At 60.3% G+C, this 121,896-nt stretch overlaps 24 protein-coding genes and 1 pseudogene across 25 annotated transcripts in view; 5 read left to right on the forward strand and 20 right to left on the reverse strand.

Moving 5' to 3' along the window:
* The window catches only part of LINJ_27_1590 (conserved hypothetical protein), a gene marked incomplete at both ends in the record, with an annotated part of 1,851 nt that extends 1,098 nt beyond the window's left edge, over nucleotides 1-753 (forward strand). Inside the window, one exon of the mRNA XM_001466357.1 lies at nucleotides 1-753. This exon is cut by the window's left edge and continues 1,098 nt beyond it. Within this exon, the coding sequence (XP_001466394.1) occupies nucleotides 1-753 (753 nt within the window).
* A 2,504-nt stretch (nucleotides 754-3,257) lies between these two features.
* On the forward strand, nucleotides 3,258-5,324 carry LINJ_27_1600 (conserved hypothetical protein; the record flags this gene model as incomplete). The annotated part of the gene is made up of 1 exon (XM_001466358.1): nucleotides 3,258-5,324. One exon carries the CDS (start codon nucleotides 3,258-3,260, stop codon nucleotides 5,322-5,324), a length of 2,067 nt encoding a protein of 688 aa, XP_001466395.1.
* A 1,040-nt stretch (nucleotides 5,325-6,364) lies between these two features.
* Nucleotides 6,365-7,726, forward strand: LINJ_27_1610 (putative eukaryotic translation release factor; the record flags this gene model as incomplete). Its single annotated transcript, XM_001466359.1, has 1 exon — nucleotides 6,365-7,726. The coding sequence occupies one exon, from the start codon at nucleotides 6,365-6,367 to the stop codon at nucleotides 7,724-7,726; it is 1,362 nt and encodes a 453-aa protein (XP_001466396.1).
* A 2,269-nt stretch (nucleotides 7,727-9,995) lies between these two features.
* Nucleotides 9,996-10,577, forward strand: LINJ_27_1620 (annotated as a pseudogene). Its single transcript has one exon. A coding segment is annotated over exon 1 (582 nt).
* Nucleotides 10,578-11,773: 1,196 nt separating this feature from the next.
* Nucleotides 11,774-12,793, forward strand: LINJ_27_1630 (conserved hypothetical protein; the record flags this gene model as incomplete). The annotated part of the gene is made up of 1 exon (XM_001466360.1): nucleotides 11,774-12,793. One exon carries the CDS (start codon nucleotides 11,774-11,776, stop codon nucleotides 12,791-12,793), a length of 1,020 nt encoding a protein of 339 aa, XP_001466397.1.
* Nucleotides 12,794-16,273: 3,480 nt separating this feature from the next.
* Nucleotides 16,274-16,585, reverse strand: LINJ_27_1631 (hypothetical protein, unknown function; the record flags this gene model as incomplete). The annotated part of the gene is made up of 1 exon (XM_003392613.1): nucleotides 16,274-16,585. A coding segment is annotated over one exon (312 nt), but the record flags the coding sequence as incomplete, so codon positions are not given.
* Nucleotides 16,586-18,388: 1,803 nt separating this feature from the next.
* On the reverse strand, nucleotides 18,389-31,756 carry LINJ_27_1650 (putative dynein heavy chain; the record flags this gene model as incomplete). Its single annotated transcript, XM_001466361.1, has 1 exon — nucleotides 18,389-31,756. The coding sequence occupies one exon, from the start codon at nucleotides 31,754-31,756 to the stop codon at nucleotides 18,389-18,391; it is 13,368 nt and encodes a 4,455-aa protein (XP_001466398.1).
* Nucleotides 31,757-34,757: 3,001 nt separating this feature from the next.
* LINJ_27_1660 (conserved hypothetical protein) lies at nucleotides 34,758-36,473 on the reverse strand (the record flags this gene model as incomplete). The annotated part of the gene is made up of 1 exon (XM_001466362.1): nucleotides 34,758-36,473. One exon carries the CDS (start codon nucleotides 36,471-36,473, stop codon nucleotides 34,758-34,760), a length of 1,716 nt encoding a protein of 571 aa, XP_001466399.1.
* A 2,854-nt stretch (nucleotides 36,474-39,327) lies between these two features.
* LINJ_27_1670 (conserved hypothetical protein) lies at nucleotides 39,328-43,500 on the reverse strand (the record flags this gene model as incomplete). Its single annotated transcript, XM_001466363.1, has 1 exon — nucleotides 39,328-43,500. One exon carries the CDS (start codon nucleotides 43,498-43,500, stop codon nucleotides 39,328-39,330), a length of 4,173 nt encoding a protein of 1,390 aa, XP_001466400.1.
* Nucleotides 43,501-49,314: 5,814 nt separating this feature from the next.
* LINJ_27_1680 (casein kinase I-like protein) lies at nucleotides 49,315-51,021 on the reverse strand (the record flags this gene model as incomplete). The annotated part of the gene is made up of 1 exon (XM_001466380.1): nucleotides 49,315-51,021. One exon carries the CDS (start codon nucleotides 51,019-51,021, stop codon nucleotides 49,315-49,317), a length of 1,707 nt encoding a protein of 568 aa, XP_001466417.1.
* Nucleotides 51,022-54,185: 3,164 nt separating this feature from the next.
* On the reverse strand, nucleotides 54,186-56,711 carry LINJ_27_1690 (conserved hypothetical protein; the record flags this gene model as incomplete). The annotated part of the gene is made up of 1 exon (XM_001466381.1): nucleotides 54,186-56,711. One exon carries the CDS (start codon nucleotides 56,709-56,711, stop codon nucleotides 54,186-54,188), a length of 2,526 nt encoding a protein of 841 aa, XP_001466418.1.
* A 4,493-nt stretch (nucleotides 56,712-61,204) lies between these two features.
* LINJ_27_1700 (protein kinase-like protein) lies at nucleotides 61,205-66,433 on the reverse strand (the record flags this gene model as incomplete). The annotated part of the gene is made up of 1 exon (XM_001466382.1): nucleotides 61,205-66,433. The coding sequence occupies one exon, from the start codon at nucleotides 66,431-66,433 to the stop codon at nucleotides 61,205-61,207; it is 5,229 nt and encodes a 1,742-aa protein (XP_001466419.1).
* Nucleotides 66,434-69,319: 2,886 nt separating this feature from the next.
* Nucleotides 69,320-70,897, reverse strand: LINJ_27_1710 (putative glycosomal phosphoenolpyruvate carboxykinase; the record flags this gene model as incomplete). The annotated part of the gene is made up of 1 exon (XM_001466383.1): nucleotides 69,320-70,897. One exon carries the CDS (start codon nucleotides 70,895-70,897, stop codon nucleotides 69,320-69,322), a length of 1,578 nt encoding a protein of 525 aa, XP_001466420.1.
* A 2,296-nt stretch (nucleotides 70,898-73,193) lies between these two features.
* LINJ_27_1720 (hypothetical protein, unknown function) lies at nucleotides 73,194-80,072 on the reverse strand (the record flags this gene model as incomplete). Its single annotated transcript, XM_001466384.1, has 1 exon — nucleotides 73,194-80,072. One exon carries the CDS (start codon nucleotides 80,070-80,072, stop codon nucleotides 73,194-73,196), a length of 6,879 nt encoding a protein of 2,292 aa, XP_001466421.1.
* A 975-nt stretch (nucleotides 80,073-81,047) lies between these two features.
* LINJ_27_1730 (putative GTP binding protein) lies at nucleotides 81,048-82,166 on the reverse strand (the record flags this gene model as incomplete). The annotated part of the gene is made up of 1 exon (XM_001466385.1): nucleotides 81,048-82,166. The coding sequence occupies one exon, from the start codon at nucleotides 82,164-82,166 to the stop codon at nucleotides 81,048-81,050; it is 1,119 nt and encodes a 372-aa protein (XP_001466422.1).
* Nucleotides 82,167-82,955: 789 nt separating this feature from the next.
* On the reverse strand, nucleotides 82,956-88,130 carry LINJ_27_1740 (conserved hypothetical protein; the record flags this gene model as incomplete). Its single annotated transcript, XM_001466386.1, has 1 exon — nucleotides 82,956-88,130. The coding sequence occupies one exon, from the start codon at nucleotides 88,128-88,130 to the stop codon at nucleotides 82,956-82,958; it is 5,175 nt and encodes a 1,724-aa protein (XP_001466423.1).
* A 2,167-nt stretch (nucleotides 88,131-90,297) lies between these two features.
* LINJ_27_1750 (paraflagellar rod protein-like protein) lies at nucleotides 90,298-92,637 on the reverse strand (the record flags this gene model as incomplete). The annotated part of the gene is made up of 1 exon (XM_001466387.2): nucleotides 90,298-92,637. One exon carries the CDS (start codon nucleotides 92,635-92,637, stop codon nucleotides 90,298-90,300), a length of 2,340 nt encoding a protein of 779 aa, XP_001466424.2.
* Nucleotides 92,638-93,853: 1,216 nt separating this feature from the next.
* LINJ_27_1760 (hypothetical protein, unknown function) lies at nucleotides 93,854-96,448 on the reverse strand (the record flags this gene model as incomplete). Its single annotated transcript, XM_001466388.1, has 1 exon — nucleotides 93,854-96,448. The coding sequence occupies one exon, from the start codon at nucleotides 96,446-96,448 to the stop codon at nucleotides 93,854-93,856; it is 2,595 nt and encodes an 864-aa protein (XP_001466425.1).
* A 2,474-nt stretch (nucleotides 96,449-98,922) lies between these two features.
* Nucleotides 98,923-100,881, reverse strand: TRYS (putative trypanothione synthetase; the record flags this gene model as incomplete). Its single annotated transcript, XM_001466389.1, has 1 exon — nucleotides 98,923-100,881. One exon carries the CDS (start codon nucleotides 100,879-100,881, stop codon nucleotides 98,923-98,925), a length of 1,959 nt encoding a protein of 652 aa, XP_001466426.1.
* A 690-nt stretch (nucleotides 100,882-101,571) lies between these two features.
* On the reverse strand, nucleotides 101,572-103,170 carry LINJ_27_1780 (conserved hypothetical protein; the record flags this gene model as incomplete). The annotated part of the gene is made up of 1 exon (XM_001466390.1): nucleotides 101,572-103,170. One exon carries the CDS (start codon nucleotides 103,168-103,170, stop codon nucleotides 101,572-101,574), a length of 1,599 nt encoding a protein of 532 aa, XP_001466427.1.
* A 1,151-nt stretch (nucleotides 103,171-104,321) lies between these two features.
* Nucleotides 104,322-106,898, reverse strand: LINJ_27_1790 (putative endo/exonuclease Mre11; the record flags this gene model as incomplete). Its single annotated transcript, XM_001466391.1, has 1 exon — nucleotides 104,322-106,898. The coding sequence occupies one exon, from the start codon at nucleotides 106,896-106,898 to the stop codon at nucleotides 104,322-104,324; it is 2,577 nt and encodes an 858-aa protein (XP_001466428.1).
* A 1,396-nt stretch (nucleotides 106,899-108,294) lies between these two features.
* LINJ_27_1800 (conserved hypothetical protein) lies at nucleotides 108,295-112,278 on the reverse strand (the record flags this gene model as incomplete). Its single annotated transcript, XM_001466392.2, has 1 exon — nucleotides 108,295-112,278. One exon carries the CDS (start codon nucleotides 112,276-112,278, stop codon nucleotides 108,295-108,297), a length of 3,984 nt encoding a protein of 1,327 aa, XP_001466429.2.
* Nucleotides 112,279-113,907: 1,629 nt separating this feature from the next.
* LINJ_27_1810 (conserved hypothetical protein) lies at nucleotides 113,908-114,645 on the reverse strand (the record flags this gene model as incomplete). Its single annotated transcript, XM_001466393.1, has 1 exon — nucleotides 113,908-114,645. One exon carries the CDS (start codon nucleotides 114,643-114,645, stop codon nucleotides 113,908-113,910), a length of 738 nt encoding a protein of 245 aa, XP_001466430.1.
* A 1,086-nt stretch (nucleotides 114,646-115,731) lies between these two features.
* On the reverse strand, nucleotides 115,732-116,154 carry LINJ_27_1820 (conserved hypothetical protein; the record flags this gene model as incomplete). Its single annotated transcript, XM_001466394.1, has 1 exon — nucleotides 115,732-116,154. The coding sequence occupies one exon, from the start codon at nucleotides 116,152-116,154 to the stop codon at nucleotides 115,732-115,734; it is 423 nt and encodes a 140-aa protein (XP_001466431.1).
* A 953-nt stretch (nucleotides 116,155-117,107) lies between these two features.
* LINJ_27_1830 (conserved hypothetical protein) lies at nucleotides 117,108-119,126 on the reverse strand (the record flags this gene model as incomplete). The annotated part of the gene is made up of 1 exon (XM_001466395.1): nucleotides 117,108-119,126. The coding sequence occupies one exon, from the start codon at nucleotides 119,124-119,126 to the stop codon at nucleotides 117,108-117,110; it is 2,019 nt and encodes a 672-aa protein (XP_001466432.1).
* Between the last annotated feature and the right edge of the window lie 2,770 nt (nucleotides 119,127-121,896).

The following is a 121,896-nucleotide window of genomic DNA, read 5'->3' on the forward strand; positions in this document are numbered from 1 at the left end:
CACGTGCTGTATCCGAAGAACTTTGTTGTGGGTCACTACATCCACGACAGTCCGGATGTAGCGGTGCTGGACAACAAAGGGTTCGGCCCCAGCGCCGTTGTAGGCATGAAGCAGCCGCTCTCTGTCATTACCCTGCATGGCGTGATGCTGTGGCGCTACCGCACCGCCGGCTCGGGCGCCGACGTGCAGCACAGCACCCTCGTGCGCGATGCCATCGTCATAAAGCGCAACTTCTCGCGCGTGATCACGGTGTCGTCGACGGATCCGGGCCGCTGGCACATCGTGAATGACATGGTCACTCTCTACCCCTTCCGCGGTGGCAGCGGCGACGAAGACGAGTTGGAGGCGTCGAACGCTGCGAGCAGCGGCGCAGGTGTGAGCACCGCTCCCTCGACGCCAGAGAACATTCTCTTCCGTGATGTGCATCCGTATGACGTGCTCTTTAGCCCTGCCACGGACCCGAAGCGGACGGCGCGGATTGCGCGGCGGTACCGCGTGCCCGCCCCCATCGTGGCCATTCTGTGCTCATTCGTGCACTCCGACAGGGAGTTGGGCGTCATCTTGATGGACTTGACGGACATTCCGTTGGAGGTGTACGAACAGTGCGCCACGGTCGTCGAGATGGACCCGCTCGCGAGCATTTTTCTGTGCCGCATCGGCAACCGTTTTAGCATGGAGCCGGCGGAGGGGGTCGCGCTGCTGCGAAGGTGCGGCCTTGACTGGTCTGCCATTGTGCAGGCGATCGGCCGGTGAGCCGGATGCGAACATCAGGTAAAAGAAAGGAGTCGGTGGCGCAGGTGCTAACAAGGGCGCCGAGGCGACGTCTTGTGGCTTGTGCGCAGCCTTGCCTTTCAATCCTGTTGCTTGCCTCAGATGCTCTTGCTCGTGCTGCACGCCTCCGTCATCTGGATCTCCCCGGCCTTTTTTTGGTTTGTTCCCTTCGATTAAGTCTAAGGCGATGCCGGGTTTATGGTTTCTGTCGTTTTCTCGCGTGCGAGTGCATGCATGGGAGTAATGCCCGGAAGAGCGCACAAAACCATACAGCGAAGGTGCAGCGGTCACGCGCGGCAGCTCATGCGCTTTCGGAAAGCATGCGGCCCCAGGTCCCCCTCTTCGCCACCGTCTCAGGTTGATGAAGGACCGGAAAAGGGACAGCTGCCAGAGGCAAAAAGGAGGAAGCAAGGCAGAGTGAAGCGTCTGCGTCACCACAAGGCCCGTGCCTCGCCACTGCAGCCTCCCACGGCCCGGCGTGTCATCGTGCAAGAAAGAAACGGACGTGCGTGTCTCTCGTCGTGGGATGCTACGAACGCACTGAATTCCAACTCTAATGTAGCTCAAGGACATCCTCCTCCTCTTGCGGTGCATGCACGGCGGTGCGCCCGACCGGCTCATCTCTCACTTCGTCCCCATCTCGCCTCTCTCTCTTCATTTCCCGCGGCTACCTGACGCTGATTTTCGCGTAAGCAGCGGGAGCGCACGCACGTGTACGGACATCAGCAGATACAGACGCTTCTGTATCCACGTCACTCTCGTGACGTCGTCTAAACGCTTCTTGATGTGCACCGGGATTTCGTCCTTCTTGCCCTTCTCTCACTCCGTGCGGAGATGCCAGCATAGACAAGACGCCACACTTGGAAGCAGATATTTTTATCAACACAGGTATGGCTGTTTTGTATTCCTCTTCGCTTGAAGTCTCATCCGGTTCACACTGGCACTTCACCCCCCCCCCTGCACGCCCACACACACTTCTTCAATCCCAGTAAAGGGCGCACAGATTTGTTCTTGCGCTACACAGAGTCGGTGCGGTTGCGCACCGCTCCCGTTGCGTGCACCCCTTTCCGCTGGCATCACCACAACTGCATAAAGAAAGCCCGAGGGCCGACAAGGTGCCGACCATCGGCGCATGCAAGATATACATCGGCATTCGGAGCTCCCCACTGCTCCCTCAGCCTGCCTTTTTCTCCCTCCCTCACTCGCTCGACGGCATCGACTCGCTGGTGATCGTGCTGTCGTGCGTTTTTATTTTTGCTCCTCTTGTTTTGTTGGTTCACGCATTGCCCCCCCCCCTCCTCCCTCCCCACTTTCGTTTTGGTTTTCTGCTGCCTGCTCGCCGTTCTTATCCTTGTCACTTTTTCCCTTCGATATTACATTATCTCTCCTCCTCGTCCTCCTTCTCCGTGTTTGCATCGTCTCTCCAGCACCGCTGCGGTTGGGAAAGCGTGTACACCCCACCACCCCTACCACCATCTCACCCCGAAGCACGCAGACTGGAGGCACGCGCACATCCGCTTCCTCTGCGGCTTTTGCTTTTCTTTGCTTCCATCACGCACAGAGAGGGAGAGGTCAGGGCACGAGCAAGAGAGCAGAAAAATAGAATAGTAAACGGTATCGCTTCCAGCATACAAAACCCGTGGCGCATTTGGCTAGGAGCGTCCCCTTGGCTTTTTGCCGCCACTGTCTCACGCACGCATCGAATACCGCGCACATCGCCGCTAGCTTCCTTTTGGTGTGTGTGTGTGTTCTCTTCCCTCTGACGGTGCGCAAGCGCAGACTTTTTTTTTCTTCGCATTCCCTTTGCTCGGCTGGCTATCCTGCGAGCCCACGTCTTTATTTGTTCCACCGCTTCACGCGGGTGGGGTGGGGGTGGGGGTGGGGGTGGCCTTCGTCGTCTTGTTTTTCTTTTGTTCGTTGTTGCTGTTGCCGGTCGCGCTTGCTCTACTTGGTTCTCTCCTGCCTTTGGAAGGGCAAAGGCACGCTCACTGCTCGCCCCTTCCTCTCCAGCCGTGGCTGATTGATGGAAAGACATCATAAAAGGCGGCGCCGAAGCGGACAGAGCGCCACGCGCGCGAGCTCACTGCATGTTGCACACAAGGAAGCACTCGCTCACTCGGTCCTCGTGAGGTAGGGCATTGCTTCGGGAGATCGGTACGCCAGCGAAGGCGTCTCCATCGACGGTGGCCTCGAGATCTCGACGCTCCCGCTCACAGGCACCCGCCATGGCGGCCTTCGGAGACGCCCCCTTTTTCGATGCACCAGCCGCGAGCAACGTGGCGCTTGGGCAGACCACAAATCAGTCCTTCTTGTCGTGTGTAGAGAACGACCTGGATCTGCCCCAGGACCGTCCAGCCACAGGTTCGCCGTCTGAGGGGAGCCTTGACAGACGGAGGAAGGCCTATCGTCGCAGCTTTCTCCCCACGCTTGGCGACGCGGCGCCATCGTCTGGCGTGCGCAGCCTCGGGACCGCCGACTGCGTCGTAATGGCCGACGTGGAGATGCCTAGCCCAAACAGCGGGCCCCGAAGCAGTCGCGCGACAGTCCTGCAACCATCGCTCCCGCCACGTCTCGTTCAGGTGGGGCATGCCAACCCGTCTGCAGAATCCATGATGGAGTTGTCTGTCAGGAGTCGCCCGTTTTACGGCACGGAGACGCCGCCGGCGCAGACCGACGCGGACGAGGAGTACGGCTCGCAGGAACCGCTGGCAGACAGCACGGGTGCCACCCACCATTATGGTGGAATAGAGCTCTCCATGGATGGTGTGACGCTGCGCAGACGAAAGCCTTGGTGGCTGCGGCACCGCATGGTGACACAGCTCGACAGCTGCAGTCTACGCATCCCCCCAGGCTCGGTGCACTGCATCACGTCCCTCAGTTCCACGTACAGCCGCTGCGCACTGGCGGTGTTGGCAGGTGTTCGCGCTGTCGCACACGCCGAAGGGGCGGCGCTGGCGAACGCGTACCCCACTACAGTGCTCCGCTACCGCCGTCAAGTTGGGTATGTGACCTCGCTAGACGGCATTCTCCTGGAGGCTACTGTGTTTGAGAATCTGCTCTTCGCCACCCAACTCCGGTTCCACGTGGACGCACAGACGGAGCGGGAGCTGATTCGCAAAGCAGCGGCGGATGCGCTGCTGACGGACTACTTGGACATCCGCGCCTCTCTGCTAAACCCGGCTCGCCGGTATCTGCTGGCGCTCGCCATGGAGCTTGTGGCGGAGCCTATCGTTCTGCTCCTTGAAGACCCTCTCTCGTTCTTCTCGCTAGCCCATCTGCAGCTGTTTGTTCGCATGCTGCATCGTCTGCGCCACCGTAACCCAAGCGGCACCGTTGTGTGGAGCGGCTCGGCGATTCCGTGGACCCTCTTCGACGACATCGACAGCCTCACGCTGCTAAGCACGGAGGGCAGGACATTCTACACCGGTCACAAGAAGGATGTGGAGGCCTTCTTGCAGGAGGACCTCGGCATCCTGCGCGTACCCGGCGAAGACGTTGTGGACATCATGGCCCAGACGGAGGTGGACACGCTTGCCGTGACGCGCGCGTCCTTCTTGTTCCGGAACAGCCGGTATCACCGCCAGCTGCAGCAGGGCCTGCAGGCGCACCGTGCCCGCATCGCGACGAACGCCTTTGCCACGCTCCCCGACACTACCCGTGCCCCGCCCCGCTACCTGCGCGTACAGTGGCTTCTGCTGGCGTACGCGCTGCGTGGCAACGTGCTGGGTAGGGTGGCGCTCGTGCTGTGGGCGGGACTCGTTGTTGTCATTCTTCTTGTGTGCGCTCTCGTGGCGCTTACAGACGGCGAGGGGCAGGGCAATATGCAAAACGTGCGTGGCACACTCTTCTTGTTGCTCTCGTGCTCTGTCCAGATCAACTCCATTTTTCTGAAGGCAGAGCTGCGAAACTGGCGTATGTTTCAGCTGCTCAAGAAGAATCTGTACATCTCCGTCACCCCCTACTTCGTGGCCACAATTGTGCGTGTCGCTGCACCGCGTCTGTGCTTCGCGCTCGCTGGCTGGATCTGCGCAGCTGTTATTTTCCAGAAGGCCGCCGTCGTGTCCCTCAGTATTACGATGGCGCTCACCAGCTTCACACATGCCTGTCTCGGACTCGTGGCGGTGTATTGGTTTCCGCGCTTCGACTACCTGCTGCTGCTCAATCACATCTACTATGGCTACTGCGTCATCATCAGCGGCTTTCTTGTAAGCCTCACCTCCATCCCGCGGTTCTTGCAGTTTCTCTCCATTCTTCGCATCGGCTACGGCGGCTTGCTGGCGGCAGAGCTGCGCGGCCGCACCTTCGGCTGCGACTCCGCGTCGTCGGGATCCGAGATGGAGTCTGGTAGCCGCATCAGCAGTCGCGCCAGTGCCTTTCTTGCACCGTCCGCATCGTGCTACACCGGCCAGCAGTACTTGGATTTTATTGGGCTCTCGGACGACAGCTGGGGCATGTCGGTGCTGATTCTGTTGGTTCTGTCTGTCGGTATCACGATCACGCTGGGGCTTAGCATGCACATCACCTCCGGCGCAACGCTTCTCTCCTCCACATGAGCGCGGAGTGTCGGAAACGTGAAACCCGTCGACATGCAAGATGAAAAGCTACAAGACCGCCTGTGTGTTGGTGTGTATCGAAATGAACCGACGTGTTCATCTCTTGGTCCTCCTCGTCTTGCCAGAGCTGCTGCGGATTTTGGTGTTTCTTGCTTCGGTGAAGGAGTGAAGTCCGGATGAGTCTGTTACGCAAAAGTGCCACCCACCCACCCCCTCTGCTCCAACCTGTGCGTGTGCGCCGTGGCGTCGCTGCGCTTTTCTTTCTCTGCGTGTTTGTTCTCTGGATCGCTTCCCTGTCTTTCGCTACCGTCCTTCGCTACGTCAACGCTCGCATCGACCTGCCTCGTTCAACTGGACTTTGGTATTGCCGGTGTGTGCCGTCTACGGACACTGCTGCATCCACGCTGACGCCTTGGTGTCGCTCCTACGCCCCACCCCACCCCCTTACCCACCCTTTAGGAGACGTTGTGTGGTTGCTATCATTTCCGTTTGCGAGCTGGGGTGTACTCCTCGCTTCAACTTGCATCTGGGTCTCCTCTTGCTCTGCTTTCCATGCCTTGACGATTATGTGTCACTCTTGCAGCACAGGAGTGGGGGCGGCCGCAAGCTCGGTGTTGTCTCGCGCTGCACCCACTCATGGGCCACCCCCTTCCTGTTGCCACACCGATGTGGCACGGTTGTTCCACCCTCCCTCCCTCCCTCCATGCACGCTGGCTCCTCATACCCTCTTCTGCACTACAACACACCCGTACAAAAACGTGTGCGCATCGACACACACCGCCGTCAAACACGCGGCCTCCCTTCTTTTTTGTGGCTCGCTTCTCACGTGAAGTCTTCCCCATACTCCGGTTCTTTTCTTCCTTGTCCCCCTCCCCGTGTGTTGTGGTGCGTGGCCGCGCTCTACCCCTCCCCCCATCCCCTGCCCCCCTGACACAACGCGACTCCGCTTGAAATCTTCGCTCCTCCGTTGTCATCATCGCTTCGCCCACCCAGCGAGACAGTTTAGGCCACCACCACCACCACCACCTTCCCCAAGCACAATGTCCGGCGAGAAGGAGCTGACAGATGCGGAGAAGACCATTGAGCGGTACAAGGTCAAGAAGCTCATTCAGATGCTCGAATCCGCGCGTGGTATGGGTACTAGCGTGATCAGCGTGTACATGACGCCGAAGGAGCAGATTGCCGGCATGGTGGCGAAGCTCAACAACGAGTACGGCACGGCGTCGAACATCAAGTCTCACACAAACAAGCTGAGCGTGCAGAGCGCCATCACGGCAGCCCTTGGCCGCCTCAAACAGATTCCGCGTGTGCCGGCGAACGGCCTGCTGCTGTACTCCGGCACCGTGATGACGGCCGACAACAAGGAGAAAAAGCTGACGCTTGATATTGAGCCCTTCAAGGCCGTCAGCCGCAGCCTCTACCTGTGCGACAACAAATTCCACACGGAAGAGCTGCGCCGCATGCTCGAGTCGGACGACAAGTTCGGCTTCATTATCATGGACGGTAGCGGCTCCACCTTTGCAACGGTGTGCGGCGATGTCAAGGAGAAACTCGGCTCCTTCACGGTGGAGCTGCCGAAGAAGCACGGTCGTGGTGGTCAGAGTAAGAACCGTTTCGCGCGCATCCGTATGGAGCGGCGCCACAACTACGTGCGCAAGGTGGCCGAGACGGCGGTCAGCTACTTCATCACGAACGACCGCCCGAACGTGCGCGGTCTCGTGCTCGCCGGTTCAGCCGACTTCAAGGAGGTGCTCTTCCAATCCGACCTCTTCGACCCTCGTCTAAAGGAGGTAGTGGTGAAGATCGTCGATGTGGCGCATCCGGGTGATGTGGGGCTGAATCAGGCCATCGACCTCTCCGCCGACGCTCTGTCCGGCGTCAAGCTGGTGCAAGAGAAGAAGCTGCTGCAAACGTTCTTCGACCAGATCGCGATGGACACGCAGCAGTACTGCTTCGGTGTAAATGACACAATGCGCTGCCTGGAAGCGGGTGCGGTAGAGACGCTCATCTGTTTCGAGGACCTCCAGGTGAACCGGTACGTCATCATCAAGAACAAGGGCGCTGAGGACGAGGCGACCGAAATTCACCTCCTCACCGAGGCAGAAGCGAACAAGAAGAACATCCACGCCCACGAAGCTGGCAAGACGCAGAACGAGATCGAGTCGGAGAATTTTGTGGACTGGCTTGCCCAGAACTACCAAAAGTTCGGCTGCACCCTGGAGCTCATCAGCGACCGTAGCCAGGAGGGCACGCAGCTCGTGCGCGGCTTCGGCGGCATTGGCGGCATCCTGCGCTACAAGATGGACGTCATGGCGCTCCGAGACCATGAGAAAAAAGAGGAGGATGACGATCGCATCGCCGCGAACAACGAGGAGTTCGACTTCGACGACGACTTCATGTAAGCTTCAGCCCTTTGCCTCGTCTACCCTCTGAAGAGGGGGACGGACGGGCGCGTCAACGTATGTGTGTGTGTGTGTGTGTGTGCGGTGCGTGGCGGTAGTTGCCACCAAAGAGGGGGCGTGGGACTGGGTGATGAACGGCAGGATCGAAGAGAAGGTGCTTGCTCAATCTCTATCTCTGTATGTGACAACCTGTGGCTCCCTCGCCTCTCTTCTTCTCGCCCGCGCACGGGCCGTACTCGACTCATGGCTCTTCCGGCTGCTGTTTTGCGTTTGCACGCGTCAGGCGTGCTTGACGCCGCGCTGTCGCCCTTCTTTCGACATTGTGTGCATGTGCGTGTCCACTTCTTCATCATGCCCTCGCGCCTGTGTGCAGCTGTGCGCACTGGTGGGTCTTCCTTGTTGCTGGGTGTTGCGTGGGGGGTGGCGGTTCAGCGCCGACGGCGGCATTCCTCCGTGTCTGCCACACAGCACGCACTTCATCGTGCCCGCATCTGTGTGTCATCATACGGTGCAAGACACCGAGGGGGTAATGCAAGGGGGGCGAGGGAGAGGAGGGATGGGAGAGAGAGGGGGGAGGAGGGGTCGCAGCCCGGAGGTTCTTTGCAATCAACAAAGTGGAACACGAGTGCGAAGGGGGAAGATGACGAAGCGCCCGTGACGAAGAGAATGCGGCGAGACCGAACGCAATACAAACGCGCGCTCGTCATTCATGATGCTTCTCGTCACCGCCGCTCTCTCTCTGTATGTTTTCCCTCCCTCCCTCCCCCATCCGCTCGTGTCTTCAGTGCCATTCAATGTACTCTTCGAGTTTAAGGTGGTGATTAACACAACAACGAAAAAGAAGGCAATTAATGAGTCTAACTAACGTGCTACTGCACGTGAGCGAAGTGCAAAGCCATAAACAAGCAAAAGGGGTTCACGGAACGGTGATTACGATAAGCGGCCACAAGGTGAATGATGTGCACACACGCTTGGGTGCATCAGAGCAAGGTTGTGTGAACTCTGTAGAGAGGCGGCGCGTGGCTTGCGCGGTTCTGTGTTGGGCCGCATTCGTATCGATGTATGCGTGTGTGTGTGTGTGTGTTGCGTGCTCCACCCCGTAATGCAGCTCCGCTTTGCTGTCTTGGGGTTCCTCTCTTCCTCCCTCCCTCCCTGTCTCTATCCCCGGGCTCCCCGTGTTCGCCGCCGCCTGCCCCCCCCCCCTCCCCCATTTTTGCCGCCTCAACCGAGCGAAACTCATCTCGGCAATACCGACTGGCTACACCGGGTCTGAAGCCAGCGTTGCGCGTCCTCTACCTAGTCAGGAAGAAGTGGGTGCTGAAGGTGGCGGATCCGCAGAACATACTGTGAGGGATGGCCGACCTCCACGCCACCAATGGCGCCACTCGGGGATCTCCTTAAGGAGAAGTCCCTCGTCACCGTCGGTGCGTCGTTCGGCGCCGCTGCCATGCAGTTCGCTCACTTTGGCAAGTGAGGAGCGCGTCCCGACGTGTCCGGGGGCGTTGCGAAAGGAGGAGAGCTCCGCTGGCGTCAGCGAAGAGATTGCTGCAGCCGAGAAGGGCGAAGCTGCTCTTGTGGGTTCCAGGGCTCCACTTTGCGCCGTCTACCCTCGGCGTCCCGGGGTGCCATCAAGCGTCTAACACTATCAAGACCTCCCTCTCCGGTACGCCAGCGAATGAGCAAAGGACCGTCGTTCTCTGCGCCGCGCACTTGCACCGGAAGTTTGTCTCTCCCGCACCGCATTCCTCTTCGTATCAGCACTGTGAACACACTTCCCAGGGGAGGGGGCACATGAGGTTCGCTTCGATCTGCATGCGGCCACTCACGAACTCGGTGCATCCGGGGGCCCATCATCGGGCTAGAGGACTTCCTCTCCGACCGCAACAAAACTTCCACGAACTTCAGCGAGCACATAGCTGCCGCCGAGGTGCTGGCGTCCGAGACTGACATCTTCGCCGACGACTCCCTTGGCACGTCACACCGTGCGATTGCGATACGGGTGGAGCTTCCGAGGCTGCCGCTGCGCCGTGCGGCGGGTGATTTGATAGAGCGGGGGTTGGCCTTCTACTCGAAGCTGTTGCGCGAGCCAGCACCGGCCGCAGGCGGTGCTGATTGGCAGCAGCGACATTGCACGCAAGCCGCGCCTTATCCGGAGCCTCGCGAAGCTTGTGCACCGCCATCTTTGTGTCCGGTGTCGTCGCCCTCACTTTCCTCGTTGCACGTGGCTACCAGGCTCTCAAAGAGTACGAGCCGGACGAGAGGAAGAACGATGTATCAACGTGGCCAGCACCCTGTTGTCAAGCTCCTTTATGGGGCGGGACTGCTCGGCGTCGTCGCAGTCGTGCTCGCAATATGCGGCCGAGCTTCTCCGGATTTTGCCGTAAAGCGGCATTGATATAGTGCTGTCAATCGACCATGTCGTCGTTAGACCCCCCCCCGGATACAGGTCTGCGCTAAAGGGCACGCACACTCCAGGACGGCGCCACGCTCCCGTGTAGGAGCTGGCTTCCCCATTCATGCCTCCCGACATATACAGCGTCGACGGCGGCTCCACCCCCTCTCGGCACCTTTGGGCAGGGGCACCGACGGTCGGCGTATACGAGCTCATTACGTGGGCGCCGTCGGTGGTGACGGTGCCGGCCGCACTCCCCGAGACCGTAACGTACCAGGTCTTCCAGCATCTTTCCGAGCCGCTGCACCGAATCGTCAGTACGAACGTACAGCAAGCAACAGGCCGGTGCGGATGGCGTGTCGCGGTCGCTGCTGCACGCACGAGGCGCCGCTGTGCACGATCCCGCAAAACAAGGCCGTGTGCCGCGAGTCGAACAAGTTGTGCGGGGCAACAGGATGAGCGAGTAGAGTCGCTCTTGTCGTATTGGTGTATGCGCGTGCGTGCTGCCCATCAGCAGCGCTGCGCTTTGTGTGTCATGAGCTTCCATCTCCACATGCATCATGGGGTGGTGCTAGGGTGGTAGGTTCGGGCTGAGAAGAGAGGCGGTAAATGCCGAGAGACGAGGTACGCGGTGACAAATATGGTGTTCGCGGCTTTCTGGGGAGGGGCATCGCCACGGCGAACCGCGCTGTCCGCTCACTCGGCTTCTTTGTCCAGTGACTCCTCTCTCCCTTCTCTTTCCTTTTTGCTTGACGGCATGTCTGCTTTTACATCTTCTACCATAATCGTCGCTCGTTACTCGTTTTTTGTTGTTATGTTTCTCTTCACCCGTGTCTGCTCGCAGCGTTTCAGATTGCCAGCAATGTGCACCCCCCCCCTCCCCTTCCGACTGCACACCGCCACACGACTTCAGAGAATTCCAGAAAGCACAGGAGGAGGCAAGACTGCGAGGAAAACGACGAGCACAACTAACACGCGCACGAAGTTGGCGCGGTAACCTGACGCCGTGTTTTCGCCCGTGCTCGTTAGTATGCGAGGCGTACGAGAGAGGCTCTTTCCGAGTGCCGTTCCAACAGGCCGTTGCGCCGTAGCAAGCCCCATGTCCATGGAGACGCAAGAAGCGCACCCACACACATGTGTGTCCCCCTCCTCCCTCCTCAAATTCGCCTCCCTCTTTCTGTGCTCTTCCACATCGACTCCGCGTGCGCAGTTGCAGCCGCCTTCTCTTTTTTTTTCTGTCGCTGCTCCTCAACAACATCGCAGAAAAACAACCAACCAACCGAGCATCAAAGCCTCTTCCCACCCCACCCCCTCTCTCCCCTTCCTTTCCCCACTTCGCGGTTTGTTTGCCTGAACTCTCAGCCTGTTCAGTGTTACTCCGTAGTCTTGGCGTTTTCCCTTTCCACCTCCGCCCCACCCTGGGTTTTCCTTTTTGTGCATATTTGCGTTAGTTAACCACTGAAGTCAGTACACAGCTGTCCCCATCCCCATCCCTTTTTTTTTTTCTTCCTACTACACAATAAGCTCTGGCCTGCACGCCGTCACTGCGGCGTCTACACACACTGCATTCTCATCAGCATTCTCCCTGTGAAACTGTTCCTCCCGTTCTCTATCATTGTTTATTGCCTTTCTCCACCCACCACCAAACAGCAACAATGCCGCTCTGCGCCAGCATCCCCGCGACGGTCGACACCGACACGAACACCCGCGCTCTCTACCTGGATGATTTGGACAAGTGCATGAAGAACTTCAACAGTGCCCTCGCGTCCACCATGAACGCGTACCAAAACCTCCTCACCGCGTTTGATCAGGTGGCGCAGGTGTACGGCAACGTCGCCCAGGAGTGCGGGGATGAGGTGCGCAAGCCGGTTGGCGAATTCCGCGACGGGATGCGCGATCTCAAGGACAAAGGTGGCTTCGAGACGTTCAACCACGAGATCCACGTGGGCACGATTGCTGTAATGGAGCCGGTGAAATTGGACCTGAAGAAGGCGCTCAAGTCGCTCAAGTTCCTGAGGCTGAAGCAGAAGGAGTACGACACCGTTCGCTACGAGCTGGAGCAGACCGAGAAGTCGTACGCGAAGAAGAACAAGCCCTTGGTAGCGAGCAACAGCTACAAGAAGACGCTCGCAAAGCGAGATAAGGTGAAGGCGTCGTACGATGCGAGTCGCGAGGCCTTTGGCGACGAGATGAACGCACTGCAGGCTACGACCAAGTCCGTTCTGCTCCAGTCCCTCAACAACTACCTCCACTGCACGGCCGCTTTTTGTGGACAACTGGAGGCAACCATGGACGGCTACCGCACCGACGTGGACCACCATGGCAGCACCACGTTTGCAAACGACCAAATGGACAAGCTGAAGGAGAAAGCCGAAGCCGAGTCGATGGCGCGGCGCGCGCAGCGCAAGAACGAGGCGTCGAACCCGTTCCAGACTGGAAACGATGTCACATCGAACAACAGCCACCGCAACTTGCCTTCGGTTGATGATGGCCTCTACCAAAAGAAGGATTCGCTGGTGGACACTGAGAGCGCCAACCGCTACCCCAACGCTGAACTTGCGCCGCCGATGCAGAACGGCGGTGACGACTTCACGCTGAGGGAGCAGTATGAGAACGAGGCGCCCGGCGATGCCGATGCCGTGAACCCGCTCGTTGACGCAAACGACGACGAGTGAGTGACGAAACGACAAACGTGTGCGACCTCTAATACACAACTCGGCCCCTCCTCAGCGGCACTCCCCTCCTCTCCCCTCCCCTCCCCCTTTCGGTGTGTTCCTTCTCTAGTAGATTGCTTGCTTGTCTGTCTGCAGTCTCCTACACAGGTCTTTGCACATACGCGCAAACGCCGCCGGGACCTGCGGTGCAGGCTGAGCGAGTGTATGTGCATGTATATATGTGTGTGCGTGCGTGCGTTTCCTTCAACGGGCAGCGCACTGCCGTCCTCGTGGAAATTGCTTGCATTTGCAGGTAAAAGCATGCATATGGATTATTCAAGCCTGTTTACGTTGTCACGTGTGTTTCCACCTTTCCTCACCACCCCCGATGAGCTCGGTTCGTTCTGTTTGTTTTTCGCGCCTACGCACTCCCCCTCCGCCACACGCACACACACACTCGTTTTTTTTTTCGCTCTTTCGTCCTTCTCTTTGTCACCTACGATCCTTTTTTTTCTGTTTGTTTGTTTCGCAGAGCGAACGCGTCACTAGGGTTCGCCATCCGTTGTTTTCATAGTGGAGGGGAGAAGGATGGAAGGTTGCTTCCGTTACCAGGGAGGTTGGGAGGAGGGCAACGAAGCGTCTTGGTGCGGGAGACCCGCCAGACCCTGAGAACGCGCGCCCTCTGTCGCCGCGTGTCTTCCTCGCCCCCCCCTTTTTTTTTCTTTTTGGCCCTTATTGTTTTCGAGTGAACTGCCTCTCTCATTTTTCTGTTGTCGTTTCGCATGTATGTAGCCCACCTCCACGAAGGCCTTGAAGAAGCACACAAGAAGAAACAAAAAAAGAAAAAAGGAAAGCAATGAAAGCGAAGAGCACGAACATCTGCTGCCGCTGCTGCTGTTGTTGTCGTGTGTGTGTGTGTGTGTGTGTGTGTGTGTGCCTGCTGATTTCATCTGGCGGTATTGCTGTTGTGACTGACATGGCGCGCTGCACCACGAGCGGCGCGTGGGAGACCGACATCATCACCGATGGCGCACGTCAACGCACACGCTTCTCTTCCCACCGCCACAGGCACACATACACACTACAGTGAAGTACCAGTCTTTTTTTTCTCTCGTGTCACTTACATCATTCATCCTGATCATGCGGGTCGCCGTGAAGGATGGGCGGCCGACGACGACAAGCATTGGCGTACAAGTGCAGCCGGGCAAGCGAGAAGAGAACGCTACTAGAGAAGCGTGCACGCCTGGCCTTTGTCACCTCCATGCGATGCGCTGTCACGCTCGGCGTTATCATGTATTTACAAATGTTGTTGTTGCTGTTGTTGTCGCCTCTGTTCTCTCGTTTTTTTTCGTTTTCGTACATAACTTCTCCCCAGCACCACCATCACCACCCCCTGGTCTTTCTGTTCTACTTACGTATATGCATACAGACTCAACACCGTTGTCTGGCACAGTGATACGCGCCCAGGGTCATCTGTGAATGTGGCTGTCTTGCATGCCGCAGAAGCACTCCACGTGCGACTCTACTTCGGCACGCTAGTGCCGAGAAGCGAGTACATGGGAAGCTATGATTTTGTTGTCTGCGGGCTTGAAAGACCCACAGAAACAACAGCACCAACCCGTGCTAGTTACCCAGCCGCGCGTGGCAATCCCAGTCGGCTGTGCTGTGCTTGCCGCCCCTCTTCCTCTCCCCCCCCCTCCTCCTCCTCGTGCGCGTTATACACACACACGCACATACACATACACACGTGCGCATCTATGTAACCGGAACCATCGACACCACTCTCCTCCTCCTGCGTCTCCCTCTCCTCCCCTTTGCCATCCTTACCAGGAAACGGCCTGCAGCTCGCTGTCTCAGCCTTTGCCCTGCCAGTCTTCCGTTTTTCGTAGCACTTCCGCTACGCATTCTCAGACATCGCCAGCGCTCGCTAAAGGTGTCGCAAGGGACTCGGCGGCGAAGGAAAAAGAGATGCGCTACCACACACGAGCGTGTGAGCTACTCCAAGGAGATCTGTCCTCGTGCCGACAGCCATGTGATGCTCCATAAACGAATGGCGGGAATAATCACTGGCTTGCCGCGGTGAAGCACCACTGCCTTCTCCTCCCCCGTCTTCGCCGAAGACGGGCGCGTCACCTTACCCGGTCAAACGTGCGGAGCTGACGTTACATCCTTGGATGGACGTTAAAAGGCCGAAGTCTCTTGCTCAGGCAGAGCCAAGATGGCAAAGAACCGCGGCGCTTTCCCCCTCGTATCGCCGATCGCGGTATGTCCCCTTTTTGCGCTGAAGACAAAAAGGCCGAGCGCGCCCAAACTGTCGGCTCTGTCGCCATACGGGGCTGCAGGGGGCGAAAGACTGGGGCCCTTCAACTGGAACGCTTTCCCGGACACCCCGGGGGGTCACAAAGCAGCCTTTTGATGGATTCGTGCGGCGATTGTAAATTTTCCCCGCACCCACCCCCGACCTGGCCGCCCCAACGGCAGGTTAAAAGCCCTCCTCCCCCCACAGGGCATAGCGGGAACCGAGGGCGGCGCCGGCGGCGGCATTTAATTCCCCGCCCACCAGGCCAAAGCGAAGGGGCTGTTGTAAGGCCGCGGTTGCGCTGGGGCAGTGCGCGATGCTAGCGGCGAGAACGCCACCGCGCCTGACAGAGCCAACGCAGACCCGAGTTTCCACCAAGCCGTCCATTGTGGCAGTGGGCTGCTTTGCCGCCGCGGCGGGCCGTGGGGGGGGGGGAGCGGCGGAGGAAAACATGCAGACCAGAAACCCGGGGAGACGACGCAAGCCCGAAGACGACCGCGAAAGACAAAGCCCAACGAGACCCAGCGCCAAGAAGTGGCCCCAAGCGCCCAAGCCAGTTTCCCAGCCAGGATGGGAATGGGGGCGCTCGAAGGCGGTGACTCTGCCGCCGGCAAGGCTTCGAACGTGGAAATCGACCGGGTCGCACAGCACTACTTTGCGGCCCCCGCCATGCTGGGGCGCGAAACCCTCCCCGTCCTAACCACATTGACGGCCAAGGAGGCCGAACAGCGGGCCGGCAAAACACACCTGCTTTGTTTCCAACTGTTTCTGCGCTGACCCCCCGGATCGCGGGCGTCTGAAAGGGATTTCGCCATGGGAGGGCACCGCCGCACGTGCGAGACTCGGCGCCGCCAAAGTCTTTGCATGAAAACCCGCCCCGAGCGATCACAGCACGGCCCACACATACATATGAGGCGTGCACTAGGCAACAGAGGGTGCAGCGACCACCGCTGGCTCACTCACTGGTGGCCACCTTCGCAGCGAGACATTAAAAGCCGACAGAAGGTCGCCACGCACAGCACTGCCAACGAGACCTCGCGGACACCTGGCAGAGGGGGGGAAGCGAAAGCCTGGATCCATCACAAAGAGTTTTTTTTTTCGGCGCCCAACGAAGGGCAATGCGGAGAGGGACGACGCGCACCACCCCGACGCTGACGAAGGCGATGCACGGCGGAGGAAACCTCGATGAGCGCCCCGCGGGCTCACCCGCACATGTGCTGATGGGCACACTCATCGCAGCGGAAGAAAGGGTGGGGGTGAGAGGGCTGATATTCGTGGCGGGGGCGCGCACCATCCTTCAACGCATCAAGGTTGCCAATCGTTCGATGGCACCAGGCAAGGAAGCAGGGCTGATGAAAACGGGCGACGAACTCCTTCGCCTTGGCCTGGTGGGAGCAGACATTCCTTGACAAGCGCTGCTGGTGGGGCGGGGCGCAGCGCTTGGTGTCCAACCCCAAGACGATAGCGAAGCTGTCTTTGGCGACGGAAACGCGCAACGTTTGCCTGCCGCGCTTTTATGCCCCCGCCGCCTCTTGGAGCGGGCGCCGTTCGCACGGAACGGCCCAGCACGGCTCGGTCCCTCCATCCTCCGCGAGCGCGCGGCGTTTCGTGCTGCCTCGTGGTCGGCGTAAGGGGGTGGGGCCTCCGCGCCCCACCCGCTTTGGCCCTACGCCCACCCCCACGGAGGCGAAGGGGGGGGGGGGAACCGCCCCTCGCCCGAACCCCCAAACGCGCCCCGCACGCCCCGCCGGGCCGCGGCGCGGGCCCGCTGGCGGCAGGGATCCCGCGCGCCACCGCGCCGCAGGTTCGCCAGCGGGCAGCCCCCCACGCGCGGCCACAAGCGCGCCCTTAGTAAACCTATGTGGCGCCCGACGGATGTGGTCAAAGGCGTCACCGCCTCCGAGCCCAGTCCCGCGATCGTCTCGGGGCAGCATCGCAGTGCCTCGCCGAGCGTTGGCAGCTGGAAGGTGCAGCAAGGGTCAATGAGCCAGACAGCGTCCTCAGCGCGCAGGTCGCGGCTGGCGACGAGGTGGCAGCGCCGATAACTCTGAGCTGGCGTCCGTGTTGCAGCCTCATCCGCTGCCTCGGCACGGCTCTTGTCGCCGTTATCGCTAGCAGACCCACTCGGCGCCTGCGGCTACCGCGCCGATACAAAGAACTATGACCGCAGTCGAACCCGCTTCCCCGGATCTTTCGTGGAGGCATCAATGCAGGCGCTCTGGCATGCCGTTCGCCGCCAGTAAGCCACGTGGCGCTTCCTCGAATTCGTCGAAGGTCTGTGTGGCATCGTGCGCAACCCGGAATGCAAGGCCAGGGACGCAGCGCGATTGTGTGGGTGTCGTTTGTGTATATGTGTGTGTGTGTGTGTGCTCAGGTGATCTCTTCGCTTCCTTTGGTGGCTTTGCGTCCCGTCCTACCCCCCACCCCACCAACAAAAAAAAAATAATAAACGCAGAAAAGGAGAAGCCACAAGTCAGATGGGGTAGTTCAAGTGGTCTCTATTCAGAGAGGAGGGGCTAATGCGCACCCCGCCCCGCCCACCCCCTGCAGTCCGCTTCATCATCCCCCTCCCCCTCTCCCCTTGGCCCTCCGCCCCCCCCCCACACCACCAAAGCAAAGACGACGACGACGACACACACAAGCGTGAGTGGCGCGGCCTGCCCCGCGAGCCATTCACCGACTCCCATGCCCGGATCTGCTACTGTGGTGAGAGAGAGGTGAGCGCTGGGTGCCTCACCGCACATCCCCCTGCTGTTGTTGTGTGCGTGGTGTTTCCGCTTTCACGGCATCAAGTGGCGGTGTTGTTGAAAGAGGATTCAAAGCCCTTGAAGGCTCTCTATAATGGTTGAAACAGGGGAAGCAAAAACGCCAGCACGAGCTGGTCGTATAGCCCCTTGTAAAACATCGAATCAACGAGCAAGTGACAGAAAGCACATAGCAAAAAGAAGCGGGGCGGCCTGCGTCCACGGACTCGCCGCACACCTTCCGCAGCGATGCGCATGCGGAGTGAAGAACCATGAGAAGGCACCCAAACTCCAGCGCGCGCCAGCATACACACCATTATGTGCACACCGCGCACCATCCCTTCTACCCGCTAGCGATACAAGCACGGCGCTGCGGCAACACACGTGATCGCCACTCACAATGTCCCCTGACAAGCATGCGCGAGAAGGGAGACGTGAACCGAAGGCGCGAGGACAAAAAAAAAACGAAGGGGTCTGCGCCCCCCCCCCCACACACACACACACCCCTCACCCGCCTGCACTGTCGCCGCTAAGCGCGCACCAAAGCACCGAGGCATTGATGAAGGCGCAGGTCTACAGGCTCACCAGGTAGCACGCAACACCGTTGAGCGCCGCCTTCGTCGCCTCCGCCTCGCCGGCGCACTTCACACGCAGCGGGAAGATCCTTGTGTGGCGCTCTGCGTCCGCGTAGACTGGAATGAGAACGCTTTCACTGGAGTGCTTCACCTTCACCGCTGGCACCCAGCTGACGGCGATGTCTACACAGAGCTGCACGGAGGACGGCGAGTTAGCCTGCACAGCCGCGAGGCGGCCGTCGCCCGTGAGCGCCGCTCCCTGCATCACCAGACTCTTCGCCGCCACCTTGACGATGACGCTCCCGTGCGCCACATTGTCCACTGCGGCTAGCAAGACAAGGTCCGTGAGGGGCGCCTTTGTCACGCGCGCCGTGTGCTGCCGCAGGGCGTTGAAAAAGGTCTGCGGCCGCAGTAGCGACGAGAGGTCGTACGCCGCCGTCGTGCTGAACGGCGCCCTCGCGAGGTCGCGTGTCGTGTTGTACTTGCGCCACAGCAGCGCGAGCCACACCTTTGCCTCCTGTGGACCGTCCATGCGGTCCAGCCAGCGGCTCGGCATACGACCGCTCATCAGCTCGGTCGCCTCAGCGCGCACCTCCGCGTCAGGGATGATGGTTCCCTCCGCCACGCCGTGCAACGTATCAAAGAAGGCTGACAGATCCTTGATGAGGGCGGTGAGCAAGTTCACCTCGCTGATGAAGAAGACCTCCATCGGCTCTGGGTCACGAGTGTGGCTCGACACCGTCTGCGGAACGCCATTCGCCGCAATGCCACTGCCCTTCCACACCTCCATCACTTGTCTCAGCCGCTCTCGCCACTTCTCGCCGCTCGTCAGCGCCGTGCTTTCCTTCTTGCACAGCTCACGGAGTGACTCGCGCGTGGCGTGTGCCGCGTCCTCCTGCACGGTGCGGTCCGCGTTGTCGCACATGCAGAGCAGCGCCGGCGGGTCGACGTCGGGCATGTTCGCCTGCAGCACTGCCACCATCTTATCGTGGTCGCCTGCGTGCGCGGCCGTCACGCCGGAAAACAGTGGCGACTTCTCCTTGAGCAGCACGCCCTCGTTGAAGTACGTCTGGATGAGGAGCTGCAGCACCTTCTCATCCGCCGCGTTCTCGAGGCGGCCGCCGTAGAGGCAGGTTTCCAGAAAGCCAGTAAGCGTCACCCAGTCCAGCTGCGACTTCGTTGCCAAGCTTGTCAGCACATTTGTCGCCGCCTTTAGGTCAGCCGGCGAGAACTCATAGCACTTGGACCAGCCCTGCGGCACATATGTCCGGCGCTCCTGCACCACCGCGTGGAACCAGGCAAGTCCAAAGAGAAGCCGCGCGCCGGCGTGCGACTGTGCCGCGAGAAACGCGCTGTCCCAGAGGCTGTAGGTGCGCAGCAGGTTCTGCTTCACCCCCGGCGGCGCCTCCACAGTGACCTTGTTCGACATGCGCAACAGCACGCTGGGAAAGAGGTCGTGCGGCTCGGTGGTGAGGAGGAGGCGGAAGCTCGTGTTCGGCGGGGGCATCGAGCACAGCTCGTTCTCCAGCACGGAGGCCCAGTCCAGAACGAGGTGGAGGTTCTTGAGCAGCAACCAGTCGCCCTGCACGGCGCAGCGCCGCACCTGCTGCAGCGCGTTGTCTGTCAGGCCACCACCAAGCGCAAGCTGCACAAAGCGCTCCTTGCCCACGAGGTGCGTCGCCACATCCTGTATCTCCATGCTCGGATCGGCGCCACTCGAGGTGATCAGCAGAATCGGGGCGGTGGCGCCGTTACTGAGGATCGTATTCTCGAGGGACATAACGGGGGCTAGCGACGCCAGCTCCAGCTTGCGCAGGATGATCTGCAGCGAGGTGGCGGGCGCGCGGTCCGGACGAAACGTGTTGATCCACAGCAGCCTCTCCATGTCTGAGATGGCCGCGCTCGCGTCCGTGCTGCTGCCCGCGGCACGTGGCCCCAACTCGCTCTCCGGTGTGGCGTGGTTCATGACGGCGGCCCACCGACTCGGGTCGCCCCCGTGCCACTTCTCCGCCAGAGCCTGCCCGGCCGCGCTGGAGACGATGCTGGCGTACTTGATCCTGCTGGACGGCGGCGCCCACTTCGGCAACTGCGAGTCCTCGATCGCTTTCACGTTAGTGATGGTCCCCACCAGAGCGCCCCACAGATCCTGCGGATACTCGGCTGGCCACAGACCGTGCAGGACGTGGAGCCCGAAGGCGATGCGGTCCTTCTTGAGCAGTCCACGCGCCACGCTGTGGAAGCAGGTCTTCGTGAAGCTCGCGATCAGAGCCTGCACCTTCGCCCCCGCCTCGTCGTCGCCCTGGTAGGTCTTGAGCGTCTGCGTGAAGAGGGCGATGTAGTCGCTGATACCGTACTGGTACATGTGATTGAGCGTTTCCATGTCGCGAACGATGAAGAAGAGAAGAGCTCCATGGTGCGCGAAGGGGCGGTACACCTCGCGCTTCTCATCCAGCTCCACCTGCAGTTCGTGCGAGCGCGCGAGGGACTGCTGGATGTTGTAGGCTTGCACCTTGACTTCGTTGAGGGACTTGATGAGCTTCGTGTTCTCGAGCAAGCCGCCCTGCGACTCCGCGAGGTCGCTGAGAAGACGCTCCTCCAGCTTGTTGAGCTGCAGCTGCAAACTCTCCTCATCTTTGAGCAGCTCCACCTTCTGCTTCTCCAGCTCCGGTCGCTCCTGTTGCAGCGTGACGCCAAGAAGCTGGTCTTCGAGGCCGAGGCTCGTCACGGAGAAGTTCACCTCCGTCACCAGAGCCGCGGCACTGGGGGACAGTCGCAGCTCCGACTGCCGCGAGAAGAGCATGATTCGGAAGTTGTCATGCCACTCCACTGTTTTGTTGCCCACCTGCACCACTCGCTTCGCGCCAGCAGGCACGAGGTCGCGGCGCAGGATGGTGTACAGCAGAGGCGCGATGTCGGCCACCTCCGTGACGATCAACGTCTTCCCGAAGCGGATGGCAAGCTCGAGCGTGTGTGTGAAGCGCTCGTCGTGCAGTGAAATCGTCTCGACAACGGTGTTCGCCCTCTTCAGGTGCTCTCGCATCCACTCAACCGCCTTATTCGCTGGGTCGACGACGAGCGGCGTCTGCTCCGTGTCCAGCATGACCACCGCGTTCTCCAGGCTGAGTCCATCCGCCGACAGACCCTCGGACTTGTACTGGAGGAGGTCTCCTTCGGTTCGAAGGAAGTGCGTCACCTCGACAACATCTGGAAAGCCCAGCCGGTCGCACCACATCTTCAGAAAGCGGCGCCGGCCGCCCTCCGTCTCTTGGCCAAGGTAAGTCAGGAACGCGGCGGCGACGAGGGCACGCTTCGGCATCGTGTTGTTCGCCTCCCGGATCGCGGCCGCCTCGGTGGCCCATCGACCCTTCTCGCCATTCAGCTTGTCCAGTAGGTCCTTCGCCGTCATCAGTTCCTCCTCGGCGGCCTGCAGCTTACCTCTGAGCCGCTCTGCCTCCTTACACTTCTCAGAGAAGCCCTCGCGCAGCTCCTTAACTTTGGTATCGATTTTCTTCAGCCTCTTCTGCAGATGCTCGAGCTTGGCGGCGCCGTCTTTCTGGTTCGTCTCGAGCTGCTCCAGCTGCTGCGTCAGAGGTGAGATGCGCTCCATGATGGCTGAGTACTCCACCATCGCCTTGACCCACTCCGCCATCGGCGCCGCCGCCACCGAGGCGCGCTGAATGGTTTCGGCCTTGAAGAAGGAGGCGCGGTCGCGCAGCAGCTTCTCGACGCGGCGGCGGATGTCGGGGGTCATGTTCTTGACCTCGAAGTCGAGAATACGCTGCTTCGCACCACGCTCACCGAGGAACTGTCGCATCGACTGCCACGAGACGTCGTTCACACCGAGCAACGCTAGGACGCCCTCGAGAACGACGCGGATCGCCTCCGGCGGGGATAGCAAGGAGCGGATCTCGTTGAGCTGCTCGCTGCGGATGGTGCTGATGGCGTCACGCGCGGCTTCCATCATTGGCTTAATACTCCCAAGCTCCTCCTCCACCTGTCCGCGGCTCTTCGCAATGAGCGTCTGCTCTTCCTTGAGATGCTCCTGTAGGGTTGCCGCCTCGTCACGCTGCTCCTGGGACTCCTCCATGCTGGACTGGATCTCGTTCAGCGCCTTGTCCGCCGCCTTCTGCATCCTCTCAACATCCTTCTTCTTCTCCGCGACGTCCTTCTTTACCTTTTCCACACTCTCCTCGGCCTCCTTCAGCTTCACTAAACCCGCCTCCAACCGCTCCATCTTATCCTTGCTGGAGCTGCTCTTCCTGGCTAGGATGGCGCGGAATGTGCTGAGCAGCACCTGCACATCATGCGGAGTGGAGCGGACGCCCATGCCTTCGTGAATGGCGTTGACCTCGCGGTGCACGTGGAAGCCTTTGTTCGTCGGGTTTGATTCGAGCGCGGCGATTTCGTCCGCCAGGTACATCTTGCAGATTGTCTTGGTCATGTCGCCACTCCACGTCCCCATCCACAGTAGCTCACACTTGCTCATGAGGGCTGGGTTGGAATGCAGGCGATTCATGAAGAGCTCGTGACGGTGGTCCATGATGAGGGCAATGCGCAGGTTGCGCTGCAGCCGCTCCACAAAGTAGGCGTAGATCGCCCCCATGTGACCATCGCTGGCCGCTTCGTCACGCATTGATGAGAACATCGTCTCCATTTCCTCCTGTGAGAACAGCCCTGGCACCTCGCCGCTGCTTAGCAGGCTATTCACGTACTCCAGAAAAGCCGCGTCGACAATGTTGTGATCCTCGATGAGGAGGACCAGCGGCATATTCTGCACCGTGGCGCGCTGGATGAAGCCGCGGAGGTCAAGCCGGAACTGCTTGAGGTTGTAGTCGTGCGTCATGTTGAACGATACCACCTCGCGCCGTTGCTGGTGCGCAGCGAGAAGCACGGCGTTGCGCCGCCCGACACCGGTGCTGCCAACCAAGATGAGGTGGCCGCCCGGGCGAGCCAGCACTCGGTCGACGTAGGTCACCCAGCACAAAATTTCCGGGATGAGAGGGACGTGGAGCTCCTTGAACTCGCGGCTGTACTGCAGCAGTCCGCGCTCCGCCTCGCTCCGCACATCGTCGTACCTCTTCTGCACCAGCTTAAGCACCGCACGGTGGCTCGTCGCCGCCGCCGCGGAAGCTCCGCCAGCCTCTTCACCGCCGTCACTTCTGTTGCCTCTCGCGCCATCGCCAGTCGCGGCAACGGCGGCGGCACCGTTCTCCGGGTCAAACCAAGTCACGAACATCGTGGTGAAGCGATCCTCCTTTGCCGGCATCGCGTAGCCGATCGTGGCGAGCTGCTCCGAGAAGGTCCGCAGCGCCTGCCTACGGTCTTCGGCGCTCGGGAGGCAGTCGGTAAAGATGCGGCTGGCCTCATAGGCGAGCACCGCCGGCAGCGTGGTGCGGGTGTCGATGTGGTAGAGGAGTACGTTGGTGACCCACTTGGTAAGGTGGCGAGGGCTGAAGGAGAAGTGCGCGTACTCCTCACCCTCAAACTGGCGACGCACCTTGTCGTATACCTGCAGCATGAAATGCGCGAGCTGCGTGCCCTTTTCGTAGTCTTTGCCTTGGCCAATGTTCGTCTGCTGCAACAGACTCGCCCAGTACGTGGCGTACACCTGCACAAGACTCGTCTTGGACGGGTAGGATACGGTCACGATGCTGGCGAGCGCCAGTAGCCGCGGTGTGACCGGGTAGCGGCCGGCCGATGGAGTAGGGTTCATGCTCGCGACGATCTGCACGCGTTCAACCCCCACCCACTCGAGGTCCTGGTTGTAGAAGCCGTTGTACAGGATAAGCTGCTGCAGAAAGGAGTGCAGCTCCACGGTGCCGTACCTGTCCGCCTTCGGCAGATTCACGCTCTTGAGAAGGATGACGAGCCGCTCCCCTTCGCGCGGACGGTACATGGGCCCGGCATTTGTGTTTGCCAAGACGCACGCCTGCTCGATCTTCTGAATCACGTGCGTGGAGCCCGTCTGCGCGCTGCAGTTGATCGTCGTCGTGCGCAATGTTGGCCGGGTGGAGAAGACGTAGTCGAGCAAGGCGCCCTTCCCGCACCCCTCCGGCCCGACAACGAAAAACGGTTTGCAGCTGCCATCATCCAAGAGCGGCTGCAGCGTGGAGACGAGTCGCTTCACCTCCACCGTCTGCACCACCGGTGGGCGGCCCGCCAGCAGCTCGGCTGGGGTCACCGGGGTCGAGAGGTCTGCCGTAAACTCTACAGCGCGCTGGAGCGTGTCGTCCCAGTAGGTGTCGAACGGGCGACTGTCGGAGCACGGCTTCTGCCCCATTGTGGTGTAGATCCAGCCCGCCAGCTTCGCCGCGCTGCCGGCATTCAGGCATCCGCACAGGCCGCGTACCAGCGAGTAAGCGAAGTCCTGCGCATTCTTGGTTAGCATCACGTGCAGCAGACACGTCTGCAGCAGACCCATGCGCGTCGTGGCAACAGAGAAGTCGTTCAGTCGCTGTGCCTCGTCGACAGCGGCGAAGACATACTTGAGGATGAGTGGCTGCACCACATTCTTTGCATGCAGTGACTTGAACGCCATGCCGGCCTCCACCACCGCCTCCAGCTGCACATCCTTTTCGGAGAAGAAGAGCACACCCATGCGCGACACCGTCGCTGGCGACGCATACTCGAGGCTGTGCGTCTCGAAGATAAAGTTCACATTGGTGCCAAACTGAATACGCACGCCGTTCGGCATCGTCAGCAGCCTGTTATCATCCAGCACCGAGTTGAGAGACTCGATCCACTCCGGGTCAATGTCGCCATCGCACAGCACCCACGGTCGCGCCTCCTTCGGCTGCTTCACAACGTCGCGCGCCGCCGCCGTCAGGACACCGTCGTACCACTCCCGTGTGTCAGCGTCCATGTAGCCGAGCAAACGACGCCGCGTCATCGCCTTGGGGTTCATGACGTGCATGGGCACCTCAATCTGCATCGTCTGCAGGGCCTTGCGAAGGATGTTCAGCAGGGTACTCTTGCCGCTGCCGCTGGGGCCCACCAGCACCACACCCGTGCGCTGCTGCAGCGCCTCGTACAGCTGAAGCACTTTCTTCTGCTGTGCGGGAATCGGCTGCAAGCCCAGTGCTTTGACGGCGCTCGCCACTGCCGCCTCCAGCTCCTTGTAAGTGACGTCCCGCGACTCCACGCCAGGAAAGATGTCGCGCAGCAGTCCTTGAAAGACTCGCGCGTCGTCGAAGGTGAGTTTGCTGATGGTGTTGATGTTCAGAGACTGCAAGATGAGCTCCTCCTCAATCGTCTGAGTTGCTGCGGCGCCGGCGTTTTCCTTCCTCCAGCGCTGCAGCAGCGTACCGCCCAGTCGCAGCACTGCCTTCAGCGGGCGCAGGCCCCAGTCGTAGTGCTGCTGTCGACTCATGAGCTGCCCAGAGAGGCGGTAGAGCGCGACAATGCTCTTGGCCAGCGCCCGCGCATGCGTAAACCCCTCAGAGAAGAGCACCGTCGATGTGATGAGCTCGATGTCGGGCACACTCATCGCCACCTCGCGGAAGAGCTGCTTTAGGTTGTCCGGCAGTTGCGTACGACCGCCATAGCCCTTTCCAACAGGGTTCAACGTCACGAAGATGCCAGCGTTGGTGTTCACCGTGATTTCACTGTTCAGCAGCACGCAGCTCGGCTCCTTGTTCTTGAGGGCCTGCTGAATGACCTGGATCATCTGTGAGATGGCGGAAAGCTGATCGATTTTGAGGCGGTTAAACTCGTCGAAGCAGCCCCACGCACCGCACTTGACAATGCCGACAAGGATGCGCCCCATCGCTTTGAAGTCGATGCCCTCGTCGCAGTTGAAGACAAGCACCTGGCGGCCCATCGCCGAGCCGAGTGCCTTCACCGACTCTGTCTTGCCGGTGCCCGCGGGGCCGTAGGGGTTGCCGCCGTAGCCGAGGTCCATCCCCTTGGTGAGGACGAGGTAGCAGCGGTCTGTCAGCGGCGTGTACACCAGCTTCGCCGCGTTGCCTTGGTACTCGTACGCGTAGTCGAACTGCGTGTCGGCCATGTGGACGGTGCAGCGGTGCGTGCCATCCGTAGACATGCGGTACCGCAACTGCTTCGTCCACCACCACTCGTCCACGCGGCGGACGTTGCGCTTCATGAGGAGCTCGACAACCTCAATGTTGTGAATCGTGTCGAGGATAAGCGCCTTCACTTTCAGCACGTGCAGCGCGTTCAGCTCTGGCGTCATGGCGACGAGTCGGTCGAGCCGCCGACGGAGCGACGCGAGCAACCCGTTGAGCGACTGCGCAACGATCGCCTCCTCGGCTTCCCTAGCGAAGTGCACGCCCTGCGCTACCTGAAGGATTTGCGACGGATAGGCGAGGACACTGTCCTTTGTGGTCGCGTCTGGCTGCTTGACGCAGCTGATGAGCAGCTCGTGCAGTGTGTCCTGCATGCTCGCATCTAGTGCCAGAAGCCAGTCTTCCACGTCACTGCCAGTAACCGCCACCGGCCTGCGCAGCGCCACCTCCTCTCCGTCGGCGCTAATCATGTGCGTGATGCTGGTGTTGTCGCTGCTGAATGTGACGGCGTGGATGCCCATAAAGAGTTTCTTGAGATGTACCTGGATCACAGACGGGTTTTGGCTGTGGCCGAGCATCTCGAGAAGGTCCTCGTCGCTGATGAAGTAGAAGCGCGGCAGCTTGCCACGCTTCGCCTCCAGGAACTCTATGAGTGACTTTTGGCACCGCTCCGTCTGCTCGAGGATGCCCTTCAGCTTCTCATGCACGTCCGTCTGGTTTACCAAAGACATCACACGCGGGTCCGCCTCGACCTCGCGCAAGATGCCAACAAACTCCTTGTCCACGCGTTTGAAGCGGGCCTGCTCGTGCGGCAACGCGCCGCGGGCAAAGATGGGCTCCAGATACGCCCACCGACGCTGAATGCTGTTCAGCAACGTGAGGCTCTGCGAGAGGGAAACGAGTTTCGATTCCCAACCAGACGCCTCGTCGGCGAAGTGCACAAAGAACGGGCTGTCTTTGAGCGAGTTCACGAGGGCCTGGTTGTCGCTGACCTGCGTCATAATCTCCTTCCAGTCCGTAATGAGGCGCACCTTGCTGGCGCTCTCCGTCGGTGCCGTGAGGTTGAAAACAGCCTCGAGCGCCCACTTGCGCATGTCCTGCAACGCCTCCCGCAGCTGGATCTCGCCGTGTGCGCGGGCGTGCAGGTGCTTCAGCTCTCCCTCCTTTGCCAGCAGCTCCGAGTAGTGGTCGAGAATCAAGCCGAACGTAAGGCTTGTGCTGGTCGTCTCCTTGGGTATGTTGAGGAGCCGAAACATTTCGTTCCAGTGCTCCGTCATCCAGCCCTCGCCGCGAACAAACTTCAGCAGCGGCACCACATTCGCCCAGTCCGTGATCATGTTCAGCAGATAGACCGCGATGGGGTTGTGGGCGCTGTTAGCTGTATTCGCAGTGTCGCCGCTGTCCTTGTTCGACTTCCTCCTCTTGCCCTCCCCGGCCACGTCCTCCACGGCGGCGCTGTGGCTCTCCTTCATTTTCTCGTTGAGCGTCGTTCGCCACTCCTTGCAGAAGTCCTCGAACTGAAACGTATGCGCGCGGAACGTGAGCCAGTCCTCGGCGCGCAGCTTCTCGAGCTCCTCCTCGAAGGCGTCGTAGAGCGACCACATGGCACTCGTCGCCTGCACGTCCTTCTTGGTGTCTCGCAGCACTCCAAAGACCGGCTTCACCTGCCCAAAGAACTCGCACTTGGACTCCAGCTCCTTAGCCTGGAGCTCGAGGTCAGCCAGGTCATGCAGCTGATCCTTGAGGGACAGCAGCACTTTGCGAATGGTCTTGGCTTCCTTGCCCAGGAAGGCCTGCATCAGCTGCGTCTTCTGCCGCTTCCACCCGTCAGCGAAACGCTGCTCATCCTTCAGGAAGCGCTGGATGAGGCCGTTGAGGGAGACGCGCATCTTCGATACCGCAGCCTCCATCACCTTAGTGTGAGACGCCATCGCGTCCTTCATATGGTCCCAGCGGGTGCGGGTGGCGCCTATGTCGATGGAGGTGCCGACATGGTTGCGCAGCTCCTTGTTCTGCTCCAGCACCTCCTCCAGCTTCTTCTCGTAGATGCTGACTTGCTCCAACGACTCCTTGTAGCGCTTATTGGACTCTCCGACCTCGTCCATGGTTGTTGGTTGCCGCTCCACAATGTTCGACACGCCCAGCACAAACTCGTCGATATCATTCAGCGAGGTCTGGATGTGGCGGCGTATTCCGTTCAGGAGGGCCTCCTCCAGGCGATGCAGATGCTCCTCGATGCTCGCGCGCACCGGAACGGTGCTGATGGCAAAACAGTCAATCTTCATGACGTCCTCGATCTTGCCTATCTTCTCCCGGTGGTCCTCCACAGTACGAAAGCCCTGGCTGATCTTCCCGGCCACCTTCTCCATCCACGCATCCGCAATCGAGTCCAGGTGAGGCGAGCCGTTGATGCCGCACAGACCAACGACGATGTGCGAGCGAAATGCTTTGCGGACGCGGTTGAGCTTCGCGAAGAGCTCCATAGCTTTCGTGTGCACTGTGAGGATGCGGTCGTTGTTGGTGAGTGGCATCAAGGGGTACATCTCATACGGCGTGCTCGCGTCCTGCCGCTTAGGCTGCAAGCCGCGGAAGCGCAGCGGTACGCTGACAAACTCGCGCAGTTTGACGTAGTAGGCCTCGCGGATGGCCTCCAAGCTGGGCTTGAAGTGTACAACGCCCTGCCTCAGTACCAACTCCACCTTGAACTCCGTCATCTCCTCGTGCAACCTCTCCAAGCCGCGGCGATACTGGTACTCGAGGGCCTTGTAGATCTGCCCATCCCAATGCCGGCGCCAGTCCTCGTGGTCTGACAAGTGCTGCCTCGCGAGGAAGTCCTCCATCCTGCTGCGCAGGTCGTCGACGGTGATGCGCCACTGCTCCATGTGCGAAGTGAGGTCGACGCCCATGAGGGCAATCACGTGCTGGCCGAACTCCTCGTGAAAGCGGCGGACCTGGCGGTTGGCGTTGCTGAGGGCCTCGATTGTGTTCTGGAAACGAAGGTTGGCGCCTTCAAGCTCTTGGTAATTTGCAACGGCCACAGCTCTCGTGGCGGTGTCGTCGTACAGCACCTGTGACATGCTCTTTTCGATAGCAGGGAGAAGCATCCGGCGCGTGCACGGGAGAATCTGCGCAATCACGGTGTTGTGGTTGGCGACGCACTGCTGTGTACGCAGCGCTGCGGCACAGAGGTGCTCACAGGCGCAAATCGCGCTCTCGGTGCTGCTGCTCAGCCGCCAGAGCTGCGACGCCGTCGCCGACTCATCTTGCGCCGTGCTGTTTCCGCGATCCACAGTGCCGCCACGGCGCCGTTCCTGGCCCTGTCGCACCTCGATATCGTTCAGCCACGCCCGCACGTTGCGCACCTCCTGCACGAACTTGCGCAGTGACAAGTGCACTGTGCACGTCAGCAGGTACGGTCGTTGCTGCTGCAGCTGTGCATCCTCAGCTTTGGCCACCACAACAGCGTCTTGAAGCTCGAGCATCTTCTTTGCAGTCGATTCCACCGATGCACACCAGTCCTTCATGATGACCGCCTCCTCCTGAGCTGCCTTGAGAATCAGCTCGCGCGCGTGGGCCGTCACCTTCTCCGTGAGCGCATCCGTGGCGCCAAACACCTTGGCCGCCTCCTCGGGCACCATCACGCACTCTGCCGCGCACCCTTTCGCCGCACGCAGCTTCTGCAGCGGCGTCGTCGCGCGTCGGCCGTTGTTCTCAAACCGCGCGTACATGCGATTCAGCTGCTCGACAAGGTACGCGGCGACGCCGTCCATCTCGCGAGTCACAGCACTGCGCACCTCGCAGGGGCGCAACAGCGCGCAGTGCTTCCGTAGAAGACGCAGCTGCGCGTCCGAAGCTGGAGATTGAAAGAGTTGCTTCACGCGGTTCCGCAGGGCGGGCTCGGCGAAAGAGAACTCCTTCTCAAACTGCGCAACCCGTGACTCCCACGCTGTGGTCGACACACCGCGCATGTCGACAGCATTCACCTCCGCGAAGATGTGCTCTGGATGCAGAGTGGACGGAATCGCCTCGCCCAGTTCTTGCATGCTCGCAAGCGTCTCACGAATCCGCAGCACTGTGTGCAGGCGCTGCGCGAAGGCGTCGAAGCTCTCGTCGTAGAACATGTGGCCCTCCCAGCCGACCCAGTCCTGCCGCACCAACCGCGCTACAGTCCTGCTCCACTGCTTGCACAGGTCAACGGCGCAGCTCAGCTCCTCGACAGGCATCCGCCATGGTGCTCGCCAGTCAGGGCCGTACAGCTCCACCTGGCCACGCAGGTACTCCCTCAAGTCACCTGAGACGATGCTCAGCAGTGACAACGTCGTGACCTTGACGCGGTCTCTGTTCGCGGCGCGGTTTTCGTTCCAGTAATGGGCCAGCGTACGGTGTACCATGCGCAGCGCCTCGGGAGCCTCAGCAAGGTTGAATGTCCTAGAACGCCACGCGGCTGGTAGCTCGGCCTCGACAGAGGTGCCGGCATTCGACGCGAGTGCCTGTGCCCACACACGGGTGTCAATCCACACCTTCGCCAGCTCCCCTTCTGGCAGCTTCAGCGAGCTGTACGAGTTTCGCAGCATCGAGTCATCCAGGCTGCGGAAAGCCTTACCATTCACAGTGGACTTCGGCTCTACGACGGTCGCCTTATCCTCCAATTCCGAAGCGTGAGAGCGGTGGGGCGCCTGCGCACCACCGTCAGCCGTATCGCCAAGCGTCTCCGCTTCGTCGTCCGTGTCATCGTCGTCAGCGTTACCGGTCACCGCGGCCGTCGGAGTGGCAGTTTCCACCTCCGCCACAAGGGGCGAGGCAGTCCGCGAAAACGCTTTCACACAGATCGCGCCTTGCAGCGCAACGTCGCAGCGGGCCCCCTGAGGACACAGAAGGGACGGAAACTGCACAATGGCGCGTGCGCCCTGCTTAGACTCTGCCACGACATCGTGGTAGAGCATCTCCACCATCTCCGCCACACCAGGAGCGTTTGGAAGTGCATCCACACTCGCGCTGTTGTCGTCATCCTTGCCCGGATCACTCCCTACGCCCAGCGACACACCCGACTGGCGCAGCAGCTTTGCGAAGGAGACGCTCTTGTCCGCCAACTTCCCAAACTGCGTCTCTTCATCCTCGCCGGTGAGCCGCACTGAGGCACCGCGGCCGCCAGTAACATCGCGCACAAGCGCGCTGCACAGTGCCTGTACCTCCAGCTCTAGCCTGGCATCGGGCCCAAGAGGCGCAAAAGAGATCAGCAGCCAGCCGTCACCGCGCCGAGACTGTACATGGCCACAACGGATGTGGAAGTGGCGCTGCGCGGTGCTGACCAGCTGCGACTCTACCGACACAAGGCCCGACATGTGCGTGTCCAGAGGCCCGCCGGAGTGTTTTCGTCCGCGTGACTGTGTGTATCCTCTCGCAAGACTACCCGCCGTCTCAAACGGGAGAAAAACTCAATAACAAAAAATAAGCGTTCAAGCGAAAACGAAAACCACAAGTGAGGAAGGAAAACGCAGACAGGAGAGGGCGGCACACACACACGCGCGTGCATATCGTCTCTGCCCCCTGATTTCTGTCCCCCTCCCACCTTGCCCTCTCTTCACGCCCCCGGCGCACAGTCAACGGTGTCTGTGAGGTAAGAGAGGAAAGGAAGAGAAGGCAAATGGCGGCGGAACGGATACAGAAAAAAAATTCCTTTATAGAGATCACAGAGAGTGCGTAGGAGTTTGCCGAAGGGACGCAGGAGGATACACGCACGCACACACACACACACAAGCGACCACTTGAGGGCCGTGTGTAACGGCAGCGTGGTGAAGCCAAAATGAAAAAAAAAAGAGAGGGAGGGCTAGGAGATGGCGTTGTGAATGTGTGGATGCGCCGCCACGCGTGCACTCAGATGGAGTGCAGGCCAACATATATATGCATATATATATGCATATGTATTTGTCCCGGAGAGAGCAAAGGCGATGGCGGGAGCCGCAGGAATGAGGAAAGGGAGGGAGGGAGGGAGACGCACATCTAAGGAGTGAAGAGAAATGGAGGGTAAACAACGAAGGTCCGCATGCCTGACAAAACTCGAGAGAGCATCTGTCCAGGCTGCTGCACTACTCACACGTCATCCTCAAATGTGAAGATGTTTCTGTGTGTTTGCGCCGTTGCGTGTGTGGCCGCCTACATGACCGCAAAAGCATTGCGCTCAGCTTCAGCTGCAACAGAAGCGTCACCTTAGCTTGTAGAAGACCTGCTCTCTTCATCGCTGGCACCGTTCTAATCAGCAAGAGCACCATAACGGAAGCTTCAGCGCAGGTATGCACACATACACCCACTTGACATAGTCAGCCTCGGTGGGCTCGATCGGCCTTAGGAGGAAAGGAAGGGAGAGGGTCAGCTAACGCGGAGGCACCAGTGTGATGGAACACAAGGGGAGAACGAAAAGAAAACGACCTTCTTTTGTTTTTTTCGGGTTCACTGCACAACTTCTCCATCACGAAAAAAAGCATCACTGTTGGTGTCGCGTCCCCACCCGCCTACGCACCTTCATGCAATCGCTCACTTGGCGCTTGTGGTATTCTCTTCCTTTCTTTTTTTTCTTTCCGTGCCCTTGCTTTCCTCTCTCTCTCGCACACTTTTCTTGATGTGGCGGCGACTGTGCAAGGCGAACAATAACAAGAAGCAGATGCAGGGAGAAAGACAGGGAGAGCACTCGAGAGGTCACAGGCCCAACGCAGAGGGCCCTCACGGACGGAGGAAGGAGGAAATACAGTAAAGAAGAACCATAAAAAAGGCGCCACAGCTTCAGATAGACAACAAAACACAAAGAAGATACCGAAGGGCGCACGCACAAACAGACGCACGGCTACACACTCCCGCCCCCGCCCCCTCCCTCTCCCCCGCGCCTCTCTCCCCCTCCCCACTCACGCACATATATACGGATCAGGGGGATGGCAAGAGGGAAGCCGCTAAGAAAACACAGAGACGCACGCGCGCGCAAGACTACCAACACGTACGCGCGGGAAGCAAGAACGAAAAAAAAGAAAATTGAAACAAAACACCACCACGAAGGCGACCAAATGAGCACACGTGCACAACGTAAAAGGGAGAAACTTTCAAAACAACAGCCGTGATGCGCCTCCTCCATTGCTCCTCCCCACCTTCTACGCAGACGGCAATCGCCGTGTGCAGCGGGGGCGGAGAGGGGGAGCATGCTTCGGCACTCGCGTGAGCCACCGCTTCTCGCCCCGCCGCTTCATCACTCGACCTCACCCATACAAAAAGTCCAAGTGCAGCGTCGAAGGCTGATTCGAAGAAGAAACGGTGCGGAACGCGCAAAGACGCCTCCACACTCTCCATCAAGGCACAAGATATTGGCAAGCAAGAGAAGGCGAAAAAAAAAACGAGCGCAGCTCCTCCTGCTGCTGCTGCTTCTGTTGTCGCTTGTGTCTAACGTGTGCCCCCTCCCCTCCCCTTCTCCTGCCATACAAGATCAGTCACACTCTGCACACACACACACAGCTGGCCCCCTGTCACAAAGCCCTCATCGCGTGGTGCCGCCCCCTTGGGGGAGGGGGGGAGGGGGGCGCAGGCTCCCCCACCAGTTGGCAGTGTGAGGGCCGGGGTGAGATACACGCTCGAGTCACGCGAACACGTTGTCCATCATGTGGATGGCACAAGCGTGTTCACTGTTGCAGGTCGCTCCGACGCAACATCATTCAGGGCCTGCCCGCCGACATCCGCAGCAATGTATCGCTCTGACCTCCCCACGTCGCGGGTGCTTGACCTTGTCATCACCAGAAGTGGAGCGGCGCTGACAGGGGTAAGAGGGAGAGGCTCTGCTCAGCCTCCCCACAGAATCGGGGTGTACTGGGCCCTGAGGATACCACGCACTGGGGTGTTCACAGCTGACTATGGATGAAAATAAAACATGTATATGTATCTACTCCAGACGTCATTGCCTCATCAGAGAGAGAGAGAGTGCACCTGCTGGAGACAAGCGAAGGAAAAGTGAAAGCGGCAAAGGACCGCCGTTCAAGCAAGACTCCATGGGCCAGTCGGTGCTTCGAAAAAAGATGTAGGGGAGAGAGTTGTCGAAGTGGGCGAGCCATAACATACGCGCGCACCCCGTTCCCTGCAACAGCCAATACGTCAACACTCATAGTATCTGGCCCCCTTTTCATCGCCCTGTGGCCCTCTCTCCCCTCCCCTTCGAACTTCGATGCCAAAACCCGCCCATACTTTTTGTCTCTCTCTCCTGCACCGTTTTCTCCACTTTACTCAACAGCGAATCCAGCTTCGGAGAGGCCCCACGATGACCCACACACCCAGCCACACATCTCTATTTTCTCTCTCCTCATTCTATGCCCCTCAGCCCACCGTTTTGCTAGGCGCAGTTGTGTGTGTCAAGTCCGCCAAGACGTGCTCTTGCCCCGTCTCCTTCAACCAGTCGCGAAACATGGATGTGACACGTTGGTGCAGCTCATCCACAAGGTCGCTGCGCCCCACCTCCCTCAGCCGCCCGGTGGCACTAGCAATCGCATCGTTCACATCACGCAGTCGCTGTAGGCGGCGGTTCATCGCGTCACGATACGGCGCCGGTAGGGGGCATGGGTTTGTACGGGTAACGTTGCTGAGGTTGGCGGACTGCGTCAAGGGGAAAGGCACGCTTTGGAATTCCGAAGGCGGCAGAATCGATTCGTGATTAGGCAGCCCCACGTTCCATACATTCAGTAGCGGACTGATGCCGGAGCTGCTGATGTGCTGCTCCATGGCGGGGTAGAAAGAATTGTACGGAGCAAAACGCACCCCTCCCCCGGAGGACACGGATGTTGCACCGTTTACCCTGTTGCTGCTCGTTCCCGATGCCCTCACATCGCCGTTCAAGCCCTCATTCGGAATGAGAACTGGCGGTGTGTTCACACACACGTATAGCGTCACGTTGGTGCAGTTGCTCACAATGACCGCCCCGCAAAGGGCAGAGATGGAGCAGTGATGGCAGTTCTGCACACTCAGCACGCCGCTCACCGGGCCCAGTGAGACAGTGCAGTTCGTGAGGGAGCTAAGAAGGGTGTGAGGGAGCACCGACGGGGCATAGATGTGCGTCTGCGAGCAGTTCGAGATGGTCAAGTTAGATGACAGCAGACGGGACGCCATATCTGGCAGAAGGGCGTACGGCGTGATGTGCACCGTGTCGGCTAGGTTCTGGATGGTGATGTTGTTGAAGCCAAAGGCGTTCGCTACCGTCGCGGTGCCGCTGCCAACCTTCTTTATTTCGCCGTTGGAGCGGATGCGCACTCGCAGGTACTGGGAGAGAACCGCGACGTCGATCGTCTTCTCGTTAAACTGCCAGAGAAAGCTGATGCTGGGTCCGAACGGCTGCTCAACACCGTTCACGACCTCACGGAGCAGATAGCCAAGCTCCGCCGCGTCAGCCATGGTCAGACGAGACGCACGTGTAACTGCGACGGCGCTGATGAAGTCGTGCAGATGCTGCCGCACGTACTCGGCCACTGCCTCTGATGTGAACTTGTTAGGCGCGCCCGCCCGCTTGCGCTCTACAAAGAGCTGACAGAGCAAAAAGATAAGAAGCCCCGGCAGGCTCACCTGTCGCGCGGTGGAGGCGGCTGGCCAGCGACCTTGATCAACGGCGCCGCCCATCCTCTGCAGCAGGGCACGGTTGCTCTCCTGCCGCAGCTGAGCCACACTCGTCCGCTCTCCGCCCAAATAGGCCGGTGTATTTTGGATGCAGCCCCCGCTTAAGGCGAAGAAGACGTCAAAAATGGCGTACGCAGTCGACTCGCGCAGCCCGAGCACCGTCATGGCCGTCTCCTTCCACTTGGCGAGAGAAATCGACGTCTTGCTGCCAGTGCTCTGCAGCACCTTCAGCACGGATGCCGTCGTCAGCCCGCTCGGCGCATTCAAGAGCGCACCGCAGTTCTCAAAGAAAATGGGGTTCACGCAGAACACCGCCTGTGGCGCCGCCGTCGAGCTGCCGGCGTCGCCGCCGCCGCTCCCGCTTGTGCTGGTGAGCTGGCTGGAGCCGCTGACGCTGCGGCCAAACGAGCCGCTCGGTCTCCGCGACATCCCTGGGATACAGGCTTTCTTGGGGTGGGGAGGGGGGGACACTTCAGACAGTTAAAGCCGCCCACACAGGCAATAAGCCTCCGACGTGATCGACTCCACTACAGATGCCAGTCCCTCTTCCTTGAAAGACAAGTCGTGAGGTGCGATGAGCAAGAGACGCGGAGAGGTAAGGTGTGGTTTGCAAGTGGCGCTCATGCACGCGCGAGTGTGATGGCCGATCGGTCAAGCGCACGCGCCAAATCAGCGGAAACCGAAAAGGGAGGACGTGAGAGAGAGAAAAAAAAAGACGCTAAAGTCTTTGGTCATCGCGCACCCCACCACGGAAGTCCCTCGCCACGGCTGAAAAAGAGGAGCGTCCCCTCCTCCTACGCCCCTCCACCCCCCGCACCACCCCCAGCGCACTTGGGCAGACCGTATGCGTCGCATACCCCGCGCACGCCAGCACAAACACCCTCACGCATCTCCGTGAGGGCGGCCAAGACTTGTTCCACACACGCCACGGTTACGGCTGAAGATGCATGTCCGCGGCGATGGCGCGTGTGTGTCTGCATCTAGAAGGCCAGTCGTCGCAGGCCCGCAGAATTACACGCACCTTTATTTTCGTGGTGGCCCATCCTTTTCACGCGCAGAGAAAAACACGACACTCAATCAGAAAAGAACGCCATGAAGAAATACAACGATTGCTTCCCACCGTGTCCATTATATGCCAGCCCCCCTCCCGACAAGTCAGCAGACATATACGCACGTACAACCACGGCTCCGCCTTGCCTCTGCTGCACCACGGCTATGCCAAGCAGCAGGGCCGACCAACACCGCTTGGCGCCGCTCAGCCCACCGCAATGCCACTGCGTACACCGCAGGCTAAGCCCAGAACGACGCTCGACATCACTGCAACGCCGCGAATGCCGAAAAACAGCAGGCGGGTGTGTACACCTGTTGAAATGGTCGACACGATGCGTAGTGAGCCGGCACAAGCGTGATCACCATGGTCACACGTCTCTTCGGCACGGCGCCAGCAACGACCTGTCCGCCGACGCCACGAGTCCGCCAGTCCGTACCCCCGAGGGCAGGCTGGGCAGGCTGCTTGACTTCCCCAGAAAGAGCCGGTACTGGGCCCTGTGATGCCACAGACTGAGGTGACCGACAGAAACAGGGAATATGCTGGCTGTGAAAAAAAAAGAGAAAAGCACTAGGAATCAAACCCCAAATCGAGAAAAGGAAAAGGCAGCAGAAACGCGCCCCCATCGTCGGCACAGTAAAAGGAGCGAAAGAGGAAGATAGAAGGCAGCAGAAGCCGAGGCGAGCTCTATCACTGAGTGTCCACCCCCCCCCTTCCTTCTCCATTTGGCGAACTTGCGCGCGTGCGCGTGTGGGTGTGGGTGTCATTGTCCCTCAGATATGCACTGGAGAGACAACTTCAATCAGCGCATACTACGAGAGAGGGCGTAATACACAAGCGCGTGTGCTGGCAACCGCCGGGCAAGCGCTGCCAAGACGAAGGCCCCACCTCAGTCTTGCCAGAGAGCGCCAAGGAGAAGCACCACAACAACGACAGAGGCAACGAAAGAAAGGAGGAGATCACCAAAGAAAAAGGCAAACCGAGCACGCAACACGAGAAAATCGCCTGAGATGGACCCGCACGTGACACGCAGAGGAGAGAGTGGGAGACGACGATGGTGACAATGACGATGACGACGGCAATGATGATGCGTGCGTTCTTTCTTTTTTATTGACTGGGAAAGACGAAAAACGATAAAGCGCCTGTCACTTGCGTGCTGGCTTCGTGACGGCGTGCACACCATGCGCAGAGGTGCGATGGGATGCGAGTGCGCTTGCGTAGGAGAAAATCGATCTCTCTCTCTCTTCCCTTGTGCGTGTGTGTGCGTGTGTGCGCCCCGCTCCCTTTCGCTCTTGGAGAGCGATGGAAATGGAAAGAGCGCGCCTCTTTCGTGTATAAGACGAAAAGACACAAGGAAAACGCGCGAATAAGAGAGAGAAAACCGCCCAACAGCAACAACGAAAATAAAAATAAGCGACATGAATAATAGCACGTTAGCACACACGCACACAGAAAAGTGCGGCGTCATGCGCATCATGCAAGAAGTGACAAGTTCTGGGGGAAAGAGGGAAGAAAAATGTCGTCTTATTCAACGATGAAAAGAAAAGGGAAGGCACGCTAGGTGGGCAAGACATGGTTGCCGAAGAAGCACCAACCGGGGGAAAAGACGAAGGGGGTGGGAGGGAAGGTTTCGCCAACGCGTTGCACACATAACGCACAGGAACGAAAGAGGAAAAGAGCAAACGCCGCCGACACACGCTCACTGCGCTCAAGGCGTGAGGCAGAGCAGGAGTAGCATCTTTTACAACGGAAGGAGAGAGAGAGAAACCACCCGAACCTATGTGCGACCTGGCCTCTCTCCTTCTCTTGGCCACGGCAGAGGCAGCAGCAGCACTAAGCGTTGCGGCTTGCCGGCCGCCGCCGCTGCCCCCTCCTCCCTCCTTTCGTCATATGCATGCACACCAGCAACGCTTCCCAGCACCTTTCAAGCATAGAGACCGCGAGAGCACATCCCTATCCTTGCAAAACGACACCTCCGCAAACAGATGAAGTGATCACAAACTCCTTCAGGGAAGAGGGCAGAAGGAAAGCAGGCAGACATATATATATATATATGAAAAGCCTAAGTATAGTGTCCATGCACATATGGACGCGCAAGTTCGAGAGCAGGCAACGTGTTCACCTTGCGGAGGTCAGGATGATGGCGAAAACATACGGCCGGCCCTCCCTGCTGAGTGTCTTTCTTCGGTGCTCGTCGCTTTTTCGCGTCGCAACCACATTTCCAATCCGCTTACTTCACGCACGTTTCTCGAACGCGAGCTGGATGACCTGAATTTCCGTGTCGGACAGCAGTTCCACCCCGTGGTCGACGATGCGCCACCAATCGAACAGGCGCACCTGGTAAGGTTGCAGCTTCCCCGCATCACCTACCACCTCGTCTACCGTAGCGCCGGTCTTGTATAGGCAGTACTGGCAATATCGATCCATGAACTCGAACCGCGGGTGAGCGTTCGTGTAACGGCCGGTGTCATTGTAGTAGAAATGGCGTGGCGGCTTGTCCGCTGGCGGGCGGCGAAAGTGGCTGTCCACCTGCATGCCTTCCTCCAGATAGCCTACGTATTGAAACTTCACCTCGATGTCAAAGTCTGTCTTTTTGACTGGCTTCTTTGTGGGCACCGGTAGCTCCTCCTCGTAGCCGCCGCGATCCCACAGCCGCGCCCACGGGTGCTGCCGGTACATCTCCAGCCCAGCGTCGCGAAACTTGCCCGGCGCCTTCGGGTCTGTGTACTCCTGATACCGCTCCTTCATTCCGGGATGGGTGACAAGGTAGCCGAGCCACATGGACGGCCCCGGATTCGACAGGACGAGCCGCCCGAGAAACTGGGACTGCAGCAAGCCGTCCGCCCAGTGTTCCGTGTTGCCGAAGTGGCCGACGTACGTGTGCACCGGCAGACCGTACACATCCAGCACCGCGTGAATGACGCATGCCAACTCGCCGAGAGGGGATGGGATGACGTAGCGGCGCACGTCGAGGATGGGGTAGCGGGTAACGAGGGCGCATCCGTATGTGTTGTCGAGGGCGGTGGGGCCGTAGTCCGTGTAGCGGAAGCCGAGGTGGTACGAAACGTAGTCGACCATGTCGCGGTTGCCGTTCGTGAGATGCATGCTGTCACTCTCCAGCAGCCCGATCACGCTGGCCTCCGTCTTGCGCAGCTCCTCCACGATGCGGGAGAAGGAGTCGACGTTGTAGTTGTCCAACCCAAAGTGGACCGTCCAGATCGCTCCGGAGAAGAAAGTCATCGCCTTAGCGGCCTCCCAGACGTCAATGCGGTCCTCGCGGCTGAGATGCGTCAGATTGAACTTGGGGTCCACCGGAACGCCGTCCTTCGACTCCGTAATGTTCTTGCCCATGCTCGCCATTGCATCCTCGAATCGCTCCTGGTAGTAGATCGTCTCGAACTTCTTCATGTAGGGGTCCGTGATGATGTTGCGCTCCCTGCGCAGCTCAATGAGCATCTTGTGCAGGTGCAGCACCTCCTCTTGGAACTGGATGGCCGTCTTCTTGTTCGCTGGGAATGTGGCATCGGCGCCGCCCATGGTAACCCGTCCGATAAACACCCACACAAAAGAGAAGGCGATGATGATGATGACCATCATCTGGATGGAGCGCTGCTTCCGCGCCGCAGCAACATCCGTGATGGCAGCGGCGACCGCGCGAGAGCTGCGGATGCGACGCGCCACAATCCAGGCGGTGAGGTACAGCGTGCCGACATGCGCCAGGATGAGAGGCCGCGACTTTTCGCGCACCAGCCACGCCATCGGCACAAACGGGTAAGAGATGCACAGCGCGTAGAGGACGCAGAAGGAGGTCACGCATAGGAGCCAGGTGAACTCGAAGGACACGAAGAAGGAGCACTCGTGACTGATAACGGCCTCTGTGTCCGTCGCATCCGCGATCTGTGCAAAGCGGCGGTCGCGCTGGTGCGCCCACGTCACCTCCATCGCGAAGGGGAAGAGCACACCCATGCAGAAGGTGAAGCCGAGGCCGCCCATGAAGGCCACATGCTTGCTACCCCAAAATGTCTCTTGCGCCTCCCAGTACTTCACATCCACCTGCGCCCTCGGCGTGTCCATCGTCACGGGGTACCCGTCGTGCGGCACCTCATACGTGAAGTTTGTCTGCCGCGTGGCAAAAAGCATCAGCGTAGTGTTGAGAGCCAAGAGCACACCGAAGCGGGCCCAGGAACCGCCAAAGACGGCGTAGAGCGCGCGTCGCACGATGTCAGGGTGGCCCTTGGGACGCAGCAGCACGAGCGCGAGAGGAAGGACGTCCGTAGAGTAGTACAACCCAGCTGTGAAGACGCCTGCGATGACGAGATTCGCTGGGAAAGGCTCCACCGCGAGCATGCGTGGAATGTAGTTGGGGCAGATCAAGAACGTGATGCCGATGCTTGTGATGCACCCACACAAAACACCGAGCAGCGCCGGGGACGGCGGCGTGTAAAGCGTGGCGATGGCCGACACAGTGTTCTCGTTCACCTCGTCGACCTGGCTCAGACTAAAGTGGACGCCGCGGATATCGGCACCGTCAGCGACCTTCTTGCCAATGCAGTCGGTGTGCGAGGCGTCACGGCCGCCGCTCGAGGTGCTCACGTAAAAGTCCTGGATTTCCTCAGCATCGCTGTCACGATGCGAATCGCGCATCCGCGGTGTCGTCGCGCTCATCTGCGCGGCAGAAGGCGCGCTGCACTGCTGCTGTACCTCCTCCTTCAGCGTATTGCCCATCATGGCATGGCGGTAGATGATGGTGGTGAAGATCAGGCCCAGCAAGATGCCGTAGATGCTGCCGTAGAAGGGGTTTGTGAAGAAGGGCGACACGCCCACATGCTGCACACGGAGAAGCATGCAGAGAACCAACCCGAGCGGCAGCGTCATTGTCATGCGGCGGCTGTCCTCATTGCCCACCGCCCATGCACGCTTGAGCGTCACGGTGGAGGGGTATAAAAAGCGTGTGTAGAGCGCCAGCGAGAGGAACAGTGGACCCACCGCGACCACCAGAATCTTCTTGCCGGGATTCCAGCGGATGACCTGGTGGAAGTGGGAGATCGACGCCAGCGCGTAGAAAAGAATGTACATGGGCACCGTGCGGTAACTGAGGCCGATCGGCACATGCGATGGCTTCAGCCAGGTCCGTGCACAGATGCACGGCCCTGTGGCCCATCGACGAAAGGCGCTGATGCGCAACAGGCACGGAGCGCCGAGCACCAGCAGCGAGGACACCTCCCACGAGAGCGACATGGCGATGAGCGGCATAAAGTACATGTGCTGGATGAGGTGCACCGCCATTTCGAAAAACATGTGCGCCCAGTACAGATCGCAGATCCACAACGACAGCCTCGACGGCGCGCTGCAGAAGCTGAAGCGGTGCAGAATGACATTGCGATCGAGGAAGAACTCGCCCGTGGTGGTACGCGGTGGGGAGGTGAGCGGCATCGTATCCTCGGCAGCAGCACCGCTGTCGCGCTCTGGCGTCGCGTCGCCATCGCCGTTGAAAACCGGCGCCCCGACGTCGACGTCGCCGTCAGCATGTCTATCCTTGGCGCCGTCTTTCGCGCCTTTGACCCGCGGCGGCGACTTCGCTCCGCTAGCGCGGTGGGCGCGACGAGCATAAAGCTTCCGGTAGAAACTCGGCGGCCCGCTCAGCCACCAGCCCTCCTGCCTTAAGTCAAACCAAGCCGAGCCGTCAAAGATGATGTTGAAGATGGAGAACACCCACTCGCATATGTTCGACAAGCTGAGTGAGCCGTTTGCACACGTGCGGAGGTAGTAGCTGTAGCAGCAGACGACGCCAACGGTACCGACGACCTCGCCACAGAGGCAAACGCGCTTGACCGCGTACGAGGCGGCGGCGTCTTGCGGGGTAGGGTAGATGGCCATGTTGAACTGATTGCGCCGCACCAGCATCGTCACGGCCACCTGCAGCACAAGGCAGAAGGGGAGGTAGGGGCAGAAGCCAAGGTTGTGGTAAGTGAGCGACTCCTTCGAGCTCACTACAGAATACACGGAGGCCCCGATGAGTCGCCACATATCAGCCCAAAGTGCCAGGAGCGCCAAGAAGGCGTTGCTGCTCAGGAAGGCCTTCCACGAGCTGCGAAAGCCGTACAGGTCCGCCATGCCACGTGAAGCTCTTTGCCAAAAGACGTTGAATAAAGAGATGCTGGCGCCCAAGCGGAACGGGGCGCACAAGGCGAAGGCCACCCGCCACGTCTGCCTCTCCGGCATCATGTCACCGATCGTGGCGCTGATGCTAGGCCAGAACTCGTAGTGGTGCTCCCCGCATGACGTCACCATAATATCGCTCCAGTGGAGGACGCCGGCCATGTAGAGGCAGGCAAACAGCGCGTACCCCGTGGTCAGGGCATAGATCAACGCCGCGTACGATGATGGAATGTAAAACACGTGCCGCATACTTTGCTCTCCCTATGTGGTTGTGTGTATGTCTAAGCATGTGCAGAGAGGCAGGGGTATGCTGGTAGTGAGAAGAGCAGGCACGAAACAGGAGCAGAGGAGCAGCAGAGGCACAGGGAGAAGGAAGCCGGGATAACGAGAGACACGTGCTGGTTTGGCGCGCACAGGGTAGAAGGGGGCTGAGTGGGGTGGGGGTAGCAAGGATGCGAAGAGACAAGGAAGCAATAGAACAAGGGAAACACGAGCGAGAGAGATGTGGGGAGAGCCTGTGCGAACGAACAGAGACATACCCACACACAAACAGGACAGGGAAGAGCGGTGAGTGTTCATGTTGAAGGTTTCTCGGCGGATATAAAGGTAGAGAGGGGAAAGGACTGCAGCGACAGAGGGACGGAAGGGGGCAAGCACACATGAACAGACATATACGCCCCTCCCCCAGGAGAGAGAAGTAGTGCTGGGGTGCCCCTCACCCGGCTACCCTTAGGAGGGGGAGCGGACGACGGTAGTGCGCGCACGTCCACTTGAGTGTCCCGCGGGGGCGCATCCGCACATGTATGACGGTTTGCGGTGGCTTTTGGTTTCGTGGCTCTACACAGGATGTGGTAGTGAGAGGCCTCGCCTCCAACGCGCCCCTTTGCAAGTGCCACCCCTCCGCCCTGCCGGCGAGAGACACGGCGATTTACCAATTTGTCTGCTGAGCGCACGTATCCTGCCGTAGCCTGAGGGGTGGGGGCTGCGCCTTCTACGCAGCCTGGCTCTGTCATCGTTACATGTGCCCGGCGCCGACAAGCCCTGCGCTTCCTGCAGCCGTCATCTTTGGCTCAGGCGCCAAGTCCCCCAGGGTGTCCCAGGGTGCGATCTGCACGGAGACGCGGGTGCGCTCGTCGAGGGAGACTCCCTCGCCATCGGGCCCGAAGACTGTGAGCGTGCGACCGCCCATCCAGACCAGAGCCCGGCACGCGCACACCGAGCGCGACGCGTGGCGTCGGGGGGGTTTGAAGCGAAGCAGCGCCGCTACAGCGACCACTCGTCGGGTGTGTAATGCCCCATTCGCTCTTGATGGGGTGCGAGAGGTGTGGGCAGTGTGCCCTACATATATGTGTGTGTATGCGAGTACTCGCAGCCAGGGGTACTTCGGCGTGTGAGGTGTGGGTGGGGCCCACAAGCGATCAGCTCATGAATGAAGGTGAGCCTTGCGGCTGTCAAGGGGACAGAAGCAGAGAGAGGGTAGAAAGCGAGCGCAAGGTCTTGATTCCATCGATGTGGCTCTGAAAGGTTGCTGCAGTTCCTTCTTGGTTTCCGCGATTCCTCATCGTCACTGCAGTCCGTAAAGGCACCGCTCAGGCGAACGCCGAACATAGACAGACAGACAACAAGACTAAAGGCGGAGACCTCACATCTGCGAGCACACGTAACGGCCCATGCGCGACGTCGAAAGAGGGAGAGGGCGGGGGGAGGGGTGTCGCAGTGAGACGAAGTGAAGAGCGGCACGTCGAGATGGTCGTCGTCGTCGTCTTCATACGTGTACGCACGGCTTCGTGCGCTGGGCCCGTGTCATTGATTGGGAGGAGTGTCACTGTACACACAAAGGCAAAGAAGCGAAGAGGGCAAACAAAGGCACCAAAAAAAAAAGAGAATGCGCCGATTATCACACAGGCGCGCATAAAAACGTGTGGGCGAGTCGGTGCGTGGGAGAGGAGGGGGGAAAGGGCGCGCATCAGCAAAACCGATCAAGAGCGAAGGAGGAAAACACAAACACAGGCTAAGCAGAAAGAAAGAGTGTGACAGGGCAGCAGAGAACGAACAAAAAAGCTCGAACAGCGCGGTAGCACTGAGACGAAACCCACCAGCGTGAAGGGGAAGGGAAAGGAAAAGGGATGGGGAGCGAGATGAAGACAGCGCAAGCGAGAAGGGATCGGGGTAGAGGGATTCATGTGACGTGTCAGCAGGCAGTCACACGCTGTTGCGCGTCAACAAGAAGAGCAAGGTGAATTTATTCAAGGTGGTGTGTTGCTTTCGGTTTTATCATCTTGCTCTCTCACCTACTTTTCGTCTGTTCGTCTTCTCTATGAGTTCCGCGAGTTTTTTCTCTCAGTTTATTCACGAGGAAGCACGTGAACCTCCGCCTGCGGGTCTACCCAGGGTGCCTGTCGCGAGGACGGCGTCGCGAACTCTGTTGTGTTGCGCTGCGGAGGTCTCTTCACTTTCTTTCCTTCCACTACTCTGACTTCAGTTGTGTCCAATGCTTTCTGGAAAGGGCAGGGGAGAGGTGTTGTTGGCCGATGAGGTTGGCTTGTTTCTGCCGCCCCTGTTGCTCCTCGTCATCACGCAAGAGTATCAAAGTTCGTGACGCATGAACAGACAGACACGAAACACCAACTCCGCCAAGCCATCATCGCTCACCTCTCCATCCATCAAAGGCCCCTCCGCGCCACCACCAGCTCCTACACAGAGAGGACAGAGCACGCTAGCGGATAGACAAGGAGAAACGAAACGAGCGTGGGTTCAGCGTGAGTGAACACACACCTGCATATACAAATAACGGTGCGTTCAAAACGAAAAGCAGCGAGCGATGTCAAGCAGCAGCACAGAAAAGGGGCATATGGAAAGGGGGTGAGGGGGAGGCGTCAACACCGTTAGGGCCCCCTCACTCACTGTGCAAGACGTCATCGGACCATGCGAAGCGGTGAAGAGACAGACAGACAGGCAGGCAGACAGAGAATCGCTTTCTTTGTGTGTGTGTGTGTGTGTGTAGATGGGAATGAGAATGAAGAAGAGGGAGGCCACCACACATAAGCAACTAAGAGGGGGGAGAAGGGGAGGAGGCAATAACGTTTCGGAACAGCACGGTCCATAAAAAAGCAGAAACACGCGAACAGGATGAAGAAAAAAAGAGAGGCACACACACACGCACAAAAGGGGCAATCTCACGTTTACGTCACAGGTGTGTGTGCCTCTCGCTTTCCCTTTCCCCGTTTTATTATTCGTTTCTTTTCGATTTCTCCTCGGTGAAACTGAATAGATGGTATGCGAGACGACAGTATATGGAAGAGGGAGGGAGAGGGAGGAGAGGGTTAGAGAGCCAAAGACATACGACATGTTGGTCAAGGCTTTGTCTGCTCGGCAATTGATTGCACGTGGGTGTCGGTCTGTGTATTAAGAACTGATTTTCTCTGTGTGTAGCTGCTGCTGCTGCTGCTGCTGCCTCTCAACTTCGCTTCTCTGTCAACGTGCTTTTCTCTTGCGAGTGCATGCGTGCTTACTTGTCTTATTCGCAGGCACACGTTCACTTTCTACTTTATTTTCCTCTCTTCATCGCTTATTGGTGACCAACTCCATTCCTCCGCCAGCGTGAGCACGTGAGATGGGTGAGGGAAGGGAGAGGGCGAGAGTTCCATGGAGGCCTCTTGAGCAAGTCCGCATATTCGTCACAGTCGATCTGACTTCTAGGGGCAGTGTGTGTGCGACCCTGCCGCTGACACCAACGCCGTACCGAGAGGCACAGAGCGCGTCTCCTCATGCAGGAGCGCCAATACGCGTATATGCCTGTGCTTGTGTGTACGGAGGAGAGTGCGGAGAAACTCGCCCTTCCAGCTTCCTATCTCACTGGGTGCAGACATGAAGGTGGTCGGGTGGGCGGAGGAACGTACTATTAAGGCATGAACAGTGGAAAAAACGAGCAAGAAGGGACCACGAAGGTTGCCGCAGCCCTTTCTCAAAGAACATGGCAATCAGAAGTAACACGGACGGGTAGAATAAAGATTTGGCCGCCACTGGACAACGAAAACTCAATCGTGCTCCCGGTCTCCCCGCGCTGTTATGCCCCAAGAGAAGCATACAAAAGATAAAGAGAGCGAAGGGGAGTAAGAAAAAACAAGCATCCCAACGACCGATGTGCCCACTCGCCCGCTTGGAGAAGGAGGGCGAAGGAGGTACGGAGTGGAGAGCGAGAGCAAGTCGTCAACCTTCACGGTCCAAGGCACGCCCTCACCATCGTATAGAACAAATAGTGGAGGGATGGCGTGAGAGTACGTAAGCTTACCATCTATGAAACAAAGCAAGAGGGAGGGGATAAAAGAGGACAAGGAGCATGACAAGAGCCCGCGAAGCAACGCAGATATGCGGAGGGAGGGAGAATACAGCATAAGAGTGTGCAAAAAGGCGGAAAGAAGAAGGGTATAGTGGTGGGGAGAGGGGAGGTATGAGTTTATAGAGGGAGAAACACATAGATATAGATAAAGAGAGGGAGAGGCAGACGGGAGGAATGGGGAAGAATGCACAGAATCCGGAGAGCGAGGGAGGAAAGAGGGGAAAAGGTGTGAGAGAGAGAGACATGAAGAGCCCACGAAATACAAAAAAAAAAGGAAGGCAATCCGAAACTTAAAAAAAAATGAGGTTTGTTTAATCTTAGGAGCAGCCAAACGATGAAGGATGGTAATGATGGTAACGGTTGTGGTAGGAGGAGGCAGTGAGGCTGGATAGAGAGACAGACAGACAGACAGAGATGTGACCCGGGCAACACACGGGAAAAATCTGCCAGTGCGTGTGATGATACAGACAGCCCCCCGCCCCTCCCTCCCTCCCTCCCTCGGCGCATCAGTACTCACGTTGTGGGGCTAGGGGAGGGGGAAGGGGGGAGGGGGAAGGGGATTTCTGGTGCAGAGGAAAGAATGACAACACCAACAAAGACCAAGGGGAGCAAGGGGACGGTTGTCGGCGCGTCGCAGCACTGGCAGTCGCCTTTTACAGCAGCAAGGAAAAGGGGGAAAAAAGAAGAAGCAATACTGACGGGATGGGGGGTTAGTAGTTGTGGTGGTGGGAAGGACAGCAGGCGGCGAGCGTGTGTGTGGGGTATAGAGGGCACACAGCCGGGGTCCAACCTCACCCTGTTTGAGTACATCGGGAGCGTGTGCGTGTGCGCGAACCTAAGCGGGGTGGATGGGATACGAGGGGGCCAGGCACGGGGGGGGGGGGGGGGGGTAGACGCCATCGTCGAGCATTGCAAGAGACAAGAAGAAATCAATAGGAGAAGGGTGGGTGGAGAAGCCTCTGAGAAGAACCAGGACACGACATGGAAGTGCGTCACAGCGAAAGAGGGAGAAGCCAACGCAGGAAATGAGAAATGGTGGCCGAATCGAAACAACGGAAAGAAAGGGCCGGCGAGGAAAAAGGCCCAAGAGGGGGGGGGCGATCAGGAGCAAAGAGGCACGGCAGAAGGACGAAAAGGCAAAAGGAAAGCACTTCTCAAGCGAAACGGACACGCACGCGCGCAGGCGCACAGAGAGAGGGGGGAGACAGACGCAAAAACATGCACAGGATGTAAATGTTGATGCACACATACACACACACACACGCACACACGCACATGGCGAGGGAGAGAGGCACAGGGAGGAAGAGGAGGGGTGGGTGGGGAGGCAGAAACGGAATCGATCAACGTTAACGGCAACGAGGAACACAAGACAGCCGAACAGAAAAACAACAAAAAAGAGAACAGAGCACACTCGTGCACCCACACGCACACGCACATACCGACGCACAAACCGCCTCTACGCACGTACTCGCGACAGAATCAGCGAAGAGGGGGGGGGGGCAAAGAGCGGGAGAGATAGGGAGGAAGGTTATGGGGGGTTGGTGAGGAAGAGGTGTGCTTGGACGCCTGCTAACACAAAGACAGATCTATCCGGCTAAAGCGTACACGCACCTGCGCGTAGGCTCTTCCTTGCCCAGCGGTTCCCTGCCACTCCCCCTTCCACCGTTCCACTGCCGCTAGGGCACCTCTGTGGGGGGAGGGAGATCGCCAATGCCGCCCATCCCTTAACGCATCTGCCGCAGCTGCGGTGACCCACACGGCCGCTGCAGATCCAGCGGCGGGGGCGAGAACGGCTGGCCGTTTAGGCAGTCGATGCGCGGCGATAGTGGCCCGGCATCTGTGCCGTTACCTGATAGGAAGCCCTGGCCGATGGCATCGCTGAAGAAGGCCGGAGCGCCAGTGCCCCGTGAAGACATCATCATCGGGTTCTCGGCAACCCCGTCAATCTGTTCGACGACGCCGGACGCGATATTCGTGTTCTTCACAAGCCCCGCCTCCGCTGCTGTCATACACACAGCACCGCCGTTCGCAACAGCGTCGCCGCCGTTTTGGGCTTTGGGGTGCTGGCGAGTACTACAGTTGGCATTCAACGTGAGCATCTGCGGCATCACGCCACCAGAACCGTTCGCAGGCACGCCGTTCGGATCACTGCTCAACTCCGTGCAGGAGTCACGCAGCGAGCACAGAAGCACATGCAGAAACTGGTACTGTGGCTCCTCTTCAAACTCCATGCACCGAGCGTAGTTGAGTACGTCCCGGAAGGCCTCCGGGCAGCCGGCGCAGATCGAGTCCAGCGTCATCTCCGCCTTCATCTGCGCAATGCGCTTCTCCTTCGCATCCGGGTCGCTGATGCGCAGACCTGACCACGGCAGACGGCCGCGAAAAAGATAGATCATGACGTACACGAGCTGCTCAATGTCATCGCGGCGGGACAGGGTGTGGCCCATGTGTGTCCGCAGTGATGCGTAGCGTGGGGTGCCAACGAAGCTGTGGTTCGTGATGAGAGGACGATGCTTGCCCTTGCGGTCGCGGAAGTGGACGCTCAGGCCAAAGTCCACCAAATAGAGCTGCTCCGGGTCCTCACGGCCAAACAGAATGTTGTCTGGCTTCAAGTCCGCGTGCACGTACCCGGCGCGGTGCACGTGTTCAAGACTCCTGAGAACCTGATCTGCGATCATCACCGTCGCAAACAACGACAGGCGCCCTTGGTGCCGGTGGACATTTGCGACGGACTGGCCGTGCAGGGACATGATGAGCACGCGGCTCATGCCGTCCTGGCCATAGTACTTCAGCTTCGCAATCCCTACCTTCTCCTGCCTCGTCTCATCTGCTGCCGCAGCGGCCTCGTTTTCGGCGCGCCGCCCATTTCCGCTCCGCGCCTTCTCCTGCTGCAGCAGCATCAACTGATGCTGTTGCTGGGCTGCCATGTAAGCCTGGATAGACTTGTGTATCTCCTGCATCACCTTCGCCTCATGGAAGAGAAAAGACTGCTCAGGCAGAGCGTTTGTGTCGGTCACCCGCTCCACCTTGACTGCGATAGGCACCAGCTGGTCACGCTCCTCTGCGCGGTAAACTTCGCCAAAGCCGCCGCTACCGAGTCGATCGAGAAGGGTGAAGCGGCCACCGAAGATGCTCTGGGGCTGGTTACTGCGGCCCTGCTGGTGAGTCTGCTGTGGTTGCTGCGGCTGTGGCGCTTGCTCCTGCTGCTCAGGAGCAAGGGAGGCGCCAGCTATCACCGCTGGAGGCGCGGTGCCAAGCTGTGGATGCTGCCACGCGGGTTGACTGTCGTACGGATGGCACGGGCGATTTTGATGCGTGTGTACGGCGCTGACTCCAACGTTCATGCTTGGGTAAAGTGGCGGCGGCGGCCTTTGAGCCGCTACATCGTTCTGCGCGTGCGCAGCCTGCGCGGTACGGCTCGTTAGCGTCATGTACTGCTGTATGATAGCAGTGTATCCAGTGTGCGGGTGTGAGGGGGGAGGGGGAGGGGGCGGCGTCTTCAAGGGTGCGACAGAAAAAAAAACGAAGCGGGGGACGCCGGTCAAATGCTTTGTGGGCAACACGAGATGGCGCTGCAGAAAGATGAGGAGAGGCAAAATGGGCGAGGAGGTGGTGGAGACACGCAGAGAGAACGAGAGAGAGGGGGGGTATAGATGCCTCGGGGAGGCGAGAAGGATGAGGGGCGAAGCAAAAGGAGCCCGAAAAGGATCACACACTCGACAAGGGCCGAGAAAGATGCAAGTTCGTCTCGCGATGAGCAGCAAAACAAGAAAGCCGTGAGGGCGAAGGGAACGTGGAAAGCGAGCCGAAACCAACAGCAACGCACACACGCAGACGCGGAAAGAGCAGTGCTCTGGAGAGCGACAGAGAAAAGTCGGGCGGATCTCTCGTGACAGGATACTGAAAGTCAAACAGAGTGAGATGACGTGGAAAACAAAGAGAAGCCGAGAAAAGATGATGATGATATGGGTGGCGGTATGCAACACAACAGGTTTCGATAAAACGAAAAAGATAGAGAGAATGAGAATGAGAGACAGACTCCAAGATCTCTGTTCTGCTTTTTTTTTTGTGAAGCGAGTGTGTGATTCAGATGGTCTCCGCTGTTAAACTACCAGCATTCAGTCGCCAGCGTGAGCACGTGAGATGGGTGAGGGAAGGGAGAAGGCGAGAGTTCCATGGAGGCCTCTTGAGCAAGTCCGCATATTCGTCACAGTCGATCTGACTTCTAGGGGCAGTGTGTGTGCGACCCTGCCGCTGACACCAACGCCGTACCGAGAGGCACAGAGCGCGTCTCCTCATGCAGGAGCGCCAATACGCGTATATGCCTGTGCTTGTGTGTACGGAGGAGAGTGCGGAGAAACTCGCCCTTCCAGTTACATGTCGCACCTCACGGTGCCGCCAGTTGTGGCCCTTGGCGCTTGGTGTGCAAGATCACGGCTCGGCCTGTCTGTGGGGCTCTCGCCGGATTTTATGCAACGGGCCATGGTTCACGCATGGACGGCGAGTCAAGGAGTGAAGTCGCTCCGCGTTGGCTGTATGACTGTTTGAAGGTAGCCCGTGAGGACAGCAGCGATGGCAGAGGCACCATCCGAATGAAGATGAGCCGCAGCTCCAGCAGACAAGAAAACAAAAGGCGCCTCATGTGCACGGCGCACTTACACGGTCAGCGGGGCTGTGCCCCCATCGTGTGCCCGTAGCGGCACCCCGATTTCCCGCTGCTCTGCGGCTGCGTGCTCTCTTTCTGCCGTGCCCCCCACCCGTCTCATGCTCCTGCTCGCGGTTAAACACATCAGGGCCACGAGGTCCCATTGTCCGCTCGTCCCGGGAAGATGCGCTGCAGAGGGTGAGCCCGCGCCAGAGCCACGCCGGAGTTGGGATGCAGTCGAAGGCCCTCTTCAAGGCCAGCGCAGTGTCGCGGTTCTTTCGTGGGGTCATGTCGCGCCCGTTGAATGCAACGCCGTAGATCGTCGAGAAGACGGCAACGACGGTCTGCATCGTCTACGAGCCTGGCCAAAACGGGTCGCTTCTGACGATTTGGGCAAGGTCCGAGTGCTCAGCAGTGGCCCACGTCGGCATCTGCGTCGTCTCCCAGCAGCGGGTGCGGGCGGGAGGAGAAAGGATTGCGGAAACAAGAGGGAATGGAAAGAGAGGGAGGAGAGAAGCGGCCCTCGCACACGCGCACGCGCAGAAGGAACGGAGAACGCAGAAGAGGAGGCCGACTTTACCGCATCGTTTTCCTTTAGTGTCCTGCTCGACGAGGAGAAAACGGGAGGAATACCTCTGATGCGCACTTCTATGTGTGTATGTGTTTGTATTGTCGGCGGCTGTGCTGCGTCGTGCACGCTCTCCGCACGCTCGTCTCGGTCGTTTTGCTTGCTTGGTTCACACCCCTCCCTCCTTCATAGCAGCGCGCGCACGCATGCTCAATGTGGAAGGCAAGAGGGGAGGGAAAAGCGCACCCTTCGCGTAGGTTGGAGGGAGAGGAGGAGGGGAAGGGGGGATGCGGCATTCTGGGGGCAAGAGAATCGGCAAAGAGACAGACCAGGATAGTGTCTCTGTGTGTGTGTGTGTGTGTGTGTAGCGAGCGCCGAGATCAGATCTTTTTGTTCGTTGCGTATGCGTCCCGCTTCCTTCGTGCAGGAAGGAGAGAGAGGGGCAGAAAGGGTATGGAAAAGAACGGAGAACGGTGCGTGGAATACGTGGTATCGTTCGGGGCCGTCGTCGTGACGTTTCGATGTGCAGTGGCAGTCGTATAACGGTTTTGTCCCTGCGCGCGCGTGTGTACGCACAGGGACAGCGAAACCGGCAACGGGAGGAGGAGGGGGTGCCGTGTGTGAGCGCGAGGGAGGGAGGCGAAACAAGAGAGCAACAGCGGCAAGTAAGCGCAAGCACTTGAGTAGGTGAGAGGGGTTTGCGTACGCAAGCGCAGCACCCAGAGTAATCCTGTCGTGCGCAGCTGAATTATGGCGGTGGCAGATCGCAGCAAGAGAGAGAGGGCAACACTCGACACGAGGGCTGGTGTGTGTGCATGCGAAGACGTCAAAACTCGCTCGCTCGCACACGCAGAGACGCGCCATACCGCACGTTCCCACTTCGCACTTATCCCAACAGATAGCAAGCTTCCCCTCGCACAGAACTGCACGAGGCCCTCGAATACGTGAAGTGAAACGCCTGTATTGCATCTTCCTTTGCTGCTGCTGCTGCTGAGGTTGTTGGCGTGGATGTTTCTTTCAGTGTGGTACGAATAAGAGTAGTACAAGTCTCAGGAATGGGGAACAGAAAGAAGAACGAGATAGCGAGAGACGGCGAAGGGGAAAGGGGGAGCGCAGTGCGTGTGTGTGTGGAGGGGGAGGGCGGGGCTCGTGTGTCCATCTCTGCATTGTCTATCCTCTATCCTTTTTCTCTTCGTTGATGTATTTCTATTCTTTGCCCCCCCCCGTCACTGATGCCGCCGCTGATCCTGCTCCTGCTTCCGGCTTCTGCGGTGGGGCAAGGGAGGGAGAGCATGGGAGGCGGGGAGAATGGAGACGAGTGTTGCAGAGAGAGGCGAAGGTTTGGTGCCCAGCAGCGGCAGCAGTGAGATCGCCTGTCTCACTCACAAGCGCAACGACAGCGGCCGCAGCTGGAGATTTGTGGGGAAGGAAAACGACGGGGAAGCCGGTGTGATGCTTGGCGGCGACGTCTGCAAGGGTTGCCGCTCTGGCGAAGAGCGCGTTGAAGGATGATCGGTATGGCGGCCATGATGGTGCGCCTCCTTCTCTCCCCCAGTCGACCTCAGCGGGTGGTGGGTCACCACAACAGCACCATTGCGGTGGCCCTCTTCAGACATGCAAGAGAAACTTCTGTCCCACCTGGTGCCGCTAGCTTCTTCCTCCCCTCGACTAACCCACAGCTCCTCCTCTCGCTCCTCATGCGATGTAGGGGCTTCGATGTACGGTGAAGTCTGGCGCCGGCCTGACTGCAGCTGCTGCGGCTGTGTTCGCGGCGACCACAGCCGTGCCACACCAAACCTCACGCGGAACAACTGCCGCACCACCGCCGACGCCTCCTCGGCAAACAGGAGACTCTTCTGCAGGCAGAAATTCTGCGCGAGCCGCGTCCAGCGCCCCACCAGCATCTCCATCCCCTCCAGGTGCGCGCGGAACGTCACAGCGAGGCGGTGAGTCAGTAGCGTCTCTGCCATGTCGTTTGTGGTCATCTCCAGTGCAGCGATCTGGGCCTGTGCGGCAAGCATGGCCTCTTTGGCCTCCCGTCGCAGCTGCTGCTCGTGGAGAACGCGACGCTGAAGCGCAGCAGTGTCGTCGCTGCTGGGGTCGCCCAGTTGACCGTCAAAGCCACCCGCCGCAACTGCTTCGACTCGCGTTTGTGATGTCGCGTCGGTCCGCTGCCGTGGCGACACTGGCCCGCGGCCTTCACACGCCAGCGGGTGTGAGTCTGGTGACGGAGACGTCGAGGGTGGGGTTCCGCGACCACCATCACCACCGCCACCAACGTGCAGCTGCGGCGTCGTTGATAATCCGCCGGCGAAGTAGTCCCAAAGCTGTAGATCCGAGTCTCTGTTAGGGTTCCTGGTGCCGGCGGCAGCGGCACCATGGCGGCGATGCCTGCCATTGTCATCCCCTGCTCCGGCCTCCCCGCTACTGTGAGTCGTGGACTCCTGAGGCTCGCCCTCCATGGGTGGGGGCCGACGGTAAGCCTCCCATATGGCTGTGTCGATCACAGCCCACATCGAGCGGCGGCCGTCTTGATCCAGTGGAGGTCGAGACTGCACTACAGGAGCGGCACCGTGGCGGTTTGTACCATCCTGGATGGACAGCCTTGTGTCTCGCGAACCGCTTTCGTCGTCTGCTCGAGAAGCGCTGTCAACTTCACGGCGATGATTGCCGCTGGTGCTTCGCGCCCGTCGCGGCGCAGGAGAGAAGGGAAATGGCACTGTTGCTGTCGTCGCTGCAGGCGTTCGAATGCCAAGCACGGCGATGCCGCCACTTGCTCTAGTGTGGCTTCCAGAGACGGTGTTATCACTATCTTTACGGCCAGCAGCATTGGAGGATCTGTCATCGTACTTGCCACGTGTACTGCGCTGCGGCGATGTCAGTTCCGGTGGCGAGCAATCCCTGCTCCGTGACCGGCGCGGCGCTTGGCTGGATGTATCACGATGACCCCTCACTGATGCAGCGTGCGAGCTGCCGGGCATCCGATCATGGCGGTGGTATAAGCACCGGCGGGGGTCAGCCACAGCAGCCAAGCGATCCGCGGCCTCCTCCGCAACGCGGCCCCATGGAGACACCGACGACCTCGGAGGCGACCGATGTGGCTGCACGGGAGAGCGAGGCGAGTACACCACACACCCATCGTCGGCATCTGCCCTCTCATGCGTGATTGCCGGACTCGTAGACGGGACGTAATACAGGTGCCTCTCCCGAAGAGACCGTGGCGAGACTCTGGGCTTCGCCGGCATGGTCGCCGCTGACGTCGCTGAAGACCTCGCGCTCATCAGCTGCCGTTCCACATGTGCCAGCTCTTCGAGCAGCACGTGACGCTCTCGTGGCGCCATCACTTCGGAAAACGGCAGCGGTGACCTCTCCTGTGACAGAGACGTCTCAGCCGCCGCGAGCCGCATGGCGCGCCCGTCGCGCTGCAGTAGGTCCTCCAGTGCCTCTAGCAGTTGGCTCAGCACCTTCTCCTGTAGCGATGGCGCGAGGGACGTGAGAGGCACGCGAGCAGCGTCCAAGGAAGGGTTCAGGTACCTCTGCGGCTCCTCTGCTGTGCCGTAGGCGTGCAGCCGCTGCTGCTCCTGCTTCTGTCGCGCCACAGACGACTGGATCGACTGCATACGCTCACAGGAGCGGACCACCTTGCGTGCCATCAGCTCTAGTAGCAGCTTGTACTCGCGGACTGCGTTGACGTAGGCGGCAGTGCGGTAGCGGATCACCGGCGTGTGGTGGCAGCGCGCAAGGACTCTCTGCGACGTGGCGTGCGTGTCCCCACCAACGGCGATGGCACAGGTGCTGCATAGCGTGAGCAGGCTCGCCGGCGGCCCATCTGCGACTCGTGCAAAGAATAGCGCAGGCGCCTCAGGCCAGGTGGAGCCGGGTCCACCCTTGCACCACGCCTCGCACATCCAACACAAGGCAGCCGAGGAGGGCACAGACAAGGAAGTAGTTGCCCGGGGCGCAACGGCAGTAGCACCGACAGCAGTCCTGTGTGGTGTCGAAGACGGCGTGAAGCCAGCTTCGGAGGGGCGGCGCAAATCAGCGTAGCCGGCAACGTGCCGACTGCCAAATGGGCCAGCGGCAGCAGCAGTGCGGGCGTTGTGGCCGCCGTAGTGCGGCGGTGTTCGCGGTTGCGGGCTCGCGTCGAGCGCACTCGCTGGGGCAATGCGGGGTGAATGCAGCCATGCGGTATGTCGGTTCGACGGAGGTGCTACATGGCGTCCATCGCCGAAGATTTTTGTGGATACGCGGATCGGGGAGCTGTAAGGCGGTGCGTGACCTCGACCGTGCAACGCAGCGGTCGAGTGCGTGAGAAGCGTAGGGGCGTGTACCGGTGATGCTATAGCGGGGCTGGACGGTTGTACCCGACGTTCGCGCTGCGCCGGTGGTAGTGACGGCACATCACCGGAGATCTCTGAAATCAACGCTCCCGCGTACCTGCGCGTCGGCAGCGATCGCCCCTGGTACGCGAATGCCGCGAGGTCTGCCGTAGCCGATGCGGCGTAGTGAACAGATGACATAGATGACGCAAGGCTCTGATGCACCCATCTTCTTTTCTCCGCAGCGAGTGATTCAGGGGTTTGGTGACAAGGTCACCAAGCAACAAGAAAAAAAATCCCTTTCACGTACGCTCACATACACCCAAGCACACCTTGCAGACACGCCGGGACGGCGAGTCGACTTGACACCCCCACCTCGACCGACAGCTAACCGTGTGTCGATGATGGAATGGTGCGCATGCGTTAATGATGCGACGTCACAGAAAGACGGAGAGAAGAAGTGCGCAAGTAACTTTCTTTGCCAAGGATATCTACTTCGAGGCAGCATCAAGTGCGAGAGGGCGGGGCCAAAAGGCGTGGTTGCGATATAGACGGCAAAGAGCGGAGAGGAAGAGAGGCAGCGGGTGTGCAGACGGTTCAACAGCGAAACGATATTTTTTTTTAGCGTGAGGATGAGGCATAGCGACATACGCGGGCACATAGAGAAACACCCAGTCGAGGGCTCCGAGATGGCAAAGAAGCGGGCCGCGGTGCTGCGCCCCTCGAGCTGCTTTCTCTCTTGCTCCCTTTTCTGCGTTCGTCGTTCTGTCAAGCGACATGGAGCATAGACCGCAGTCGCTGCCTCTCCATGGTCACACGAGCCCCCAAGTCGTTTTGATCGCCTCGTCCCGCTCCAACCACATTCCTTCCCGCTACTGCGCGTACCAGCAAGGCAAGAGGCGGTGTTCTCGCTCGTTTTCTTCTCGAGTACTGGTGCGCAGTGAGCGGGACAGGGGCGGCGGAGCCCCATCCACTCGCTCCCGCGTGGTGCTCTCTCTCTTTGTTGGTGTGTGTATCTTTCTTTTTTAGTATGTATGTCTGTGTGTGTGTGTGAGAGAGAGAGAGAGCGGCCGGAGGAGGAGGTGCGGGAGGGTATGCGCGGATGGGCATCTGTTTTGCTCGGAAAGCGTGACATCTAAGGAGAAAGAGAAAGAGCGCAACACACCAGTACACGAAGAGTACCCAAAACACGAGCACCGCGAAAGAGGAATTTCGGAAGTAAAGAAAAAAAGGAAGTGACCGCGAAAGCGTCCAGTGAGACTTGCCTGCTTTCCGTGTCCTTCCCACCACAAGCGCCACCATGGAGTCTTTTTCCTCGCTCGGCGCACATGTCCATCACCGTGCATCCCTCTCCCTAGACGATATCAGCACCTCACTTCCCTACAAGCGCATCATACCAAACGAAGAAGCGACGAGAGGTGAGCGGCAGACGGGCACAAGCAGGCGGACTAGGAGCGGACTCAGCAGCTGCTCCGTGAAACCACAAGATACGCACAAGAGTCAAGGCATCCATGGAAGCGAAAAATACCTAAACCAAAAAAAAGCAAAAACAAGTATTTGCAATCATAAATATAAAAGCGAGCGCCGCGGCGGTCACACAAACGTGTGCGTGAACACCGCCTACAAGTGACAAACACACGCGCCGCGGCGTGGCAGGCGCCAAAATGAACGTGGAAAAAAAAGCGAAGAAGACGTGTAAAACAAAAACATTTTTTCTCTCCCCCTACGCCCCGCCCTCATTCAGGGGCCGGAAGACGGCGCGCACACGTGCAGCTCCTCCTGCTGCTGCTGCTTCTGTTGTCGCTTGTGTCTAACGTGTGCCCCCTCCCCTCCCCTTCTCCTGCCATACAAGATCAGTCACACTCTGCACACACACACACAGCTGGCCCCCTGTCACAAAGCCCTCATCGCGTGGTGCCGCCCCCTTGGGGGAGGGGGGGAGGGGGGCGCAGGCTCCCCCACCAGTTGGCAGTGTGAGGGCCGGGGTGAGATACACGCTCGAGTCACGCGAACACGTTGTCCATCATGTGGATGGCACAAGCGTGTTCACTGTTGCAGGTCGCTCCGACGCAACATCATTCAGGGCCTGCCCGCCGACATCCGCAGCAATGTATCGCTCTGACCTCCCCACGTCGCGGGTGCTTGACCTTGTCATCACCAGAAGTGGAGCGGCGCTGGCAGAGGTAAGAGGGAGAGGCTCTGCTCAGCCTCCCCACAGAATCGGGGTGTACTGGGCCCTGAGGATGCCACGCACTGGGGTGTTACCCCGTCCTCCAGGACTACAGAGAGAGAGAGGCAGACGCGCAGAGGAAAAGATATATTCAAAAAAGACCACGAGGCGAGATGCATGGTGGTGCTGCGTGAGACAGACACACACAAAGCCTTTGGTCTTTCCCACAGAGCGTGGCAGAAAGGAGAAAAGACAGGAATGCAAACAGGAAAGGGGTGAGGGGATGAGATACAGCGGCTACGGATGCGCGCTTGTTTCGACTTCGTAAAATTTTTTGTGTCGCCCCGGTGGTAGTGGTAGTGGTGGTGGTGGTGGTGGTCATCTATACACAGTGGGCAAGCGTGGGCGCACGCGGACAACCGCGTCGGCCGAATGCCCCACCCAAATGTAAAAGGAGAAGCGGGCGCGAAAAGTGAGAGAAGGACAACGAACAGCACGTCAGGTCGCTTAAGGAATTTTCGAGTCTCCCTCCTCTCTCCTTCGCTGTGGTTCTGAAACCCCTCTCCCCCCTCTCGGCCAATCCCTCGTTAACTTCGCTTGCATGCACGCATGCCCGTGCACTCATGCGAAGGCATCGACACTTCACCATCACCGTCATCGCATGGTGGACCGTTTCGCCATCATTAAACACTCACCGGCAGTGCGATGAACGGCAAAAAAAGAAAAGCAGCAGAGAGAAAGGAGCCCGTCGCCTTCACTCAACGTCAGCAGCGTCATCGCCATCGAGTGGGTCAACCACCATATACACACGCACACACAAAGAGATAGAGAGCGGGAGGAACAGAGAAACGCGCTTGTCGATCGGAGATCAACAAGCAAGAGCGAGATGTAGAGAGCGTGCGTGCGTGCGAGTCAGTGAGGGAAACGGGCATGGAAACTGAAATGAAAAGGTAAATCACACGAGGCAACACCTCCGCTATCGTCAACGACAAGCAGCAAGAAGAAAAGAAGAAGAAACCCAGACAAAAACACACAAGGGAGGAGGAGGGGCCTTGATAACGCTGTGCAGTATACGAAATAATAATAAAACATTTTCGCAATGCAATGGAAGCGAAACGCGGGAAAAGGGAGTTCAGATAGGCGAAGGGCCGACGAGCACATACCGACACACACATGAAGACACAAACATCTAACCAAGACCGACAAGACAGGTGGGAGAGGGGAGAGGCTCGGACGCAGCAGAGGAACGTGGCACCCAGTGAAGAGGCAGCACGGAAAGAAGCGTAGGAAGCTAGAATCCAGAGAGAGCTCACCTTTAGAACAACAAAACGAAAAATATGTGCCGGCGAAGACGATGCATGTGATGGGCAACAAAATCGAGACCCGCCCCAACCGTGTGGGTATGTAAACAAGGGGGAGGCACACACGCGCCCATTAGTCGCGGCAACGATCACAATAACAACGACATCGACCCCCCCACACACACACACGCGCGCGCGCGCATACGCCGCCGAGGCGCAAAGAAGAAAAAGGTAGAACCCAGCAAAAGACAAAACCCGTACTGTGACGAGCAAGCAGAGTAGTAAAGCGAGAACAAAAACGAAAAAGAAAAAACACACACACCAGTCGAACTCACATACATGGCGAAACACGCAGGCGGGAGAGTACGGCGTAGCAGCAGCCTTGCATATTGGCCTCTTCCGCTTCGTGCATGTCTTGTCTATTTCGTCCTGAGCGCTCCAGAAAGGCCGAGGAAATGGGAAGAGGGCCAAAGAGAGAGAGAGCTGAAACCGAAAAGATGGGAAGCACTTAGCCGGTCGGCTGATCCGCCGTGTTCGCCACACGGTGGAACGCGTGATGCCTTTATGGCGGGAGAGAAAAGGCGAGGGCGGAGGGCGTCCCCTAAACGCGTCTAGGGTAGCGGTATCGGCGTCGTAGAAGAGCACGACGACAGGTCCCTGTCGTACTGCTTTAAAATATGTGAGTTATCGGAGGTGTCGCGGGTCTGCTCGCCGCTGTCCTCGGCACCCGGCGACGACGACGACGCCGCACGGCTGGCTTGGGAGAGGGAGGACGTCGAGGGCCGAGGAACAATAATGCGCCTCAGAGTGCGGGCGTCGCGGCGGTGCTTGAGCTGCGAAGCTGTAGGCCGAGTCAAGGCATCCGCGCCAATCGTATTCACAGGCGCGTTGGCCGTGCTGCCGCGCGAGCTGACCGTGTTCAAGGTACCAGAGCTCGTCTTACAGGCTTGCTTCGGCAATGAGATGGCAGCCGCGTTGGTCTTGAGGCTCGCTGATGCCGCAGTCGAGTCTGAAGCCTTCAGACGGGGAGTGGACGCTACAGGCGTGCCCAATGGCTGCCGATGTATTGAGCTGCGCGTTGACGCTACTCCCGACCGCATGTGGCGTGGTACTATAGAAATGGACGACTTGCTCGGGCCCGCGCCAGTGCTCGCCACCGCTGTCGATGGCTGCTGCTGCGCCTGTGAAGGCAGCTGGTGGTGCGGTTGCGCCGGCAGCGGCACCGTCACAGCCGGCATTACTTCCCCGCCGATCGCGCTGATGGGCAAGCCGGTGGTCATCAGCGCTGGCGGGATGCCACGGGGAGAGTCGGTGCGCTGGTACATCGCTGATATCTTTGGCGACGTAGTCGCAGAGGCGCTGCTATGCGGACTGCGCACAGGCCCTGCACTCACGCCATTCGTCGATGAGCGCAGCGAGTTGGTGTTTGCTGCCCCTGGTACAGTCGCGTTGCGCGGCGACAGCGACACAGCCTGAAAAGAGGTGCTCATAGACGAGCCCGAGGTGGCAGCCGGGTAATGCGACGTGGCGGTGCCCAACTTCTTGGGCCCGCCATTGTTGAAGTTGCTGTTCAGACGACTGGTGGTGCCAGCGTTGGTGAAGTTAGCCGTGGTCGAGCCGGAACACTTTGCCCCCGCAGCCACATCGAAAGAGATGTTGGTGCTCGACGACGAGGGCGGGGGTCGCGGCGACGGACCAGGTGATGTGCGGGGGTGCTGCACGCTCAGAGACTTCACCTTGATCCTGCCGCTGTTGCGAGTCGAAGCCTCGTGCCGTTCGCCTGCCCCATGAACCTTATTAGGCAGCGTGAAAGTAGGCGTCACGGTTGCTGGTGCAGCGGCGGCAATGGCCGGCAGCGGCGATGACACACAAGTAGGTGAGTGGTCCGGCAGCAGCAGAGACCTCCATGGCATGTGCAGGCCCGGCGGCTGCGATTCAGTTTTGCAATTCGCCTCCTCTGCCTTCGTCTCCGACAGAACGTGGCTGTTGCTGCCGGAGGGGTGCACAAGGCCGTGGGTCGGCTGGTAGGGGAGATGCGGCGACGAATGGAGCACCGCTGCGGCACCCGCGGCTCCGGTCGATGGGGTGGCCGCCGCCGCCGCCAACAGTGGCGGACTCGCGATAGTGTCGGGGTTTGCAAGGCACCCTTTATCCTGGGAAAGTGACAGCTCGCGGGAGCGAGTGAGAGCGGCAGGTAGTCGCGACATTGCCATGGAGTTCATGGGTGCCACAGGGGTCGATTCTTCAAGTGATGGGCACGCAGGTGCCGGCGCGGACGTTGCCGCTACGGGTGCCGGCCCCGGCTTGGTCGCGGCGCGCCGCGATGCTGTCACGGATGGTGGTGGTGGTGATGCGGAGCCCCGCACGTCAGAGACGTCGGGCAGCGGCACCGACTTGAGCCGGCCCACCGACGCCGTCACCATGGCAAGCTGGCTTGCTGAGGAGGACGCCTGGCACACGTGCGTTGGCGCGGCCGGCGTCGACACTGTCGTCGCTGACACTGAGGTTCTTGCAGTCGGTAACTCACGCGCTGACCTGCCGACAGCAGATGTGGTGCACGTTGATGGAGGCGCCATGTGAGACCGCGAATCCACTGTGGACGCCGGTGCAGCGTTGCGCGTGACACCGAAGGAGCCGCTGCAGCTGTTCGCTCTGCTCAGCTGCGCGCGCGAGAGGGGGACGGTGCTGAACAGCTCATGGGGATTCTCGTCTGATTCAACAGTTTGCACGGCAGGCGGGGACGCGACAGAGCCCGCTGTGGTGGATCGTGGGCCCGTGAGAGACGACGGCGACGGCGCAGAGGGCGAAAGCTCGCGTGGACTGTAGAACACTTCGCTCAGCTGTGACGCCCGGGGATTGTGCTGGGACGGCGGCAGAGGTGTCGCAAGAGCAGCGGCGAAGCTTCGCTGCCCTCTCTTCACCGTCGCCGTAGCGAGGGTCACCCCTGGTGCCACCTCCACACCTCGCCATTCGCTGCTTGAAATGCTCAACCGCGCGTTTGACCTGCTCATCATGACAGGCGACGATACCCCAGACGTGTCGCCCGTCGATGTCTCCACGGGCGGGCGGCAGCGCGCGGGACTGCGGTAGTCAGTGGCGCGGGGACTGCCATCTGAGTTGTACAAGCTGCCGAGGCAGTTCTCGCTTGTCGGCGACGCAACGGAGTCCCTGAGCTGCGCGTTCGGTGACGCAAGCGAAGAGTCGTCATCATCGTCGTTGCCGTCGCCGACCTTGTCGGGATTATCATCCCCCATAACGGCCAGCGAAGTCGCCAGCGGCGATCCCACCTGCTTGAGGCCATGGTCGCCCTCGTCGCCAGCATCATCGCTAGTAGCCTTTTGGCTGCGGCCTTTGGTTGCATCGCCGACATCGACAAACTTGTCATCGACATCCGGGCTGCCTCGCACAACAAGCGACTTTGTTTGCATGTCCTTGCACACCGCCGTGACGCCGCGCTGGAGGGGCGACTGAGAACCTAGAGGCGCGTCGGGAGACAGCGACTGCTGGCGCGGAGTCTTCGTCCCTGTCGCCGCCGCCGGCAGAGGAAGTGCTTTCGGCGCCGCCACAGACGGCCCGAGCGGCGAGGTGGTCACCATACCTGCCTCACCCTTCTTGGTAACGCTATTGTGCGACCTGGAGCCAAGCGCCGTGGCAGGGTTGCGAGGAGAGCGGCCAGCGGCGGAACTGCTCCGCAGTGCTCCGGCACGAAACGCCTGCTTCGGCGGCGTGGCGATGATGTCTGAGATGCAGATGCTGTGACCCAGAGACGGCCCAGCCGCCGATGACGCCTTCAACAGCATCCTCGGTGATCGCGTGATGGCCGGAGAGAGAGTTTCCAGCAGGCGGTACGGCGTGGCTGACGAGCGTGACGGCGTGCGATTTGGTCTTTTGGCAGCACCGGAGCGGAGCTGAAGACGCTGATGGGGGCTCTTCAGCGGACTCGACGCATTCAGTTGGGTGCCGCCATCGCCCGCTGCACTGCTGCCACAGCCGTGCTGTGAACCGCAGCTGGTATCCTTGTGTGGTGTACTTCTACGGTTTTTGCTCCCCGGAGACACGGAGCGACCCGAGAGCCTCCCACCTGACCGCCCGCTGCCGCGCTGCCCGCTCTTCGACGGCAGCGGTGCTGCGTCATGGTCGGAAGCTAGGGTTGACGTCTTGAAGCGGTGGAGAGCAAGCTGCGGCACGAGCGCCGAGCTCCGTGTGGAGGTGGAGTGGTGGCTGTTCACGCACGGGCGTTGGTGCGGCACCTCCTTGGTCACCACCGCCACTCTCGACAACGGACTCCCGCTGTGATGGCTGCTGCAACCTTGCACTACGGGCACGCTGGCGGCCCGCCCGCGAACTTTGGCCGCCTTGGAAACCCGCTTTTTACCCAGCGACGTCGCGGACGGTGCAGAGACATTAGGGGCAGCGAAGCTGTTCGTATCCTCGGCTGTTGCCGAAGCAGCTGACGTGGTGGCGGTAGTCGTCATGGCTGCGGTGTCCCTGGGAGTGCCAGCAGACGCCTGCCTGTCAAGCTGCGGCGAGGAGCCGACGGCTGGCGACGCTGCTGCTGGTCCTGGAGCGGGGGTGGTCTCTGCATTTGTAGCGGCCTCTAAGCGGCTATCCGCCATGTTGTTGCCGCTCGTTTCATCCTTCGTGTGATTTTGGTGGTGGTGGCGCCTGTGCGAGGTGCAGCCGTTCTTCGCGTCGGCTATGATGTGTTCGAGCGTGTTGTGGTCGATGTGGCCCGTAAGCCGCAGGCCCTTGCCGTCTCCGGGAACCACAGCTCCGGGTGAGTGGTGGCACTGTCGACATTCCTCGGCAGCCGCGTCCGCCCGTCGCTGTCGCTCCTTGCGAGCGACGCGGACCCTATCGAAGATGGGCAAAGCCAGCGCCTCGGGTGCTGTCATGCGCTCATCTGGGTTGTATGTGAGGAGCCCCTTGAGCAAGTGAAGAAACTCACGGTCCTCTTTGAACATTTCGCGTATTGGCGTCAGCCGACACTTGGAAAAGCGAATAGCGTCTGGGGTGGACAGGAAGTCGCCTCGCGAATTGAAGTACTTGCTCGAGTACTTGGAATGTTTCGCGAAGGCCTCCGGCAAGCGCCCAATGCGGCGGTCCATCATGTGCAAGTGAGTCAGGTCATCACGGCTTTCGAACAGGCGGTGGCCGACGGCAACCTCGTAGAGGATGCAGCCTATACTCCACATGTCGGCAGCGTAGTGCCACTTGTTGCCGAGCAGCACCTCCGGTGCGCGGTACGGGCGCGTGGAGATGAGGTCTGAGTCTAGCTTGTCCATACGCCAGAGTGACGCACTCCCAAAGTCACAGACAACCCATTCGTCGCCCATCGAGTTGTCGGCGACGTTTCTGTCGGCGATGAGGATGTTCTCCGGCTTGAGGTCGGTGTGCACCATATGGCACTGGAAGTGCACAAAGGCCATCGTCTCCAGCAAGTCGTAGCTAAACTCGAGCAGCTTCTCGTACGTGACGACGCCGCGGTTGACGCCGAGGCGGCGACTTCGCAGACATGGTCCGTGCAACGGCATAATGAACACGGGGCACTCCTGCCAAACGAAGCACTCGTACATCTTCGACACACGCGCGCTGCGGCTCTTGTCGTGCTCGTGCAGCACAATCAGCATCTGCTTCTCGTACTTGGCATCGCTGCTGTACTCCTTCTTGATCACCTTCATCGCCAGCGGATTACGTCGCTGATCTTTTACTGGCAACTGCAGGTCAATGACGCGGTACACCTTCGAAAAGTTGCCCGCGCCGATGGAGGTGACGACCTCGTAGTGGTTCTTCACCAGTGCCCCCTTATCGAGTCGAATATGCTCCCCTCGTGACGTCATCCTCCTTCGTCTTGGGGGGGGGATAGGGGAGAGAGTGGCGTCTAAGCTTGAGCTGAAGAAGGGAACACGCTCACAGAGCGAAAGGAGCGGGCCAGGGGCGACGCTGCAAACCAATTCAAAGGAACGGGCACCGCTGTCAGAGACGTCGTCCTCACCCCTCCAGCTAAACGAAGCAAAACACAAAAAGAAATCTTATACACCGCTTTTGTGGCTGTGTGCTCCTCAATACTTCTCTCCCTTCGCCAGTGTCGGCAAGAGAAAGAGGTGCACGGGGGAAGGAGACGCAAGAAGTAGTTGAAGAGTATGCGTCAGTCCAAGTCGGTAGACAAGCGGGGAAAGAAGAGAACAAGGAAGCGCAGAAGTGAATGCGTGCGTGCATGAAGCGGGAAGACGCCCTTCCACACTTTGCAGGGCAGCACGGAGAGTGTCTAAGTGTGTGTATGTGTATGTGGGTGGGTGTGTGTGTGTGTCTTCTGCGCGCGAGGCGCCTGCGCTCTTTCACGTGACGGTACAGACACACACATACACACATACACACACACATACGCACGCGTGAAACGCACCAAACCACACCACAGAGAGAAAAAGAGGGATACGCCCATTTGCACCAGCAGTGAGGGAGCACAACGGAAAGCACGCGGGCGATAAAACCGAGAGCGCTAGAGAGGCGGCTACAGCCACACTCGCGTATCTTTCGCCGCCTCTCTAGCACTCTCGCTCCTTCGGTGCGTGTGCGCGTGTGTGTGCGCCCGGCTGTCGAATCCCTTTTACATCCCTCTGTGTACCGTGTAGCAAGTGCTGTGGCGTGAGAGACAGGTAGAAAGAAAAAGCGCTAAGAGCGACATCTTCTTCTCGTGCATCACGCCTATCGAGTAAGAGAGAACCAGCAGTTCGCAGTGCTGGTATTTCCTTTGCTGTTTTATGTATATGCGTGTGTGTGTGTGTGTGTGTGGCTGTATGGATGACGCACCTTGAGTTATTCGAAATAATCGGTCGAGCATCCATCATATTTTCCCGTGCCCGTACTGTTCTACCTTCCGCGGAGCTGGACTGTTACGTGCTCGCGTGTGTATGCGTTATGCTCGTATTTGTTTTGCTTTTTTTCTTCTATGCGGTCATCGTGCTTTGCCTGACGGCCGCTTTCTTTTCCGCCGTCGAATATTATTTCCCTTCGTCTGCTCTCACCATCCGCTTGCGTCGTGTGCGTGTGCGTGTGTGTGTGTGTGCTTAGTTGGGAGAAGAAGGAGAAGGAGGGAGAGGAGGGAGGGATGCGCTGCTTTGATGCCTTTTTAGTTGCTGCATTTTGCGTTGATACGGGCACACACACACACACACGCACGCGCGCAGAGAGAGAGAGGATGAGGGATGGGGGATGGGGCGAAGGACACAAGGATGAAGTCCGTACTAAACACGAAATAGATATCTCGCCAGCATAAGAAGAGCGGCTAGCAAAAATAAAAATAAGATAAAACAGCTGCAATGAAGAGAACAAGAGCGATGAGAGGAAGGGGGAAAACGAAACAAGCAACCGATCATATATTTTGGGGGTAAGGGCATGTGTGTTTGTGTGTGTGTGTGTCTGTAGAGGGGTGAGAGTGGCGGCGAATTATGGGCTCCTTACTGTTCTGTGTGTGTTTTTATGAAGGTGCCCACAAACGCACACAGTCGCACCCCAGCAAACGGGCAGAGGAAGCGGAAGGGGGTGCGCTGAAGCAACGAGAACGTTCAAGCTACAGATACGGAGGAGACGACGGGTAGAGGGGAAGAAGTACCGGAATAAAGTGAGAGGAAGGGCGAAGACAAAGAAGAAGACGGGGGAGACATTCAACTGTCAACTTAGAGAGGGCGAGAGTGAGAGCAGCATTTCTTTTTTCTTTTTCCAAGTGCAGAAGGCAGTAACAGCAACAGAAAAATAGACACACGCATATGCGAAAAAAAAAAAACAAGAAAACGACAGATAATACTGGATGGTAATAGTGACGGAAAACAAAGAGAGATCCCCGTGCTGCATGACGCAGCACTCGGAGAAGACGCACACACAAGACTAGCAAGCGGCTGAGCGGACAAAAAAAAAAAAACATGAGAACCGAACGTAGAAAAGAGATGAACGTAAGCATGTCGTTTTGGGGTTTGTTTAGTAGTTGGTCCACCTGTGGACGTGCATGTGTGCTGTTTGTGTGTGTGTGTATGTGTCTTGCATGGCTTGGTTGGCGATGTGGGGAGGACGGAAAGAGCGGGGATCGAGGGGTTGAGGGGCGGGCGAGCGGGAAAACTCAAGACAGCAACAAAAAAAAAAACTTGGCAGCTGCCATTCATGAAGAGCGGACAGAAGCCGTGGCATCGCACCTTCCGTGATACGCAAGCACAAACGACGTCGACATGGATGTCAGAAAAATAAAAGAAAAGCACAGAGAGAGGCGCTGGTGACGGTGCTCCCTGCGGGTCGTGAAATAGCACTTGCACATCCAAAAGAAGCCATACGCGGATTAACATAATAAAAAGATGCACAAAGTCGTCTTCCTTTTCCCCAGAACAGCCAACACGCAGAGCGCGCCCCTAATGCGCCAAGCAAGCAGTAAGCCGAACTCACACGCCCATGACCTCTGGGAGAGAGCACACCACCAACTCACCCATCACCGCAGACTAGTACCGACTTCGTGCCGCTGTTCTTCCGAACCCCTACCGACTTTAGACCTCGCGCACAACGGTAGGGCTTCCCCTTCGCTGCCGACCCATCGTCGAGCACGCCGCTGTCTGTCACCCTCGCAATCACAGTCGGCGGACAGAGCTCCTCGCAGCGATCAGTCGCGCACTAAAACTCACGACAAACAAGTCGCCGACATCACACACACAAACAGACACCTCATCCGAGACGACACATCGTCCCTACAGATGAGCCGTCTCCACGTACTTCGGCACGGCAGACTTCAGCGCCTCGCTCGCCTTCGCCGCAAAGCGCTTCTGGAAGCTCGCCTGGAACATCGCCACCAGCTCCTTCGTCGTCTCGTTGAACGCCTTCACATCCTTCCACGCCTTGCGCGGGTCCAGCAGCTGCGCCGGCACGCGCGCGCACCTCCTCGGGATCTGCAGGCCCCAGCCCGGGTACACGCAGTACTGTTCCTTGTCCAGGCTGCCGTCGTGAATCGCGTCGATCACGGCACGCGTCACCTTCAGCGGCATCCGCTTCGCGCCGCGGTCCGCGCGCCCGCCAGCGTAGCCGGTGTTCAGCAGCCATACGCGGGCGTTGTGCTCCGTCATCTTCCTTGCCAGCTGCTCCCCATAGTACGTCGCGTGGCGCACAAGGAACGGGCCGCCGAAGCACGACGAGAAGATCGGCTTCGCCACCGGCGTGCTGCCTGCCTCCACGCCGGGCACGTTCGCGGTGTACCCCATGATGAACCAAAACATCGCCTGCTCCGGTGTCAGCCGCGCAACCGGCGGCATCACGCCGAACGCGTCGTTCGTCAGGAAGATCACGTTGTTCGGGTGCCCGGCAACCGCGTGCGTCAGCGCGCCGGGGATGTGCTCCAGCGGGTATGCAACGCGCGTGTTCTTGCAGATGGACTCGTCGTTGAAGTCGATCTCGTGCGTCGCCTTGTCCAGAGTGCAGTTCTCCGCCACGGCGCCGAACTTCACAGCGTTGTAGATCTCCTCCTCCGTCTTCGGGTTCAGCCCGATCGCCTTCGCGTAGCAGCCGCCCTCGATGTTGAACACGCCGCGGTCCGTCCACACGTGCTCGTCGTCGCCGATCAGCATCCGGTTCGGGTCTGCGGACAGCGTCGTCTTGCCCGTCCCGCTCAGCCCGAAGAACACAGTCACGTCGCCCTTCTTGCCGACGTTCGCGGACGCGTGCATGCACAGGTGGCCCTGGCGCGGCATCAGCTCGAACATCACCGTCAGTATGCCCTTCTTCATCTCGCCAGCGTACTCCGTGCCCAGGATCACCTCCTCGCCCGTCTTGAAGTTTAGCGACACAGACGTCGTCGACGTGATCCCGGGCACCGACGGGTCTGCCAAGTGCTCGCCGGCGTTGTAGATCGTGTACTCCGGCTCGCCAAAGCTCTCTAGCTCCTGCCGTGTCGGGCGGATCAGCATGTTGTACATGAACAGTGCGTGATACGGCCGCGTTGTGATCACGCGCACCTTCAGGCGATAGCGCTCGTCGTGCCCGGCGAAGCAATCCACGATGAACAGGTGGTCGCGTGAGTTCAGGAAGTCCATCGCGCGCTTCTTCACCTTTGCGAACGACTCCTCGCTCAGCTTCACGTTTACACTGCCCCAGTCCACGTTCTCGCGCACGTCATCCGTGTCCGCCACACGCTTGTCGCTCGGCGAGCGGCCAGTCTTCGCGTATGACAGCACGCACAGCGCGCCGCGCGCGCTCAGCTTCGTGTCCTTCTCGAGCTTCAGCGCCCACTGCACCAGCTCGGGGGCGGTGAGGTTGCGGTGGATGATCGGGGCCATGGTTGATGCCTTCGCGGGGTGGTGATTAGGTGGGTGGGGAGGGAGGGGGAGTTTTGTGATACGTGGGGCGAGGAGGCGCAGTGTGTACGTCTGTTATCGTAGTTTTTATCCTCTGGTTTCGTTGGTAGGCTTTGTAGAAAGTGTCGGCTGAGGAAGCTCAAGAGGCTGTCGCGTACGGCGTAGAGAAGTTGTACATGGAGTCGGAGACAGCGGAGGGTACGAAGTTGAGAAAGATTCGGGCCATGGAAAGGCCGGGAGAGGACGACAAGGCTTGCGAGAGCGCCAGCCGCTGCTGGCGGCAGAGGACACGCGGACAACCTCGAGGTGAAGAATGAATGAGAGCTGCACAAGACGCCACTCTGATAAGGCTGCTCCGCCGTCTATCATGCGGTGGGCAGCGCGCGCGGCCAGTGACTAAAAGGTGATCGGAGCAACTTCTCAGCGGGCAATGATACGCCGGAGAAGGGGAGTGGAAGCTGCGTTTTTTTTTCTTTTAATCCGGTGTGTCGAATCGATGTTCATCTGTGCGACAGGCAGCGCCACGCTGAGGTGGGGCGCTGGCTTGTTGGAATGGGCGTGATGGTGGATGAACGATGACACGCTTTATGAGGTGCAAGGCTGGACAATGAGGAACCCGATGGTAGAATCGGAAGCCCGAAGGGCAAGAAATTTGTATTTTCTTCTCAAGAGCCAAGGTCACCACGAATAGGTGGTGAACGAAGCTGAGCCGAGAAGAGGTGGATACTGTATACCTGTGTGCGCGCGTCTGTGTCGATATCCCTCTGGCGCGCGCGCAAGTCACTGGCACTCGAGGACACCTCAATTTAGATTTACGGTCGCTGAGTTGCTCACCATTGATGTCCTGGCGAGGCGCGAGACAGAAGAAATGCATTTTACATGCGCACAGGCAAGAATAGGAACAGACAGAGACAGTGAGCGAAACACAGCACCGTCGTGAGGGTGGGAGGTTGGACGTGCAGTCATCTTGGGAGCCGCCGCCACACCAACATTCACAGCAAAGGGTGACGCAGAAGCACACCGGTGGCCTGGTGGTGCAAGTGCGCGAAACCGAAGAGGACATGGCGATTCGTGGAGGAAAGACCAGAGGGGGGAAGAAAAAAAAGAAGGGGCTGCGTTGGAAGGTGATGGGCAGCGCGAAAGCGAGCGGAAGACCGAGATGAGTGCACAGGGAGGGAGGGAGGACGTACGGGAGGAGCTCTTGTCAGGCGACGCCTTTTCCGTTCTCGTCTCGTACGTGAAGCACAGCAATGCAAACGCATAGCTCCACCATCACCACAACCACAACCTCCTCTGTGAGTTCACACCGTAGACCAAAAACGCCACGCGAGAATGCGAGGAGCAGGTAAAGAAGGAGGTGATGAGATCACAGCTCGGAGCAAGTACATCAACATATGCAAGCACACATGCACCGTTGAGAAGAGAAGGAGGCGGGGTTCAGCTGATGCACCACAACGACGGTAGGCGATATCGCAAAACAGAAGAGAGGGGGGCGCGCAGCACAAGGAGACGGGAATGGGGGAAGGAAGAGTCGAGAAGAACATGCCGAAGGGGTGCCAAGTGCCTGAAGCATCTGCGCCAAGGCGCAGCGGTGCGAAGACAGCGCGAGAGGACAGACCACGAGGGGTGTGAGAAATCAAGCTATAAAAGCTGAGCAGCGGGGGAAAGAGGAAGGGAGAAGAGCACTAGAATGTCCGCCTCGACCCATGTCGGGGTTTCGTGCGGTGTGTATACCGGTGCCTGTCTGAGGTCCGTCTGCGCGCATACGTACATCTCTGCCAAAGGCCCCCTCTTCCCTCACCACCACCGCCACCGCCCCCCTGCGTTTCTTTTCGAAGATACACAGCGGTCAAGCGCACGCACCACACTCTCATACACAATGTGCAACACAGATGAGGAGACGAAAAGGACGACAGCACAGGTGAGGAGAGAGCGAGAGCGAGAAAGGCGATCGTGGGCAAGAGAGCGGAACAAGGGCGGAGAGGTCGGAGCAGATGATTGGGGCAAAGAGAAGCGGTCGTGAGGGAGGGGGCCAAGCACGCCGGCCAGCCAGACTGGCCAAACACATCAAGCACGAGGAGAGGCACCATATCGAGGGGGAAGGGAGATAAAGGGGTGTTCGGCGTGGCCCGTCTTCTTCTGCCGCACCGGCATGAGTGGTCAGATGCGTGCGGGCACGGGTGAGCGGGAGACTCGGCATTGCCCCACGTGGCAGGTGCAAGTCGCTCTTCGAGTAGGCTCCGCTTACGCGCGGCTCTGCTGTGGGGTGGCCTTGCCGTTATGAGTTCGTGCTGGAGCGAGCTCGCTTCCGAGTAGTGGCCGGCACAGAGGCGCCCGCAAAAGACTTGCGCCCAGGGACATTAGACGGAGACGATGGCGCACTCCGCTCTGTCGACGACGATGGGCGATGGGCAGGGCAACTCTTTGCGCCCCTCCAGCTACCGCTAGCGCTGGTCCGTCGGTGAGTCACCGGGGGCGGCGCTGAATCGGTCGAGGGGCCCGCAGAGTCCGCCTGCTTGCCTTCGCCGCTACCATCGCTGTCGTCTGCGACCTCGTCTAGGTTCGGCATGCGCGGTGCTGGTGACACCATGGCAACGGCAGCGTGCGGCTGTCCATTGACGGCAGCGCGAGTTCGCGGCGTCAGCGGGGTCAGAGTTGGCACAGAAGCCGATAGCGCCTCTGCATCCGGACTGCCCATCCCGCTGCTCAGAGGGGGAACCGTGGTGGAGACTGCACCACGGTTACCACGCCTTGCCACTGCAGCCATGGTGAACGCGTTGATGGTGTCCGCATATTCGGCGACAAGGCCTTCAGCGCGCTCCAAGGCGGCTGTCTTGGCGGCCAGCTGATCCTCGAGCGTGTCCATGGCAGCGCGGGATTCAAGCTGAGCAGCCTGAACCTTCTCGAGCGCCACCTCACGGTCGTGTACGAGGGTTTGCAAGTGCTCGATGCGGGAGTTCAGCACATCTTGCGGCGATGGCCTCGACGAAGACAGATTGAGATCGGAGTTGCTGAGGGCAGCAGTGAGGCTATCGCGACGGCTGCGAGCTTTGCTGCTGCCGCCTGTGCCACCGCCGTACTGTGCCTGGGTGGCAGCCAGCTGTGTCGTGATGCCGCTGAGGCTCTCTCGCAGCGCCTCCTGCCGCCGCGCCGCCTGAAGCTCTGGTGCGGCCTTGCTCAGCACGAGGTCCCGCATTCGTGCCTTCACCTCCTCCAGCTCCGCCTCCCGCACCTTCAGTTGTTGGCGGAGCTGCTTAAGCTCCTGCATCGTGCCGCCACCCGCGGCTGTCGCCATGAGCTCCAACTCACTGTAGCGCTGCTCCAGCTCCACATAGTCAGCGCGTAGCGTCGCCAGATCCTCGCGCAGGTGCTCCGCCTCTGCAGCCTTGGCGCGCAGCTCACTGACCTGCTGCTCCAGTGCCGCGCAGGCCTGCCGCAGCGTCGCCTCTCGTCCCTCCAGCTCGCGGGCCTGCCGGCGACTGAGCATGAGGTCTGCCTGCAAGCTAGACACCTGCAGAATTTGAGCCTGTTCGATAGCCTCTAAAGTGGAAGGTGCCGTTGTGAAGCGCTGCGCTGCATTCTCGGCAGACGTAGCTGACAGAGACAGCGACTTCGGCGTCACGGAGCCACTTACATTGCTGCGGGCACGCGAACTGGGCTCAAGACGCGAAGTGCGTAGCAGCCGGTCTGCCTCTCGGGTAAGTCGATGATTCTCATCCTGCAGCTTGCGCAGTACAGCCTCCTGTTCCTTGAGATCCTTCTCGACCGCAGCCAGCTGCTCTTCTGCGCGCAGCTGCGCTGCAGTGGCGCGCGCTTCAGCACGCCGCGCCTCCACAACCTCTGCTGTGGTGACTGCCGTCCTCTGCCTGAGCTGCTCCTCGAACTCGGCCTGTGCCGACGCGATCTTTTCCGACGCGTCATCAATGGCGGCAGACAAGTTGTCGGCGCGGTCTCGCTCACCCATCAGGTCGCTTGCCAGTGCATCCATCGCAGAGCGTAAGTTGGTCAGGTCCACCTCCTTGTCCGCCAGTGTTCTTCGAAGATCCGCAATGGTGTTCGTCGCGGCCGCCTGCTCATCTATCAACCGCGCAAAGGCCGCCTCTGCACGGTTGGCGGGCACCGCGCGACACAGAGGAGATGTGCCCAGCACATATGACCCGCTGTTCGACTCCATCTCCACTGCATCGTCGTTCTCTGACTCCGTGGTGCGACCCCGCCGACGCCGCCGCCGCTCGCGTCGGCCATTTGTCCTGGTGAAGGAGTTCGGCATTGCACCTCGATCCAAAGCTTCGAGGCGCTGTTCCATGGCAGCAACCCACTCCAGAGCTCGAGTCCACGGCGAAAGGATTTCCTGCACACTCGTTCCTGTGCCCGACGCGCCGTCCGTCTGGGAAGCCGACCGTTGCACCGCTACCTCAGCGACTCTGCAGAACGCCCTTGACATGTCTACCACATGAGCCATGCCAAGACGAACCTGCGTAGTTTGAACATCAAAGGCCGACGTCGTCGTCGCCAGCGCGTCCTGGAGACGCTCTTCATCACGATATTGTGCATCCTGCGCCTCCGCAGCGCGATCCAGCTCTTTCTGTGTCGCCAAAAGCTGCGCCACCACGTCGGCTTTGTCCGACACGGCGGCTGCCAGTGCCTTCTGCAGCCGTGTAACCTCATCGGTGAGCACCGCCCGGGCGTCATTTAGTTCCGATGCGTCATAGTTCAGCTGCTCAACGAGAGCCTCCTGCTCGGCGAGCCGTGCCACCGTGCGCTCCAGCGTCGCCTGCACGTCCTCGCTGCGCTGCAGCACCTCCGCCAGCTCCGCAGCTGTTCCGTTCAGCGTTTCCCGCAGCGCCGATGCCTCCGCCTCCGCGGCCTCGCTGCGCCGTGCCTCCGCCGCGCACCGCTCCTCAAGCGAGGCAGCAGCGCTCTCACCGTCCGTCTGCCTCGACGCAAACGTCGTCACAGCGGCGCGTGAGGTCGACAGCTTCTCCCTCAGCTGCGCGTTCTCCGCCGTCAGCGCCGCCACGCGCGCCATCAGCTCGGCTTCAGTGACCTCCGCTGCCGTGTGCATGACCTCGTGCTTGCCCTCCGCGTCCGCAGCACGCGCCTCCAGCTCCGCTACAGCGCGAGTCGCGCGCGCCAGCTCCTCCACCGTGCGCGCGTGCTCTGCCGCCAGCTGCTCCTTCGCCTCTGAATACACCTGCAGCCGCTGCTCGGCATCGCACACCTCGGAAGCAGTGCGGTCCAGCGCAGCAAGCGCCGTGCTGAGCTCAACGTCCTTGCTGCGTACCGCGGCCTCTGCTTCCTCTAGGCACGCCTGCAGACGCTGCTGCGCGGCAGCCGCGTCCGACGCGCGGTCCTCTGCCGCGGAGATCTTTCCGCGAAGTCCGGCTGCCTCTTCGCCAAGCGCGTCACGCTCGCTCGTGAGCAGCAGCACGGACCGCTGCGCAGTAGCCAGCTCATCCTGCAGCCTTGTGCTCTCAGCACTCAGAACCCCCACAAGTGACTCCTGCTCGGCGAGCCGTGCCACCGTGCGCTCCAGCGTCGCCTGCACGTCCTCGCTGCGCTGCAGCACCTCCGCCAGCTCCGCAGCTGTTCCGTTCAGCGTTTCCCGCAGCGCCGATGCCTCCGCCTCCGCGGCCTCGCTGCGCCGTGCCTCCGCCGCGCACCGCTCCTCAAGCGAGGCAGCAGCGCTCTCACCGTCCGTCTGCCTCGACGCAAACGTCGTCACAGCGGCGCGTGAGGTCGACAGCTTCTCCCTCAGCTGCGCGTTCTCCGCTGTCAGCGCCGCCACGCGCGCCATCAGCTCGGCTTCAGTGACCTCCGCTGCCGTGTGCATGACCTCGTGCTTGCCCTCCGCGTCCGCAGCACGCGCCTCCAGCTCCGCTACAGCGCGAGTCGCGCGCGCCAGCTCCTCCACCGTGCGCGCGTGCTCTGCCGCCAGCTGCTCCTTCGCCTCTGAATACACCTGCAGCCGCTGCTCGGCATCGCACACCTCGGAAGCAGTGCGGTCCAGCGCAGCAAGCGCCGTGCTGAGCTCAACGTCCTTGCTGCGTACCGCGGCCTCTGCTTCCTCTAGGCACGCCTGCAGACGCTGCTGCGCGGCAGCCGCGTCCGACGCGCGGTCCTCTGCCGCGGAGATCTTTCCGCGAAGTCCGGCTGCCTCTTCGCCAAGCGCGTCACGCTCGCTCGTGAGCAGCAGCACGGACCGCTGCGCAGTAGCCAGCTCATCCTGCAGCCTTGTGCTCTCAGCACTCAGAACCCCCACAAGTGACTCCTGCTCGGCGAGCCGTGCCACCGTGCGCTCCAGCGTCGCCTGCACGTCCTCGCTGCGCTGCAGCACCTCCGCCAGCTCCGCAGCTGTTCCGTTCAGCGTTTCCCGCAGCGCCGATGCCTCCGCCTCCGCGGCCTCGCTGCGCCGTGCCTCCGCCGCGCACCGCTCCTCAAGCGAGGCAGCAGCGCTCTCACCGTCCGTCTGCCTCGACGCAAACGTCGTCACAGCGGCGCGTGAGGTCGACAGCTTCTCCCTCAGCTGCGCGTTCTCCGCCGTCAGCGCCGCCACGCGCGCCATCAGCTCGGCTTCAGTGACCTCCGCTGCCGTGTGCATGACCTCGTGCTTGCCCTCCGCGTCCGCAGCACGCGCCTCCAGCTCCGCTACAGCGCGAGTCGCGCGCGCCAGCTCCTCCACCGTGCGCGCGTGCTCTGCCGACAGCTCCTTGACGCGGTGCTGAGCGTCCTCCAGCTGATATGCAAGCGAGTCCAGCGCCGCATTCATAGCGCGCAGCTCCGACTCAGCAGCAGTCGAAGGCTGGGCGGGCGGCGGTGTCGGAAGGCTGCTCGCTGCGTCCCGCGCAGCCCTCTCCAGCTCCTCTACGTGCGCTTGCAGCTGCTCCACCGCGCGCTGGTGCTCCGCACACCGCTCCCGGTGCGCCTCCTCGGACGCTCGGAGCCGCTTTTCCTGCGCCTGCGTTGCCACCAGCTCGTCCCTCAGAGCCGCCATGACCTCCTCTAGGTGCGCCTGCTGCGCCGCTGCAGCCGCCTCGGCCTCGGCCAGCGCGCGGGACTGTGACGCCAGCTCCGCCTCCAGCGTGTTTACCTCCGCCTTCAGGTCAGCCTCCACGCGCACGCGCTCCGACTGCAGGGCTGCTATGGTCTGCTTCATCTGCTCGATGCACTGGTGCGCTGCCTCGAGGGCAGCGATGTCCTCTTGTTTTTGCCATTCCCTATCATCTGCACGGACGTCTAAAGGCGCCCTCACAGCCGAGGAGCGGCTCTGCAGCTGTTCCTCCGCGTGCGCTGGTGGTGATATGAGAAGGGCGCGCCGCTCGTCCGGCAAGCGTCGAACCTCGCCTATGATGTCATCGCGGTCGCCGACAACAGCATCGCGCTGAGAGCGCAGACTTGCGAGCTCAGCCTCCGATTCCTGCCGCTGCTGTGATGCCTCGCTCTCTGCTGATGCGGCTGGTGTGTGGATCAATGTCCTCTCCGCTTCTGCGCCGCCGTGCCGATGCCGCTGGTGCTGCTCCCCCTGCTCGAGCTCCTCGATGCGTTGTCGGAGCTCACGGAGCTGGGACTCTAGGCTCTCACGCGTGTCGCGGAGATCCTGCAACTCCGAGGTAGCGCTGAGCAGCTGCTCCTGCGCCACATGAAGGCTTTCAGCGAGCTGCTGGTTTCCGCTGATCGCGACGTCAAGCTGCTCTTGGCGCAGTTGGTTCGCACGCTCTGCTAGCTCCAACTCCCTCTCCAGATTATTGACGAGAGACTGCATCTGTTCATTGCGGGCTTGCATGCTCTGTCGCTCCTCCAGTCCAGTGGTGAGCGAGTGGCGAAGCTCCTCCTGAGCCTGCTGCGCGCTGTGATGGTGCTGCTGCTCTTTCTCCTGGAGTGCAGCTACCTGCGCCTCTGCCTTGGCAAGGGCGGCGGTGAGGTCATCGTAAGACGCTTGAAGTGATGCGTAGTCTTTCTTTGAGATCGGCGCGCGCTGGGTGAGGGCAGCCACTAGCTCGTCTTCCGCGCTCTGCATATCTGCGCACTGCTGCCGCAGTTGCGCAATCGTGTCGAGCAGCTCTGCGCGATCGGCCGTGGCAGTGGCACTCGCTTCAGCGTGTGCGGCCAGCGCTGCTTTGTGAGCTGTGTGTTCCTCTTCGAGGCGGTGGCTGAGAGATGTGTTCAGGCACTGGAGCTCCTCGAGCGCAGTGTGCAGCGCAGCAGACGCCGCTTCAGCCCCATCCTGCAACTCCTCCGCGCTCGGTAGATCACGTGACGGCGACGTGTGGGGCGCTGCAGCACCCTCACCGGAGATGTTCGCGCTTCGCCGGCCGTGCTCAGCTGCAGTAGTGCTGGAGCTGCGGCGCTGCGACGACGCAGCAGCTGCCCTCTCGCACTCCTGCTGCAGCTCACGCAGCTGCGCATCTTTCAGAGCCAACTGAGACTGGTAGAAATGGACAGCGATGGAGGGGTCAGCGCCGCTCAGCACGGACATCTTGGCCTGCATGTTGCGGGCATGCCCCTCAGCCTCGGCGAGTTTCTGGCGCAGTTGAGCGTTGTCCTCCCGCACTTTCAGCAAAGCATCGCTCGCCCTCTCCTGTTCGCGCCGGAGCGCGTCGATTTCCACGTACCTGTTGTGCAGCTCCTCCTTCAGGTGGGCAACCTCGCCACGGTACTGGTCGCGCTTTGCGTACGCCGCCGAGAGGTACCCGCTGTACTGCCTCGATGATTCCTGCAGGTGGGAGGCGTAGTTGTAGAGCTCACTGCCGCTGAGGTGATCAATGCCGCGGTGGGCGAGCGACGTCAAGTCGCCGGCGTCGGCGTGGGTGGAGAGCGGCCGCGACGTCGACACACCACTGGTAGCAGCATAAACAGCCGACGACGTGGGTACTCCAAAGCCCGCGAAGCCGGCTGTGGTGGCGCTAGGTCGTGGTGCCTGCGTCGCTGGTGGAGGCGGCGGCACCGCAGGCACTCGCGATTGCGCCAGCTCCCGCACACTAATCGGTCGGGCAAGATCGGCAGAGAGCACGCCAGCGGGCGGTGGACGTGCGGGTTGCGCAGCGTAGGAAGGAGAAGGCAAAGAGGTGCGGGAGCCGGACATGGTGGCCGGTTGTCCATCGCAGCAGAGCGCGGACTGCTGGTGCGCACCAGCTTTGCAAAAGTTGTTGCCCCACATGCGCAAGCCGTGTGCCTAGTGTATCTAATCGCTCTATATACAGATAGAAATAGATCGCTGTAGCTCGCCTCCCTTCTCGTCCTCTTCTTCGCCACGATTCTGACCGTGTGGGGTGTGCGCGTCGGCTGGTTCGCTCCTGGCGTATGCGCCTCGCCGAATCCTTCTTTGGTAAGCCTTTTTGTGTTGCTCTTCTTTAATCCGCCTTCGTTAGTTTCCCTTTCCGTTGTTGCTGAGTTCTCGGTTGCCTTGTGTGTGTGTGTGTGTGTGTGTGCCTACGCACTCCACGTGAACCGGCAAATGAACGGCCTACAGCAACTGTGATACCACGCGGCACGTTGATGTCACCTCCTCCCCGTACCCTTCACACGCGTGCTCTGGAGGTATGTGGCTGAGTTCTCTGTGAATTAGAACGCTGCGCTTCTGGATGGCGGTGATTCTTTCACGGAGCATGCATCGATGCGCAAGGCGGGAAACCAAAAAGGCACAAGACAGAGTGTGTGAGACATACAGGATTGTGAGGTCACCCAAAACGAAACCCCTCCAGCACACCCGCCCATCCACACACAGCCGCAGCAGAAGTGTATGTGGGGTTGATGGCTGCCGCTTTCCGTGAGCTGGTGACGTTGGCGTGGGCATCGTCTTCCTCTTCTGTTTTCCGCCCTTTTCGGTGCGTCCTTTGCTTCTTTTTCTTGGCTAAGCGCCTTGTGTGAACAACCGTCGTTACCAACGATGAGACATAGACCCGCTCTCATGCATGTGCGTGGGCGCGGGCACAGACACGCACAGCCCACTCGCCCCTCTTTCTCCTTCCTCATTCAGTGGCACAGGCACGTGAGCAGAGCAAGTGTACACCTGCGCTTACACGTATGCGTCATGCGCAACGGTGGTGGCTGTGGCAAGAAAGGTATGGGGCTCTCGCAATCCTTGCTCGCCCTAGCCCCACCCCGACCTGCGCATCAGCGCGATCTAGCAACGCTACCCACGCTGCGTGTTGTGCTCTACAATGAACACCTCGCCATCCTGCATCACGTACCTGTCGTTCACCGTGCGCATCTGCATCTCCGCAGATTCGAGGTTTGGTCGCCCGATGAACGTGTCCCATGTCATCACCTTGGCGCGCACAAAGTTCTTCTCGAAGTCGGAGTGGATCTCACCGGCTGCCTGCCGCGCCGTTGAGCCCTGCGCCACTGTCCAGCCATGCGCCATCTTCGGCCCCACTGTGAAAAAGGACTGAAGCTTGAGCAGCGCATACACCTGCTTCATCAGTACCTGGCCACGTGGCGCGTCGATGCCGTACTCTTCCAGGAACATGAGCTGCTCCTCGCGCGATGCAAGTTGTGCTGTCTGCTCCTCGATGGCGACCGACACACGGCAGGTCCGCTCGGCCCCGAAGGCGGCCTCCACCTCACGAGAGAAGGCGTTGCCATCCTTCACACCCCGCTCGTCCACGTTCAGCACAAACATCATGGGCTTGTGGGAGAGCAAGTCGTAGCTCTGCAGCAAGCCTTTCTCCGCCACAGTGAGCTTCGCCTTTGCAGGCATGTCTGCTGCTGGCTTGCCCTCCTCCAGCCACTGCTGAAGGCGCTTCAAGAAGCTGTATTCAACGTCCTGCGCCTTCATCGTCTTTTGTACCTTGCGCATCCGCTTCTCCACCATCTCGAGGTCCGACAGGACAAGCTCACTCAGAATGACATGAATGTCATCCAGAGGGTGCGGGGTGTCAAAGCCCTCCTTGGAGCTCTCGAAGCAGCGCACCGTATGCAGCAGCACGGCGCAGTTTCGGATGTCAGCGAGGAACTTATTGCCGAGCCCGGCCCCCTTCGAGGCTCCAGCGATCAGCCCCGCCACGTCCGTCAAGTCTACCTCGACGTCGACAATCTTCTCTGCCTGAGTGAACTGCGCCAGCTGGCGCAGCCGCGGATCGACGATCGGCACCTTCGACGTGTTCGCGTCGATCGTACAGAATGGAAAGTTGCCCGTCTTTGCTATCTGGCTGCACGTGAGGGCGTTAAAGAGGGTGGACTTGCCCACATTCGGTAGCCCCACAATACCAGCAGCGCGCCGTCTCCAGAGCGCGACGCTAAGTCGCAGCATGAGGAATGGGAACAGGGGGGGAGCCGCGGTGGTGCACCGTCTTCCACGTCGATGATGTGCAGGTGCAATCCGCTACGCAGTGAAAAAAGAGGAGATGTGCAACAAGGATAGCGATAGAGAGAGAGCGTGTGTGCGAGTACGGCTGTGTGTGTGTGTGTGTGTGTGTGTGTGTGTCTGTTTGTGCGTCCCTAAGCTTGCTGGCCTTGCATCTTCCCGCGTGGCCGACGCACACGTGATGCCGTGCCTCCGTCTGTTCTCGGTGCGTGTGTTTGTGCTTCATCTCACGCGCCCCGCCATCACCACGATGACCATCATCACAGGCACGCGTCCCACTGCTCGAGGAGGACCTCTTCTGTTGCGTCTGCTTGTGCCGCACAAGAAGGATGTTGGAAGAGAGACGCGAAAGGAAACAAACAAAACAAACGGAAAGCATGTCTTTTAGCAAATCTCTGCTCGCCGCACGCAAGCCGGCACATCTCCCAACCAGCCATGCGTGCAAGCACCAGTCACCAGCCACCAGCCGCCAACCCTCTACAACCCTCCTGTCAGTTGTCATTGCATGAACGACATGTGCGAGATATGAAGGTGGTGGGAAGGGGGTGGCGCTTGACAGTAGCAGACCAATACGACGGCAGCTGCAGCAGAGCGAGGTGCTGAGAAGGGAAGCAGGGAAAAGAGCTGCCGCACCACATCACCCACGAGCACGCGCCTTCACTGGAGCCTCTGCACCTTCTAAACCCGCTCTCTGTGGCCCCCTCCCTTTCTCACACCGGACTCTGTCGTCGCTATTCACAGGAGAGTGAAGAACTCCTTCGGCTCGTCGCCTTGCTCAACGTACAGCGCACGCACATCCGCAAGCACCTCTGTTACCGCGTCAGCCCTCTCCGCCACGCCTGCAGCGTTGGCACTGTCGCCAGGGAAGATGATGCTGCAGTTAGTCCATTCACCAGCCTCCAGTGACTCCACTGCCGCGGTCTGCACCGCCGGCTCGCTGGAGCTTAGCATGTGACGCACAAACGCGCCCACAACGTCGGCCGAGCTCTCCACTGCGTCGGCACCGCGCCACAGGTAAACGGTGGTGCCGATGCGCTGCTGGAAGCCAAGCGCGTAGCAGCGGTCTTCCTCGAGGTCGTCGAGGTCCGCAACAGCCACTTTCGTCCCCGCCGTAAACGGGTAGGCGTAGGCAAAGCTCTCCCCTTCCGCCATGCGCACGGCGACGTGCGCCTGCTCGTCGCCGTTGCGAGCGGCAGCGGCAGCGAGCGACAGGTCCGAGATGCCCTGCCGCGGAAGAGAAACGCCGGCAGGGCCCATGCTCGGCGTGAAAACCGCCGCCATAGCTGAAGAAGCAGCGGAAGGCAGAAATACGTCTTGGGGCTCGCTTGCCGCCGGTTCCGGCACTGAGCCGGCAGCGGCAGCTGGCAGACTGTCAGCACGGTTGCGGTACTGCGATGCAGAGGCGCCAGTTGATGAAGAGTACGCAGAGGCATTACTCGCAAGCCGATCACCCTCGCTCCCCCGTCGGAGCGAGCCGCCATTGCCAGAGGACGACACGCGCAGCTGTCGCGGCGTACGAGGTGTGTGCCGCCCGGTGCGGAACGAAGAGGACGCCGGCGCAGGAGGATTCACGGGTAGAAGAGGGTTCGGCAGCAGTGTCATGTGTCCAGTCGCGCTTGTCTGTTGGCCGCCTGAGACCCTTCCGCTGCTACTCGCGCCGACGCCCTTTGTAGCCCCTTCACGTGCGTGCCGCCGCACCCCTTCGCTGGCGTCCAGCCGATCCTCCTCGGCGGTATAGCAGCTCAGCATGGCGCCAAGTCGCGTGTTTGAGAGGAGAGCATCCCATTGCGACTGCCGCGCAAAGCGAATGCGCACCTGACTCGCGACGTGGAGCGACAGCAGCCGCTGCGCTACCTCCGCCGACACAGCCGCAGTTGGAACAGGGAACGGGGAAGAGGACCGCGGCCACGAAGCCGGTGATATAGCCGGCAGCAGTCGCACCTGCCGCATCGGGTTGAAGTGCACGGTCTTCCCGGCGTTGGTGACACTTGTGCGCGCCTCGCCGTGGTAAAAGCTGAAGCGCAGCACCTGCCGGCAGGCAGCGAGGGCACGTTCACTGTAGACTTTATTAAGACACTGCGATCCCATGACGACGCATCCCGTCACGACATCGACGTCTTCGTCACCGCTGGGGTCAGCACCGGGGCCCACATCGGTGCCCCGAGAGAGCCGTGGCCGATGCTTGCCCTTCTGCTTCGATCGTCCGGCGTCGGCGCTGCTGGCTTCGCCTGCAGCTCGCGCACCAGGCGCGAAGAGAAACAGGTAGCCCAAACGCGGGTCTAGTGACAACGTGTTGGGAAGCGCCGGCGGCGCACCGCTCATGTCAGCCGCGCGCGTCAGGACATCGCTGCGCAGCTGCTGGTGTGCTTCCTTGTCACGAGGAGAGAGGAAGCCAAGTGTCCGCCCCTCAGCAGAGCACGGGGAGGGTGGAGACGGCGGCAAGGAAGAGCGGGACGCGACGGCGCCGGCGACGGTCGAGGGCGTTTCGCAGTCAAAGTACGCTGTCAGCTGGTAGGAGAAGGGCATCGGTGACGTCGACGTGTACGGGGCGTAGGCAAACACGCTGTTCAGCAGCGGCGTGGACAACTGCGCCTCCCACAGGCGCAGGTTCATGAAGAAGCCGAGGTTTGGATTGCACACGTTTCGGCGTGCCCGCACGAGCTCGTAGGCGCGGTCGTAGCACAGCCCCTGCTTCCACATGACGTAGGCGATAACAAACGTGCAGGAACGCGACACGCCCTGCTGACAGTGCACAAAGACTCGCCCCTGATGCCTCTCCACTGCGTCCTCGATGAAGGCGTTTACGACGGCAAAGAGGGAGAAGATCGGCTCATCGGCGGCGTCGCTCAGGCTGAGCGTCAAGTACCGGAAGAGGTCTGGGTAGAAGCTATCGATGCACCAGCTGACGGTGTTCACGATATGGGTGATGCCTTTGCGGAGGAGCTGCGCTCGATCCCGCGCTGCGTCCTCGCCGCCGACAAAGAGGTACGGCAAAACCTGCGTCACCTCCGGCTGCGACGCCTTCAGCCGCTGCGCGCGTTCCTGCTGGTTGTACACTTCATTGCACTCAGCGTCGTCTTCGAACGGCGGTGCTAATGCTACCCTGTAGCGACTCGTCGAGACGTTCTCGGTGCCGGCGTTGTGGCGGCTGGCGATTTCGTCCCTGCCTTGACCGCCCCCGTCGGCGCGATGGTGCTGGTGCCGTGTGTGAAGATGACGCTCGGCAGGGCAACTCTCCAGCTGCGCATTGTCCTTTCGGTTACGCGGAACGGAAGGCAGGCCTGCCGCTCGAGCAGGGCCGCTAGTGTGCTGCAACGCCTTCTCTCTCTGCCCTTTCTCCTCTGCGTTGATGAGCGGCTGCAGTTTCGGCACCGCTGCCGCCTGAGGGGACAAAGTGGACGCATCTGTGCTGCCCTCCTCTGCAGAGGCGCTGCGGAGCGTCGAGCGTGCCTTGGCGGCGGCAGCGGCGGCTGGCGCCGCAGGGCGGAGTGAGTCGAGCGGGAGACTGAAGACGGGAGTTTGTGTTGCAGATGTTGCAGAGGTCAGTGTGGCTGGGGGGGCGGACGAGGCATCTGGCGGAATCGTGCTGTCAACGCGGCAATCGCCGCTCGGCGTGCCTGACGCGAGCGTCGGCAGCAGCAGCGGTGGCGGTTTGGGTGACGCTGAGTGCGTTGTCCAGGAGTGTCGAAGCGGTCTGCCCATACGGGAAGTCGTTGAGCCAGTTGCGGTGGGGTGTGCTGAGCCTGCGGGCCCCGTGGCTGCGGTACCAGCCGGTGCTGCCCGCTGCACATTGAGGGGCTGGGGCCCCTGTAGCCAGCTGGAGATGTTCAACGAGGGAATCGGCGGCATGATGCCAGAGGCAGCAGCGGCGCCGGCGGCCGCGCCGTCGCCATGTGTGTTGCGGCGCGGTGGATGGAACGACGAAAGCGGGTCAGAGCACCAGTTGCCCGCTCCGAACAGGGCTGCACTCGTGCTTGGCCCGCCTGCAGCCGCTCCGGATGCGCTACCGGGCACAGAGTAATGCGCCGAGTTCAGCGGGCTGGCCACGTCGCCCGTGTGCATCCACCGCGGCGTGCCGACACGGACCCCGTTCAGGACGCGGTAGATGGCGTTCAGGCTGTACAGCTCCGCAGGATTGGAGGACACCGCCGTGCTGGTCACGTGGTCGCTGACGCCACCAAATGCCCCTGTGTGACAACCGGTGCTGACCGGCGACGTGGTGTAGAGGGTGGCGGTGCTGCTTCGCTTGTCGAAGCGCATCACGGGCACGGCGACCGAGGAGGGGCGTGTGATGGCAAGGAGCTCCCGCCGCAGTTCCCTTGATGCCCTCAGAGTGGAGATCAGATACTGTAGAGACGAGTTTGAGGTGCCGAAACCGCTGTTGGAGTCGCTCACATCCCTGCCCATTCTGTTGCCCGTTATCACTGCCGAGGCAGCGCCGCCGCCGCTCACATTCGACGACGCCTTGGAGCTTCTGCGCAGATTCCTTCCAGCAGCATTCACGTTGCTGCCGTTGTCGTGACACCCAGAGGTGACGTCGAGGGTGGGGTGCATGCTGTAGGCACGGATCACGGCCTCTACCTTGGCCGCGTGTAAGTTGTAGAACAGTCTTCGATCGAACTCGGCGCAGTCGAGAAAGAGTTTTTCAATGGCGCGGGCCGTGAACAACCCGGCCGCCGCCGCCATGGCGTCTGCCTGCTTACCCGTGAGGAGGTGGACGCTGAAGTGAAAGCTAGTGGCGCGCGGCGTCGCCTGTGAGGACGTGGAGCGCGGGGACGCCTGCGGAAACCCTCCAGCGCCGCTCCCGTTCCCTGTGGCAGACGATGGTGCCGCTGCGGCAGCAGCGGCCGTAGTGCTGCGCGGGGTCGGGCGGTCACTTGTCGACCCGTTCGTTCGTGGCGTCGCGGAGGGTGAGTACCAGTAGCTGGCGCCGCTGCCGTGGCTGATGTTGGCGAGAGTCGGTCGCGTCATGTCACTCGAGAACGGTGTCGTGAGGCCGCGCGGGGTAAAGAGCTGCACCATGTCTCGCGGCCACTCAGTGTTCGTGTTGGCGCTCATCGCTGCGCTGGTTGCCACCGATCGCGCAGCACCGCTGGGGGTGGCGGCTGAAGGAGAGGAAGGTGGCGGGGTAGCTGATCGGGTGTTCGTAACGCTTACGAACGGTGTTGCTGGCGTCGTGCTGGTCGGCGGCGTCCTCAGCATTGTTGATCGCTGAACGATAACGAGAACGTATACCTCCGCCGCCTGGACCTCGGCGTGGCGCGTGAGATCGACGGGCTGCACGGACACCTCGCGGAACAGCCACGAGTGCGGTGATAGTGGCGTCTCAGCCGGCGCCGATTCGGGCAGCGCCCCTAAACGACTGCTCGCGGGGCGCTGGGGGAAGCTGTCGTCGTTCGCGTTCGGCAAGGAGCGATCTGCTGCTATCGCAGCAGCAGTGGCTGCTTCACCGCTGTCCGCCACCTCATTCGGGTCGCTGTGACGAGAGCCATGAAGCTCGCGCGGACTCTGCAGTAAGTCTTGAGTTGGTCCACTGCGGTTTGTCGTCATGGTGTCGGCCAAAGATGGGATGGAGGCGCCTGCTGACTGTTTGCCCCACCCTTGATCGGATATCGCCTTCGGTGCACCACCGCTTGGCGCCGGTGAAGTCGTTGCTTCGTAGGAACCAAGGCGATGGCGGGTGCCCCTTCGGTCTAGCACGCAGCGCAGCGCATGAAGCGATGTGTCGCACTCGGCGTACTGCCGCTCCATCTCCGCTATTATCTCCTTGCGAAACAGCGCACTAGCGCCACTGCCAGCAGAGTTACCGGCATCGTTGGGGAGCGTGTCGAAGAGCGATGGGGCGCGCGCCAACGCCTCGAGATCCTCGAGGGAGAAGGGGGCGGCCGCAGTAGACACACGGTTGCCCATCTTTCGCTGCCGCTTCCTCTAAAGGCGGCTGTTGCTGACCTCCGATGAGCTTCTTGCCGACGGTACTTCGTTCCGCGCTGTGTCTCTCCCCCCAGCAACGTCGATCGACGCTCGTCGAAGTGTTCGCAGCACACACACACACAAGCAAAGAAATATATAAAGTGAGAGAGTGCCGCCAAGAGTAGAGAGCGCAAAATATGGCGAGAGGCCGACGACGGCCTCCCAATTGGGCACACACGCACACACCAAGAGAAAGGAGAAGGAGGAGGAGGGCGGTCAACCACAGCAACGAGAAGAAAGACGGCGTGAGTGCCGTAATCGCCGACGGAGACCGGCAGCGAGGTAAAAGAAGAAGCGGGACAGTGAAAGGCAGAAATGAAGACCAAGGCAGAGCAGCAACACGGATGGGGGAAGATTGGGAGGAAAGCGAGAAGGGCGGGTGAGCCTCGAACACCAAGGGATAATACAAGACGAAGCACACAACACACAACATACAGCAGCAAAGAGCGACCTCCTTTCGTTTTTGTGTTTTCTCGTCCCTGCGCCTACTCACCTCTCCGCTCCCTCGCTCGTCCCCTTCGCATTCACCCGCACACACAAAGCAGAACGTGTGCGCCTACGGAGGGGGAGGGGTGAGCGAGCACACACACACACGTGCACACGCCTGATATCGTTTTGCGGTCCTCCCTGTTGTTCGGTGCTGTTCGTTCAGCAGTTGCTGTCGTTGGTGTGTTGTTTTGCTTATGGCCCTCTTATCGCCTGTCAGATTCAGGCATACAAGCGCCAAAGGTGGGAGGGAGGGAGGGGTGGTGTGCACCCGTGGGTAAGAGGGAGGGAGGAAGAAAGGGCACAGAAATGAAAAGGTATGCACGAGCGTATGGTGTGCGCGAGTGCATGTATATGTGGGTGTGCGCAACCTGTCACGATGCGCAAGAGCAGAGGAGAGCAGCGTAGAGAGACAGAGAAATGTTGTCCAAAGAGAAAGACGCCAGAAAAGATAGGCGAAGCGGAAGGAAAGAGTGGAGATGGTTGATGCGCCGCACACGCACAAGCTTGTCTTTATACGCAGTCACTGCGGGCAGTGCTGATCCCTGAACGCCACACGAATCACTGCGCACAAGCGCGGACGTCTGCAGCTGTTTGGGCTGTGTATATGCATGTAGGTCGCTTCTGCGGGCTGGGGATTGATGGATGGATGACAGCCACCCAGCTCTCAGGCGGGAGAGGAAGGGGGTGGGGGAGGGGGGGGCATCGATCGCATGCATGCATGCAAATATACGCACTACGCGGAAAAGCAACAGGCCTCATTGCGGATCGACCACTTTGAAGATGCTGCGGTGATGTTGACTGTGTTCGTTGTTCCTTCACGTTTGCCTCTTTTCTTGTTGCAAGTCATCATCGAGGAAAGAAAGGGAGCCGGTCACGACACCAACGTCATGTCAGGGCAGCGGCACACGCACACAAGCACGCAACGAGAGAGCACGAGGCACAGCAGCCAAAAATGTACATATGCATATATATATATATAAGAATCGGCCGGGCCATGAAAAAGGAGCGGGGAAAAGGTGCCCATGCTCTGCTGCCGCCTGTGCGCGCATGCTTGTGAGCCGCCGCATCCGACACACAGGCAAATGAAGGAGAGCACATGTACATATGTAAATAGACGGGAAAGCGCGCATCCGTCCCCCGCATGCGAGCACGCGCACGCGGAGAAGCGACCCGCTCCAGAACAGGCGTACAGCACAACAACGAAAACGAGAAGGGAGGGTCTTCTATTTTACATGAAGCACACACATGAAAATGTGCGCGCGCGTCGGTGGTAAGAGCACTCAGGAGGCCGAGGGAAAAAGAGAAGGGCACACGCACCGGCAGAGACGGAGCGAGAAGCGCAACAAGAGAGGAAGCCGTTTGATTGATGCTATTCGATTTTTTGTGTGTGTCTGTCGTGTATGGGGAGTGAACGGTGGACATGTGCGTACGGAGAGGCCGTCACGCACGTTCGTGGGCGGGCGCGTATGCGTGAACATGCGCAGATGCTTGGCCCTCCTCCTCCCCCTCCGTCGCATACACACACACACACACGCACACACCTGCACACACTGACACCCAGATGCGTTCCTTCACCGCAGCACCTCTGTCTCCGCTTTCGTGCGTGTTCTCCGAATCATCACGGTTCTTCGGGTGCCTCGCGCACCGACTGAACGTAGTTGATCGGGAACAGTCCTGTACGCTGGTTACACACGCCTTTAAACCAACCCTCCTCCGGGGCGCGGCTGATGCATACGATTTGTTGCCCGGCCTCAAAGGTCAGCTCATCTGGCGCGCGGGCGCGGTAGTCGAAGAGCGCCTGGAACGTCGTCCCTTCCATGTGCGTCGGCGGTGGCGCAGGGGCAGCAGATACGACCGCGGCGGCATTAGCGGCGCTCGTGTGGATGACGGAGCCGTTGCTGTTCACCACGTGCGTCGTCGAATATGCTACCTGCCGCGAAGTGTGAGGCGAGGCGGTCGCACCGCTTGCCGTGCCCTTCGAGGGCAACGATGTGTTTGTACCACTGGCGCCGCCAGAGCGCGTACCGTCCTGCTGAATCATCGCGTGCACTCGCTCAACGAAGCCCAGCGGCGATGACTTGACTAGTGATGTGCCTGTGGCAGTCGGCTTGATACCCGCAGCACTGCCAGCGTGTTGCACCGACCCGCGCGTCCTTGAGGACTTCATGTCGTCAACATTCCTCACATTGCACAGCCGCTGCTGGCGTCGATGCTGGTTGCGCGTCGACATCTTCTGCGTCTCTATATCGCCCCGCAGCTTCTCGATCGCGGCCGTCTCGCGCACAACCGTCGCTGCACTGTCGCTCTCCGAGTTGATGAGGGTGCGGTAGTCTAGCATGGTGCTCCAGCGACTGAGGTTCATCTTCTCTACAATAATGCGAGGGTGCACGTACGCGATGCCAGCAAAGTCGAGAGATCTCAAGGTCGGCGTGACGGCCCGCTCTGCCCGCTCTAGCTTGTGCCGGATGCGCATCACTTCTTCCGCCACCTCGTGCCGCTGCAGCGCCAGCCGCTGGTCCGCCTCCACATACTCCTTCGCGTGCGGGTCCAGTGTGTCGGAGAGGATCTCACGGTGCATACTGTTCGCCCGCATTTCCTCGTCCATCTGCTTTAGCCGTCGCTCCTTGCGGTAGAGGTAGCGGCTGGCGGCGATGTAGTAGTCAGAGAAGCGCTTGAAATGGTGCTGCTGCACGAGCCGCAGCATCTCCCCGAGTGCGTTCTGTTGCTTGTCATACTTGGCAGCAATGCTGTCGCAGCCGTCCAGCGCAAAGTCGTTGAGCGACGTCGCGAGGTCACGCGCGGCGGCGGCATTGTCGATTGTGTCCTGCAGCTTCTGCGCATGCTCCGCGGCGGCCTGCAGGAAGCTCTCGTGCCCGCTCCGCCGCCCCGCCTCGCGCTCCTCCATCTCGAGCCGCCGCTCCACCTCCTTGTGCCGCTGCTGCGCCAGCGTCGCCAGCTCACTCGAGCATGTCTGCAGATCCTGAAAGAGGGTGAAGATGCGGTTCCACACGCTTTGCTGCTTCTCCTTGTTCTGCTGCAGGAACTCGTCGGATTCGGCGCGGTCGGCCTCGTAGCGCTTGCGCTGCTGCGCGTCATCGGAGTTGTAGTTGGCCATCTGCTCCTGTATTTTGAGCATGTCCTCCTCGCAGGCTTCGATTTGGCGGTGCTTCGCCTCGATTACGGCGGTGATATCGCGATCCACCATGCGGAACACTGCCCAGCGCCGCCGACGTTCGCTGTTGCGCGACTCGGCGTAGTAGTTGGAGATGGCCGGGTACTGATCCGTGATGAGGCGCAAAATGTGCTCGTACACGTCCAGCTGGCGCTTCGAGATGTCCTCGGCAAGGCCCATCTCGCCATTCGCAATGCTTGCCTCCAGCAGCTGCTCGCACTGATCGATATCTGGCGAGAGCTCCTCAATCGTGTTCTGAAACACTGTCAGGTCGCCAAAGACGCCACGCGTATTGCCGTCGTCGATGAGCTTCGTCTGCAGCGCGTTGGTGATGAAGACGAGGTCACGTGGCTCGAAGACGACGGACTTCAGCTCCGCCTCGCACTCCTCGATGAAGCGGCGCTGCTTTGGGGTGATGAAGGAGTGCGACTTGGTCTGCTGCAACGTCGACACGAGCTGAATCACCGCCGGCAGCTCTGCATGCTGATCCCCGTCCAGCTCAATGTTGCGGCGTACAAGCCGGCGCTCCGCGATGTGCAGGTTGCAGTGCTCAATGACAGCCTTACTGTTCCAGAAGGCGCCTTTCGGCGCCGTCACGTGCTGCTGCAGCTCCGATAACTGCTGTTCGCATCGCTCGTACTGGAAGTCCAGCTGTGAGATGCTCTGATCGAGCCATGACTGAAACGTGCGGAGGAACTGGTCGCTGCTCACGATAGCCTGCAGCTTCGACTCTTCCTCGAGGTAGACACGCTTGTTGCGCTCGAAGAGCGACACGGTGGCAGTCATCTTCTCCTCTCAGCAGTGCGTAAACGGACTTGGGCGCGCGTCTGCCTCTCTGCCTGTGTTAGTGAGTGAGTGTGTGTGTGTGCGCGCGCTGCCGTCGCTGCGCGGATCTGCCGTGATAGTGCACTGGAGAAAGCAGCGACGCACGGCGTTGTTGTCGCGTCGGGCGTGTGAGGATGGAAACGTCTGTCGGAGAGTTGGGCCGGGCTTGTCCTGTGCCTACGTGTATCTGCTTTGCGAATGGGGCGGCTGAGGCGAGTCTGCGATAGTTTGTGCGGAGGCGGCCTTGTCCTTGTCCAGCTTAGCTTCCCCGCGTATTTGTGTGGAGAGGGGGTGTCGGTAGAAAACGGCAGGAGGGAAGGGAAGAGGTAACGAATTGGCACCATCGGAGGAGCCGAAAAGATGTGCAGGGCGGCTCAAACAACGTTGCCGTGCATTGCATACGTAGTGGAACATGTCTCGCGTTTTTTGTAGGTGCGAGCGTGCACGCGTGCGCAACCGAACACGGAGCAGCGAAGGGATGAGTGCCGGGACCAAGCACCGCAGAGCGCCAGAAGAGGGAGAGAAAGAGACGAGAAACGGGCCGGGCTGTCGCATCATCAGCCTGTCAGTCGTGCTGCTCACGTGTCTCTCTTTCGATGGCTTTCGAGCCGCCTCGATTAGCGCATCAATGCAGCTCTGCTCCGCGATCCGCCGTTGGTGTCTCCTGCAATGCTCGAGGCTGAAGAGTAGAGAGCGGCTCTCCGCTCCTCCAAGTGCCACCACGCCAGCCTCCTCTCCAAGTGTCGCGCTCACGTCGCTGCAGAGAGCTCGCAGATGTAATGGTAGTGGCCCATGTACATGCATGCACACGTGCTCGGCATGCACATGCGTGTTTGTTTGTGTGTGTGCGTGTGTGTGTTTCGGTGCGCATCTACGGAAACACATCAAGAACAAACTGAAGAAAAGAGAAGCGCTGTCGTACTCTCCGCGCGCACGGCAACCTCTACTCTGCTGAGTAACAGGTAAGCGTGCGTCATTGTACGCGTGCTGAGTTCCATCTACCCCTTGATGCTGTCCCCTTTACATATGCCTGCGCAGACATTCAAGGGAGGGAAAACGCCACCGAAAAGAAAAGTGCCGTGAACGTGCCTGCGAGGTCTGCGTGTACGATGCCCATATGCCGCGTCTCCGCCAGCGACACGCACACACAGAAAGAGAAATCGCAAACATGGAAGCCTCACATGCCCGAGACCCATTCGTGGTTCAGATGTGCCTCCAGCTGTGTGCGCCACTCTGTGTAGCCGTCGCCATTAGCCAGCTCGTCCCTTTCGTCTGTCATCTTGTCACCGTTCGTGTCACTGCTGCTGTCGCTGCTCGCGAGCCTGTGATGTCCGCCGCGTGCTTCATCCAGCCTCCTCGTGGGTGAGGATGACGACGACGCACCAAAGCTGTCAGCGAAATTCGCCGTCTCGAGGAATTCCCAGTCGTTAGACGAGTACGCCGGGCCGTCATCGGGCTGCGCCGCCACGCTGCCGTCGCGTTGATGCGTGGCAGCGAGATTTGTGAACGTCTGATGAGGTGGGAAAGACAATACAGCAGAGGACGACGTGTGAACGAGCTCCGCCACCGCGATGGGCGCGGCAGCAGCAGCCTCTATGCCAGGTGGCGCACGATTGCTGCCGCCGCTGCCACCGACGCGTGACATCTGGGGTGACGAGGGTGCGAGCGAGTGGGAGTAGGGCCGTGGCGGCGACGAGGGCACCAACGACGGCAGCGACGCAGGATGCGAGGGCAGCGCCTCGCCTTTTGGGCCGGAGCTCTGTCGTGGAATCGAAGAGCAACTCGGTGTCAGAGGGGGTCGAGAGGCTGAAGAAAACGATGATAATGCCCTCGCCGGCACCGCACGATTCAGATGCGCAACATCGCTGGAGCTGTGGCTGTGTGTCGCCTCGGCGACCGTGACCTCGTGGTCATCGTTCTGGTGCGGGGCAGCACTCTGTGGCGTTGCCTTGGAAATAGTACCCAGAGATGTGTCGGCAAGTCCCTGGCCCAACGCCGCCGTCCCCCGAGTCGACGTGTCTCGACTGCGCAGAAGCTCCAGCAGGCTTTGAGCGGCAGACGTCGGTGCAACCTGAGGAGCGGCAGCAGCAGCGAGGGGAGCACTCTCGTGCGTCACCGACTCTGTTTCCATGGCGGCGTTCATTGTCGCAGCATGGCCAAGCAATGAGGAAAGCGGAGACGGCGAGGTGGCATGGAGAGACGAGCCGCCTTCGAGAACTGCAGTAGCCCGTGCAGATGCGCCACGGCGCAGAAGCGATGGCGTAAACTCACGATGCGCCATTCCAGAAGCACGAATCGCAGCTGGCAGCGTCCGGCTCCACGGCGTGCGCGTCTCAAACGCTTCTGTGCCGCCGCGGCGTAACCTCTGGGCCGCGTCCCCTCTGTCCTTGTCCCCCCACGCCGCGCTCGCCCTGTATCGAGTGTGCACACCGGTGCCGACATCGTCCCCGCTGCCATCCCATGAGGGCTGATCCCACGGCGCCTCCACAGCTTCGTGCACAGGGGCAAGGGATTCCGAATGAAAACCATCAAGCTCATGCAAGTCACCAGGTCCCTTGACGACTGCTGCGTGCGACCGGCCATCCATCTTCCGCACGGCGGCATCGTCCTCGCCATGTCGGCTGTCACTGCCACTGATGTCGTAGACGAGGTTCAGTGAGCGGCCGAAGGAGCCTCGTACGAGTTCACTCACGGCGGACAGCGATGTGGGACTCCATGGAGAAGATGACGCTACATCCATCATTGTCTCTGCTGCTGCTGCTGACGCGGCCAGTGCGCCCGGCGACATTGGTGGAGTGCTGTCCGGCGCCGCCCTCTCCGTCTGAGTCGACGCACCGGTGCCACAGGCGGTCCCTCTGCCGAGGGCATTCATCACCCGCTCAGACCCCTTCACATACGCCACAAGCAGCTCAACACTGCGCCGCAGGTGCCGCAGCTGCCGTTTAAGATGAGCCTCACGTTTTGCAGAGGCCTGGGCGCTGGCCTCAAGGACGCGTGCATGGCGCTCCCAGGCGGCACTGTCCGCCAAGGCCTGCAGGAACAGTGCTTGGTACAACTCAACGGTGTTTCGTTGACCATCAGCAGCATCTGTCACGGTGCAGCCCGTTCGATGCGCCTCCGCCTCCAGCTTGCGCAGGAGTCGCTGCAGTCGTGAGGCGGGCCGACGCGATGGCAGTGGCCGCGAAGGCGATGCGTCAAAGTGCGTGATGTCGGCCGTCGGAGTGGCCGTCCTTGAGGGTGAGTCCAGCAACGGTGAGGACGGCGGTGGCAGCTGCGGACCGCGGCGGTGACGAGCGAGCTCTGCCTCGAGTGTTCGATCCTCTACCGCGGCGCCATCGGTTGCCCACCGCCGTGACCTCAGCGTCAGTGCCTGCGCTTCAGAAGGCCCCTGCGACTGCTGCGCTGACGCGTCTGCCGCCCTGTGTAGGCAGTGAGCCCGGGAGCAAGGCACATGCTTGATGTGGCGCGCATGGGCAGCGTCCGCGGCGGGAGTTGGCGGTGCCAACACGGACAACGTTGCCCTACACTTCGTGGGGGAGCCATCGGCGCTGTGGTGAGTAAAAGGGTCATGGTAATGGTGGCGTTGGTGCAGATGCGATGACGACGAGCCGCCAGGCGCTGCGTCTGATGACGGCTGTGTGTAAGGTGGGTAAGGTGTGCGTACGGGAGAGTGGCGAGCGTGGCAGTGCACTGGCTGCCGGCGGTGAGGAGACAAGATGAAGTGCCTGGTAAACGCCACCTCCGATGGAGCCGCCTTCAGACGACCGGGCATGCCCGCCCGTTGTACGGCGCACCTCGTCGCTCTATGGATGTGTTTTCGGTGTGTGCACTGGGCGTCGCTGCAAAGCAGCCAAAGAGCCTGCGTTCAACGAGTGGCTACCACGACGCAGATATAGACAAGACGCGCAAGCACAGCGACATAAACACAGGTGTCGTTGGCACGCACAGGCACACACGCACATGAAGTCCGTTGAAGATGCGCGCAAGTCCGTCAACGGGCACGGAAAAAGAGAATAGAAGAAAGCCAGCGGGAGAGGCGAGTACAGTCCAGTAAAAGGGCAGGGAGGAGGGAGCAGCAGAGCTGCAGGTGTCCCTGCGCCCTCTTCTCCTCCAACGATTGTCTCATTTCTCAGCCGCTTAGCATCACCGCGCTGAGGCCGGTCGCCGCTTGGCGATAGCCCGTACATCCGTTGGTGTTACAAGCAAACGCGTGTGTGTGTGTGTGTGTGTGGGGGGGGAGAGGGGGCGCGTGTTCGTGCGTGAATACGCCCACACCTGCGTGCCCTCATGTCTTGCGTCCTCCCGGACAGAGACCGAAACGACAGGAGAGAGGGAGAGTCACGAGAAAACAAAAACGGCGGCGTGGGTGGCGGATACACGAATCGCCCTCCCCCTCCCCTCGAACGCCGCGGCGTGTCCTCTAGCGCTCTTCCCTCCTCCTGCTTCCCTCATCGTTTTTCATTCTGTTGCATTGAACCACCACCACGACAGGCAACCGTCAAAACCACCAGCTTCGTCGCTTTATGCAATGGCCATGGCCTGCGTGACGCATGTCTTGGATACGTGCATTTTTTACGTGTGAGGGAGCGAAGGGGGAGGTGAGAGGGGGGGGAACAGGGCGCCCCCATTAACGCTTCGACGTGTTTCATTTCGAAAAGGGATACAACCAACGAAGAAGAACAAAAAAAAACGGGTTCAGATAGATCCGCCGTGCGAGCCGCTCCGCACGCACTTTGGCACGCGCACACGCCCACACGCACCGAAGGCAAAAGAGAGAGAGACGCCCCCATCAGCACATGCGTCGGTGCATCCTAAGAGAGAGAAAGAGGAAGGGAGAGACAGAAGTGTTTGGGCCTGTCACGTCGGTCGGCTCCTGCTCTCTGTGAAACTATATATATATATATATATGATGGCGCTGCGCACACGTTTGTAGGAGTAGTTTTGTCGTGGTAATAATAAGAGGAAAGGGAAAGAAAAGGGGGGTACTGTCGCGGGAGGTGGCCATGGAGTGGGGCGGGTGGCTGGGTAAGGGGTGGGTGGCGCGTGGGGCACCCTCGTGTGTGTGTGCGTGTGTCGGGGAGGGGGAAGAAGATTTGGGAGCTAAAATAAGGTGGAAGAGAGATGAAAGAGTGCGATGGTGGCACTGGCGGTGATGGCGGGTTGGCCCCATTGCGGTTATCGCCGTCATACACATGCGCATGCACACAGCGGTAGAGGGCGCGCATGTATGGACACGCCTATCGAGTGACAGCACAACGAATACACCTGGAAAGAGAGGAGAGGGGAGAGGAAGGTCAGCAAGCGGCAGACGGGCACACATCAAGAAACCCAGAACAAAGAAGACAACAAAGGAGGGGCACACACACACAAGCACACGAACGCAGCGAGGGGAGAAGAAGGGAGGATGCTGCGCAATACACACAAGAGAGCGCCAAGGGGGGAGAGAAAACAAGAAAGCGAGTGAGTGAAGAGAGCTAAACTGGAAAAGAAATAATAAAATAAAAAACCACAATCAGCATTATCCGCCGTTGGAACAAAGGAGCGGGAGGCGAGGCAACGACAAGGAGATGCCGCTCAGCCCCTTCACGCTCCAGGCTGCGCACGGGGACGTCCGTTTTTTCCCCCGGGCGTGGAAAAGAGAGCCCCACACGCGCCCGAAACAAGTGGATCACCAACACGGATGGTCCTCCATCCCTCCCCGTCCCATGCGCACTCGCCTCCCCTCCTCCATCTGCAGAGGGGCGCCATCTTCTGCTTCTTCCTACTCCACGTGCCCGATTGAAGAACGAGGGATCGAGAGAGTGAGTGCGATGGCCTGCACAGGTACCTGTGCAGGCCATCGCACTCTCATTGCATCCTTCTTCAATCAACGCCCAGCAAAGAAAACACTTCATCGACGGAAAGCAACATGAAAAACACAGACGGCAAGCACATAAAAATCATATATGTATATATATAGAGAGAGAGATAGAAGGAGTCGTCTACGTGGCTGAGGTGGCTGCGGGCGTGCGTGCGCGCGAGCAAAGAAGCACACCCGATCGCTGAGCATCCGTCGTGGCGGCTGTCTACACACGGTGGTACGGCTCAGTAGAAACTTCTGCGTATCGCAGAGCTGCCGTGCCCCTCCCCCCCGCCACAGCGTGCAGTCACCATTTTTGTTTGTTCTTGCTTTCGTTCCTACGTGTGACTGTGTGTACGTTTGTGGAGAGTGCGCGTGTGTTGTTCATCGCGCTTGCAGCCCGGACGTTACTCGTCCTCGGCCATCTCGTCGATATCCTTGTGCGTCACGGGGTGCGGAAGTTTGTCGGTCTTGATGCGAATGGCAGCGAAGGGGCTGTCTACGCCGGTGATGACTGACTTGTCCTCGCGGATGCCGGTGCCGCTGAAGGCGTCGCCGATCATCCAGCCGCCGATGATGGCGTAGTAGTCGTCCTGCTTCTTCAACTCAAACAGCTGTTGGTAAATCATGTTGCGCTTCCCATAGTTGCCACCAGACTCAGCGTGCACCTCGCCGTCGCCGGAGGTGATGGTCACGTTGCTGCCCACGCGGCCGACAATCGGCTTCTTGGCGTACCCGTGCTTGCGCAGCTCGTCCGTCAACTCGTACTCCGCCTTCAAGATGGCGGGGTGTTCGGGGTGGTTGTGGTAGATCATGGGCAGGATGGCCTTGTTGCTCGGGATGACTTTCCACATCGGCTCGAAGTAGAGAATTTCCCAGTCATCGCCGAGGAGCAAGTCGCATAGGCGCACCTTTTCCTTCGGGGACGGCTTCCAGTTCTCGCCCCGCTCCTCCCGGGCGGCGTAATAGTCCGTGATGGCCGACTCCCACATCCACGTCTTCCACACATTGCGCACGCGCACGCCGTCGCTATCGACAACGTGGCCATTATCATCAAAGCGGAACTCGTCGAACAGGACGCACAACTTGCCCTCCAGCCCGGCCGCCTCAGCGGCCTGCATGCAGTAGAGGGCCGTGTACTGCTCTTCCTTCTCCTCATCAACACAGAAGTGAACGCGGCCAGTCGCCCCGCTGTTCGCCCACGCCATCTTGAGGTTGCGCTCCACCGCGAAGCCGGAGCCGCGAGTGCCCTGCTTGTCCAACCCCACCGACTCGGCCCACTTTTGCTGAATGCGGCCGCACTCTAGAAGCGTCGACGCGCTGTCGGCATTGTACTCGAAGCACTTGACCTCGCCCGTCTCGTTGTTGAAGGCGAAGTCGAAGCGACCAGAAATGTACGTCTGCTGGTACTTCCACGAGTGGCGAATGCGGGGCCAAAACTCCTCAGGAATGGCAAAGAGCCGGAGCTTCTCATCGCTCTCGATCACCTGCGCGGTTGCCTCCATGAAGATGTCGTGCAGCTGCGTTCCGTACGCGATGCACCGCAGGTGAAACTCGTGATTTGACTCGTAGTAGCTGACAGCCTTCTCCTCCAGGCGGGTGCGACTGACGTCCATGCCAAACTCCTCCACGAATAGCCGCTCCGCCGGGTTCTTCATGTCAAGCCAGTTCGCCTTGGACTCCGTGGGCAGAAAGTTACGGCGCAGCAGATATGGCTTCGGTGGCTTATTGAAGTGCAGTGACGGATGCAGCGCCACCGGCGGCGCCCCTTCCGGCCGGTTCGCGCGACCAGGAAACGTCACCCACCCAAGCGGGATCTCGATTTCGTCCGCGTCAATGTCATCGATGATGGTCCAGATGCCGTCCCTGTGATCAAGCTTCAGCTTGTACGCGTAGGAGGACTCCCACTTGTGGAAGCGGTAGTTCTGATCCGCGACACATACGTAGTCGTCGCCCACCTCGGTGATGGCGCCGACGTGGCCAACTGGATTTGTAGCGGTGGAGGGGTAGACAAGAAGCGCGTCGGCTTCCGGCTTCGTCCCAGTACCGTTGCGCACTGGCAATACCGCGAAGCTCTCCGCCGTGGCGGCGTCTCGCACCTCCTTCAATTGGAAAATGTGGCAGGCCCAGTTCACGTCGGGCAGCACCAGCCCCTTACGCACCAGCAGCCAGCGGCGCGCAAACTCGACGCACTGGTACTTGAAGCCGAAGAAGATGTTGCCCTCAATGCTGCGCTCGCCGGAGAAGTAGTGATCGTGCTTGTTGCTGTACGCTGGGACGCCGCCCGGGGCGTATCCCTGCACAGCACCAAACGGAATGTGGCCCGGCCTATTAAAGCTCACAGACGCGCGCGGCAGAGACGACATGGCTTATGATTGCTGTGTGTGTGTGTGTGTGTGTGTGTGTGTTTGTGAGTGTCTGACTGTGTCTGCTTGCGTCCTTGTACATGCACGTCGTCGCTGGCTGGTCTGTGGTGCTCGCTTGCGTCGGGATTCGATTCGAAGGAGCACGTCTTCTTTCGTCTTTTCTGGCTTTCACTCGCACTTGCTTTCTCCCGTGACTTCGATGAAGATGGCCCGTGATGTGTATTCTACTGAAACACCAGTGGTGGTGGTGGTGGCGTACGTTGAAACTTACAGAGCGCACAAGCGAAAGGAGGATGCGGGAGTGGGGTGCGAGTGCGCAGATCACACGAAAAGGGCTGTTGCGCGAGCGATGACCGCAGTGGCGCAGGCGAATGCAAGAACGCATCGCTGTCGCGGAGGCAGTGGGTGAGGAAGGGGGCTGGGTGCGGCAGCGCTCCTCAAACCCACCTCCTTGTCGTTTGCTGGTCGCGCCTTCGCGTCGTCTTCTCACCCCTTCTGCTCATCCCTTTGCGGACTGTCCGCGTGCTCACGGCACGGCAGCCGCAGCGGAGCCGGCGAGAAAACGACCGCGACAAGAGGCAGGAGAGTGTGCTGAAGTTCAAGTAGGATCCAAAAGGAAAACAGCGGCGAAGGGGATGCGAACACGACGTACCAGCTGCGCGCAGTGAGACACATATATAGGTATACAGATCACCTTGAGTGTTGGACGGGCGTTCGCTTGGCGCTCTCTGCAGCGCTCATCGCCACTGCTGCTGGGTCTCCGTCGGCGTAAATTCCGGAAGGCTTTTCGGGGAGCGCTTCGCTCGCATGGGGCTCCACCTCCGCCAGCAAACCAGCGTGCAGAGGAGCGTACGTCGGCTGTAGCGGCACACCGAGCTGCTCTGCCGCAGTCTTCCGCTCTCCTTCCAGCATCTGCTGCTGCTCCTCGCGGGCGCCAAATACGCGAAGGTTCGCCAGAACCTCGCGCTCTTCAATCAGCCGCCCGTCCAGCCCGACCTTCGCACCGCGCAGGAGGCTCTTCCCCTGCGTTGCAACGCCCTCCACCAACTCCGGCCGCTTGCCGACCCACCCATCGTACTCCAGCAACGACCGCGGCGGCGCCAGACCCGGGTACAGCGCCGTGCGGCCGGGATTCAGCGTCGAAAGCGGCACCTCCCACGGCTCCTCGAGAAAGGCGCGCTCGAACTGCTCCAGCAGCATCGGTGACACGTAGATCTCCACAGTGAAGCTTCGGTTCATGATGAGCGCCTCCTTCGCCTCGTTGCTCAGCCGATGGAACCCCTTCACGACAGCCTGCTGGTTCAGCTTGCCCAGCTCGTGAAGAAAGCGCCGGCCGCAGGAGTAGTGGCACAGCGCCGGCACGCGCACCACATCCGCCACAAACGGCACGGTCCCCTGCGTCACCGCCGTCCGCCGCAGGCTGCCCGCGGCAGACGCGGACGACACTGATGGCGGCGCGTGCCCCAACTCAAAAGCCTCGTAAAGAATGTTGCGGTACGCTGAGATCATCTCCACCTGAGCCTCCTCGCGGTGAAAACGGTCGTGGCTGATGTCCGGGTCGACGCAGACGGCGGTGTGGAAGTGTTGGCGAATCGTCTGCGGCGAGGAAGGAAGCGACTGAGCCGCGGTAGACGCTAAGTTCGGTATTCTCGGCGTCGTCTGCCGCACCTGCGCAGCGGGCAAGAGCGTTGTATCACCGTTCTGCTGCAGGTGACGGCGGTTGCCCGCGGTGTAGAAGAAGGCAAGTGACTCGGGTGCGTCAACGTTGGCGACGGTGCCGTCGGCGACGTCCGCAGCAGCATCAGCAACAAGTGCGGCCCCGGTGCCTGCCCCAGTCGTCTCTGCCAGCGCGTCCGGCATGGGGATGCCGAACTCCGCAGTGGGGCGGCGCTCTAGCACCCGAGAGGACGACCATCGCTCGCCCTCTACGGTGGCCCAGTCGTGGTAGTACGCCGGATGCGGACTGGGAAACGGCAGCGGTGCCGGGACCATACGGAGCTCAATGGGGTCCACCACAAGCACGTGCCAGTCGCGCTTCTCATGCAGCGCTGCCTCGGCTCGCTGCTTGTCCTCCAACACCTTCCGCATGCGTGCGTCGCCTGCCATGTACTTCTTCTTCTCGAGTGGGTTGCCCTCGCTGCTCGTCGGGTCGTCGGCGTTGACAGCAGTAAGGAGTGAGACGTCGATGGGGTCGTAGAGGTCAGACATCTGCGTCAGCGGCACGATACGCAGGCGACTCTCAAACGCCGCGGAGAAGGTGTCGCGACCGCGGGGTCGGTTGAAGGTCATGCCGGAGCGCCTCAGACGGTGCACACGGGACTCATCAAGACCTGAGTAGAAGTTGCGGCCCAACGTTCGCACAGCCGTCGTCGAGCCGGCGCAGGAGGCGGCGGAAAAGGAGCTGAGCGTGACAGACGCTGCTGCTGAACGTGAGAAAGAGCTATAAAGAGCCACCGACGAGTACCTTCTCGACGCACCGATGGAGTGGACGCGGTTGGCGAAGATGTCGCTGCTCCAGCCGTCACTGTCACATGCGCCGTGGAAGAATCGGTTCAGGAAAGAGGGCAGCGCAACTTCTTGGTCGCTCGCAGCTGCGCGCGGTGTACGGGCAGCACCCCGCGCGTGAGGGTCGACGCCTTGGCGACGCACAGGCGACGCCAGCGATGCGCGCGCCACTGCCGATGCAGGCGCAGATGAGGGACGATGCATTACGAAGGCGCTACTGCGATTGATACATCTCACGCCTCACACTCTATCACTGCACGTGAGCAGCCCACGCCGGCGCAGGCGCACAACCACACAAAGATGCGCGTGCGAGGATGTGCAAGCACTGCACCAAGGCGATGGACGCCCTGGGTTTGCGAATGGGATGCTGTGGATGATGATGGCCTCCGCCAGATACGCTCGCACTTCCGGATGCAACGAATACGTAGACGGCAGCGGGAGGAGGGGGAGGAGGAGGAGGGGGTAATGGCGGCCATCAAGCCAAAGAGAGCAAGTGAGAGGAAGGAAAAAGAAGGCAAGTGGTTGGGAGGGCAGCGCTAGAGACAGAGTGTCTGCGCATCGAGCACACATTATCAACGCTAGACTTGTTCCCGTTGCTGCTCGCTTGCTGCTCCCTTTTAGAACGAACAGGATAAGAAAGATGAGTGCGAGAACGGTGGAGGGAACGGGGCGGCGCATGCTGGCGCGGTGCGGCAGTCCGCTATCCGGATGCGCGAAAAGGGCAAGAGGCAAGGGGGAAGGGCGCGATGACCATTTCGGTTTGTGGTGCAATAACCTTGAAAGAAAGGCCGAGAGGCAGGAGACGATGGCAAGCGCCCGCTCTCACGCGATGCGCCGACGGAGAGACGAAAGCGCAGCACGAAGCGGCGCTTTTCTACGACAGAGAAGGACACGCCCGCACAGATGAACGTGCAACCACACGGCCGCCGCTCGTGCTAGTGCCGCTGCTGAGATCCACCTGTCCACTTGGACAGAAGATTCACCATGGCCCCCTTTGACACGCCGACACTGCCGCTGCTGGTGACCGTGGCCGGTCTGTTGCCAGGTGGCAGCACCGCCGAAACCCCCTGATGCGCAACGAAGGTCAGCGTAGGGCCTGCGTCAGCTGCCGTTGCCGACGCCGCGTTCAGGGAACCCGCGTTGGCTGCCGATAGTGCGCCTTGGCGAGCTGCAGCACTGCCACCGCCGCCGCCGCGTCGCGCGCTGGTGGGGCGCTGCTGCTTTTTAGCGGAGGCGGGAGCCTTCCCGACATCGCCAGCTTCATTGCGAGCGCGGCCGTGCCTAGAGATGCCGTGCACCCTGCTGTCATCATCGTCGTTTCCGTCGAAAGCGTGCACGGTGCTGACCTCATGGGGACCGCCACCACCGACGCCACAGCTGGAGCCTTTGTCGCCGGTCAAAACGGCCTCCACATCGCGAACGTGAGCACTTCGCGCTCGCTTCGAGGGCGGGTACACCTGCTGCACCGCCTGCGCAATCACGCTGTCGATCGGCATTCGATCCAGCCCGTCATCAGGAAGCTCCTCACTTTTATCGTCCTGGCCGTCCTCGTCGGCGCCGGCCTCGACGAGGGCACCGCCGCACCGCCGGGCTCGCTGGCCCGGTGTGCCCGCCGCTGCGTCCACGCCATTCTCGCTTCCTTGTTGAATGGCATGTTGCACCAGTCGCGAGACGGACGTTTGTGCAAAACGACCATGGAAATGGTTTTCACTGCCGCTGCCGCTGTCGCTGGTGGCGAGGTCTGCGGGAGGAGCGGCGACGCGCGTCATCTCGAATGCATCGAGCTCGCGTCTGCGCTCCGCTTGATGCAGCGATGGTGAAGCAGCGCCACCTCGGCCTTCTCGCTCCCCAGCGACGCCGTCGTCTTCATTTTCTTCAGTGTCACCCATCTGCTGCTGCTGTTGTGCCTCCTCCAGCTGAGCAGCCCGCGCGTAGCGCTCGTTGACGTGACGCTTGTGCGTGGCAACTTCCTCCGCAACGCGGTCCGGCTTCAAGATGGAGTCGTTCGCGCCGTTCCCTAGCCGGCGCCACACCGACTTCTGAGAGGTGTGCAGCAGCTCCATCAGCCGTTCATCGATCGCATCCCGCTCGCCCTTTTCGGCGAAGGCGTAGACGGCGGCGCTCAGCTCCGCCTCGGAGAGGAGCGTGCACGCGTTCTTTGCGTTTTGATTGAAGACGTCCGCGACCTTCACGCGGATGTCGAGCGTGTTGAGTTGCGGCGCTGCCGGGACGATGAGGCCGCTCGCAGCAACGCCGCCAGGCCCGAGGGCCGTGCCCAGAGCACCGGCACTAGGTCGCCGCTCCGGCTTCGGTTTTACCGGCCGCAACAGCTCGCCTGGGTTCGCGACGACATCCATGTACTGCTGGCCAAAGCGGTTGAAGTTCGGCTGCGGGTACGGCGCAGACGTGACGTCGGTGAAGTCCACAGCCAAGCGAATGAGTGGATATTTCAGGTTGGGATGGAACGCGAGGACGTCATCGGGGATGTGGCTCACGTGCTCCTCGGCCTCGCTGATCATATCGCTCATCACGTTGTGCAGGAAGGTCTCCACCGCGTCAAGCGTTCGGCCGTCAGGCAGATCCTGGCGAAGCTCTACCGTGCGTCGCACGACTGGACGCACGCTGCGCAGCGTGTATGGAGTGAGCCGGTACGATGTGCCGCGCACTTCGAGGATGCCGTACTGCTTTGGGTTACACTCCTGCGCGGAGAGGGATGTCATGATGGTGCTGCCTGGCTGCACCACATCAAAGCCGTCCGCCGGCTGCGGCACCATGAGCTGCTCGTGCTCGTTCCCCCAGATCACGAGGTCCATGCCGAAGCCGGCGAGCATTCCCTCCATGATACCGTTTTTGCTCGCCACGCCACGCACGCCGCGGTTCTGATGCAGTAGCAGGATATTAAACCACTTGCGGCCAGGCACTGGCTTCGGATAGACAAACTGAACCTTCTTCAGCCGGAAGCAGCGATGCAGTCGCTCGTCGCGCACGTTACCGAGGCCGTAGAGGGCGATGAAGGTGCTTCCCTTGCGCAGCAGCACCGGCTCGAGGATGATGTCTTCGAGGGAGGTGACGTGGCCAAAGTAGTTGAGGTAGCCATTCGTTGCGAGCAGGTCGAGCGACGAGGTGCCGCCGACGGGGTCGTCGTGGTTACCGTGAACAGCAAACACCGGCAGCGCGACGTTGATGTTGGGGTCCTGGAAGTTGGCCATGGGCAGCGCGTGCGTCGGGAAGTTCGTCGCCGGGTCGCTGAGCAGCGAGAAGGGCACGGCCTTGTTGCCGAAGACGTACTTGCGGAAAAGGGAGCAGGCGCGGACGAGGCAACCGAGACTGGGTTTGTTTTCGTGGAAAAGGTCGCCACCGAGGAGCATGGCGTCTACGTCGTGCTCGGTGCGCGCGGCGCGCAGCACCTCCTCGAAGGTGGTGAAGCTGTCATCGCCTCGTCTGGGGTCGCGCTCAGCGAAGCCGAGGTGGTTGTCGGTCGTGAGAAGGATCTTGAAGGTGCTCTCAGACATCCTGTGAGCAAGAGCGGACGCCGTCGATAGTTTGCCCTTGCTTCTCCGATAGACGATCCGCGATGGCCGTTGTGCCGGGCGCGCGCACGGTGCAACGGCTTCCACGGCAGCCCCGGACTTGAGGAGAGCGGCAGCACGAACTGTGCAGCGTGTGCGCGCGTCGCTGCTGAGTCCAATTCTCTTCTTGTGTTGTATGTTTCTGTGAATCTCTCGTCGCTGTATGAGTATGTATGCTTGAGTGGGTCTGTGTAGCGTTAGCTCTATGCGTAGTTCTGCGTATGTGCATGCGTGTGAGTCTCGGTGCAGTGCTCGCGACACGCATGATATCGGTGTGTCTGTGGGCGGCTACAGGATATCAAGACGTGCGTGCAACCAGCGCCATGGACGGGGAGCAAGAGAGAGGGAGAGAGCGAGAGAGCGAGATGGTTGAGAGCAAACAGAAAATCAAAAGACGGCATGAGACCATGCGCACCGCTCTCGCGCAAGCACAAGTGCGCTACGCGATGCACCTAGTGCGTTAAAAAGAGAAGGGTCACAAAGAAAGAAAGGAGGTCGAGCATTGCCAGAGGTTCGTTGGCCGAGGCAGTCCGCCTCTCCGGGATTGCTCGTCGCCGCCGCTCCTCCCATCTGCTCGCAGCAGCTGACCCTCACACAAAGCGTCGCGCAGCTTCTTCGTATTTCTATGCGCTGCGCATGCTAATCAGCCCACACGTCTGCTGCGTGCGCACGCGCAGATGCGTTTCTCTGTCTGCGTGTGTGTCGCTCGCGGTGCGATGCACGCGTTCCGTCGCTCGCTCCCGTATTTCGCTCTTTTCTGTTTTCCTTGCGTTCGATTGGACGCCTGCGGCATTAGTCAGTGGGGGCCAACTCAGCGGCACCGCCACATGTCACTTTCCTGCCCCCCACTCCGCTCCACTCCACTCCACTCCCACGCCGAGCACACTCACGCACACAACGCAGGCGAACGTGGCAACAACAACAAGCCGGTGTGTCCTTCAGCCCCGATCGCCCACGTAGTTCGAGCCCCCGCCACCACGACGGAGGCCACCATAATCGTCTCCTCCGCCATCTTCGCTTGGCCGTGAGCTACCCTTCGTAGAGTCCACCGAGGCGAGCGTGCTCGGTGTGCGACAGAGAGAATGAGGAAGACAAAGAGCACGAGCAGCACTCCATTCATCCATACATCCATCGTCGTCCACATTCTCGCTCAGTTGAGGCGGATGGGCCAAGGGTACGAAGAAAAGACGAGGACTTTGGAAAGCAACGGTTTCCACTTAGCCTTAGAAACAACAGTGACGCGAAGCCCACAAACCCACGCGCGACAACGCGCGCACACACACACACATACGCACAGACATACGCACACGAAGATATGTCTCGCTCTTTTGCACTACCCTCACAGCTGCACCCACTTCGGCACCGGTATCTTGGTCTGGTAGTCGCGCACCGAGTCCTTGACAGCACGCACCTTGCCCGTCTTCTTGTCTGTCTCCCACATGTGCGAGGGCAGCAGGCCAGCGCTGTTACGGTGCATTGCCACCTCCGGGCGGTTGAATTGCGGCATCGGGTGATGCTGGCGGACCTCCCAGTAGGTGCGAATCTTCTGCGCTTGCTTCCACGGCGTGACTCCGTCCACGAACTGCAGCATGTCGCGCACCTCGTTCTCGTAGTTGCGCAGGTACCCGTGCGGGCGAGCCTTGTAACGCCACGAGCGGTTAAGGGAGAAGAAGTAGCTGGCACCGATGTTGTCGGTGCGCATCGTTTCGTGGATGATGGGCTGATCCGCCTCTTGGATGACGATCCATTCCCACGGCGTGTACCGTGGCAGGTAGCCTTGGCGGACGTAGTCGCGACGGTGCGAGATGGAGAGAGGACGGTGGTTGTCCGCCCGCGATGTGTCGAAGCGGTTCCATTGATCGATCTCCGTGATCTGCTTCGTTGTGCGGTACCTGGCAGCGGCAGCGTTGTTCGTGAGGCGCCCCTCGTACTTCTCCAGGAAGTGGTCATCCGCGCCGTCAGCACCCGCACCGACAGACGAACTGGGCGACGCCTTCTCGTTGTTGGGGTCGGCAACGTCGATGTAGCGGCGCAGACCTGCGGGGTTGTACCGGCGAGACTCGTCGCCGACCGTGCGCTCCGGGCCGTGGTAGCGGCGCTGCCAGATCATAACGTCAGCCAGCGGTACCTCCTGCACAACACCGTCGGCGTAGAAGGCCACCGTCACGAGTCGCGGGTCGGGGTTGAAGAAGGGCTGCCGATAATACTGAACAATGCGACCTCGCTGAAAGTCGCCGGTGATGGCGGCCCCGGTCTTGTCCTCTCCTGCAGCGGCGAGTCGCCGGCGCGCGCGCACCGGCAACCCTGGGCAAAGCCCGTCCGCATGCGTCGCGGGCGACCACCCCTCCTCTTGATCCGCCGTCGCCTTCTCCCAGATCGCGTCTTGGGTCTCGATGTAGTTGCCGCGGTTGTAGTCGTACTCGCCAATGCCGTAGTTCAAGGCGTGATTGTACTTGGCACTCGCCGGCACCTCCAGCGGGTACGCGGAAAAGACCTCATCTGTCATCTCCATGGACTCGCCCGACTCGAGCCGGATGGAGAGCGGCGTCACGGTGCGTTTACTGCCCGGCAAAACAAAGTACGACTGACCATCGAAGCGCACCATCGACGACGACGACGTTGTGCGGCTGCTGCTGCTGCTGCTGCCGCCGCCTGCGGGTTCTTTGTCGGTCAGCGCAGCCGCCGCGCTCTTCTCAAGCAACTTCGCTGACACGGTGAGCACGGCACCTGTCTCTTGGTGCTGCACGTCCACCACGGGCACCTTATAGCCCTGCGCTGCCACCTCGCCGTACTGCTCCTTCTCAGCGATGTAGCGGCGGCCGCGCGTCACCTTTGCCCACTCGCTCAGCTGCGCGTCCGACTCCTGCTGCACGTACTGCTGGTACATGGCACGTTCGTCGGCGTCAAAATATTTGAGGACCTCCTGCGGCTGGGCGTACTTGATGACCGGCTCCGGCGCCTTGCCAGCCACCTCTTTCGTGAAGCCGCGGTTCCAGCGGTGCTGGAAGCCTTCAAACAACAGCAGGCGATTCATGTAGCGGCTACTGAGGATGTGCTCGCGTGTGTCGGCCGTGTTCATCTCATCTGCGGCGTGCTGCAGATGCAGGTTGAGCGCACCGCCCTCCGCGCGCACGACAGACTCAACAATTGTGGGAGAGGGCAGCACGTACACACCGAACCAGTTGCGCAGCGTCTCAGCGTCCATCTTAACCTCGTCATCGTTGAGACGCAGCTTGGATGAGTCGAACGGCGTCTTCTCACACAGCTCGTCCAGGGCGAGTCGCCGCGTCGTCCGCTCAGCCGCCGTTTCGTTCGCGACCGGCTCCAGCCCATGCAGGAGCGCCAGCTCGCGTCGCTGTTGGTGGTGCGCTCGGTAGCGAGTAAACAGCTCCCACTCGAAGGCCTCAGGACGCTGCTTCAAGAGGGAGAAGCCTTCAATGTCGCGGTACATGCGGAAGAGCCGCTGAGCGCGAAAGTCAGGGAAGGGCTTGAAGTAGTCCAGCGGACGCTCGCCGCGCGCGTTGCGGTGCGAAAAGACAAACTCGTCGATCGACTGCTGAATGGGGACGCCGTAGTGGACCGTGTTGCGCTCTGTCAGATCCTGCTGTCCGTGCGCGACGCGGTCCTCTCGACGCGCCATGTCGAAGCGGTTGGTGAGAAGATGCCCGACGCCTGTCTCCGTGCTGCGCCGCACGTACGGGTCAACGTGTTCGTCCGTGATCGTCCGGCGATACGCGCCAGAGGCAAAATTGGCCGCGTCAAGCAGCCGCTCATCGTTCGTGTGCTTCTTGAGCGTTCGCCTGTCCGGCCCACCGTCCTGCACAAGCGCGCCTTGCCGACCGAGACCGAAGCGCTGCTTGCGAGCCTGCTCCTTTGCATCTTGCATACTCCGGCGGCGTGCGTGTAGGCTATTGATGACGTCGCCCGTCAGCGCTTCGCCGAGCTTCGGCTCCTCGGAGGTGGTGTTCTGCGCGTAGGTCTGCCAGGCCTGAGCCTCCGTGTCGGGCAGCGCCGCCGTGCCGCCCCGCATGTTCTTCATCGCCTCCTCCATGGACGAAGGCGGGATGACAGGTGGCAGCTGCTGCGCACCGTGCGAGCGTCCTTCGCGCTGCGCCGCGAAGCGATCCATGTCGTAGCCCTGGAAGGGAACGCGCGATGTGCGTTGCATGACCTTGAAGTCGAAGCGCTCCTTTGCGCGCAGGCCGTGGGCGATGCGCAGCTCCTCATCCATGCCGTCATCCATGGCGGCGGCATAGTCTTCTGCCAGCGCGTCGACAAGTTCGCCTCCACTGAGGCCGGTGGCAGCGGTGTACGACACACCAGGAGCGGCGGAGGAGGATGACGACGTGGCGGCGGCACGGTAACGATCCAGCATCGCCTGCTGATACACCTTCTCGTCACTCTGTGGCCCACTCGTCCGCAGCTGGTCCATGGCCGCGAGTGAGGCGTTGCCCAGAAACGCGCTGCGGTGGCGATCAGCGGGCATGTGACGCTGCGTGAACGTTTCACGCTCTGCGTCGCTGCTCAGTTGTCGCGCCGTCGCACGGGCGGCTTGCGACGTGAAAGCCGTAGATGCCACATCGTGCTCCAGCCAGTTGCGGCGCGCCGCTGCCGCCGCATACGAGTCGTGGGCGCTTCCGCTGCCCTGCATATGGGGATAGGCAATACTCCCGCCGTGCACAAAGTCGCGCGGTGCGTACTGCGGCGCATAGCCGGTTGCCGGGTCGCGGTAGTAGTCCTTGTGCGCTAGCCCACCGAGGGGATCGACAGGGCTCATCAGCTCCCGCTGCAGCCGCGATGCCCAGTCGGACATGGGCAACTCAACATCAGCACCGAACGAGGAGGTGTGAGGTGGTGGCGGCACTGAACTACCCGAAGAGCTCATGGTGTGTGAGGCACCAGCTGCACCGCGCCTGCTACCGCCTCTGTCACGAGCGGCAACCGTCGACGGGGTGGGAAAGGAGGAGGTGGGGTCAGCATTATCACGAATGAAGGTGTGAAGGCCACGTCCAGCCCCGCTTCCACCGCCACCACCCTGGTTGCTGCTCTGCACGCGGCACGACGCCCTCTGAACCGGATAAAATGAGAGAGCCGTAAGCGATCCGGCGGCCACCGCAGCGCCGAGGACCCCACCGGTGGCGCCGCAGCGACGACGCATCATGGTAAAAAGGACTTGCTGCGCCGCTGTTGTGGCTTGCGGACACAAGCGCAAGCCGCTAATAGTAATGCGGTACTCCTGGTTACTAAGAGAGACGGACAGAGATGCGCGCGCACAAACGCACCTAAAGACGCGAAAGAGAGGAGAAGTGAAGGAAAGGAACATGTGCGCCTGCGCATCATTTCTTGTTTTCCTTCCGCATGGGCAGGGGGAGCATGTGTGGGGGGCCGTGTGTATCAAACAAAACGAGCGCACACGCGCACACACAGATATGCATTAGTGTCATGAAGGCCACCGCAACACCTTGATTGCATGAGTGGTGAAGTGGTGCCGAGAGAGAGCATGAAAACAAAAGAGGTGCTGCAGGAGGGGCAGAAGACGTTCACCCGTCCCGTGCCGCTCAATCAGCCCTCACGCATCCCACTCCCTCGCTCTTTTCCGCGGACTCTCATTCGACGCTGTCGTTCGGCGTGGTGGAGCACGTCCAGGTTTGCACCGTCTAAACGGAGAGTAGACAACGAAAATTTTCGTAAAGGCATCCGCAGGGAAAGAGAACGAGTGCGGGCGTGTGTGTGTGTGTGTGTGTGTGTGTGTGTGTGTGTGTGTGTCTGTGCGGGAGGGGGAGGGGGAGGAGCATCACGCGTTCATTGAGCAAAGAAATCGAGAGATCCACGACGAGCGTAGATGGTGGAGATGAAGCGGTGTCTCGGAGCCTCAGAAAACGAACCATGAGACTTTCTTCTGTGCTCTTGCGGGTGATAAGTTGAACAGGGCGGCTCGTGGCGCACACGCATAGAACGGTCAATCATGCAGAGCAACCATGTCCACGTACTCTTCCTTGTCAAGCGGGCAGACAGACAGGCCAGAAGGCAAGGACGCAGAGAAACAGCGCCTCGGAAACAGCAAGACGAGGAGGCTCCGAATAAGAACGATAAGCGGATGTGCCGTTGCGAAGAAGCGAAGTGGGAGACACGCTACACACACGAGCATAGTCAGTAGCAAATTCAGATACGCAGCGACACAGCAGCATATATAATCAGAGGGTAACAACACTCAGAAACACAATCATCGCTTCCCGACTCTGTGTCTCCTCTCCTCCCCTCTCACGTTTCAGTCCACTCGATCCGCGTCATCCACCCCTCCCCCATGAACACCGCTGGCAGCGACAGCAACAAGAGGACAGTCGAAGATAAAAAAAAATACTTTTTTTTTAAGGGAGAAGCACACGCATCCGCCAGGCATATAAGCCTCAGACTCGGTCAACACCACCCAGAAAGCAGCGTACACACAGGTGTGATGTGCCCACAAACCGGTCAACAGCAAGGGAAGCACCTGTGAAAGCGAGCCGAGCACTCATCGCCACTGCATCACGCCACACACACACACACGCACAGCAAGAAAAAGGGGAAGAGGAAGAGAGAAACAAAACAAGCGAGGAGGAGGAGGTGGTGGCGGTAACGCATACAGTACGTGTGTTTGTGTGTGTGTGTGTGTGTTCCATGGTGTGTGTGGGTGATCGGCACAGCGAGAGAGAGATGGTCGGCTGCAAAGGAAAGAACGTAGATGGGAGAGGCGCGCGCGAGGGAGGGCGAGAGAGAGCGAGCGCGAGAGGGAAGCTCAAATAATAATAATAAAGGGTGCACTCCACGAAACTGCCGTTCTCCTTCATCCTCTCTTCGCGTGAGCGGGTGCGCATGTGTCCGGTGGATGCGCGTTTTTCGCCCTTCATGCAGCGGCCCCCCACCACTGCGGCTGTTGTGCCCCTACAGCCGCTTCCGACGCGTCATAGTTTCTCTACCGGTTCGCGCTGCCGCCGCCGTGGGCGGTGTTGGTGTTGGTGCCGCCACCGCCGCCCATGAAAAAGGACGCAACATGCCCGGCCGCCTGTGGCCGCGCCGCTGCCTGGGAGAGCATGAAGGATGTGACCTTCTGCTGTGCATCGCGGCGGCACTTGAAGTAGCCAAGGAAGTTCGCGCCGGAGAGCAGTACTCCAGCGAGGGTGATAGGCAAGTACTTGAAGGACAGGAAGTTCAGGAAGAGGAGCACCACCCAGGTCACACAGTTCGCGCCAGTGGTGACCCAGAAGAACCAGTTGTCGTACGCGTTCACGCGCTGGTCCGCCTCGGGGCTGCTCTCGAATACCCACTGAGTCGTCCCATCCTCTTGTACCTCGTTCCACCACCGCATGGATACGAGGATGCGGCCCGTCACGTTCTTGGTCGTCCAGAAGTCGGCGGTGAGGAGTAAGATCGTGATGACGAGGATCAACACATACTTGAGGCCGAAGACGCCGCCTAGCAAGAAGACCAGAATCGCGGCTAACTTGAAGCAGACGTGGAAGAAGGCCGCAATGGGGTGCACGCCCTTGTAGCCGCCATGGTCCGTCGTATTGACCGGGATCGTCTGCCCATCCGATCCCCCAGCTGGTGTTGTCGTGTAGTTCGAGTTTCTCTCCGCCACCAAGTCAGCGCCTCCTTGCGCCCCGGCCGAGTCGCTGCTAAAGTAAAAGTTTGGCTTGGTGTCTTGGTTCATTGCGGCTGCTGCTACTCTTTCTGCGCGACGGGGAGAACGTTAAGGGCAAGCGCCTATGAGCCAGCAAGTGTCTGTGGGTGCGTACGCTTTCTGGAGAGATGGGGGAGGGAGGGAGGGGGGAGGCAGGGAGGCGAGGAAGCAAACGAGAAGGAGACGCGGGCAGGTGGCTACAGCGGCAGCGCCGAAAACAGAAGGACAATGCGCTAGGGGTGAAAGCAGCGAGCTTCATGCGGAGAGAACCAGAACGGCTCAAGCGAAGGCACGTCAGTGCACATGGCACACACACAACAACAAGGAAGCGAAGACGATGTGCACAAGAAGAGGGCGAAGTGGAGTCAAGGGAGGGAGCGAGTTAGTTGCTTTGGGGGAAGGGGGAGGGCAACGTGCACATCCTCCGTGGCCCTCTCCTGAGTCGCTCATTCCTTGTTCCGCTTATCCATGCTCTGCGGTTGTGGAGGCGGCCTCGTAGCGACGGTATGACGGCATGAACCCTCGCCCGTCCCTCTCTCCTACAGCTCGCCTTGCCTTTCCTGTCCTCTGTCTTCTTTGGTTGTTGTTCGATCTCCTCTCACCTTCATTCGGGATGCGAGGATCCGCCTGCACGTGTCCGTGTCTCGCCCTATATATACATATACATATGTATATGTATATGTATATGCGCGTGTGTGTGTGTAGAGGTGAGCATGTAATGCGCCCTGCGTGCCATAGGGGAATGGGAGAAGGCACATCGCTTTAGTTACAACGGAGAGCGAGAGAGACAGAGAAAGAGAGTCGTCTGCAGGTGGGACGAACGCGGGCACATCATCGACGGCAAACAACAAGGAGCGTAACAAACACGCGTGCACACACACGCACACACACGCACAGCCCCGCCCCACGGCAGGCACAACGATGACAATGACGAGCAAGACAAGAGCAACAACGTCATGGCGCAAACTCACGCATGTGGTGAACCCCTGGGAGGCGCGGTGCACGGGGAGAGAAGAGAGCGTGTCGCGGATGGGGCGAAGCATCTTCAGGCAGCGTGTCATCTGCCGCACCTCCCTCCGCCTGCCATGTCAGGCTGGACGAACGCGCATTGTCCAGTTACTCCGCCAAGCGCGGCGCCGCGGCACCGCTCTGGCGCTCCTTCTGCCGCTGCACGAGGTAGACCATACCGCAGTACACCGTCTCTAGCGCCTCGGCCTCGCAGTCGCGCCCCTTCGCGCGCTGGCAGCGCTGCAGCGCTCGCTGCTCATTCTTGCACGTCGGCGCCATCGCGGCTGCGCGGAAGATCGCCGTTTGTTTCTTGTCGTCTTCCAGGCACTTCCGCGCCATCTCCTGATACGGCTTGCACCGCCTGATCCCTCGCCGCTGGAGACTCTGATCCACGTAGCTGCCATCGATGTGCTGCGGCACAAAGTTCTGAACGCATGCGTCGAGATCGCTGGCCTCTTGCGAGCAGAAGCGGTCCGTCATCAGCTTCGTCAAGAGAATCTGAAGATTCTCATTGGTGATCGGCTCCGCCATGGTGTGAGCGGGCGAGAAGGTGGGGAGGGGTGCTGGGGGAGCAGAGGGCGCGAGGACACGTGGGAAGGAATCGATGACAGCCTTGTCGCTCTTTGCCGACTCGAATCCTAAGCGCTCTCACGTAACGAGTGCCCGAACTATATCGTTGTGGGTCGATGTGAAGGAGGGGAGGATGGGTCAACTCAATCGTGCCTTGCCGCAGCGGCGTCGATGGCGATGACGGCGGCGATGGTGGGGCGTCACTTTCACGCGAGGTCACGGCACGAGCAAAACACAAACGACAAGTGAAAGAGATGAAGGGAGGAGAAAGAGGGGCAAGAGGATGTGAAGTGCGACGACGCGGCAGGCAGGGGGGGAGGTGCAGTGGCTGCTGTGGATGCGTGCGGTTGAACACCAACAGTGCACCCAAACTAAGGGAACGCCATGGTGGGGTGAAGAAGGGGGAGGGGCGCTGGCGTACATGCGGTCAACACATAAGCACGCATAGATACTGGATGAAGAGAAGGTGGAAGAGTGGTTGCGGCAGGACTTGCGCAGCCTCTGTATCCTCACGAGAGAAACAGAGCAGCAGCAGCGCGCCATACGCAAGCAAGCATGAATAATGTATAAGGTGAAACGCATGTGAGCGCGGAGCGGTGATGGTTGGAGTGCGACGTGAAAGGTACGAGAAGCGAAGACTGGGAGGCGGGAGGGACGACAAAGATACGGGAGAAGGGGGAGGGGGGTGGGGGGCAACAGATGGAAGGGGCAAGGGAAGAGGTGCCAGCGGAGAGGCTACTCGAATCGCGCGATGGCCGGCGGCCGTCCCTTTCCGTTTCGCTTCGCCCCATTCCGTGTCTCCTCTTCTTGTTCCGCAAGTCGCCATCGGCGCGTTCTCGCACCGCCCGCCGCCCATCAGAAGAGCGAGAGAGTGTCATCTCCCGGCCCCCTCACCAAGATTGCCCGTGCTCCCGTCAGATCGTACTCTCGGCAGTGCACTGCTGCTGTCTCCATGCGACATACTGCTCCACATCCCACGGAAGGTTCTGCGTCGGCAGCGGGGACGCTGAAAAGGTGACGTCGTGCGACGCATGTGGCCTACGCGGTGATTGGGAAATAGGGTCACTGCCACCCACAGCAGCAGCAGCAGCACGTCTGTGGCGATGCACATGCTCTTGACGCGGATACCGGCGCTGCCGACAGTTCCCGCCGAGATGATGGCAGCGACAATGCGCCTGGATAAAGAGGTCAATCGCCACGTCATCCTCTTCCACCCATCTCCGCCACGCAACGGCAAACAAAACCACCCGGACAGCGGAGGAGCAGAGCATCAGCACCAAGAGCAGCAGTACCGCGTACGTGCGATAGTCATCCTTGAGCCGGCACTGCCCGTACTCGGCGCAGCAGCTGGCGATGCGCCGCTCAAAGAAAATGTTGTCGCGCTCCTCGCGCGCAAGGAAGCAGGTCGCGTTGCAGCCCTGTATGCGGAAGTAGTCGGGGTAAGCACCGTAGGTGGGCAAGTACGTGTCCGTCGCATTGTTCACACGCCGCACTGGCAGCGCTGATCGAGAAGGCACAGCTAGCGCAACGCAAGGCGAAGTCAACCCCGAACTCACACGAGCGTCTTGGCTGCCGTGTCGCCATAGTGCGCCGTGCGCTGCATCAAACGGCGAGGCGTGTCGACGAACCGCCGCTAGCGGCGCCTGCCGCCGAGCTCGCTCAAGTTGGTTGTAGGAGAGGCGCAAGTCGCCATCACTGTGGACGGCGGATGCGTCGCGGAAAATGCTGACTGGATACTCGGCAGAGATATCATAGAGGCACTTGCGCAGCCGATCCGTGTAGCAGTCGCTGTACCAGGGAGAGGTGGATACAGATTGCAGACGGTGGTCCTTGCGGAGCGCACCCCCAATCACGGCTGCGTAGTAGGCGCTCACCGTCACCAGCACACCTGCAGCGCACAGAAGGGGCCACCAGTGCCGCGAACGCCGCAGCATGGGGATAAGGAAGTAGTGCACCGCAAAGGTGGCGAGTGTCATCAGCAGTAGTATCCGCTGATCCGGCCAGCTGTCCAGCAAGAACACCGTAGCAAGGTACGCGTTTGCAGTGATGACTCCGTCCAGCTGCACGCACGTCCGCAGCACTGTCAGCCTCTGCCGCACGCGGGACAAGGAAACCTGAACGATGCCCTGCGCGTAACGCCGCCAGCCGAAACTTGCGTACACCCACGGCGACAGCACTGAGGCGGCAAGAAAGAGCGACACACTGGTGGCAACGCTGGCGCAGGTGAGGGTGAAGAGTGGCTGCAAGACCGACCCAGCCGCCGGCGCAGGGTCATCGACGATAAACGCGCCTTCGCTGCCAGAAGTGGCAACGCCGCTGCTGAAGATGCTGGCGATGCTGCCGCGTGTGCCAGCGCGCAGCGACGGCCAAGGCGGCCGTGAAAACGGCGACGACGACAACACGGAAGACACGCGCATGCAGCGTCGCGCCACAAAGAGAAGAAAGTAGGCAGCGCGGCACACCTGCAGCGCAACAACGACGACCTGCACGACGAGGAGGCCGCCCTTCTCGTAGCGCACTGCCCGCACCGCGTAGCGGACGGCGAAGACACCGTTGAGCAGAAAACAGATCAGACTAAAGGCCAAGTCGGGTGGGATAACGTTAGCGAAGGGGTAGCGGTTGCACGCCGTCACATCCTCCACGTGAGACACGCGAGAACGTTTGAACGAGAACACGGCCAGCAGCACCACCGTGGTGGTGAGTAGTACGAGCGCCACATACTGCAAGAGCACATACACCTTGCCGACGAACGCGATGTCGAGCAGTAACGGTTGCCTCAGCAAGTGTGCATTCGTCGGCAGAGGTGGCAGTGGCGTTGCAGAGAAGATCCCCGCCGCGGCCGAGTGCTCCGCTGGGGGTGGTGATGGCGCCGACGAGCCAGGCATCGCGTGACGGTTCGAAGTATCGGGTGCTCCTACCTCGTACGTCTGCATCTCCGACGCGTGCTGTGAAGTAAACACATTGTAGTAGGACACTGTACGACTGAGCGCACGGCAGCAGGCGACAGAGCCTCGACACAGCAGCGCACCTATTATAGAACAAGGAAGCGAGAAGCACGATGGCGACCATACCACGGCGTCCGCGGAAGCCGCCTCTCTCAGCCAACGGCCCTCCCCGGCGCCCTCCCCATGCCCTCGGTTTCCGGTCGCTGTTGTCGCACCTGGCAGCGACTGCATGAAGGATGGTGCCGGAAACAATGAAAGCGAAGATGACGCACCGCCATTTGTGTCTTCTTCTTCGCTGCTGGCACTGCCTGGGTCGTCGTCCCTTGTAAAACACAGCGAGTGCGCCATGCCAGCCCTCTGCAACTGCCGCCGTCCCCAGTGTGTGGTAGGAGAGCCGGAGAGCAAGGGTCGGTAAACCAGTGCTGTCCTCTCCGGCCACGTGCTGAGAAGACGCGCTGTTCCTCCAGTGGCACAGCGCTGCCCTGCCGCCTCGCTCTCCGAGCTAGCGGCCGTGTCACTGCCGCTGTCGTAGCCGTCGCTCTCGCTTGCGCTATCAAGTGGAGGGCAGATCATCGTGCACATGCCCCACCTGCCTAGGAAACGGCGTAGCCACAGAACTGCCGCGAAACAACACACCGCTGCGCGACGCGGTAGCCACAGACACAGCTCAGCCCCGCGAAGAGTGCCACCTTCGTCGAAGATATTGTCTTCCCATACCTCCTCCTCTACCTCCCACCCACCGGTGGCGTGCAAGCCTTGTGCAGGCAAAGGCGCCACCCAGCGGTGCCGACCATCACATGGTGACGCAGTATGCCAGTGCCCTTGCTCAGGATTTGGCATAACTGAGGATAATGGCCAACAGGCACGAGCTTGTGTGCGCACAGCGCCATGAGGGGAAGCGGTCGGTGCTGTGGATATGCTTTCTACTGCAGCGATCGAAAAGGTCGCACGCCGAGCGTCGCTTGCAAACGGAGAAGCGCCTCCGGTGGCGGCGGTGGGCAAGTGTGGCGATGACGGCGACGTGAATGCAGCATCACTAGCAGGCAGCTCATTATCTACCACGGCATCGTTGGCCTGCCAAACGACTCGCGCAGGGGTAACGAGGCCGTTCGGCAGCGGCGGCGGCGGTAGGGGCAGCGTGGTGCTTGTTGCTGCCGACGATCCCGACCACGTGGCCACCCGCCGCGCCGCAGCGATGGCGTTGACGCCTGAAAGGCGCGGCGAGGCTAAGGAGGTGCCATGCAGCTCCGCAAGTGTGAGTGTCGACGGGAAGGGCACGTGTGCAGCTGCAGTACTGTCAATGAGTCCGGCCTGCTCAAGTGATGCGTCGACGCGGGCAGCGGCAGGGGCAAGGGTCTGACGAGAAGCAACGGTCGGGGCTGCCCACGAAGCTGTCTTGGGCATGCCGCCCTCGCATCTCTCAAAGATGTCGTCACTGCTGCACCCGCTAAGGCTGCGACTGCCTCCTCTGCACAGCCTACCGTTCTTGTCAGAGTCAAGATCAGGCGAGCAGCCGAAGACACCCTCGCCTGGCAGCGTCCGCTCCGGTGCCGTGAAGTACTGCGTCGCGAGCACTCGATGTGCGAGCAGCTCGCGAGGAGACGACAGCACGGCGGCAGATGTGGTTCCATCAACAGCAGCCGCACCAGGGACATTCAACGGCAACAGGCACCAGTCACCTGTTACGGCTCCTGCGGTGAACGCCGCCACCAGCGGAGGTGCCTCTGCGTTCCCATCCTCGCTCGTCTCCAGGCGCGCGTTACGCTGCGCTTCTGCGGCGGCATCATCATGGGGGCCACTCATCGCCCTATTTCCTCACATGGCGTGCGTACACGCCGAACTCAGTGAGGCGCACGGCGCGATCGTGAGCACGCCGACTCGCGAAGACTCTGACGACGGGAAAAGAAAGAAAGCAGCGACAAAGGTGGCCGAGTAGCCGCAGCGGCATGCAAGTGCACGTGCGGTCGTGGTGCGCCACCCATTCGACGACGAAAAGAGCAAAGAACAAGCAGAGGCGCGGTACATGTCCCGTTACGCGCACTCACGCAATCCAAGAGGCAAGGCGGGTATGATCACAGAAAAGGGCAGAAGCGAAAGGATGAGGATGATGTGGGCATGAAAGGCAGAGGGGAGAGTTGCAGCGCTCGCTGATTTGCAGCAACGTCCAAACGGCGCTGTAGCCGGCAGGTGAAAGAGGAACGGGGTCAGCCGGCTACACATACACGCGCCAAAGCAGGTCCACGCATACGGGTTCGCTTGCATCGCTCCATTCGTGGCACCGGGAAGCGCGAAAAACGGCACGCTCAAGCAGCAAGCGAGAGCGAGAGAGAGAGATGCGTGCGAAAGGCGATGATACACGCACATGGCAACAACGCGAGAGAAGAAACTACGCGAGAGCAGGCACTGATGACCCATAGGAAAGCGTACACCATAGCAAAGGACGGCGCCATGGGCATGCCTACCACGCACACCGAGACGGGGAGCGAAAGGGAACGGGCAGGCAGCACGGAGGAGCACAAGAGGAGGGGGCACCTGGTGAGATGCGGGGAGCAGGTCAGTCACAAACGACGCACATGGGCGCACACATAGACAAGAATCGGAGCTGCCAGAGCCAGCTCCAGCGTCCGATAAAAAGAGGAGGCAACAGGGGGAGAGCAGCCGACAAGAACGGCAGTGGCTCGTGCGCCTGCCTTTTGTTCTTTTATCCGCATGTCAGCGAGCAAGAGGAGAACGTGAGAGGAGGGTAAGCGAGACTGGA

The sequence above is a fragment of the Leishmania infantum genome, chromosome 27, assembly GCF_000002875.2.
Source record: "Leishmania infantum JPCM5 genome chromosome 27".
In the NCBI taxonomy this organism is placed as follows: domain Eukaryota; phylum Euglenozoa; class Kinetoplastea; order Trypanosomatida; family Trypanosomatidae; genus Leishmania; species Leishmania infantum.